Source organism: Notamacropus eugenii, chromosome 3 (assembly GCF_028372415.1).
Source record: "Notamacropus eugenii isolate mMacEug1 chromosome 3, mMacEug1.pri_v2, whole genome shotgun sequence".
Lineage (NCBI taxonomy): Eukaryota > Metazoa > Chordata > Mammalia > Diprotodontia > Macropodidae > Notamacropus > Notamacropus eugenii.
In genome coordinates this window covers 420,550,511-420,672,406 of record NC_092874.1, presented here as the reverse complement: position 1 = coordinate 420,672,406, position 121,896 = coordinate 420,550,511, and the positions used below count along the sequence as shown (strand labels likewise).

The window sequence follows — 121,896 nt, the reverse complement described above, 5'->3', positions numbered from 1 at the left end:
TCATACGTAGGTAATGTACATAAATAGTCTTCCTCTTTAAACTGGGCTCTTTGAGGGCATTTGTTTTTCTTGGTATATATCTCCAGACCTTAGCACAGTGTCTTGGCACACAGCAAGATCTTTACAAACATTTAGGTTCCTGCCTTTGTAACCCCAGGGCCTAGTGCTTAAGCGAGTGGCATAAGGGAGGTGATTAAAGTTTGTTGAATTTAAAGTGAGTCATTAAGGAAGGGAAGTGCTTTTGGTATGTTGCATTTAGAAGATAGGAAAAGAAGCAAATAATGCATTTTAGAATTTCCAACTAGAGCGTTAAAATTTAAAAGAAATTTTGCTGTTGAGTTTCTTCTTGTCTTCTCCATTAAAATGCAATCTCCTTGTGAACAGGAATTATTCTTTATATTTGTTTCTGCACTTCCTGGTATAAAGTAGGCACTTGCTGGTACATTAGTAAATGCTTGTTGATTTCCCTGGAACAACTAACACAATTTCTGAAAAGGAACAACAGATCAGTTGCCCCATGGCTCCACTCAGCATCCCTGGGACATCCTAGTCCCTGACCACTCTTCTACTATGCGAACAGTCTGCCCTAACAGAGCACCTTCCATGAAGGCAGGGACTGACTTGTTTTCTTGTATTTGTAAACTAGTGGTTAGCAGTGGCTGGCAAATATGAAGGACTTAATCCTTTTTCATTCATTCATTCTCCATTTCCCTGTGATACTAGGGTTACATTAAAAAGTCATTTTGTAACAAGAAGAACCAACTAGTGTATTTTCCTTAGCTGACTTTGTTCCTTCCTCTCACCTACATGGCAAAGTCTGGGTTAGCTTAGACTCACTGCCCTGAACCTGACCACCCTTTTTGGGAGTGGAGTCAACGTGCAGGAGGTAACTAGTCTTTGGACCACACCTGCCTCATTCATATCTTGGTTGCCTAATAAGTTTTTCCACCTGTGGTTCCAAGGTTTCCTCCCTTGCTTTCCTTCCAGAATCTTTTCCTTCCAATCAGATGCCAAGGTCAATGCACTAAGAGAATGAACATACCTGTGCCGAGTGAAGCAAAGGCCTCATGACACTGACAAGCTGTTGGATGCATTCAACTGCTAAGAAAAGTCCAATATCCCTTTTGTCTTGCCAATAAAACATTATTTTAATATTGCAGAGTTTTGCCTGTAGGGCTCTACTGTTTAAGAATGATAAATTTACTCAGGGAAACTTGAGAGAGAAAATTAGGCAAGGGAGAAAAAATGTTTTCAAACCATCTTTTATTTGTCTCTTCCTTGACTCCTACTCACTCTGGTCCTCAACGACTCATTCTAGCTGATTCTCTTTGGTTCTAGGTTTTCTCCAGTCTGTCTCAAACACTTTCTCCAGATCTTCTTCTAATCCCTCATCGCCCATCTCCTAACCCCTGAGAAATTTACAGTGGTCTCCCATTTCCAACTATATGGTGCAATGAACAGTGCTAGGTTCCCTCCTTATGATACTACGTGACCATGGGCAAATCACTTTATCTGAGACTGTGTCCTCACCTGTCCAATGGAGGAAATAACATCTGTAGTAGCAACCTTCACAGAGTTGTGGAGCCACTCAAACAAGAGAATGTACATAAAGGCCTTTATACTTGAAATGCTTACATATATAAATGCTGGTTGGTCAGTTAGTCAATAAGGATTTATAAAAGTGTCAGTTATCATGGAAATTTTCAACTGAACTTTCCAGACCTTCCATGATTTGACCTCATTCTACTTCATCTTATTTCCTACTACTCTGTCAGACTGATACACTGCTCTGAATGCTGTGGCTTTCTCTTCTCCCCATCCAATCCTACCTACCCTTCAAGATTCCTCTCTAGGAATGTTCTCTATGAAGCCTTCTCTCAACTACCCAACAGCCTCCATGACCTTCCCTAATTGCCCCTTGAACAGTGCCTGGCACCTGGTAGGCACTTATCTTGTTGAATTAGATTGAAAAAAATGAATTGAGTGTTCAGAAAAGTTATAAAAAATACTTTAGTATAATTCAAGAAAAAAATGCAAGAAATAAAGAAACCTCAAGCCATCACCACACGCAAAAAGTATTTTTACTAATGAAACCAAATAATCCCAAGCCAGCACTTAAGTAGACATCATAGTTTTTCCTAATTTTCAAACAGTATAATGCACTTACAGCATTTAGAGCATTGGTGTTACACAGCTGTGAACCCCAGAAAAGCCATAACCTCACCAATGAAATAGAGATGCTGAAACTGTAAATGAGTCATTACAAACTCCCATCACTATCCACTAAACTGAACTCTTTAAAATGACCCACCCTTTGAAGCAAATGGTCCTACTTGTCTTCTAATAAATGCGTGGCAAATTCTGACAAATATCCATGTCAGAAGACACAGGGAATTGGGAGTGAATGAAAAGTAGTAATGCAACCACTCACCACTTTACTACGTAGGAGTGTGAATGTTGGTAGCTTCCCTCCCCTCTCCTTCCCAAACAAAACCCTGGAAATAGATTTTCACTCTAGGCTGAAAACTTGTTTTCCATATCAGCTCTTTGGGGATAATCATTCATTCAGCAAATATTTTTGGTATTAACCTGAGATAAACATAATTATTCTACCTGCTCAGGTTAGCCCCCAAGTCTCAAGAGCTATTTTGGAAATGAACAAGCCTGAATGCAAGGCAATCCAGCTTTGGTGCCACTCTGGAGATCTCTATCACACCCAACATCATTAGGGGAGTGTCTCTTCATCTTGGCAAGGACCGCATTTTGGGTGCACCTACAGTGATTCCACTTGTCCCTCCTCACTGGTCCACTGAGAGAAGGACAGAAAGGTCATTCTAGAGATGGTCAGTCTTCTATGCAGATTACAGTTATTAGTGCTGATGAAGCTGGGGACAGAAGAGGGCATATAACTGGTAGTAGATCACCAGCAAGCCCTGCAATGTGTGGCCACTCATGGGCTGGTAGTCTATACTGGATAAGATTCTTACATGATGTGTTTTGTTTTGCAAAACAATTCCTCTTAGATCATTCATGACAGCAGATTATCAGTCTGAATCCTGATGAATCTGTACTTTAGCACATCGTTTAAAAAAACTCAACGACAGACAAAATACTGCGTTGGCAAGAGGAATGATAATTTGCAAGTTATAGGGTATTTTTCATCTCTGAGGATTTCTACAAATTTTGTAAACTGATTTGTGAACTGAGATCTATCTATTCAGCAATACAGTTGTGGCTTATGACTCCTGTTAACAGGGCTCAGGAATCCTTCAATAATAGTACAGGGCAGGAAACTAAATTGAAATGTATATTGTTTTTCATTTACAAAAATAAAATTCAAAACTAGGGAAGAAAGCACTTGCATAGATTGTTCCTGGTAATAGTGAGGCAGATCATCAATCTTCAAAACCCAGGACATTCTGTCTTGGCAAATGTCATCCAAGTTACATGATTTCTTTGTATGATCTGTGAGGAACTAGGGTGGGTATCCAATGGATGGGAAATAGAAATTTCCAAATGGAATTTTTAAGATGTTAGTCAAATTAGCAACAGATTAAAAAAATAATAATAGTGCCTCAATTTTCAACTGGTAATATAAAGGCAATTATAACTGTCAAAATATTGTACATCTGTATTACAGAAAAATTATAGCAAATTAAGTATGTGAATAAACACAATATTAAATCTAGCTCATGAAACAAGAGCACTCAAAACTTCATCAAATAATTTTCATTGTAAGTCTACAAATGGATTGTTGTTTCTGAAACATTTTAATTACAGGGTCATCGTGATGGTTTAATTAATGTTTTCCTTTGAATACTCAAGTGAAATTCCATTCACTGCTCTTATGATTATAACAGGTTATGAAATTCATTAATTCTTGAGGGTCAAGTGTAGACTGCTTTAATAATGCCTATTTTCAGTACATGTTCCTGTTCCTGAATTACTGGCAATCAGATGATGGTACTAACTATGCAGATGTTCTGGTGCAGGCTCCTCTTAAGATGTTGCCTTACACACCATACATTTCATTTAACACAAGAGGGTCTTGGGAACCAGAGTCATAGCTGCTACTACAAATAAAATTTGAGAATTGCATTAAAGGTGTGTGAATTCTCCACTAAAAACTGGGGTATGTCACTGAGGGTTGGAAAGGGGAGGGAGAGATAGCCACAAGTTAGCCCAAGTAACTCCTAAAAATACAGGGACATAGGTGCACACATGGGAAAATGTCAACTGTTTTATGAGTTTTCAAAGAACTCTTCATTATGGTCCACTCTCAGAGACCTGCTAGTGCTAATTTTAAATTCTTGGAGATGACTTTCTCTCATGAGGAAATGCTGCTCATATGAAAAGTGCCCAAAGAAAATGTGTGGTGGGGGGTAAGAGGAAGGGACTATAGTCAGCACATTAATAAAGTTCAAAGATTCTAAGCTAAATGGACACCAGTCTGCATTTGCTGTTCTCCTTTGATGTAAATAGGGCAGAAGTGCCACTTTATGCACTGGAGATGTTGTATGTGCGGCTGCTATTAACACTCATGCGAGGGCAGGATCGGAATTCACACAAACTGAACAGTCTGTCTCTGGACAGAACAACAAACTCACACCCACTATGGACAACACCAAAAAACATGCAAACACCAGAAAGAGCCTGAAAGGAGGAATGGCAGAGGAGTTTAAGGAATCCATATTTTACACAACTGACAGTGATGCTGCAACAAAACACCAATGTGCTGGTCTCCTTCGGTCATGCTTCTCATGGTCCTCTGGCCACAGGGGCTAGGGTGGACGTTGACTTCTTTAAGATCAAAAGTTGGTCTGTCTCAGGCACTAAACAGTTGTGTTGCTTTTGGTACAAAGGGATGTTTTTAGCTGTCTTTTTCTGCCCTTTTTTCCCTCTGTGGAGGGCCAAGTTCAAATGCTGGAAAGCGGGATGTCTCTGGAACCAGGATATCTGACAGAAAGTGAATAGTGCCGCCCATACCTGTAATACACAAAATATTATTCCCTTTTCATGAAAATGTGCTATGATACCTTCTAAAAACCAGTCTCAAAGTACATTCTTTAAAATTCATGAATCTCAAGCATTAAAAAAAAAAACAACCCAAATTTAATAAGTGTAACCTATAAAATGGAGAGTGCCACTCAGAATGAAGATAAATGAGGAGAACAAAGAAAAGGAAATTTTTTGAAAGGGAGTGCTGGGGAAAAAAATTCTTAAAGTAAGAAGAAACACATGTTCTAATTGGGTAGGAAAAGAAAGGGTCAAATGATGTTGAGAAATAGATTAAATACAAAAGAACTAAACAAGAAAAACATGTGAATGGATTAAATAGCCTAATAAAATTAATGAATGGCAGAATGGATAAAAAGAAGTTTAAAATCTAATTTTTCAAAGTGAGGATTCATCTTTTTTTCTTCAGAGCATGTTTTTCAAAGCAGAAGTAATGTCTAGGTTCTAGTGAGGATGTAATTTAACACACATGCTGTCTCCACTTGAAGAATGACAACGTCTTTGGCTGGAATATTAAAGCTATGAGATGAGGCTCTTCGGCTGGCAATGCCCTCCACATCCCTGCCTCCCCCATTGCTTTTTACTTTGCATAAATTTTGTATTTCCTCAAGGTGTGAATGTTTCCCCCAGGAGAATACAAGGGTCTTAGGGGCAGGGACAGTTCACCAGAGCTCAGCACAGCACCTAACACACATTAGGAACTTATTAAAAACTTGTTGAATTGAACTGAACTGGGAACAAATGATATTTCTACCACAAAGCAGGGCTCTCTTAGTAACCACAAAATTTCTGGGAAGAAAACAGAAATGATAATAATGGTTAGGTGACATTTCCATTGTGCTTTTCCTATACAAAGAACTTACTTATCTCACCACCTGGTAGCTACAGCAGGCACTGATGTACTTCAGCTCAGAGAGGGTTTCAATGACTTGCTCCGGATCATAAAGTGTCAGGATTTGGTCTAATTTTTTATGCCTCCAGCAGATAAAGCTAAGACCAGCGGTAGAATTCACAGCCACATAGATTTTTGTTCATTATGAAGGGATGAATGGAGGGAGATCTAAAAAGATAAAATCCTTGGCTTCCTCAGATAGCGAGCTCCAGCGAGCTGCTGAAGCAAAGGCTGGAACATTTATCAGGGACGATGTAGACGGGCTTCATGAGTTGGGACAGAGGTTTAGAATTCATTATTTCGAAGCTCTCTGAAATTGTTGTAGTGTTTTCAGGGAGTAGAATGCAAAATACAACCAGCCATGGATTTTACCACATTCAGTTTTCCCAGTCAAAAGGTCTGGTGGATAGAGAACTAGGCCTGGAGTCAAGACTCTTATTAACTGTGACTTTGGGGCAAATCTTGTAACCTCTGTTTGCCTCAGCTTCCTCCACTATAAAATGGGGATAACAAGAGCGCTTACCTCCAGGACTGTTAAGAGGATAGATAAAACAAGAGGACACTTGTAAAGCACTTAGCCCATGGCCTAGCACACAGCAGGAACTATATATATATATATATATATATATATATACATGCTATCTATTTTGCTGTGCTGTCATTACTGTTACTAGCAGCACACTATTTTCTCCTAATTATCTGAAGCTTTACTGGCAATTCCACTTATTTACTTGAGAGCTCTGGGCTTTTAAGAGACCATTTCAAGAAAGAAATAGGTCACAGATTTTGGGGACACTTGAGGACATTCCTGTGTAATAGATTCTTGTTCAAATGGAATGATTTCCTTCCTAAACACTATCTCTGACAGAGATTTCAAATAATCATTTACAATCACTCCCTTGGCTATTAGGAGGCCACAAAATCACAGATTCAGACCTGGAAGAGACTTGAGGGGTCACATACAGTCCAACTTCCTCATTTTATGGATGAGGCAAATGAAACCCACAGAAGTTACAAGGTCAGAGGGTCAGAAGCGTCAGAATTTGGATTGGAAGCCCAGTTCTCTAACTCCAAGTCCAAAGCTCTAGTCTAGGATGCAAACTGGTCCATTGCTTTGATTAAGATTATCAAGGTCTCTCAAAAATCTTGTCAATTTCCCCTCCCTCACAAATAATCAAGTCATTCCTAAGACTTCACCTGATCCAAATTAAATATCTCCAGTCCTTCACAGAAGTGGGTTTTCTACCCATATCTTTATCTTTTGGACCTTTCTCCAGTTTTTTTCATATTCTTTAAAAAAATTTGGTGCCTGAAAAAATGGACTTATTACTCTAACTGAAGTCTCACAAAGAGAGAGTTGAGTAACATGATGGTTGTCTTTTTTTCCACAATGATATTCCACTGCTGATTCATATTCAACTCCAAGCTGCTCTCCAGAAAGCTAGGCAGGGGGCCTGTTAATGTCTTGCAGTTTCAGGTAGTTGTAAATTGGTTATTTAATGACTTGTTTCATCAATCTTGTGATCTTTTCATTTCTCGTTATGGATGTCAAGTTGATTTAACAGTAATTACCAGAACTGTCATTTTCTTTTCGGAACATGAACTCAAGACCAATAAAATTCATATCCATTCACATTCACAAGTAGTATGCCACAGAGTTAATGTGAAATATTTACCACAAAGCCCTTTTACTTTCATTTCCCCACATTTCCACCCCCTTTTAAGTACATTATATCTAGTTTTAAAAAAGAATTTTGTTCACACTGCTTTGGGGTTCAAGTTAATTCAGACACCAGTAACAACTGCCCCATTTTATTAACCAGGGTTCTGGTCGCTATCCTTGATCAATCAATCAATCTATTACCAAGCTACGTGCTGTGTACTGTGCCACCTACTGAGGAGATAAACAGCACTAAACAAACCCTATTTTCAAAGGACTCAAATTCTAATGGAGGAAACAAGGACACAAATAAATACACACAGATCAAATGCAAAGAGAATAAATACAAAGTAGTTCACTACAAAGTAGTCAGGGTGGGAGAAGCATCCATGCAGAAGGTGGTGCCTGAGCATCCAAAGTGAAAGTACTGGACTGTCTGACCTCTGAAGTCTGAAGGAAAGGGAAGACTATTGGAGATAGCAGTGACACAGGGTATTGAAGGCCTAGAATGGAGGAGCAGGAGATAAAGGGGCTGAAATAATGTACTATGAAGTTGTAAACAGCAGCCAGGGCCAGGGCTGTGAGGTCCAAGTTGTGATATGTTTACCATTTTCAGAGAGAGGAATCAAGAGAAAGAAATACAGGAAAGTGAAGGGCCTATTTCCTCAACTATGAAATAATACTTATGTCTGTATATACATTTCACAAAATAATGAAAAACTGCAATTTGTTATGAGAAACAGCTAAATTCCCACGCTTGGGCACAAATTGCAGTAATAAACTCATTTATGTCACTATTTATTTTATTTTTTAGCATTCTTACTTATGCAAGAAAAATGTCCATACTGCTCATCCTCAGAGAGAGGTGATGTGTTTCACATCTTCTTCACATTTTAAAGTAAAAATGTTACCTCCTTTTCTCTCAGCCATCCTTACCTTCGAAGAGCGAGTAGGGTCTGTCAGGAATACGACACCCATGTGCTCCATAGTCTAAACACCACTCTGCAAACTGCAGGGAAAACAAAAAAAAAGCAACATTATACCAGAAGAGATGGATTCAGAAATATTTGTTGGGAAGGTCAACAAGGCGGTCTGATATCTAGTAACTAACAGACCACTGTACACAGTAACAGCAGCGTTGTGCATGATCAACTTTGATAAGACTTGGCTCTTCTCAGCAGTACAACAATCTACGACAATTCCAAAAGACTCATGATGGAAAAAGCTATCCACATCCACAGAAAGATCTATGGAGGGGAGGGAAGGGAAGGGCAAAAGAAGGTAAGGAGGGAGGAAAACAATTTGGAACTCAAATCTTACAAAAGTGAATGCTGAAAACTGTCTTTACACATATTGGAAAAAATAATATACCATTAAGTGGAAAAAATAAAGAAGGGTAGGAATTTTGAGTTTGCTGTACAAAAGAAATGGAGTACATGTAACAAAGCTTTATGGCTATTTCCAAAGATAGACAGACACCAACCAAGAACAGTATACTTGTGTAGGTAGACCCAATCCACCCATAGTTCGAGCAGCATGCAGTGGCTAGAACGTGCAGTGTCACATACTTGATTTGATCTAAGTTCCAGAGCCATTCGGGGCTCAAACTTACATAGTTTTTGATAGCAGAGTGAAGCTGTATGGTAGGGTGGGCCTCTAGAATCTATATCTTATCTGAATCAACTACTAAAGAATGAGGGCTAGGGAGACAGGAGACTGAGCTCTTAATAAGCAATAGCAAGCAATCAGCTTGGGGTGGGGGGAGCTCTTAATCTCCAGGACTATTAAGCCTTAGCATACACACATCCAAATCAAGTTACAGACTTAAGAATAACCATTTAAAAGATGTCATTTAGACTTTAATGACTTTAAAACAAGAGGCTTTTCCATAACTCAAAGTGTTTTTGTCTTATCCTTGGAAATCATACATTTTAAACTGTGTTATAATTTACATTTTCTTATTGAGACTGGCGATGGTTAGTAAATTGTAGTCTTCATAACTGTATGAACGTGGAGGGTTAAATAAACACAGTAACTGTGTATGAAATAAAAAGATCAGAAACACACACAAAAAAGCAGGGAAACAATTTTTTAAAAGTACCATATTAAATCCCCTGGACAGTTCCACTGAAATATGAACATATGTTTAGTATGTGACAGCGTGAATTCAAACAAATTCCATTTCCTGAGTTATGATTAGAAGAATCAAATTTACTTTTTAGTGTCACTTGTACACTACAATATTAAAAAAACCAACCCACCATTAAGTTATCAGTTTCCGGGGCAGACTGGCAACTGTTATACTATAGTTACATTATAGTGGTTATAGTACATTCTTGAGGTCAATAATTCTGTCCATTAATTGTGTCTCATTTCTCTTTGGCCTGCTTAATGGTCTCTTGTTTTACAGATCAATTAAAATTGTTTTCTCTAACTGTTCTGTTCATTCTTCCTCACCCTTTTCACATACACTGGCAACAAAGCCAACTCCTGAGAAGCTAGGAAAATAGTAAGTGAATAAACATTTTGTGGAATCACACATCCTTGCCTTAACATTGCCAGCAGGGGGAGTTCAGAGGAAGAAAAAGGAGTTGGTGGGAGCAGAGGTTTAAAGTACTGACAATAAAGAGGTTTTAAAGTTGTTTTATTATAAGCTTAAATGACCTTAGTGTTGTAATTAGAACTGCAGGGACTATCTGGACAGGGATTGTTGTGTCAAGCATCACCATTTTCTGAGAATGAGGGCTGCAGATGGGTGGGAAGCAGGGAGGCAGGCCTGGAAGCAATGGGACAGCCCAAGGATCAGGGTGCTCTGGCCACAACAAGCACTCACACCCACAGAATGGAGCTGGAAGGGGATGACCTTCTTGACAAAAGCCAATAAAAAGCTCAAAAACGTCAAGAGAAGAAACTTCTAGAGACTTTAAGAGACAGAAATTCCAACTTTTTGACATAACTGATGCAGTAAGAACGCAAGGGGACGCTTATAATGCAGGAAGCCTCTGACTTATTCATAGCCTGTGTTCCAACAGTTTGTACATTGTTTGGAATTCAGAAGGCATTTTCCCATAGAAGCAATGTTTATAAATTATGGTTTTATTCCCAGTAGACACATAAAAGACTTTTTAATCCATAGGGTTACAGTCACATTGTATTAAAGTACTATAAAACCATATTAACACTTATGACAATGGTTTGATAAGAGAACTGTGCAGATCTACAGCTGGGGAGAGCAGGAAACTATTTGCCTTTGATCTGTCCTAAAAATGGGGCTTGCCCTTGACAGAACACCAGCTCTGGAGTGGGAGACTTGGGTTCAATCACATCTTTGATGCTGACTATTCATAACCTTGGGCAAACAGTTTATCCTCCCTGGTCCACAGCTTCCTCACCTGGCTGCCCTCCATAGCCTTCTGGGGTTCCTTCCCAGCTCTGATGCAGAAGAGTACAAGTCCCCTAGGCAAGCAACCCCCCACCCTCCCGTTCCAAGTCACCAGCAGCAGGTCCTGTGTCCTGAAATATAAAACCGGCAGGATGGAGTCAGGAACGGGGTAGGAAAGGTGAATTAGAATTGGAGTGAGTACTGATGAAATGAAATGAAACAGGGAGTAAATACTGGGTTCCTACTATGTCATTTATTTCCTTGATTTTTTACTACTAACTTGCATGTTGAAATATTTTAAACAGTTACACAATTTGTTTTTATATAATACTATTTTAATGGAAATATCAGTTTTATGAAACTAAATGATAAGACCAGGGAAGTTCCCAAGATATGCAATTTTTAAATTGAAATCAGGTTTACCATAATTTACAAGCAAAGAGAATGAGTAGAGTGTCAGGTTTTAATCTCCCATCATTATTATAACAGAATATTTTTAAATGAAACTTTATAACAAAGTAATCATTTCTAGGGGATTTCCCCCCAGAAAATCAATTTTTAACAAATATCCATAGTCCCAACTCACTGTGTAAAGACAAATTTTTACTATGTAAGATCACAAATGGGTAGGGGCAGGCCCCCAACAAAAAGGAAAGCACCATTTACTTACATAATAAATATTTAAATGTTTTTTAAAATGTTAAGAACTAAAATTTTAGTAATTTCTGCCATAATAAAGTTAATGGTAAAAGGAGATCATTTTCTTTTTAGACCAGCTCTTCAAGTCTAACTTGTTAAGTGCTCTGAGACATCTGCCTACCAGGATGGCAAAAAGTCCTTTCTACCCTCTTGGCAGTGTTTCTCAAGTTGTAGTCAAGGCCTATGCAGTATTGTTAAAGAACTTTGCCTTCTTCACACTCTTAGATACCACATGTATTTTCTTAATAAAGAACCTGAGGAGAAAAATATGAAATATGTCTGGAGTCCCACAGCAGCAGAGCTGAGAAAGAAAACCCAAGGATGCTGGCTCTCAGCAGCCCAAATGGCTTTCCTTTCATTTCTAAAAAAGAGCATAACTTGGTAAGAGAGGGTCCCAGAGTCAAAGTTCTCATAAAGAGAGATTCTGTGTCCCCATGTGCTCTTGCTTGACTGAGGGCCATGTCACTGGCTTATCTTACACCATGGCAGTGCCTGGTTTGACACTGTCTCATGGAGCCTGGGCCTTTTGGAATTTTCGGTCTCACAAAAATCACTTTTGACAGAAAAGGAAAAGGAATATTTTGTTGTTAGGTCTTTTCAATAAGCATGCATAGCATGTCCAATATGTATAACACCCTGTGCTGGGCACGGACAGAGACACAAAGATGTGCTAAGTCCCTCACTATAGGACAGGATGTGTTACAGAGTGCAAGGAGGACTGGTGAAGGAGGAGGGGATGATCTCTTCCGACTGGGAGGTGAACAGAGAAGGGTTCGCAATGTTGGTGAAGTGTTCGCAGTGACCTGAGGGTCTGAAAGGCTGAGAGTATTTAGGAAGGAAGGAAGGAAGGAAGGAAGGAAGGAAGGAAGGAAGGAAGGAAGGAAGGAAGGAAGGGAAAGAAAGAGAGAAAGAAAAGCATCATAAGCTAAGAGGACCAAGATGGAGAATCTGAAACTCATCCCAAGAACAGCAAAGAGCTTTGGAAAATCTGGTAAGTGTTGGTGAGAAGTGGCAGATCATGGTGAAAAGGTAGGGCAAAGCTACACTATAGAGGGTCTTGAACAACAGGCTGAGATTTTTTTTTTTTAATGTAAGTGGGCAACCACTCAAAGTTTCTGAGCAGAGGAATGAGATAATCAAAAACTGTGCTATTGGGAGAGTAATCTGGTAGCCTGTGTAGCATAGAATAGAATGTGGGGTGCCTGGAGACAGGGATACTATTAGGGTGTGATGACTACCATCATTAATGCTAGGTGGCACAATGGATAGAGTGCTGGATCTGCAGTCAGGAAGACTCTTCTTCCTGAGTTCAAATATAGCCTCAGATAGTTCCCAGCTACGTGACCCTGGGCAAGTCACTTAACCCTGTTTGCCTCAGTTCCCTCACCTGTAAAATGTGATAGAGAAGGAAATGGGAAACCACTTCAATATCTTTACCAAGAAAACCTCAAATGGGATCACAAAGAGCTGGATGCGGCTGAAAACAACTGAACAACAGTACTAGTCATTCATTCAATAAACTAGGCCCTAAAGATCAGCCAGAAAGGAAATCAGTCTCTGCCCTAAAGGACCTTAACATTTTAGGAGGAGGTGATGAGTGCCTGGTGATGAAGGCAGCAGGAGATGGAGAGGAGAGAAACAGAGGTGGAATAAATGATCCGACTTGGTGACTAACTGGTGATGGGAGCTGTCTGCTGCGATGAACAGCTGCAAGGGAAGGCAGGAAAAAAGGGGAGGGGTGTGGAGGACATGGAGAAAGGAAAATGAGCTGCCACGAGCTTTCTTGAAATCTGAGGTGCAAAGATGACACCGGGGTGAGGTGGCCTTACCTTACAAGCTCTGTAGAGGTACTTTTTATCCTGAGTGAGATGGTAGAGGGATAAGAAGGAGTAACCATTTCCTGCCGTCCCATGGCAGATTCCATATCCTTTCCGTAGTAAGCCTCTCTGCCAAATTACATCACTACATTCCATAGCATCTTTCAAATATTTGTCCTCCTTAAAGACCTGGAGAATTAAAAAGAGAAACAGATTTTTAAAGGAATTTCTTTTATTCTGATTTAGAAATTGTTTCTCTTGACTAGCTAAAAAAATGTAGGAGTTATGCTGTGAACATGATGCATTTGAAATGACATTCAGGAAGAACTTGTCTACAATCTCCTACCTCAGCATGTCCCCCTCCCCCAGCTCCCGCCATTTAATAGATTTTCTCAAAGTCATGCTTGGGTCTTGTTTTGGCTATAAAAGTAAAAGAAACAAAATCTGTCAGAACCTTCTGACTGAAAAGATGCCGGTGTCAGAGCACAAATATTTGACATTGTTTGGAATGTGACCAGAGACACTTCTGTGTCATCTATTACACTATCCCATTTTATATAACAGGGCTACTTGGATGTCCAAGCTGACAGGTCAGGCAAACATCACCTTGCTGATATGAGCACAGTGGTACCTACATGGTGAATCCTCTAGGGAGAAATATGTCATAATGAAAGTTGGTTGTGGTTATTAAAAACCACCACCCACTCCTGAACTTTATAAATCATGTGTTGCCATGGATGGCATAGCTCGACAGTCAGAGCTCTGCTAAGCATGCACAGACGCAGCAGAGGAAGACAAAAATACTTGTGTGGCACAGATTCTTTGTGTTCATTCACACACAACAAAAGGTAGCCAAGGTTGGCCTGAGGCAACACTGTGACTCAGGAAATATCTGTCATGGGTGTTCCAGCTCCCCAAGCTCTTTTCTCCCTCCCAAACCCTCCAATGCCAGTTACCCCGTATTCTCCTGTTCTCTTATCTCAGTATATTTTTCTCGTCTTTGTGTTGTATCATTTACAACTGTTGACTGATTGATTCCATTTCGTCCGACTTAGCATCGGCCCACATACTGCTGCGAATCATCGAATTTCAGAGCTACAGGGACCTCTCGAGACCATCTAAGCCAATACCTTTATTTTACAGATGAGAAAACTAAAGCCCAGAATGGTTTTCCCTGGGTCACACATCTAGGCAGCAGCAGAAGTGGGATAAGAACTCCAGGATTCTGACCCCTCAAGTTGTGTTCTGTCCATTACATGATGCAGTCATTATTAAATACCTGCATTTCATCTTTTACTTCCTACTGTGAAATCAAAGTCTGTATCCCTTGCCTCAGTAACCTGGGAGGGAGAATTCTTTTGATTGAACAGACCCTAAAATTGCAAGGAAGTTTGGCCCTGGAAGTAGACTTGAGTTCTCAGCGTAAACTTTTCTGTGTCAAACAGAGGTGGGGGTCAAAGAGGACATACTCCCTCGCCTCAACTGAGGCAGGAGTCAAAGGTCTGGTCTAACTGTGGCTGATAAGAGTTGATTTCTGAGAGAAGGAGGTGGAGTGGGTGGTGAGTGCAGTGGAGAAAAAAATCCACTCTTGCCATCAGTCTACTGCAGAATATAGATTTTGCCCTGTCTTAGCACAGGTTTTGGATTCAGACAAAACTTCCTTCTTTCTCAAAAAGAAAAAGGTAAATTTTAATAGTTTTTTTATAGTTACAACAAATTCTTTTTTATAGTTAGAATAAATTTTTTTATACTTACAACAGATTCTACCAAGTAAACAATCTCATGACAAAGAGATGCTTACAAGTCCCAGCCAATTTAACAGTCTAATAAATCTGTTGTCCCATAGGTACACATTCTGAATATATAATCATTATCGCTGAATAAAACGCTAACAATCCTTTTACATGTTTTTCAAAATATGTTTCAATTTTTTAGGAGGGAGAAGGCCTTTAACTTACTCTGGGATTAAACTTGCTTATAAATGTAATAGAAACCAAGTTAGGAGGAAGAGAAAAGAACCATCTTGTCTTAGGTGAGGGTAGACAAGAAACTGAAATGAACAGCTGGTGGTATCTCAGGAAAATATTAAGGACTTGTCATCAGGGAGGCTTTAAAGCAGAAATACCAATTTGTATCTGGAGAGAAACAGGCTAAGTCCTCTAAGGGCAACAGCAACAACACAAATACGTCAACATTCTTTTAAGATTAGTATTTAACATAAATAATAGGCAATTATGCCAAGTCGCTGATAAAAGTCTCTGCCCTAGTCCCCTGACTCCTGATGAACACAAGATGCAGTGTTCCACTGAACCACAAGGAAGCTTTTGTTCTTCCAAAGGGGAAGCCGTGAACCTGCAGTAGTTCTCTTTAGGCATAACTAAAGGGAAAGGTGAGGAATAATTCCACATGTTTCAATAAAAAAAGGCAAAAAGGCACAGAGAAATGAGTCTGTCTCACAACTATAAATACCAATTCCCCCAAAGACTAGGTGAGTTAGCAAAATTTTCAGCTTATTCACAAAAGCCTCAGGATCGGAGTATTTAACATGCTGCCAACCTGGGGTGACATTCGAGGACAAGGCTGGGAAGTTTCCCTAATGCCTGCCAGCAACTGACTCCAGCCAATGGGAGCTCTCCTTTAGTTTCCCCAGCAACAACAAAAAACATTCACTCGTTCACTCAAAAAAAAAAAAAAAAGCTTTGAAAAATCATCTCGAGCAGAAATATGCCAACAACTGGGCATTTAAGGGCTTTAAAATGAGAAGAAACAAGCAAATTCTAGCATTCGTTCATCCTTTCTATTCTGGCCCAGAAAAACTGGACAGAACCAGTTGTCACTTGCAGACAGGTAAGAGAAGGCTGATGTGGCTAGAGACTTGCCTCCCCACCACTGCGGGGGAACCTGAGGTCATCATCGGTGACCCCTTCATGCTCCCCCATCCCCATGACCCCCCACCCAGGGAAGCCCTCACAACCCTGACTCCTGCTACTGCAGCCTCATAAGCTCTTTTTCTCAGATCAAACAAAAGGTGAATGTGCTGGTTTAAAAACAAAGGTAACCAAGGGTCTTGTTTATTCCGGCATTCCCCTTCTTGCTTGTTCTAACTGCACAGATTCCGTCAGTGTCTCCATCCTTCTTGTGGTGAGCACTCCCATTTTTTAACCCCCTGAGCTGCACTTGTTCCACACAGATTATATTGTTTCTCAGCTTAATAAATGCACTTTCTTTATAAAAGTTATTTGCTTCCAAGGGGGAGTGCCTCTCTGGTGTCCAAGTGCATAAGTCATGTCCTAATGTACTCTGGCAGCTGAGCACTGGGTGCTAGCTGTGCCAGTGTGACCAAATGCTGGGTCAGGAGCAACTGCTCTGGTGATAAATGATTCTTTGGGCAGCATGATATCCGGACTCCCTGCTACCTGCCTACTTTCTCTGAGAGATTAGTGACAGAAACAAGGCAGGAAGGATCATTAGTGCCAGGGATTACTTTTCAGCAGGGCAGAGGGCCCTGTTGATAGATGCCACCTTTTCAAAGTGAATGTGAAATGAGGCTGTGGGCAAACAGAAATCCATTTACAGATAAGCTGCCTAGACTCTATGTCTCTACTGCGTACTGGGGGATATTGACACAGACAATATCAGGCTTTGAAATATATTTGTAGATGAATGCATCATAGTAGAAACACAGCTGAAGTTACACACAGGGTGGTATCATTAGCTGGGGAAGCAGGACTAGGCAAAAGAATGAATAAGATATTTTCACACGTTAATACTGAGAAGGGATGGGCTGGGTTGGTATTTAAATAGGGGAATTTCAAGGAAAAAAGAAACCTGGGTAACCCATATTCCTCAAAGGCTCCCACAGCTGTTTCTTCTTTATACTAAAAGCCAATGGCCACAACTTCTCGAACACTTCCTCTGACACACAGGGCCCATGCCAAACCTTCTTTTGTTCTATGACAATTCCCTATTTAATGTCCTTCAGTAAATGCCCTTTCCTGCTGAAAGTTCATGAAGAATTAAGAAAGGGAAAGGAGATGGATTCTGGTCTTCCTCAATGGATGATGTTTTCCTTTCTTTTATGTTCATTCTCTTAACCATAGGCTAAAAGAAAGGGAGGTAGGCAATGGAGCGCAGTGGGAAAGCTAGCATCAGGAAATTCTCTAAAACAAAACAGCAAGCCCTGCAATATTCCTATGCCTCAAAACATTCTGAGACTGTCTAAGCTGTGAAGGAGGTCCAGGCCCGCATCAGAAGAAGGCACTTCCTCATAAGGAATTCCTAATGACAATGAATTTGTGAGTCCCTAAAAAAAGAAAAGATCTGAGAACATCAAACTTTGGTTCTTTGCCAAGTTGATAAAACTTAGCCATTTCAGGTGAAAATGTGAATGATTACTCTGTTACATATGACTGCTTTTTTGCTCCTATATCAGAAAATCTTGCTACTTAATCATAACCGATACTCGTGGAAACAAATACATTATATGGTTGTTGAGTGATAGGATTCAGAACGCTACCATGTCCAGGGAGAAGACTGTCACAAAAAAAAGGATGCAAACCATGGAAAAGAAGTCTGGAAAAGAACCATTATTCACTTTAACTTACATATGGCAACTTATCCAAGCTGTTTATCAGGAATTCTTTTTAATACAGTTTTGAAATAGGCCTAGAACTTATCCACTTATTTCCCTTAGCTTTCCAGTGGACACCAAAGCAATATTGAATACCTTGATATTTCCCTTCAAAACCCAAATGTACCAAGTTCCCAAAAGGCAGTATCATACTAAAAGCTTGTTAAAAGTAAGAAGGGGGTAAAAAGAAAGTTTCTGAGACTGCGTGATTAGACGTAAGCCAAATGTCAGTAGCTGGTGAAATTTTCTAGCCCCTCAATTTGTTGTAAGCATCTCAGCAAAGTGAAAACTGTGCTGTCATCAGGTTTTCTACCATTTATTAATAAGTTGCCAGCTAGTGAAACACAACAATAACAACTAAAAAAATATCTCCTACTTTCTTTGGAAGAATGTTAATTTGGAAAAGTCTACACACTGCCCAAAGTCAAAATGAAAATTTACTTCTGCGAAGAAAAGTTAGTCATCTTTATCCTTGATGTTCATTAAGAAAAGTGAAGACTGACCTTATAGGCTTGCAGAAGCATATGTATAACCCCTGGGGCACCATGACACCAATGGACCAATCTATCCGTTTCATTGCTTAATGATGATGGGTAATTTCCAGATCTGAATTTTTTATGTCGCACATAATCAACACTTGGTTTCACCAACTCTGTCAAGGTTTCCTGGTCCACATTTGATACTGGCTTTAAAACAAAACAAGACACAGATTTATAATATACTCTTTCAGCATTTAAAAAAAAAACAAAACTGTCATAGCAAATAGAATAAAACCTCAACTACTTAGAATATTTGACAAATGAAGAGTTTGTGGTTATTTTAGTTATCTGGTTACCTAAGACTTCATCAGGAAATAGTTTCTACTGAAACTCTTTTTATTGGAAAAATCACTTTCCTTAAGAAATAATGAACAAAAGGAAAACAGAGACATATGGGAAGACTTATATAAACTGAAACAAAGTGAATTAAGCAGAAGAAAGAAAACAACATAATCACTACAACCATGTTAATGGAAAAACAACAACAAAACAGCTGAAACTAAATGCTGTGACATGGCATCATGAGCAGGCTTGCTCTCAAAGATGAGACTTGGGAAGACACTTCCGTTTGTTTCTGCACAGGCAGGACTGTGGTACGTGTCACTGCAGATAATGCTAGACTCTCTTCTGATGTGTTTTGTCAGTTTCACTGAGCTGGGCTCACCCCAGCCCTCCTTTCCATTCTGTTATAAAGGATGGCTCTCTAAGCAGAGAAGAGTGAGAGGACACTCTGGGAGAAGGAGGCAATGGAGACATAAGTAAATACCCCAGCATGGAGCGTCCTCTACGTTTCTCCTCTAAATGCCACATGAAGTATCCATCCAATGAACTATACTCCTTCTTGTTTATTTTTTAGTATCTCACACAACCCAAGTGCAACCTTTGAATCCCCAATCCCTGCTGCACCTCAGTTTTGATAATTGATTCATTGTCCCAAATCCTTTTCCAAGTATATATGTTCTCGATAACGTGTTTATTGGTCAGTCTTCAGGGATGTAATACGTAACTACTCTGAGTCTGGTACCATGCTAGGCACTGGGGATATAAGGCTAGTTTCTGTCCTCAGTAGGCTTATATTCTAATGGAGGGGATAACACACACATATAGAAGTGCATATAAAACAAAAATAAAGAGATTTTGGGGGTGGCAGAAAGGGGAGCTGCAGCAGCTAAGGCTTCATGCTGAAGGAAACCAGGAATTGAAAAGACAGAGGTAAGAAGAAAGCACATACCAGGCCCAGGGGATGGCCAAGGCAAAGGCCAGAGATGAGATATGGAGTGTTGTGTGTGAGGAGCAGTGAAGAGGACTGGTTTGGCTGGGCTGCTGAGTGCATGGAAAAGCAGGAGTGGGCCGGATTATGTAGGACTTTCAATGCTAACTACTAATTAGTGGAGTTTCTATTTGATCTTTGAGGGGACAGAGAAAGAGTACAATTTATAGTGGGGGAGGGTGAGTTCTGATCTGCATTTTAGAAAAATCAATTTGGCAGCTATATGAAGGACGGGGTGGAGCAGGGGGAGACATGAAGCAGGGAGACCAATCTTATTATTATAGTACAGGCAAGAGGAGAGAGGGCCTGAACTAGCATTGGAGCTATGTAAGTGGAGAGAAGGGGGCATATGGAAAAACTGTCATGGAGGTAAAAATAAAAAGACTCAGCAACTGACTGTAAAATGTGACAGTTAAATAACACTGAAGTTGCGAACTGGGGTGACTTTAATGCCACTTCTGGCCTGCAAGTTGTCAACAGTAACAGGTTGCAGTCAGTGTATACACTTCTAGCCATCATTCTATCATCCACTGCATGTATATGTGCAGGGCCTGGCAATGAGCATTTAGAATTAAGCCTATCAGGGCTCCCTCGACCTCTTCCTCTGACTGTTTCTCAGTCTCTGTCTTGGTATGTGTGCCTAGGATTGTGTTTATTTCCCTCTTTCTTTTCTCCCGTCTTTTCCATTTTCTCTCTCCTTCTCTCTACCCTTTAATAGCCATGAAGCAGACATTTATTTTTTATAGTGTTTTGTGTTTTGAATAGTTTTAAATAAGTTAAATATATCTAATCTATTTTAGAGCTTCATAATATATTTAATGTATTTAAAACTAAGTTAACAACTAAATCATTAACAGCTAAACCAACAACTAAAGGCTTTTGATTTCTATGGGATATAACATTCCTTGAGAGAAAAAGATTATCCTTGTGTCATGTAGAACTGTAACTGTCCAGGGAATATAGAAATGAAATAATGGTATTTTAATTAAAAGGCCCATGACTTTGGTTATTCTAAAGAAATCTGTATACAGTTCAAGGGATTTGGCAGATTGGTCCATTTTCATGTTTATCTATCTTGTATAATTATGGCAGGTAAATAAGTTGTAGAGAAATGGATTCAGACCTGTGCTGGCATTAATTTCTTATCCTCAAAATCTGCTGTGCAAGAATTATTTACATTGGTACCTAAAAACAGTCAGGCAAAATGTACTGTTTTATGCCGCTACTTGGGCATTATCCATCCCTCATTAATCACAGAAGCCACCACAAATACTGCAGCCTGGTAAGCCCTATTAGTTCTTGAATTAATAGGTACTTTTAAAGAGTGAACATCACAAAAAAGGTCAATCATTTTCTACCAAAATTCAACATGGAAGCAGATAGTCTGTTAGCTGACACATTTCCTAGAGTAAAATAAACCTTTGATTAAAGGTCAATTTGGTACCACGCAGGATGCTTCACTGAAACTGCAAAACAATAATCGCTAAGAATTTCTCATCCCAAAATGGAAACTTAAAAATCAAGACACAGCTAAATAAACAAACAAAAAATTTCCCTTTTGTAGAAGTAGGTAGGAGCAGCAACAGAGCTGCCACCGAGCTGAAGCACTGCCCTAAAAAAAAAACCATGTGCTCAAGACCCGACGACTTGGAGGGTACACTTGGGGGCTCGTGTTGAATTAATTTTGGATCATTTCAGGATGTATTTTGGTGCAATCTACCACCAGTGGTATCTAAACCAGCTGAGGGGATGCTGCTCTGGCAGGGTCCAGATGAGGATCGTGGATGGAGAGGATGGGAAGGGCTCCCAGAAAGGTGAGCTGATGCTGTCATCGAACAACTGCTCATAGATGTCATTCCTTCTGCTAACATCTCTGTGACTCACTGTAGAGTGGAGGCCATACAAGGGTTGTATCACTTACGTGTGCCCCTAGGGCGTGATCGTGGAAACACGGCTCTGAGGATTTAGAGGTAAGAAGCACAGATATTTGAACAATGATATTTTCATGAGGAACTTAACCAGCTGAATTGTTTGCAGCCTGTCCAAAGCTTTCTACTAAGGCTTCACCTTTCCAGTGAACGTGGACTTCTTTTAGCAGTCTTAGCCTCTAATGACCTTCACCAGGGTTTGGGGAGACTTCACTTTAGTATTTCCCAATTAACAAATGAACAAAAGGGGAGTCTGAGTCTGAATTCCTTGTCCTTATGTCTGAGGGAAGCAGCAAATGTTTGTTTCTAAACTCAGAAAGGGGGAACAAGTTGTATGAGTCATCTCAGGAGGCAGTGAGCCTCCCTCACTGGTGGCCATGTACTGGTCATACTGTAGTGTACATGGGTCAGAGAAGGTAGCTGCTGAGAGTGATTATGGAACCTCATACAGCCAATGTGGCTGGAGAGGAATAGGAAAGTTGAGAAACCACTGGCACCCAGAAGTACCTATTGCCATCTCTCTTCCTGGGATGTTTCTAAGCAAGCTACTGCAATGTGTGCAGGGGTTGGTGGGGTGTTTTGTGTATTCCTGGAATGCAAATTTGAGTTAAAAATGCATCTTCCCATTAAAAAAAAAACAAATGAAAGCTACTCATAAACAGTAGTTATGTGTAGCTAAGATGGTACTCTGAGCACAATTATAAGTTCAAGCATCACTTGTGAGCAGGCATAGGAACTTAACCACCATTCTTACTTTTTTTCCATGAGAAAACATGTTCTGACCTTCACACAGATTTTTAATGCATTTAACCAAATCCATTTGTCTATAATATACTCTCTTAATAAGAAGTAAATCAGCAGCCTCTGGGGAGGCCAATTCTGTTACATGACGTTCTCTGCAAGGGACACTAGACACCAAGCAAATGAGAAGATGGCAGAATTTGGCTCATGGCAGCTCATCTGCCATTAGGCAGTTTAGTAAAAATATTATGCATATTTTCAGGATCTGGAGAGAATTATTTCATCTGTGACTCATAGTAAGGGAATGAAGTCATATTCCCACATACCAGTTACATGAGGGGATAACAGGACATCTCTAGTTTCATTCGGTACTAGACCAATAGGTTTTCTTACTATTTGATGACCAAAATGGCAGTGCGATCAGTATGCTGTGCTGCCCATGGAGCCTGACTCTAGAACACACTCACCTGCATTAACATATAGTAGATTCCGGTCACACCATGAGCCGCTCCAACATACTGTTTCTTGTGCCATTGGAATAACAGTGGGCAGCGTTCAGTTTTGCGTTCTTCCTTGGACAGATTTTTACCTGACTCAATGACAGCATTTACTACCTAAAGATGAGATAACATGAATCTCAAAAACTTGTAATGATCGGGTTCCAAATATCAATCTCTTAATTATCAATACAATCTAACCTACGGTAATAATAGTTCTCTAGAATTATATAAATTCTTCATATGAAAATTTCCAGGCACTCAGTATGCATTACCTCCATTTGACAAATCAATAAACTGAGGCTTCAAGACAGGAGACTTCCTACAGTGAAACTCAGGACAGTTTCTACCAATAGCCTTTGTGGCACTTAGAAGGAATTACTGCCTAATCACTCACCATTGCTCTTTCCTGTCTTCTCTATTGATTATCAGTCTGAAGAGGATAGTGGGTAAGAAAACAAATATTTCAAACCACTCTGTTGCTGTTTGTTTCTAGTTCTAACTTTATTTTTTTCATAGAAGGAAAATACAGAAGACTAGAAAATAAACGTGTTTAGACAGTCTGGAGAAACTGGCACAGTTAGGCCAGAGAAGAGATGGTTAAGGAAAGATCAACTATCTTTACTATTAGTGAGGATGAACAGGAACAAACAAAATAAATCAGCATAAGGAATTTATGTTATGTACCAGGAAGGATGTTCTAAAAGGATAGGCTACTAATAGGTCAATGGAGGGAGTAGTTGATTTTAAAAGTTTATTCAGAAAGAAAAATAAGAGATACTTCTCATGTGCCTGAGAATGTTTAGCAGGGTACAAGGGACTCTGGAATAGTCAAAGGTCCTTTTGGTTCAAAGATGGTTCAAATCCCACCTTTAATATTTGCTTATTAAGTGAACTTAGGAAAGTCACTCAACCTCTCTGAACCTCAGTTTCCTTTTCTGTAGAATAAGAGAGTTGGAATAGATTGGCAAGGAGGTTCCTTCCAGCTCCAGACTCATGATCATGGTCACTGTCAGATTTTACATGAAGAGATGAGTGTAATTCTTGCATAGCTATCATGGCTGGCAGTTAGCCCCTATAATCAATACCTCTTTGACAGTTGTCTCGGACACTGTGTTTGGACCAATCTCTGTATTCAAGTACAGTAAGGCATATAGGTAACCTGCTCGTCCATAAAGGAGTTCATCTGGGAGGTCTGAGTCTTGACTTACAACTGTTTTCTGTAGCTGCAAAAGTCTAATAAAAACAAAAAACAAAATAAAACCAAAATTAAATTTCCTCAGAAGAGACATGGAGTATCCTTTATTAAAAAAAAAAATTAATCCCCTATATTCACATATTCTTAGGACCTGATGAATGAGGTCATCTCTGATTCAAGGACCAGATTAATATAACCCTCCAAATCCTTCTCTATCCCCACTAATTCTTCTCCTTCAAGAGATGCCAGTGAGCAAGTCAGCATAGAGCCCTAGCCCAGACAGCTTTCATTAAATGCCAGCTAAGGCATCTGAGAGAAAAATATTTAAGGGAGAGGCTTCGATTATGACTCAAAGTAACATGTTCAGTCTGTAAAATACAAACCAAACTCATGTCTCAGCTGTACAGATAGCTCTAATGGAACCCTGCCCACAGCAAGACAAAACTTGGTTGTCCCATCATGATGCCTCCAGTGCAGATTATAAAAGTCTTTCAGTTCCTGAAGTAGCATATTGGCTTCCCTCTGTCGTATATAAGACAGGCACAAAAGCAGTTTTTCTGAGGTACTTTTCCGCAGCATAGCCCCAGCTAGGAAAGGAGAAATACTTTCCGCTTAAGACTCACTTTGTGATGCACTCTCTGGATTCGCTGTCACTCTTTAGCTTGTGGTACACCACAGCGCCCACAGCAAGGGGCCCCGCATCCCCACAGAGAAAAGTGACCCTACGGCCACTGAGATTCCGAAGCGTTCTCTTCACATAATCCAGGGATCGCAGCAGGTAGGCCTGATCTGAGGTGACGCGGTACATCTGCAGGTATAGAAGGGCTATACCTAGAATAAACCACCCCCCCAAAAGAAAAGCATTAGTATATTTCCCTTCTGCCTCAGTCCCAGGGGCAATACTTAGGGGCCACTGACAACATTCTTCAGCATAAGCTCCTCCCACTATACATTAGGGTAAGAAAGTTTCTGGAGTTGGTAGTTGTGAATAAAGAAACTAAGCTGCAGGAGACAGAGCCAAGACAGCAGAGCAGAAAGATGCACATACTTTAGCGCTTTCCCCACAGCCCACAAAATACCTGTAAAAATGCCTCTCGACAAATTCTAGAGCAGCAGAAGCCACAGAACAGCAGAGTGAAAGAGGTTTCCAGCCAAAGGTAACCTGGAAGGACAACAGGAAAGGTCTATCTCATGGGACGCTGAGCAGAACAGAACCCAGCCCTGGCCACGTGGCACTGGGAGGAACAGGACCTGAACAGACCTCCAGGACAGAGTTCTCAGCAGGGAGGGTCCCAGATCCCTCAACCCATATGCAACAAAGAAAGCTCCAAAGGTCAGTGTGCGAGGGCTTTCCCAGCTGGGAGAGAGGGGAACAGAGTTCCCTCAGTAGTGGCCTCAGGCAGCATCAGCGAGTGGCAAACAGCTATGCAGAAGCAGCCTGGGTCCACTGTCCAGGCACCTCAGCTTAAAGCCTCTGGCAGAACTGAGCAGCTGATCTGAACCTCAGCCCTGAGCATGGTCCTGGGGGAAGAAGGAGTAGTAGGGCCCTCCTTTTGACAAAAGATTCAGAAGTCAAGTAACTGGCTGAGGAAGTGCCCAAAAAAGGGAAGAAAAATAAGACCACAGAAGGTTACTTTCTTGGTGAACAGGTGTCTCCTTCCATCGTTTCAGATGAGGAAGAACAAGGTATACTGTCAGAGGAAGTCAAGGCCCCTGCCTCCAGTGCCTCAAAAGTGAACTTAAACTGGGCTCAGGGAATAGAAGAGCTTGAAAAATGAGTTAGCAGCTTGCTAAAGGAGAACCATAAAAATGCTGAGGAAAATAACACCTTTAAAAAGAGGCTAACTTAATTGGAAAAAGAAGTCCAAAAAGCCAATGTGGAGAAGGCTTTAAAAAGCAGAATTAGTCAAATGGAAAAGAAGGTTCAAAAGCTCACTGAACAAAATAGTTCTTTAAAAGAGAGAATTGAGTTCAGGGAAGCAAATGACTATGAGATAAACCAAGAAGTTAGAAAACAAAACCAAAAATTTGAAACAATGTGAAATAATGTGAAACATCTCATTGGATAAACAACTGACCTGGAAAATTGATTCAGGAGAGACAATTTAAAAATTATGGGACTACCTGAAAGCCATGATAAAAAAAAAAGCCTAGACATTATCTTCCATGAAATTGTCAAGGAAAACTGCCCTGATATTCTAGAACCAGAGGGCAAAATAAATACTGAAAGAATCCACCAATCACCTCCTGAAACAGACCCGAAAAGAGAAACTCCTAGGAATATTTTGGCTGAATTTCAGAGTTCTTAGGTTAAGGAGAAAAATACTGCAAGCAGCTAGAAAGAAACAACTCTAGTATTGTGGAAATACAATCAGGATAACACAGGATCTGGCAGCTTCTACATTAAGGGATCGAAGGGCTTGGAATAGGATATTCCAGAAGTCAAAGAAACTGGGATTAAAAGCAAGAATCACCTACCCAGCAATACTGAGTATAATACTTCAAGGGAATAAATGGTCATTCAATGATATAGAGGACTTTCAAGCATTCATGATGAAAAGACCTGAACTGAATAGAAAATCTGCCTTTCAAACACAAGAATCAAGAGAAGCATGAAAAGGTAAACAAGAAAGAAAAATCATAAAAGACTTTCTAAAGCTGAACTGTTTACATGCCTACACGGAAAGATAATATTTGTAACTCTTGAGACTTTTCTCAGTATTTGGGTAGGTGGAGGGATTATACATACATACATACACACACACACACATATAGACAGAGAGTACAGGTTGAGTTGAATCAGAAGAGATGATATCCATAAAAAAAATAAAATAAAAATTAAGGGGTAAGGGAGGAAAATACTGGAAGGAGAAAGGGAGAAATGGAATGAGGCAGGCTATAACTCATAAAAGAGATAAGAAAAATCTTGTTCAATGGAGGAGAAAAGGGAGAAGGTGAGAGGGGAAAAGTGAAGCTTACTCTCTTCACATCTTCACATATGGCTTAAGGAGGGAATAACATGCTCACTCAATTTGGTATGAAAATCTATCTTACACTACAGGAAAGCAGGGGAGGAAGGAACAAACGGGGTGAGGGGGATGATTGAAGGGAGGGCAAATGGGAGAAGGGAGTGACTAGAAGTAAATACTTTTGGGAAGAGACAAGGTCAAATGAGAAAATAAAAAAAGTGGGGGACAGGGTAGGATAGAGGGCAACATAGTTAGTATTACACAACATGATTATTATGGAAGTCTTTTGCAAAATGACACATATATAGCCTTCATTGAACTGCTTGCCTTCTCAGTGGAGGGAGGGAGGGAGGGAGAGAAGTTGGAATTCAAAGTATTAGAAATGAATGTTGAAAATACTATTGCATATAACTGGGAAATAAGAAACACAGGTAAAGGGGTATAGAAATTTATCTTGCCCTACAAGAAAAGAGAGAAGATGGGGATAAGGGAAGGGTGGGGTGTGATAGAAGGGAGGGTACACTGAGGGAAGGGGTAATAAGAATGCAAGGTATTATGGGGTGGGGGGAAGGGAGAGATGGGGAGAAAAACTGTAACTCAAAATTTTGTGGAAATGAATGTTGAAATCTAAAAATAAATAAATACAAAAAAAAAAAGAAACTCAGCTGCAGAAGGAAAAGGCACAATGGACATAGCTAAAAGCATTACCTTAGATTGAAGAAAGGACACCATATATAATACTCAGCAGATGATTCCTATGCCGTCTTTTCTACCTCCAGTCTGCGATCTATTTAAAAACCTCCACTTAGCTAGCTCCATGAGGAAAGGAGCAACCAGAACCTATGTCCCCCAAAACCAGTGTGATAGCCCTTTGACTATAACTAACAAAACTACACTTAAAAGATCCTTGAAAACAGCATTCACCATGAATGTTTCCTCTTTTATTTTTGTTTTAAATTCACACTGAGCTTATTGAAAGTAGGCAGTTACCTATGAACAAACTAAAAATCACAGCAGATATAATGCAAGGTTCTATTTAGAACAGCCTTAATTTCACCAGGTGAGTTTGGTCCAATGATGGACAATGAAATTCTTAAAATAGGATACAAGTTTGGGTGAGCGGTGAGCCAGATGGAATCTTTTAATGACAGACACAGCTAGTAAGACACCAAGGAGCCTGGGCTGGACACCATTAGAGGTAAACAAAGGCAGCTGGGGAAAGAGGCCTGCTGAGAGTTGGCCCTGCTGTGATTTCTTCTTAGATATGCTTTAGCTTTTAATAATTAAACTCACTTTAGCCAGCTTAGGTTCATAATTGTATTGGGGATTGGTTTTTCTTGTTGTGTGTCTGTCTGGCCTCCTGCATCTGTTTACTGTTGACACTAGGGAATTTTTACTGATGACAAAAAAATAAAAATAAAACATAACTATAGCACATTTTGCTAACTTTGGGGGGAGAGGAAATGATAGTAATGACTGACTTGTTGAGTTAGAAGCAACCCAAGATGTTCTCATCTGTTTTGGAATAGGAATCCCTCTCCAAACCACCTGATGAGCGATGCCTAGACTTCCCAGACAACCTCCAGTGACAGGAAACATACAGTTCCCTAAGACAGCCCAATTTCCTTCTAATCATCAAGAAATACGTTTGTCCTTATATCAAGCCTAAACTTGTGTCTCTGAAACTTTCACAAACTCACCTTCTTTAGGCCGAGAAGAAAAAGTCCTAATTTCATTTCCATAGGCTGGGCCTTCAAATACTTTGAGCCAATTGTCACAGCTTCCCTATTGCTGGCTAATTCCTCCTAGTCCCCTCACAGTAACAGGTCCTTAGGGTTCATATCCTCCTAATGCCCCTTACCTAAAAACTTCCTAAAAACTGCTGCCAAAGCAAACCTGCTATTCTAAATGTGGTGTGGTCAGGCTAGCGCCGAGCGCCTATTAAGCCAGCACTCTATCTGTTGTGCTAATCTTCCTATTTGCCTTTTTGGCTGCCATCTCACAATTAACTACAGTCCCCTAAAACTCGCAGACTTGCCTACCAACACTTCCCCCATCTTATATACATATAAAGCTAATTTTTTAACCCAATTCTAGAGGAAGGCTTACAATTACAAATTTACGTCAGCTAATCCCCACTGCAGTTAGAGCAAGCCTTTCATTCCTTCCTTCTTGATTCTCTACAAACCCTTCTTTCACTCCTCCAGATTCCTTCCCTCTCCCTGCCAGCTCCCAGCAGAGAGCACCCTCACCTCATACCTTACACAGACAAGAAGCTATCAACTCTAAGCTCCTTCTCCACTACTAGGTATCTCAAAACACATCACCATTAGCCCACCTTTACCTCCACTCTCTAATGAAGATATGGGCCCTACCCTTACCAAGGCCAACCCCTCTAACTGGATCTTTGACTTTATCTTCTTCCTGTCTCCACAAGCAGACTGTTCCCATAATTATCCCCTCCTTCTCTCTTAAATCTTCCTCTATCTTACTTCCTATAAATGTCCAGCTCTCCCCAAGCTTTAACCGCACACTCCCATCTCCATTTGACTCTACCAACCCTTCAAGCTGTCATCCTATACTAAGCCTCCCTTTGACAAATTCTGTCTTTACTTTCTCCCCTCTCACTCACTTCCCAACCCCTAGTCATTTGGCTTCTGACCTCTCCCTTCAATGAAGCTTCCTTCCCTTAGCTGCCAAATCCAATGGCCTTTTCTCAACTCTCATCTTTCTCAACATCTCTCCAGCACTGAACACTGCCAACACCACTCTCTTCCTCCCTGGCTTTTCTGACATTGTTCTGTTTTGGTTCAATCCTGATCTTTCTGTCTGCTCCTCTTCAGTCTCCTTTGTTGGACTTTCACTCAAGGACCATGCTCTAAACTGTGCACATACTGCAGAGCTCTGTTTTAGGTCCTCTTCTTTTCTCTCTGTAAATTCTTTTATTGATATCTTCCTAGGTTCAGTTACCATCTCTATGCAGTGACTCCCACATCTATACACCAAGTTGCTGAGCTCCATTTCCTGCATTACCTGTGGCTTTTGGACATTTTACATTTGGTGTCCTATAGATTTATCAGACTCACCATGTCGAAAACAGCTATCTTTCCCAGGACCCCTCAGTGGGGGGACCACTGAGTTACCCAGTTCCTTCCAGTTACCCAGGTTCCAAGCCTCAGGAGTAATCCTTGACTCCTTCCTCTCTGCACCTTACATATCCAATCAACTGGCAAGTCTTGTCAGTTTTATCTTTGTACCATTCCTTAAATTCTTCCCCTTCTCAAGGATACCACTCTGGTTCAGGACCTCATAAAGTCACATCTAGAATATTGCAGGAGCCTCCTAACTGGTCTCCACAATTCAAGTCTCTCTCCTCTACACAGCTGATAGTGCCTTTTCTGAAGGGTAGATCTGGTTATCTGGTCATCCCTTGCTTAGTAAATGTTAGTGGTTTTCTATTACTTCTAGCATCAAATAAAAAATACTCTGTTGGTGATTAAAGTTCTCTACAACCTGGCCCCCAAGTCACTTTTCCAGTCTTTAACTATCTTAGTTCCTTCCCTACCCTCTCCAGTGTTGGCTTTCTTACTAGTCCTCACACAAGAAAGTGCATCCCAACCAAGCCTGTGCACAGGCTGCCCCTGCATCTACAATGGTCTCTCTCCTCACCTTCACCTCTTAGGATCTTGTTTCTTCCCAAGCCCAGCTCAAATGCCATCTCCTGTACGAAGTCTTTCCTGTGCTCTCCCTGCACTCAGCTGCTAGGGTTTCCTCTCTGAGTTAGTATATATTTGTTTTTATAAACTTCCACGTGTACATGTTGTCTCAGCCAATGAAAGGTAAGCTCTGTAAGGGCAGGGGCTGTTTCATCTTTACCTCTGTATCCCCAGCACCCAGGCACAATACCTGACAAAGAATAGTTATAGCATAAATGCTGGCTGCTTGATTTATCTGAGTAGATGTAGTCCAAGGAGATATTTCTGAACCCTGACTCTTTTGACAGGTGTGTCAATTATCCCTTCCTGTTTGTGTCAACAGAAAATTTTAAAACCAAATATTTCCCATTATCGCTTAACTATCAAAAACATTATAGGTAAATATATTGCTAACATGGTGAAAACACTACATTATTTTTTTATTTAGATGGTCTCTGTCCTATCCTTAAATATAACAGAATCCAAGAACCTTAATGTTGGAAGGTGCTTAAGAAGTTTTTCTATTGGATTCTAATCTGTAAGTCAATCAAAGCTTTTGTCCTTGCTATAGCATTTGCTGTGTTTATATATTTAATTCAGTCAACAGGTTTATAATCTTAAAAAGCTGAAAGATTTTGATTATTTTATAGTGATCAGCAATTCTGCCAGTAGAAAGCCAGTCACTGCTAACTCCCTAAGACATGGGGTAGGTTCTTATCAATACTTATGGCTATTTCTTAAATTCCCCCTCATTGTCATCAACTAGGCTTGATGTTTTCTAAGAACAAAGACCTTATCCTGATTTCCTTTGTTCCATCACTGCCCTGACTGAATGAAACACAAATACATGAAACAGGTACCTACATACAGAAGCAGTGGAATATTAGAATCTAGAAAACAAAAGATCCCAGAACAAATCTTAATCTAATTCATTTACAGATTTCAGGAGGTCTGTGAGTTTGGAGAGGCAAAAAACATTTTTTCACTAACTTTTAGCTGAAATATAACCTTTATTTCAACTACTAATTTTTAAAAGAAATATTCTAAGAAGGGATCCATAGTCTTCCCTAGATTGCTAAAGGTTAAGAATCCTTGCTCCCAAGAATTCTTCTTGCTAACCAACAGCTAATATTGGCTCTTTTCATATATTAATGAACAGGTTCAAATTTCCTGTTTTCAAAATGGGTTTAGTATTTCACTCACTTCTAAACTACTGTAGACAGTAGTGTAGATATGAGAGTAGCTGGTTGCTTAATTACCAAAAAAATCCACTCAACCAAAATGAGCCACAAAGGCTGGGGGAATGGGGGAGGCAATTAAGAGTGCTATTGTTTTTAACAACTTACATTCATTGTTACAAAATGATCTCACAGACATTATCTCATTTGATACTCATAAAAACTGCAGGAGGGAATAGTAGTACAAGTATTATCGTACCCATTTGACAGATGAAAAAACTGAGGCACATAGCAGTAAAAAGATTTGTACAAGATATAGACAGAAGTAGTGAATGACAGCCAGAACCCTAACTCAGGTCTCATTCTGCCTCAAAGATCAGAGATCAAACTACTGCTACTCTGGTATGCTTAGTACAAAATGTCAGCATGGGCAGGTAGCTGTAGAGCTAAAAATTTGATCAAATAAGATTTTTTTTTTTAATGAACAAAGTTCAAGTGCTGATTACCTAGTCAAAAATCCTAAGGCAAAAAAAACCTTTGTATAACCCTAAAGCATTTGATCAACAAAGAATAAGTTCAAAGTAATAACAACTTACATTTCTTTAACACCTTGAGGTATAAAAAGTGCTTATCTCAAACTCCTATATATGAATAAATACTTAATTATTTTAAAAGGAGAAAGATTAAAAATCTAGCCAAAGGAATAAATACAAGGGCTCCCCAAAGGCTATGCGCCAGGCTTACCGGTCCAGCCAGTGTATGCAGAGCAGTCATGAGGATCAGCTGTCTTCAAGCCTTCCTCCATCTGTTGCAGGAGGTCCTTGATTTTGGTCTGGATCCTCTTTGCAAAACTGGAGTTGATCTGAAAACCCAGACAAAGGGGGAGGAGAGAATCATACAGTAAGAAATTGTTAAAACTAAATATTTTGCTAAAAAGCGCCTAGAAGATATTCATTCCAGGTCGCCAATAAAAACAATTGCTTTTTTTCCCTCTACTAGCTTTAGCCTAGCTTATGATCATAAAGGGCTTTATAAAGAACAAAAGTACAGCACTGGAGTCAGAAAACCTGGGTCCTAAGCCCTAGATCGGCCTCACTGGCCTTGGGACTGTGAGCCAATCTTTTATTGTTGCTGAAGGAGTTTTGTAGATTCATTGATTATTGGTGCTGGAAGTTTCTCAACTTAGAAATGAGGACCAGAGATAAAGATTTATTTTCCAGTCACAAAGTCGGTGGGTTAGGAGCAGAGCTGAGACCTGACAGGTATTCTGACGCCTTGTCTGATGTTTTTCCTCACGAGGGTTTGGTCATCTATTAAATAGAAAATGAGCCTTTGCAATGCCTCCTCACAGAGCTGATGGCTAACTAGTTAGCTAATTTATTAAGCATTGACTTCATGTGAGGCACCCCACTGGGAACAAAGACAAACAAGTAAGACAGGCCTGGCCTCAATAAGCGTTCAGTCTAATGAGGGAAGCTAGAAAGGGGGAGGTTAGACAAATGAGGGGGGTGGTGGTATGGAGAAAGCTCAAAAATGGTCTGCAGGTCTGGCTCTGGGACAAATGAGGCAAAGCAAGGCTCACCTATCAAAATTCTCTATCCCAAGGGAGTAGTCCAAGGGACTGTAGTCAAGGCTGGGAACAATCCTGTAAGGTCGATAATTTTGCTAGGAAAACAATAGGATCTCTCTATGCAGTAGCATTAAATGAATAAAGTGTCCCCCAGTCCACCAGCTCTTCAACCAGCTCTTCTCTAGGGAAGAGAAGCTCACCATGTCTGTACCTCCCATCCACAAGGTAGGAGGGAAATTAGCCTAGCTGAACCAGCAAGGCAATCTGAGGGAAAAGAAGAGGGTTCTGTGTGCCAAGTATGTCAAATCACCACCACTGCCCCTTGAACCCAAACTTGGGATTCTGTGCTCAAGAGTCCTGGAAACAGCAATAACCTCTAGAACTCTGACCCTGTTTCTAGTCTGTCCCCATGGCCATCAATTTTTGTGAAGAAAGGGCCTGCCATGTCTGTTACCACCAACATCAACTAGCAACCTGTTTCCATCAATGGCAAACAAGTTTTGGATCTCCAGGAGCATCAGAGCCTCCCACCCAACCTCCCACCACTACCCCTGCTTCTAGCCCAGAACCAGAAGTTGGAAGACCAGCGGAGCAAGCCTTGTTATAATGAAAGTCCTTCCTTCCCGATAGGAACAGCTACCAGAGACATACAGAAAAGAAAGGTTCCTGGGAAACATCGAAGAGTTCAAAGGATGTAATTTTATCAGTGGAAATGACACTAATAATAATAGCAGCTAACATTTATTTAGTGCTTACTATGTGCCAGAGATTGTATTAAACATTTTATATATCTTATCTCATTTGATCTTTACAACAAACCTGGAAGGTTAGATGCCATTATGAGCCCCATTTTAGAGATGTGGAAACTAAGGCAAACTGAAGTTAAGTGACTTTCCCACAGTCAAACTGCTCCTAAGTATCTGAGGTAAAATCGGAACTCAGGTCTTCCTGATTCTGGGCCTGGCACTTTATCCATTGGGCTGCCTCACTGCCTCACCCTCTGCTTTGCCTTTGTGCCAATCTGCCCTGAAGCAGAACACTCCTCTATGTTTTCTTCCTCTATCAGAAGGTGAGCTCTTTGAAGCAGGGACTGTTTTGTGTTTAAATTTGTGTCCAGCCCTCAGCACAATGCTTGGCACATAATAAGGGTTTAATGGATGTTTTTCATTAATCAATTCAAATCCTACAATCATTTTGCAGCTGCACAATTCTTTTCACCTTCCATTCTCCCCCCACTCCCACCCTCTTCCCACTAGCTTTAAGGACTAACTAGGATGCAAACGTTTTTAAGGTAGACTTTTTTTTTTTAAACTATGTCCTAGTTGGCATCCAACAGTCCCCTTCGGAAACCATGTGGGCAGATTCCTAACCAAATCATCGTTCTGAACTATTTCTTCTCTTTCCTGGGCTCATCATTTCCGCAAGGGGACAATGAGCTGGCCAGAGGCATCGCAATTCAAACTTATCCACTAGACAACTCTTCTCTGAAATGGCTCAAACGCACCTTCCCAGTTCCAAATACACACACTTCATTCTGATGATGCTACACAGCAAAAATATTATTAAGAGGTTTAAAGTTGCCCAGAAATGTACTGAGCTAAATGTTTAGGGACAAACTGACCTTTAAAAAATTTTTGTAAATCTCCTCCTCCCCCTATCCTGCTCCTTTCCCCTTCCAATCATGCCTTTATTATCTTTGATTTACTTATTTATATTTTACCAAAGAAATTTGCAAAAGGATTTATAATCTTTAACCACAACTAGGAAAAAAAAAGCCCTGAAACCGCACGGCAATGGGAAGAACAGGCATCTTCACAAGATGCCCAATGGCCTGGTTCAGAGACTTCTTTATAGTGACTGCACTGCAGCTGGGAGGAAAACGCTTCAGTTCCACAAGCCAGGAAATCTGCACCAACAAGGAGGCAAGCATCCATTAGGGCGAACACTAATCACTTGTGGCTAAACTCCTCACAACGCTCCAGTCTCTTATAATTGCATCTATTATTCCAAATGGCATGTAATAGATGTTTATAGGAAGATTTCATTTGTGTGTTCCCGTTGTTTCTCATGGTAACCGATATTATTAGCATTGCAGTTGGGTTGGTTTTTTTTCTTCTCCCTCTGGCAATTAGAAGATTTTAAGTAATAAACCATACCTCTCATGTTTTCAGAACTGGCTTCAGTCAATTCAATTCAATTCATTTCCTCCCTGACCACCATATTGCTTTTATATAATGTTTCAGGAGAAATCTAAGGCAGAAAAAAGTCTTATTTTTTCATTAGCTCAAATGGAAAAACCTAACACTCCCTGTACTCCTCACCTCCCACAGCTTTCAATTTCTAACAATGAGGTGTGAACTCATATTCCACACTCACAAAAGCCCAAAGAATTTTAGGGGCGAGTCTTATCCTGCAAGAAAACAAAATAAAAAACTCCCAAACAGATCTGCATATTCTTGAACCTTTTAAAGCAAGAACATCCTTTTTTGCTGTTGCTGAGCCTTTCTTGGTAATTCACTGTGACTCCATGGACTACACCATCCACGGGATTTTCTTGGCAAAGATACTGGAGTGGCTTGCCATTTTCTTCTCTAGTTTACAGAAGAGGAAACTAAGGCAAAGATGGTCAAGTGACTTGTCCAGGGTCACACAGCTGGTGAAAGTCTGAGGTCGAATTTCAACTTGGGTCTTCCTGACTCCAGGGCCAGCAATTCTTATCCACTGAGCCACCTAGCTATCTCACTCTGCCACATCCAAATAATTAGCAAGACCTGTCTCTTTTATGGTAAAGTTCTACAGTGAGGTGCCTAACAACTCTTCCCTGAAATTTGGATATTGCTGAAAATATGAATAAACTAGAGGTGTCTAAAGAACTGCCGATGCTTCACGATTACTCAACACATACAAACTCTGCTGGTTCCAAACAAGGTGCTGCGTCTCCCACTCCCGGCGTGTGTTTCTCACTGTTTAAAGTTCTCCCTCCATACAAATCAGCAGAAGTGCCCCCTCCTGAGGCCTCTCCTGAGTATCCTAGCTGTTAGCACTTCCCCTTGAGGTGCTTGGTGTGTGTGTGCTCATCTATTTATCTTTTGTGCTCACTTATCTGTATAGAAGGTATTTCCTCCGTATCCTGCCGTCCTTTTGGACATCTCAAATGGGGTATTCCTTCCATATGTATCTCAAACTCATTCTTCTTCTCTCCCTCCTTCTTCTTCAACCTTCCTCATTATTATCAAAGAAACCCCCAGGCACCCTGGCCTGCATTTTCCTCCTCCACTCCCACCTCCCAGCCCATTGTAAAAGAGCCCTGTTTCTACCTTCCCAGAATCTCTAGTGTGTGCCCCCTTGTCTCTCCTCATACAGTCACTCACCACTTCTCACTTGGGACTACTGCAATGGCCTTCAGCTGGTGTCCAGGCCTTGGTCCGTGACCATTCTAATCCATCCTCCACTCAGCTGCCCCGGGGACGTCTCCAACGTCATTTCCTGTTCAACAAGCTCATCCCAGTTTCCAGGGGGAGCCCATCTTTTCTTCCCATACCTCTCCTTCACCCTCTGGGCGATGTTTATTTTGAATTCTTCTAGTAATGTTGCATGTCATGGTTGCTGCATCAGTAGACTACTGGCATCAAGCAGTTTTACTTCCAGAGGAAGCTTAGACTCATTAAGGAAACTTTGCAATGTTATGAAGACAATTCAGCTCATTCTCCTCTTCCTATTCGACTGTAGGTTTAGCTCGTCTGTCTATAATGTCAGTCTCGGACACACATATTGACAAACTGACAGACTCTACAGACTGTTGATCCAAATGCATGTTATAATCTAAGTAACATACATTTTTTTATCCACTTGTTCTTTACTGTATGAATGGTCAAGCCACAAACTTTTGAATGGTTGGTTATAGATCTTTTTTGGAAAGCTCCGCAATGTTGCTGGGCTAGATGCAACCAATACAACATCATTCACAAAGAGGAATATCTGGAATTCATTGCTTCACCCATGAAGCAATATTCACAAGACCAAAAAAAACCAACCGCAAATATTAAAATCAAATTACTGATTAACACATAGCTTATACTTAACAAATATAAATTTCAATGCTCACAGTCAAGCAATTTTAAAAGTAAGACCTTCTGTAGTGAATTACAAATTTGATAGATCTTACGATGTAAACATTTAGTTTGGTTCGGAGAGAATATAAACACATTATATGTGCTATGTAATGCGTAAACACCACAGGGTCATTAAAAGCAAAGAAGAACACATCATAATTACACAGCATCTTCAAAATCAGAGGGAATAGGCACTGCCAAGGCATCTTCTAAAGCTAGGGTTTAGCATGCATGTCTATGAACAAGAATGTTAGCACAGTATGGTGCATTAAGGGTGACCATTAGAATCAGAAAGACCCAAACACCAGCCCTGTCTCTCACTTGTTTAGCTGTGTGGCCAGGGACAAGCCATCTCACCTCTCAGTGCCCAAGGCAGCTCTCTAAAGTTATAAATGTGAGAGCCCAGCGGGGGAAGGTTCCACACAAGGAGTACCCTCCCCAGGTAGGGGCTGGGCTTGGAGCCAGGTAGATTTGTGTTCAAATCTGTTCCCTAGCACTTCCAAGCTAGGTGAGAAGGGGCAAGTGGAATCTTACTTTATGCAAAGAAATTCTGTGATTTAGGACTGAGTGCTAGAAAACCAGTCATTTCAAATGGTTATAAAAATACTTCAGTTTTTATAAATTATATAAATGTATATGAATTGGTTTTTAATATTTGAGGCCTATGATTTAGGGATCTAGTTTAAGAAATACTATAGGACTGTGAAAAAGTCAGACCTGGTGATACTTAGTACAAGAAGCAGTTTCCCAAATACTTAAAGCTCAAAAGGACACTTTAAAAAGGGGATATGTGTATGTGGGCATGTGCGTGTGCGTTTATGTGTACACATCAAGAATGTGTTCTAGCAAATGCCTTTCAGCCCCCAGATGCCAACAGATGAAAATCAGCTGTACCAGGAAGCTTTTGCACCAGTCCTGCTGTAGATGTAGGACTCCTCTTACAGCACACCTGTCTGGTCAGTGGCTACAGTGTACAAACAGCTCCCATGGTGGCTGTGAAGGGCTACCAGGTTTCCAGAAGGCTGTATGGCTAATGGTCAAAAACCTTAAGATCAACTATCAAATACTAACTGTTTCAAAAGTGAATCTAAAAAGTGAACAACTTTTAAGTGCAAACGAGATGGCCTTTTGGGGTGTGCGGTGCATATACACTCTCCAGTCACATAAGGGTGGGTCCAAATGCAATCTTCTATCTATTCCAGTAAGGTTAGTACTCTTTTAATGTCATAAATCCAAATCATGCATCATCAAGTGACCAATCAGCAGATAGATCTGTGATGTGTGAAAACAGCTTGTTTTATTATGTGGGATATGCTGTACCAGATACAGTAAATATAGATATGGCGATTCATCCTTCTCATGAAGGTATTTTAATGAAGCTTTCTTTTTAAACAAAGACAAAGTGCAGACAATTAGTAAGCTCTGCTCTTAAGCTAAATAACCTCATCTAGACAGTAGGGTTTAAGACGACTCTGTACAGTAACGATTCCAGCCTAGTCACATGCCAGCTGCTTCCCAGACAGACCAGGCCTATTCCTTTTCCCCACCCCTACCCCCACCCCCCTCACCCCCCCACCTGAGGCAATCTGCTCAAGGTTCCACAGCACTCAGTGCTGGCTGTCTTTCTGTCATACCCAGCCTAATGTAATTAACTGGCTCCATGAAAACACGACGTTAAAACATGGAATGTTACAAAGGGGCAATTAGTGCCAACTGGCTGGATGACATCATAGCAGGGTTTTGCAGCACTAGAGGCAGCATTTGGTTCTGATGTGATGTATAATCACTAACAACCTTTGCTGGTCATGGCAATAGTCACTGAATTTTTTTTAGCACTAAAGCAAGGGCTTTACATGAAAATATTTCACCTGAACCCCACACAACCACTTATGAAGTAAGTTTTACAGGCATTATTTCCATTTTGCAGATGAGGAAACTGAGGTTCAGTGACTTGGTCATGGGAGCAAGTATGTGTCAGAGGCAGGATTCAAACCCCAATTTTAGGACACCGGCTGCTCTGCCATGCTGATGTTCCATGCTTTGACTAATACAGCCTGTAAACAACAGTATACAACATAGGGTTCAGTACACCCCAGATCAACAAGTCACTTCTGGGCTGGGCACTGCTCCAGGAAGGAAGACACAAAGATAAAAGCAAGAGACCAATGACCCCACTTCAATTCTGGGGGTGAAAGTGAAGCAGGAAATCAAGACAAGCTAATCTGCAGGGAAAGGCCCTAGCAATCAGGGATCACAACAGGCCCTCTGTTGGAGCATTCCAAGAAGTTGGGGATTCTCTGAGGTAGAGGTGAGGAGGGAGTGCAGCCCAGGCTCTGGAGGCTGGCCCATGTAAAGGCATGGAGTTGGCCAGGGAAGGCTGATGGGTCAGTGTGGCTGGAGCCTAGAGCCCAGAATGGCAAAGGGATAGATTGGGGCAGGGGACTGCGGAGGTGGGCTGCAGCTGGAACGCCAAAGGCTTTAAAAATCAAAAGAATCTGGGGGCAACTGGAGCTTCCTAAGCAAAAGTGATTAGACCAGGCAGCTGTGCAGAAGACAGAGAAGGGAACTGGGAACAGGGGAAATGTTTGGGAGGCTAAAGAAGCCAGGCAGCCCAGAGGGGAGAAGGGAGGAAGAGAATGACGTCTTCTGGAAAACAATCAACTGATGGTGGCTTCATTTCATTCCATATCTACGTTTGATGGGCATATTTTTGTCTGTATCCTCAGTGTCTAGAAGAGAACCTGCCACATAGTAAAATGACTAAACAAATTCTAGAGGAGCAGAACCATAAAAAGAAGGAGTGAAACAAATTTCCAGCTCAAGACAACTTACAATGTCAGCAGGAAAGGTCTGCGGCACGAGGCTGAGAGAGAAGTGCACTCCAGAAGGCCTTGGGGTAACTTGACCTGCTGGAAGCTATGGTGGTTTCTGGACCTCTGGGCCCCACAAACACCAGAGACCACTTAGAGGGTCAGTAGGAAGGCTCTGTTGTACCAGGGTGGGAGCAGAGCACAGTCCAGTGCAGGCCCCAATAGCACAGCCGGGCCCCCAGAGGCCTTGAGAATGACAGAATCAGCAGTGACTGTGGCTACTTCTAGGGCTCCCAGCCCACAAACAGTAAGGGAATCAAACAACTGGTTAGACTGTTGCTTTGCCCACACTCGGATCTGGGTGACAGTCCCAGTGTGGAGGAGCACTACCACAGCAGAGCTTGTGACAGCAGCAGTGGAGGGGGGACCGTTCTCACAGTTCCAGGGAAGAAAAGAGTGTTTGTGGTTGCTCCCAGACCCGAGCACAGGCCAGGAGAGTAGAATGCACCTCTCCTCAGATCACACTACCTCATCCTACAAGTATCTCTGAAAACAGCTGCACAAACCCCCTGAAGCTTGGGATGGTGCGCCCTTCATCCTGGAAGCAGAGCCTTGCTTTAATCAAGAGTTAAAAGTCAAGTAAGAGGCTGGGAAAATGAGCAAATGGAAAAAACTGACTACAGAAAAGGTGGTGACAAGAAGATTAAATCACACTCAGAAGAAGAGAAAAAAGTCAAAGCTCTTCCACCCAACACCTCCAAGAAAAATAGGAATTGATTGGTCTCAGGCCATGAAAGAGCTCAACAAGGATTCTGAAAATTGGGTAAAGTGCTAGAGGAAAAATTGGGAAGAGAAATGAGAGCGATGCAAGAAAATCATGAGAAAAGAACCCACAGCTTGGTAAAAAGACACAAAAGGGAACAGAATGCTCACTGTTAAGGCTGGAGGACATTAGGGCCAAAGAAATGTTCATCTCTGACTGTCCTGGCCCTTCCCTCTGACCACACTGAAACCAGAGAGCTAAAGAAACAGACAACAAATAGCTGGAGGGTGAAGGAAGGAATGCTGGGCTTCCTTCACAACCCCATTCACACAACTCCATAAGCTCTCTGGGCTTCAGATTCAGAACAAAGCCTCTGCCAGCTGGTTCCATTTTCCAGAGGCCATCACCCTTCTGCCCCTTCTCCCCTCTTGCTTGCCCGGCTGGAGGGGCTCTCTCTCCTGCCCTCCACACAGCCGCCAGACACAGACCTGATCAGGTCACTCTTCTGGGAGGATCAAATGAGATTACGCTTGTGAAGCACCACAGAACAATTAATGATGACACACATATACATGGACATACACGTCTTACTATGTGTCAGGCGCTGTGTTAAATGCTTTATGACTATGATTCGTCTGATGCTCACAGAATCATAAACATCAACCAACCCATTTGTGATTTTCTTTATCACTACTGACACCAGCAAATGTTCCCTGGAGATCTTTGGGATAAAATATTCCTTTTTTTTTTTTTTTTTGTAGAGTAGTAGTACATTTATTTATTTTGGGGGAGGGTTGTAAGGTAGATGATCTTAAATTTGAGGATGGGAGAAGCAAAAAAGGTATAAAATGTTCTAAGTGTGGTAGCCTCATAATGGCTACCACAAGAACAAGAAGCTTACCATTTAAATGGAGGAGCAAATCAAATGGTGAGAGCAAAGCTGTTGTCACACATGTAGAATATACATGTGACAAGATAAACAGGAGTTGATACATGCAGGTACCTAAACATATGACAGTAGATTACAAGAGGACATAATATAATAGAAATGAGAGAGAGACAAAGACAGAGAGAACAGTGCTATGAGATCTACAGCTACCTGAATCAAGCAACCCTTCAGTGGAATAAACCAACTTGCTGCATCCATGAACTGAAGTCAAGGAAAGGTGCTTAACACCACTAAGAAGAAAAAACAGTAGCCATGCTTGTCATACTAAATTTAATGCAATTTAATCAGCATTAAATGCACACCCACTATGTGCTTAGCACTCGATTTGGTGTTATAAAAGAAGCAAAAGAAATATGGCAGTTCCTATTCTCAAGGAGTATACAATTTGATCTGCAGAGAAGACAATGCACATGAAAGGAGGCTCCAAGCAAGGTATATTGGTGGCTGGGTTGGTTTTAGACATATTCAGCTCTTGAAGAACATGAAAAAGCTGCTTCAAATAATATAAAAATTTAAGCAGCCTACATATATATTCTATACATGCTATAATTATGTGTCCTATATTATAACCCAGTTAATACAGCTAAAATAGTTACTGTTGTCCCTAAGAGGCAATGCACAAAACTCTGTAGTTTTTCCTAAGTTCCATTAAGAGCATTTAACTTAAAGAAATAATTCCCAACGCTTTCATTAGACACTCAGAAAGTCAACACCTGCAAGACATGCACTCAGTTGGGCTGCTAACAAAGTACTTGCTTAAATGATTTCCAGAATTCAAGTGGCTTTCATTTCAACTTACGAAAAAACCAAAAAACACCACTCTACTGGCACTGAGCTTCCCCAAACATATGTTCACCCCCCCGGCTCCAAAATAGATTAAAAAAACCTCAGTGCTCTAGAGAAATGAAAGGGTGTTAATACTTCTCTTAAAGCTAGTCAACACAGCAGCTAAACAGCTTTTAGCTTCTATAAAATGTATATAACTATTATTACTATCATTTTCCTTTCCTCTCTATCTAAAGTGGGAAACGTTAACACCACATTTTTCAAGTCTCCCTCATCTATCTTCCTTTGGACCCTCCATCATATTTTCTTCCTACAATGGCAAACAAAATAAAATAGGTGACTGCACCTCAGCATTAGTGTGTTAATTAATTATACAGAACATTCTCTCCACACTATATTTTGTCTTGAATGAAGACTTTAGAATTAAATTCCTAAGTATGAATAAAAAGGCAGCTATGCTTATATATTCTAAAATGTACTAAAAGCAAATTCATGAGATTGAAAATATCACCTTTTAAAGCAAAGGGCAAAGGAAAGGAACATCTTAAGATAAAACACTTCCAAAAGCAACTCATCATGCTGATCATGCCAAGATTATAGGTAGCAAGTCAAAGTGTTCCTATTGCGCAACACTTGCAATAAATAGTCTGGGAAATCAAAGTCAAATTGAAGTACTTATTTTGAAAATAAGATTCTACTTTGAGGTTAGGAAATTAAACAAAAAGTTCAAATGAAAGTTGCAGGAGAACAATTTTCCTGCCTAAATACAAAAGTAGAACATTACATTTCTTGAGAACAGGGACAGCTGCACTTGGATGTCTGTCTCCTGGCACCCAGTAGGCACCTATACGCGCTTCATGACTGCAATTGGCTTGCCTTTTAAATGAATCAGTGTTTGAAAAGCTCACTGCTAAGGTCAGACTAAACTGCAGTAAAACAAATGTTCAGTGCTACAAGAAAAACCACTGTTTATTCTGTTTATTTCTTCTTACCACACTGAAGGAAAGGGGCTACAGAAAGAGCCTTTGACAAAAGCAGAAGGGTGCGATGGAAGGAATGCTGAGCTTAGACTCCAACTGTGTGACGCAGAGCAAATCACCTAACGTCTCTGGGCTCCAGGTTCCTCATCTGTGAAATGATGGGAGTGGACTCCATGACAACTAGTCCTTCCAGTTCTAGAATGATCACTCTGTGAAATCCAATTAAATAAGATCCCTCTTATTTAGAAATAGCTCTGCCTTTATTTGTAAGAAATAAAAAGGGCGGGGGGGGGGGGGGAGAGAAGATGTTTAAGATTTTGTCAACAAAACCAAGATATAGTGAGCTCTCTTAGTTGGCACTAAAACCAATATGAATGACAAGCCTGGATTTCAGATACCCAGATAGCCTCTTACTAACTATGGAGCTCAGGTCAAGGCTTTTAACCTTCTCAGAGCCTCCATTTTCCTATCAGTCAAATGGTGATAATAAACACCCTGCTTAAGTGCCTTTTAAACCTTAAAGCTATATAAATGTGGATTTCTTGTCAACCACCACAATATTAATTGGCATCTCTACATGCCTACAAGATAATCGTAACTGATGGTAATAATGGAACCCTAAGACATTTCAACCAACAAGCACTTACTATGGGAGAGAGATGGTATTAGGCACGGGAGATAAAAGCCAAAAGCCAAACGGTCTCTGTCATTACAGAAGCAAGACAAATCTGTACCAGTATGGAATGATGTATGGCGTGCATAAAATAGAAAATAACTTGAGTAAAAGGGAGAAACCACTAGCAGAGATGGTATCAGAGAAGGCTTCATGTAGGAAGTCACATTTTCAGCTCAGTCTTGAAGGAAAGGAAGAATTTTAAGAGGCAGTATGTTCTAGGAATAGAACGGCCAAAGTAAGGACTGGTGTCCTGTAAGATGGAATAGTAGGGAAGCCATTTTGGCCAGACCACAGAGTGTGTGGAGGAAAGTGATGAACCCAAAGTTTCAGTGCAGTTTTAGCTACTAAAGGTAGGCAGGCCCAGGTTTAGAACAAGAGTTTCAGATGCCAAACAGAGGAACTTACATTAGATGTGAAAGGGGCTAAGGAGCCACAGGAGTTCACTGAGTAGTGGAGTGACATGGTCAGATTTGTGCTTTAGGAAAAAAAACTCAATAATTAAGGATACTCAAAGGATATGAGTCATTAAAATTGGCTAAATTATGGCCAATCAGTACAGTATTGCACATTTTGCTGCCTTTAATTGAAAAATCTACAAGAAATGGATTTAAGAGACTTAAGGTAATTTGTTCTAGATATAAAGCTTCCCACACTTATGCATCTAAGAATCAGCCCAAATATTTCTCAACCAACCAAATTTCCCAGATTTTTAGGAAGAAAAAAATAAACAAGAACAAAATGCTGCTTTGGGGCATTGACTTCTACCCCTTCTGTCAAGTCCCAAATTAGAATCAACAAGGGTCCCAAGGCTCAAGAAGGGAGCTGAATATATCTGGCCAGGGCTTAGGGCACATCAAAGAGCTGGTACTTCTCCAATAATTTCCTTTCCCTTCTTTCTCAAGCAGGCAGGTAGAGGGTAGGGCCCAAACTGCAGAAGGTGTAGAGGCAGATGGAAAGCCCAAGAAAGTCCAGGGGATTCGTCATTGAAGCCTACTAAAGAGCACTATTTATTATCATGATTTTTTTTCAAGTCATTCTAATGAGGTAATGTATGGAGTACTAGACCTCTTTTCTGATCCCCCTCAAACTCCAAAATAGCAACTATGCATAAAAGATAAAACAATTTCAGCGGCTGCCATGGTCTAGGGCAATAAGAACCCTAACAAGGTAACAATTCAATGAATGGCAGAAAAGGCTAATCCCTAACTTCTATCATTCACTTGGGGCTGGGTACACAAACCAACATGGACTGCAGTGGAACTCAATGCTATGCCCCACCCCTGCTGCCAGAGAAAACCAAGAGGCCGAAGTTTGCTTGGGCTGGAAGATGAGAGTAACCTGTGTTGCAATGGAGCTTGACCAGAGAACCAAGGAACATAGGGAAATGGGGTAGGACACAGGTGTGGGGCTGTGTGGTACTCAACTAAGCAAATGGAAAGAGCCCAGTACCAATTTGGAAGGTCTGGTGGTGAAGCCAAAATGGCAGAGTAGAGAAAGTCGAACTCTCCCAACATTCCCTTCCCTGTGACTTTAAAATAACACATCAAATCAAATTCTGGAGCAACCAGGCCAACAAAAGATCAGAGTGAGACATTCTTCCAGCCTAAGACAATGTAAGAGCTTGGAAAGAGAGATCTGTGATACAGGAGTACAGGTTGGCTCAGAGCCCATATGAATAAAACACCAGATGGTAGGCAACATAAGCAGCAGCTTTGGAACCTCTCAAGCCAGAGATGGTAAGGAGACCTGGCAACTGGTCAGAAAGAGATTACAGGGTACCCCTGCGCTAGCACTGAATGCAGGACCAACTCCACTGCCTACACCCTCTTCTGGGTCATAGTTCACCTGCAGAGATGAGCACAATCCGTTAAGAAGGAAGGGGTACCCTAAAAGGCAGTATCATTTCTGACCCCAAGGGACCAGGGACCCTTCTGGTCCCAAGGGAGAAGAGATCCTAAAAAGAAGTACCAGTTGCAATTCCAAGGGATCAGGGGCTGTTCCTGGGTAAGGACCAGACTACAGACCAAGTGGGAACACACATGTGATCTAGAACACATAGATGGGGCTGTGGTGGTGCTCAACTAAGCAAGATGGAAAGAGCCCAGCATTAATTTAGAACATCTAGAAGCACTGAAAACTTCCAAACCCACAGAACTAGCTCTGAAAACAGCAGTGAGAAAAAAATCTGAAGCTTGAGACACAGCCCCCCTTACTACCACCTCCCCCAATACTGGGAACAGAGTCCAACTTTAACATTAGGTTCCAAATCAAGACACAGGGTGAAAAATGAGCAAACAACAAAAAAAGATCCTGACTATAAAAAACTACTATAGTGACAAGGAAGATGAAGAAACAAACTCAAAAGAAGACAACTAAGTCAAAACAACTATAAGCAAGGTCTCAAAGATATGAATTGGATACAAGCCCAACAAAAATTTCTGAAAGAGCTAAAACTGATTTCAAACTCAAGAGAGCGGTAGAAGAAAAATGGGTAAGGAAATGAAAGAAAAAGAAGAAAATAGGAAAAGACAATTAACAGGCACAAAAAAATACAAAAGTATTTATAACAGCTCCTTTTGTGGTAGCAAAGAATTGGAAAATGAGGGGAAACCCATCAACCTTGGATAATTTCCATCATCTCCTGCCTCAACTCCTACACACAAGCTGCTGAATAAAGCTGGAGAGAATCATTAAACCACGGTAGGACAAATTTATGCTACATAACCTCAACTGAATCCTCACTGCTGCAAGGCAATCCTCTCATAGCTCCCTAATTAACTCACTCATTATCCTTCACCCACACCATGATGGCTCTTCCAAACCTTTTCATCCCTCCTCAAAATACTCAGTTCTCCCTTCTCCAACCCTGTCAACTCAGAACTTTGCCTTTTATTTTACTGGAAAAACCTGAGACCATTCACTAAAATCCTTCTTTTCCTCTCTCTTCATCTCAAAACACCCAAGTCATTAGCACCAAATTCAAACAGAAACAGGATCTATGAAATCATGTGCAAGGATTCCTGTGGGTGACATATTGGCTTAGTTTTAAAATGTAAAGTTATCTATATTTATTGTACTTTTATTTTGTTAAATAGTTTTCAAATGCATTTAAATCCATTTCCAGAAGCACTAGAGAATGTTGTAGGCCACATGTCTGATACCACTGACCCAGATGCTTCTGCACTACCTCTTCCTATACCCTTGCTTTTACATAATAAGCCTGATCTTCTTATCAAGACAAAATCTTCTCTATGCATAAATGATCCTATTCCATCCCCTCTTCTCCAGCAGATGGGGCTACCTCTCTCACTTAGTTTCAAATTCTCCCCTGTCTACTGGCTGCTCCTCTACTACCTACAAACATGGTCATGTCTCCACCCCCTCCCCCCCAATTCTCAAAAACCCCTCGCTTGATCTATTCATTCTTGTTGGCTATCATTCGATATTTCTCCTCTCTTGTGGCTAAACTTGAGAAAACTATCTATAGAAAATACCTCCCAAGGGCGGAGCCAAGATGGTGGAGTAGAAAGACGCATATATGCAAGCTGTCCCCCCACAGCCCATAAAATACCTGTAAAGAAAGACTCTCAACAAATTCTAGAGCAGCAGAAGCCACAGAACAACAGAGTGGAGAAGAATTCCAGCCAAGGGTGACCTGAAAGGCCGGCAAGTAAGGTCGCAACGGACACGGAGCAGAGCCCAGCCCAGCCTTGGTGGTGCAGCTCTGGGAGGAGGAGAGCAGGCCTGGGAATGGAATCCCCAGTCACAGCAGCAGCAGTTTGAAGATCCCTCAACTCACAGGCACCAAAGGTCAGTGAGAGGGTTTTTTCAGCTGGCTGAGAAGGGAGAAGGGCCTTCCCACAGCTCTAGCCTCAGGCTGCAGCAGCTTCCACAGCAGCCCCTACAGTAGTCCGCATCCATTGTTGTTGGATTGTAAAACCCCTGGGGGCACTGAGCAGCTGATTCTTACCTCAGCCCGCAGTGCTGGCTTGGCTGAACTGCAGGCCAGGTGGTTGTGAAGACAAAACTCTATTACTCAGATTCTGGGCACAAAAATCTCTCCCTGTGCCCAGACCAGTGTACATGCTTGATTGTACCACCTTGGAGGAACTGAGATCTCACAGACCTCCAGAGTATACCCTACTCTTGACAAAGGACCTAAAAGTCAAGTAACTGGTTGGGAAAATGCCCAAAAAAGGGGGAAAAAACAAGACTACAGAATGTTACTTTCTTGGTGAACAGATATCTTCTCCCACCCTTTCTGATGAGGAAGAACAATGCTTACCATCAGGGAAAGACATAAAAGTCAAGGTTTCTGTATCCCAAACATCCAAAATAAATATTCAATGGGCTCAGGCCATGGAAGAGCTCAAAAAGGATTTTGAAAATCAAGTTAGAGAGATGGAGAAAAAACTGAGAAGAAAAATGAGAGAGATGCTAGAAAATCATGAAAAGCGGGTCAACACCTTGCCCCGCTTTTTGGAGACCCAAAAAAATGCTGAAGAAAATAACACCTTTAAAAATAGGCTAACTCAAATGGCAAAAGAGGCCCAAAAAGCCAATGAGGAGAAGAATGCTTTCAAAAGCAGAATTAGCCAAATAGAAAAGGAGGTTCAAAAGCTCACTGAAGAAAATAGTTCTTTAAAAATTAGAATGGAACAGATGGAGGCTAATGACTTTATGAGAAACCAAGAAATTACAAAACAAAACCAGAAGAATGAAAAAATGGAAGATAATGTGAAATATCTCATTGGAAAAACAACTGACCTGGAGAACAGATCCAGGAGAGACAATTTAAAAATTATGGGACTATCTGAAAGCCAAGATAAAAAAAAAGAGCCTAGACACCATCTTTCATGAAATTATCAAGGAAAACTGCCCTGACATTCTAAAACCAGGGGGCAAAATAAATACTGAAAGAATCCACTGATCACCTCCTGAAAGAGATCCAAAAAAAGAAACTCCTAGGAACATTGCAGCCAAATTCCAGAGTTGCCAGGTCAAGAAGAAAATATTGCAAGCAGCTAGAAAGAAACAATTCAAGTATTGTGGAAATACAATCAGGATAAGACAAGATCTAGTAGCTTCTACATTAAGGGATCGAAGGGCGTGGAATAGGATATTCCAGAAGTCAAAGGAACTAGGACTAAAACCAAGAATCACCTACCCAGCAAAACTGAGTATAATACTTCGGGGAAAAAATAGTCTTTCAATGAAATAGAGACTTTCAACCATTCTTGATGAAAAGACCAGAGCTGAAAAGAAAATTTGACTTTCAAACACAAGAATCAACAGAAGCATGAAAAGGCAAACAGCAAAGAAAAATCATAAGGGACTTACTGAAACTGAACTGTTTACATTCCTACATGGAAAGACAATATTTGTAACTCTTGAGACTTTTTTCAGTATCTGGGTAGTTGGTAAGATCACACACACACACACACACACACACAGAGGCAGACAGACAGAGAGCACTGGATGAGTTGAATAGGATGGGATCATATCTTAAAAAAATGAATTAAGGGGTGAGAGAGAAATATATTGGGAGAAGAAAGGGAGAAATGGAATGGGGCAAATTATCTCTCATAAAAGAGGCAAGTAAAAGACTTTTCAGTGGAGGTAAAAAGGGGGGAGGTGAGAGAAAAAACATGAAGCTTACTTTCATCACATTTGACTAAAGGAAGGAATAAAGTGCACACTCATTTTGGTATGAAAACCTATCTTACAATACAGGAAAGTGGGGGAGAAGGGGATAAGCAGGGTGGGAAGGGAGGGCAATGGGAGGAGGGAACAATTAGAAGTCAACACTCTTGGGGAGGGACAAGGTCAAAAAAAGAGAATAGAAGAAATGGGGGGCAGGATAGGATGGAGGGAAATATAGTTAGTCTTATACAACATGACTATTATGGAAGTCATTTGCAAAACTACATGGATATGGCCTACATTGAATTGCTTGCCTTCCCAGTGGGGGTGGGTGAGAAGGGAGGGAGGAAGAGAAGTTGGAACTCAAAGTTTTAAGAACAACTGTTGAGTACTGTTCTTGCATACAACTAGGAAATAAGAAATACAGGTAATGGAGTATAGCACTTTATCTTGCCCTACAGGACAAAAGAGAAGATGGGGATAAGGGAAGGGAGGGATGTTAGAGGGGAGGGCAGATTGGTGATAGGGGTAATTCGAATGCTCAGCGTTTTAGGGTGGGGGAGGGGAGAAATGGGGAGAAAATTTGGAACTCAAAATTTTGTGGAAATGAATGATGAAAACTTAAAATAAATAAAAGAAAATAAAAAAGAAAATACCTCCCCCTCCTTTCCTCTTACTTCTTAAATCACTACAGTCTGACTTTGCATCTCATCATTCAATTCCTTCCTTCTTTTCTTCCTAACAGTATTTTATTTTTTCCAATTACATGTAAAAAGTTTTCAACATTCATTTTTTATAAGATTTTGAGATCCAAATTTTTCTCCCTCCCTTCCCTTCCCCACTCCCCAAGATAAGTAAGCAATATAAGTTATACATATGCAATCATGTTAAAATGTAACATTAATCATGTTGTGAAAGAAGAAACAGTGGAATAGAGAAAAGCCACGAAATCCTCCCCCCTCAAAAAAAAACCAACAAAAAAGTAAAAACAGTATTCTTTAATCTGCATTCAGACTCCACAGTTCTTTCTCTGGATATGAATAGCATTTCCCATCAGGAGTCTTTTGGAATTGTCTTGCATCATAGTATTGCTAAGAGCTAAGTCTATCAAAGTTGGTCATCACACAATGTTGCTGTTACTGTGTACAGTGTTCTGGTTCTGCTCACTTCACTCAGCATCAGTTCATGTAAATCTTTCCAGGTTTTTCTGAAATCCTCCTGCTTATCATTTCTTATAACTAATACTTTCTTCTCAATCCTCGTCAGTCTATTTTGCTGGATCTTCATCCAGGTGATGCCCACTAACCTAAAGGCCCCATCCTGGACCCTTTTCACTTCTTCTTCTTTCTTATTCTGTTTGATGATTTTATCATCTCCCATGGATTCAACTATCATCTCTATGCTGAGATTTCTCAAATTAACCTATCCTGTCCTATAACCTCTGCTGACTCTCATTTGGATGACCTGGAGAAAACTTCAATCTAAGATGCCCCAGATTGAAGTCATTATCTTCCCCTTTGCCCCCAAGTCCACTTCTCTTCTTAATTTCCCTATTACTGTTGAGGACATCACCATCCTCCCAGTCACCCAGAATGGTAATCCCTCAACTCCCTATCCTGCCTATCCAATCTGCCACCAAGGCTTGTTGATTTTGTTGAGGTTTCAACTCTGGGACACCAAAATCTGTTGAGGTTCTATAATGTGTTGTGGTAGAACACAAAGAATTTAGAGTCAATCACCTGTAATCCAGGTATAGGCATTTTATTGAGACTGATGCCTCTCATGGAGAGGGCTAAGTTCCAAGAGGGACCAGCGATTTCAGAGAAAGCAAGATGGATTTTTACAGGGTATAGACACTGATTAGACAATCACAATTTACAAAGAATATAGGAATATGATTAATATTAAAAAAGCAGGAGGAGTTTGTTAAGGAATTAGATAATGGAGGAGGGGGTCCCAGCCACGGTGGAACTGCATGTTTGATTATCCACAATGCATACAGACAAGCCATTGAGGGCGGTATGTATATATGATAATGATATTACAATGTCTCTCTACATGACAAGTTCATTCTAGGTCTGTTCTTTACTATTATTGTGCAGGTGTCTACACAGGGAAAGTTCCTTGTATTGTTTTGGGGTCCACATCCTACTTGGGCATCCTGCTGCTGCTTTCTGATTGGCTGAGTACTGTGGTCCTGTCAAGGACTAGATGGATGTGGTTGTGGTTGAGTGCATGGACACACCAGCTGTTTCTGTGGGAAATACGAGGAACGGGCCTTGGGGAAGTATCTAGGGTAGAGGCAGTGGCTGAGTTCCCAATCACATGGACATACCTGCTGATTCTGTGGGAATTAAGAGTTCAGGGACACACCTACTCTAGTGAGCAGTGAGGCCTACATGAAGAAGTTAGGACATGGGGGGTAGGGGGAGTAGGTAGGTACAGTGGACCTGTAATGAAGACAGAATATTGGAGCTGGAGGCAGCTCTATTAGGACTCCATCAATTTTACCTTTGTGACATTTCTCAAACATACCTCCTTTTCTCCTGCCAGCAACAGGAAGCCTTTCCTGATCCCCTTTAGAAGTTCTAATGACTTTTCTCTGTTGATTATTTCAAATTGATTATGTACATAGCTTGTTTGTACATAGCTGTTTGCAACTTGTCTCCCCTATCAGACTAGGTTCTTGAGAGCAGGGCCTGTCTTTTACCCTTCCTTCTATCACTTACTCTTAGTACAATGCCTGGCACATATATGTTTACTGAATGACTAAATATCTGTGGACAATATAGAGATGAAAATATAGAAACGAAAATCCTATCTTTTCTCAGAGGCATTTGAAAGAGACAATCAAAGTGATTGACTATGATGACATTTCAGCACAAGCAGACACAGCGTTAAGCTAACGATAAGGGAGCAGTTAATGCCTCTTTATTGGCATTTGGAATGCTATCATTATTTTTCATGCATGGGAATAAAGGAAAGCAGATGACCTTAAGTCCATGGTATCTGTGCTTTATATTTTACAAATCCCTAATGGTCATGGGCAACTGGAATGATTATTTCTCTACCTCTCCTATGCTATCCCTGTACAGGTACCCAATGAACATCATCTAGTGGGCTGACATGCGCCATCACACTGGGTTTTAGTAATTTTTTTCACTGCTGCCTTTTTTGAGAAGGCTGTGCCAAATAATTCTCTCATACAATTGTTGTTTTTGCTATGTTCGTCTTTCATTTTCAAAGAAGACCAGGACGTCAGAGAAATGATGACATGACTTGCACTGGACTTTATTTTGTGCAAGGGAGGGCTGTACAAGGTCACCAGCCTCACTTCCTCCTCCTGAGCCATCTGGATCCAGTGACTAGATATTCATCAGGATGATTGGAGACAGCCCAGGATGCAGTGGGGGACCTTGGCCTTTTCAGGTATTCACTTAGAGGGAGGTAACACCCTTCGAGTGAATAGGCCTCTTTAAGAAGTCATAAGGGAATGGTCCTTTCAATGAGCAAAAGAAAAAAAAAATAATTCAATCAAGCTGGGAGGGAAATAGAAACTGTTACTGCTGATAATCACTCTAAGCCGGCCATTAAGTGGAACTTGGGCATTGGAAATAAAAAGCATTTTCACTAGAGGCCCCTCCATGGACTATGCCTGAAACTGAGGCCTAGAGTGTCTAATGAACACTGTATGGGCACCCATAAGTGTCCAAGGACAAACAGTGACAAGTCCTTCAGAGGCCTTAGAGTCCACACCCTTTATGTGATTTGAAAGGAAACTGAGTCCTGGAAAGCTGGATAGCTCAGTGTAAGATCACTAATAAGATCCAAGGATTAAAAAAACAGCTTTAGAGCCAGAACCTCTACTGTGACCATAGGAGGCCTAGGGAGCTTCATGGATCTGTATGTGATCAAAGACAATTTCCTAGACCTAGAGGTAAGAAAAGCACTTAGACTACAAACCCCTCTCCCAGGTATCTTCCTGAAACTGAGGCCTTGTGAGCCAAATGACCATTGTATGATCAGTCAGAAGGGTCCAAGGAATAACTATAACTAGTCCTTCAGAGGCCTTAGAGTCCAAGTACTTCATGTGCCTCTAAAAGAAACTGAATCCTAGAGAGCTGGATAGACAAGTGTGAGATCACTCCCAAGTTCCTAGGAGGAAAAATATCAAGGCATTTAATGACTTTAGAGGAAGACCCCCTACTATGACTATGGGGGAGGGCAGAGGCTCAGGAGGAAGAGGAGAACAAGGGAGCTTGAGGGACCTGAATGTGATCACCTACAGGTTCCTAGGCCTACAACAAAGAGGACTTAAGGACCTTTACACTAGAGGCTCCTCCATGCCTGAAACTGAGGCCTAGAAACTCAAATGATCAGTGAAGGTAAGTCACATAATAAGAAAGCTAACAGACTGCAGGTGGACTCAACCAATCAGGAGACAGAGAGTGGCCTTTAGAAGGTCACAACATTTTTGATAAAGGGGACCGATCTAAAACTAGCTTAAACTAGTCAGGGAAAATGACCTAGAATAACCTGGAGAAAGCTTTTCTTCACTGTGCTTGCTTAATAAACCTCATGCATATAAGTAGACACATCCTGCATAAAATTATCCCTCCATTTTCTGATCATGGGTCCTATGCAGAAGCATGTTTGGGATGGGGGAATCACACCAAGTGGGCACGTAGAGAAGGTGGTGATCTAATGGAGAACGAACCAATCCATCTCCTGATGGAAGGATATGTCCTGAATGAACATAATAAAGACAAATTCACTTCTGTATCTGATTCTCCCTCCTCCTGAAAAGGGGGTTGGAGTCTGCTTTTGGCCAAAGGTGCTCAATTCCTCTGAACTGTGCTGTAATAAATTACAGAAAGTAGTCTGTAATCAATGAAAGCAATTTTTATTGTGTTACTTTAACAGTCTGATATCAAGGTAAATAGAAAACCAGTGTAAATAATAAGACCAAAAACCATTCCTTAATGGCTATCAAGAAAGAGTTCTCAAAAGAATCACTGCACACTGTTAATAAACTTATGAAAAATTTCTCCAAATCACTAGTAACAAGAGTATTGTAAATTAAAATACCTCTGAGATTTCACCTCACAACCATCAAATTGGCAAAGATGAAAGAAGATAGGAACAATGAATAGCATAGGTTTTGTGAAAAGAGAAGCACATCAACACGCTTCCAGAGGTTTAAATTGGTTGATTCATTCTGGAAAACAATTTGGAACTATGCCAGGAATGTGGCTAAATGCCTAAACTTATGATCCATATGCTCTTTGGTCTTCCTACTCTTCATGGGAAGACAAAGGATCCAAAAGAAATTGAAGTATAAAGAGCCACTTAAACAATGTGCACCATCATTTAACAATGTGAATGTCAAGGATAATACAAATTGTAACTGAATGCTACAAAATTCTGATGACAATCTTGGCCATTAAGAAGAGATATTAAAATTTATTTCCTTCCCTTCGTTGGAATGGTGAAGGGCTATCAGTATGGAATATTGCATTTAATGTAAAAACTATCTGACGCATTGGCTAGATTTGCTAAACATTTTAAAAGCTTTTATTCTAAAGGATGGCTCTAGGTGGGAGATCGATATATTTGAAGATAAAAATTATGTAAAAAAACAAAATGAAAAGATGTATCACTAATATAAAGTTGTAGCAATTATAAGGAGATATTATGCTTAATTACATGCCAATATATGTATTTTTCTGTCAACAGTCAACATTCTGTTGCAATTCTCTTCAGAGTATACAAATCACTGATAAAATCTGAGAATTAAGGAGCTGGAGAAATCAACATCTAGTTTAAAAATCTCATTTTCAGAGTGAGGAAGTCTGTTAAACAGCTTCTCTGTGAGTCTGAGATATAGGCTAATGCTTCAAATAACTATTTTAAAAGTCAATTCAATAAGCATTCAAGCCTACTATGCACCAAATGATTTAGATACAAAAATAACCATGTAACAGAACTTTCCCTTTAAGAAATTATAGTACATGGCAGGTAAACTGTGGACATAAAAAATATAAACCAAGTAACTTCAGGGAAGGGGAAACGCATCCTCAGTCACTGGGGTGGGAAGGGGTCAGAACCTGAGCCAAATTCCACAGGGAGCTAGAGGTTCCAAGAGGTAGGCGTGAAGAGTAACACTCCTGACATAGGAGACAGGTTGTATGCAAAGGGAAATGTTGAGAGAAAGCAATAAGCATTTCTATAGTACCTACTATGTGCCAGGCACCACTGAAGTGCTTTACAAATACTATCTCATTTGCTTGAAGCCCATACGTTACCCTCAACCTGGTTTAGTCTATCTGCCAAGATAGTTTTACTGGGATGTGGCCACTCTTGGAGCAACAGGTAAGAGTTGGGTAAAAGGTGAATGAGCAGCCCTGAAAAGAACTCTGAAAGCCCTCACACCAGAGGGCCTGGTAGCTAAGTAAAGGCTGGGTGGAAGTTGGGAAAGACCAGAAGCAAGAAACTCAATTAAAAGGTTACTGAAGTAGTTCAGGACAAAGTATACCGCCAAGGTAGTAACCATGTTAATGGGCAGAAGGGGACACTTATATGAGATGCTGAAGAGGAAGAATCAACAAGACGTGGTCCCTGACATGTGGGGGACAGTAAGGGGAAGAGTAAATCATCCAGAAAACTCCAAGTTTGTGAAAATAAATAACTGGAAGGATAGTGGTGCCTTGTCACTAGAGAAGTTAAGGAGAGAAGTAGATTTAGGGGGAAAGCCAGGTGCTGTTTGGGGCATCTTCACTTTGGGATGCCTGTGAGATATCCAATAGAGATCACCAGTAGGTGATTGATTATGCAGGACTGGAGCTCAGGAGAGAAAGAAGGAGCTACATCCAGACTTAGGAGTCATCTCTGTGGAAACAGTGAGCCCAGAGAAGTTGAAGACATGACCCACAGAGTGTGTGTGCAGAGAGCAACAGAGACGGACAGACAGGACATAACTTTGGAGTACACACATGGAGCTAAATAAAAACCCAAAGTAAAGAGTGCCATGACAACCAAGGAAGAAGATAGGCACCTGAAGAAAGGAGTGGTCCGGAATGTCCAACACTGCAGATTGCTCAGGGAAGACTGAACAATAAACCCAACAATTCAGAAACCCTGTTAAGGATGGGAGATTGATTATTGGTAATGTGTGAATAAAACATTAAAGGGTTTTTAATTTTAAAATACTAAAATACCTTTAATCTTTCTATCCTCCTATATCTTTTTATGTATAATTTTCAAATAGTCTTTTCCTCACTATTTCAGGAAACTATAAGGAGAGAGAATATAATTATGAAGGGAAATGGCTCTACAATGTTTTAATGACTACAACATCTTTTATTGTAAGAACTTAAGGCATTCCATTAAAATATAATAATACCATTTTGTGGTTGTCTCATTAAATATATGTGGATCCCTCTCAATTTTTACATTTAGGTTTCTTCTCCCCTTCTACTACACTGACAATGTTAATTTGTATTTGCGACTATTGTGACAATCCCATTCTTTCTATCTGACACCCTCACACACAGACCAGATGCTGACCCTTTTCCCTCACAGAGTTTCTTCCACTCCATCTTTTTTCAAACTGAGTTCCTAAGAAGTGAAAGGCTCCCAGATCACACGTTTTTATTTTGTTCTTCTGACACCTTCCCTTCTAAATCTCCATTTGTGCTCCCTTTCCCAGAAAGCCAGCCATCCTTCTTAACAAAGAATAAAAAAGAGAGAAAAAAGCTGTTCAGAAAATTGACACTAATGCACCTCCTGAGTCTAATACTATATGCAGATGCTCCGCATGCAAAGTCCCCAGAGTCACTGTAGCAAAGATGGGAGGAAGATACATTTGCTCCTGTCTTCTTTGGTGTCAATCTCAGATCATACTTTAAAATAGTTAGATATCATTTGGTTACAAACTTGATTTTATAAGATTTAGAGCTGGAATGGAATTCAGAGAACATCTAATACAAAACTCCTTATCACACAGATGGGGTAACTGAAACCAAGAAATATCTTCTACATTACAAAATGAGATTTAGATGGACAAATACTACACATTTAATATCTAATTCTAGAAAGAGAGACTAACACTAACACAATGAAGAAAAACATCATGTTAAATACAGAGTAAGAACCCAGTAGGCACACAGACTATAAGATTAAATTCATTTTATAATTGAAGATTAAATACTAAGGTTGGTTTGTACCCTTTGGGGGAGGGGGGGAACTCCTATGTTCTTGACCTCAGAAAAGAAGGATTAAATTTCTGAGAGTTTCATTACACCATCCTCCCTCAATCCACCATCTACTATTCTTTTTCTAAACTAAAATATTGCAGAGACTAAAAATCTTGGCAGCTTCAAAAGGCTCCAGGTACTACTCAGGAACAGATGGCTTTGGCAGCTTTCAGCCTACAGCAAACAAGAATGTATGGTGCAGATGGTAAAGCTCACAACATTGCTAGCTACCTCTCAAAAAAGCAAAACTTGCTGAAAATAAGAGCACCTGAACCAAAATAGTCTTCCACTTTCAAACCTCTTTACCTCACCTCACAGCAATTGGTATTTTTTTCCCAAAAGGAGCAGAACTGAGTAGGGTTATTAGAACTCATGTAAATTTCAGAAAGTAGGAATTATTGAAGCATTTTTATTTAAATACAATTCCATGCCTTGGCTTAAATAAAACTCTGGGGCTCAGGTTCCCCCTCTATAAAATTAGGGAATTGAACTAGATGATCAATTCATTATCAAATAGCCCATTACAGTTCTAAAATTCTGTGATTTTCTGCATACTACCTTTAGACTCCTATTACTAATGCTTACTCTCAACCTGTTCAATGGGTCTGTAATCTTATCTATTTGGGAGTTCCCTCCAGTGATCAATCCTTCTATGATTTCCCATCCTGCCTGTCTCTTGTCTGTCTCAATATGCTGGAGACCTTGCTTGCTTTCTCCCACCACTGGGAGAATACTAAATGGAGCACTGGTGGCTCACCAGAAAGCAGAGCCTAGCAGAGTGGCCCTAAGGGTCCTAGCTCTCCAGCCAGCAGACCAGAACAGACAAGCATGGGACCCAACTGTCCTCACCCACCAATATTCCACCAGGATCTCTGCTTCCCCAAAGTACTCGGCCTGGATGGACATGGGGCAATCCAAATTTTAACCTTAAATCCTTGGGTGATGTTATTATTAATAATGTGATGATAAAGATAATACCTAGTATTTCTATTGTGCTTTAAGGCTTGCAAAGGATTTTACAAGTTATCTCATTCGATCCTCACAATAACCCTGTGAATTACATGCCATCATTATCCCCACTTTACAAGCTAAGTTACTCTTCAGCAACTACAATCCTTCCAGTTAAGACAGAGAATCACACGGCCTTACAATCTGCCCTGCTATTGTGCTTTCTGGTCTACCCCAGGCCTTGAATCCACCTTGCAAATGCCCCCACAGACTATCAGCCCTTTCCACTGATCCTGTGGTTGAACCCTCCTCTGTGTGTTGTCTCTCTAATAGAATATGAGCTCTTTGACAGTAGGGGCTGTCTCACTTTTGTATATGAATTTCCAGTGCTTAGTACAGTAAACATTTCAGAAATGCTTTTCCATTCCATCTGTCATCTTTCATCCTTGCCACTGACTTTTTATCTTCTTATCACATACTTCCTTGATAAATGATGCTAGAATGAAACTAGATGTTTCATAGAGTTGCTCAGTCAGCAATTCAGTGACAAGGTCCCTTCTAGCTCAAGAACTTTGCAGGTTTCAAACATGTTGGAATATATTGATAATCAAATAAGACAAATGAAGTTTCTAGATTCATCACATCTCCAATTCCATTGTACTTATGTACATTTAGTCTTACATGTTTTATAATGTAACGTACTAAAACTTAAATTTATCACTGCAATATTTATCAAGGCAAATAACATCTTCTTTCCCTTATGCCTTAAATGAAATATAAAACTATCTCTTAATAACATGAATAAGAGTTTCTCAAATTATGTTGTATAAAATCCTTGTATATTACATGATATAAATGGGGAGCTCCTTGGGAAATATGAAGAGTATCACAGTTTTAGATCTGAAAGAAACATATGAGATCATCTAGTCCAACCCCCACAGTAACACAATTTTCTAAAATTCTAAATTTTTATATAAAATACTATGAGAACATTTATAGATAACAATTTAAAGAAAATTATGTGAAATATAATGAATATATCAATTATGTGAAAATAGGCTTAATTCTGTTTTGTCCTAAAATTTCCCTCAATGATATTCCAAGTCCTCTAGGATTCAGATAGGTCTACAAAAACATCATACACAGAGTAGTGAGACATAGCAGACAAAATCCTAGGCTTGAAGTCAGGAAGACATGACTTCACATCCAGCCTCAGACCATTATGAAATGTGTGACATGTCACTTAACCTCCAAAGCCTCAAGCAATTCTCTAAGAGTTATGTATGGTGTTACGATGGGCTGTGACAGGCAGTGGTGGAAGAAGTTCCAATAATGGGGGTACCCTGCATTGACAAAATCACAAACACTTTCCAGGTACATGACACATATCTCATATTTCAAGTCCCACACTGTTTGTGTGCCTAAACTAGTTTGGAAATAACCAATATGAATAACTTTCCTTTTGGAAGAATAAAGTCTAATAAAACTAGAAACATATTTGGTAACTATTGTGTATTTTGCCTGTGATGGCTCAGGTGGTATTTATTTTTGACCTCAATAAGAATGAATATGTCTGCTACTGGTAGAAACTTTGATGAAATTCTAAGAGTAGCTGATTCCCTCCCACTGATAACTACCCCTGTGGCCTGGGAAGCTACAGACACTGTCATGGTGCTTTCAACTAACTTTGAAGATAAGGAAGAAAAGTTTCCTGATATTGCCTTTACCAAAGAGCTTCATACAGGCCAGAAATACCAACATTACACTACCCAACTACAGGTCACTCCATCAACACAATGCTGGGGTCTGGCTCACTTTAAGATCTGGAAAAGCCTGTCAATCACATCTTTCTAGAGCAACTGATACAAACACCTTAGTGTGATTAACCTTGGTGCTATTCTGAAGGTCTTTGGAGCATGTTCTGTTTGGGTTTTACATTTTGCTAAATCTGTTGTAATCTTTGTCATCAGCCAATTCGTATTGGCCTTATGAGAGAGCCTTCTTATTAGAGGAGCATTACCTCTTTAACTGTGCTCAACAAATCATTTCTTTTTTTATCTACCCATATGAGGGGGAAGAAAATTGAACATGTCAAGTTTTGAGCTTTCTCTCCTTTCTGGGAATTTCTAATGCCCTCCTGGGTACCTTCTCCACCGTATCAATGTCCTTCAACTGTGGAGCCCAGAACTAAATAGGATATTCTAGATGAGGTGTTACATAGGCAAATACAAGTGGGACTGACATCTCCCTTTGCCTGGAAGCTCAGCTTCTCTTAATGCTGCCCAGGATGGTATTAGCTTTTTTTGCTGCCACATCAAACTGCTGACTTATGTTGAGCCTGAAATCCATTAAAACCTCCAGATCTTTCTCAGAACAATTTTGGTCTAACCACACTTCCCCCATATTGCACTGGTGAAGGTGATGTTTGCGTAATGTAATACTTTTTCATTTATCCCTAGTGGATTTCATATTACTTAGGCCAATGTTCTAACGACTTGTCAAGATCTTTCTGAATCTTAACTGCATCTTGGTCAGCTTGGTCTTACCCAGTTTTACCTTTATTCAGACTACTAATAAAAATGTGAAATAGCTTGGGATGAAGCACAGCCTCCTGGGTACTCCGCTGGAGACTTTCTACCACAAAGCTGTAGGGCCATTGAGAATGACTCTGAGCTTCACCATCCAATAAGTTCTGAATTCATCTAAATGTACCATCCCCTAGTCCAGGGCTTCTTAAATCTTTTCCACTCACGACCCCTTTCTGTGCTTCCTCAGTATTAGTTGGTGGTGTGGCCTGAGGGCAGCTGAGGTGCAAAGTACTTCAGAAACAAGGCAGTAGTGAAGCTGTGAGAAGCAACCAAAGCAGGCACAGCCATAAACACCTGGGACTCATGATGCCTTTGATTTTGAATCAGTTTTTGGTCGTTGCCCATTCAGAAACCTTTAACTGTTGCCAAATTTTTTGCAACCCATATGGGATCTCCACCCACAGTTTAAGAAGAGCTGCCTAGTTCACACCTCTCCATCTAACCCACAAGCATTACATGAGATATTTCTTTCAGGTTTGCTAAAATCTACATTAACTATATCTATAGCATTCTCTTCAGCTACTAGTTTAGTAATCTCATCAAAAAAAAGGAAATGAGGTTTGTCTCATATGACCCATTCTTGGCCAATCCATGTTGGCCCCTGGGAATCACCTTTTCCCTTTTAAGATATCACCAACCATCTCTTTAATGATCTATGCTAGGATTTTCACAGGAAATTAGTCAATTTCACTGGCCTAAAGTCTGGAGAATCTTTTTGTTTCCTAGGATAAAAGTTTTCAAGTAATTAGTCATCATTTTAAAGCAAGACAGAAATGTTCTAAATTAAAAACCTTTTGCCACAAATTTTCATAAAGCCATTTTGCATATCATTTCTTCCAATAATATAAACTTTCTGCTGCAGAAAATGTTACTGAACAACATAAAGAGGGTCCCACATCTCTTCCTCCTACACCAGTTGCAGAAGACTACCAGGACTGTACCATATAGTAGTTTAAGCATGTTGGGTGCTGGGTTCTACCTCGTCATGTCACAATGAGTCACAGTAGTGGACTGGAGGGTATTATAAAAATGGATAATTTTGTTTTTCAACAAATATGCAAGGCTAACCAAAATGGTGATTGGGCATATGTCCTAGAGAACACTAAGTACTAACATTTTAGTAAGTTGCTGCTTATGAATAACTATTACATATTGACAGCACAAAAAGAAAAAAAGGTGCCTATATAAAGTAATCAGTAGTCTCAATTACAGGAAAGTTTGGTATTCTTTACTGTCCAATATGAATGTTAGCAAATCAACTTGAACAATTAAAATTGATTTTCATGGAATGGTAAGTCTAATGTACATCATATTAACTAAGGTACAACATTATGTTCCATTTTGTATTTTATGTCTGTGAATATTCATTATACCTGCAACTTCATTTTCAATGACATTTCATGAATTAAAAATAGAGAAAGCTCTTGTTTATCAAAATACTATCCATATAGAATGTATTAGAGATGAATTAATGTCTTCAACCAGAATATCTTTCCTTTTCACCTACTACCCTTTTTTCTGACATGAGCTCTCACTTTCATCTTCAACCACTCATTTTCCAATGGTTTCTATTTCTCAGCATACAAACATGACCAATATGATGTTCAGAATATACCATCACTTTGAAAAGCTAACCTAATTTGAAAATGCCAGTCACTGAGAAACTGCCACGGAAATGGCCCAAATCTCTCTCTGTGTCTAACTCTTTTATCTCCCCTCCCTTTCTCTCTTTTTTCTCCCCCCCCAAAAAACTGTTGTGGGGTCCTCCCAGGACTCTGTCCTTGGTGCTGTATACCTACAAACTATATAAGAATTTCAGTCCATGTTACGTAATTCCATGGGTTCAAGTACCATGTGTATACAGATTATTCACAAATGCCCAAATACCTAACACATCTACACCGAATGGTCCAATTTTCTAGTTTGTCAACAGGCCATAACAAGACAGCCTTCTTAAATGACACTAAATTTTGTGACCAAAAACATGAGGACATTTTTAAAACTTTTTTTCTTCTTCAAGCTAAAAGCATTTAAAAAAAAATTTTCCAGACAAGCCACAGGAATCTATCATTTATTCCAGCTTCTGTCAAAATGAATCAGCCATTTTGATGCTAGCTCCCCCTTGAAAACGGCTAATGCTAAATCTGAAAAGGATTAAAAAAGGAACCAATTTCCAAATGAGAAATCTACTTACAATTTAAACATAACTGTACCCTCTAAATATTCTTTTAAAAGTGTAAAATTGGTACCTCAAGAAATAAAAACAGTATTTACCTACAGAAAAAGATTAATAAAAGGTACCAGGAAACCACCATCACCTATCTTGAACCAACTCTAGTCGAATTAATAAACTAGGAGACCAAGACAAAACACTCTACTTTCGGGGAGCTTCCTCACCTTCCCTGTATAAAGATAAAGACTTCGTGTCAGGGTCACCGTCTGAAGGAATCAGGAGAGGCTCTGTGAGCAGGCTGGACCTGAGCCCTGAAGGGAGGATTTCCAGGCCCACCCTTCAGGGCTACTGAAGCGGCCTGGGGTCCAGGTGTGCTGACTCAGGAAGCTGCTACAGTGACCACATCATTACAGAATACCGACCGTGCCCCATCCTGTTCTGAGTTGGCAGTTTCGCCAGACTGTCATTTTTCTTCCTGTCTCCCTCCCTTCTGTGACAAGGGCCAAGCCTTCGGGAGAGACAAAGGGTGTAGCAAAAACAGCAGGAAAAGTCATAAAAGTGATGGGCGCAGATGCGCTCATTCAGCACGTCCGGGGTGGAAGCAGGGACTGGTCAGTTTTCCTTTCTGATAAATAAGGAAGAAAAGATGTTTTGGGTGAACTACCAGAACACCATGCCACCTATGGAAGCTAAAGAGATACAACTGTACAATTCGGCCTTCATTAAATGTCTCGGGCTCCATAATGGGGATAAAAGGTTATTGCTTTAAAATGGTCAGATTTTAAAACCACCCTTTCCGTACTACAATACTTCTTTTGGGGGGAGGGGGTCATCACTTGATGGACCGTGGGGGAGGGGATCCTTGGAGGTGGGGGGGCCGTGCGGGAGGTCAGAGGGCAGCAGGGCGGTCCCTCCGGTAGGGCCTCACGCTGACATCACCCGCCCCCAAAGCGCTTCGGGCTTTTAGGGGACCTGGGCCATGGGAAGGGGGAGCGGTGGTAAAACCTAAGAAGAAGGAGCACAAATGTTCGGGTGCAGGCTCCAAGAGGCCCAAGCCAAACCCTCGCCAGCCCGCGCGGCCTATCGGCAGGCGGCTCGCCCCTCTGCTCACCCCCCACTGCTCTAAGGACCCCGGGCTAAAACTGCTGCTGCCGCCCGAGGCTCTGAACGCGGTTTTCCGAATCTGAGGAGCTGGGGCCTAAACCGAGGACGGGGCGGGAGCCTGGGGGGAAGCGCAGGCAGGGGCCTGGGAAAGTTCCCCTCCCGGAGGGCAGAGACTTCGCGTCGATTTAACTGACTCGGCCGCCCCGGGGGCTATAAAGCGAGGCCCCAGACGCTACGTCAGGACTCCCGGTGCCCCGTGCCCCGGAGCCTGGCCAGCTCCGGCCACGAAGCCCCCGCGGCTGAGCTGCGCACGCGCGTAAGCTCCAGCCCAGCGGAGCGGAGAGGCCCAGTTGCTAGGAGACAGTGACGCCAGCGGCGCCTTAGCGCCGACTGAGTCACGAAAGGGGCGGAGCAGTCGGACCGTACCAACCCGCTGCGCCCCCCCACCTCCTCTCCCTTCCCCGGCCCGCTCCCTTCGGCCCGAGCAACTCACCTTCCCATCGCCGTGAAATGGGAGGCTCAGATTATTCCCGACGGGTTGGGGAGGCTCTTCGGTAGCGACGCCGGCGGCAACTGCCACGGCGGAGGCGGATTCGTAGTCCGCGAAGGGGTTAGGGAAGGCCCGCTCCTCCATCTCCGACTCCCCTCCCAAATGGAGCTTCAGCCTCTTGGACATGGTCTCGCCCATCTCAACCGCCGCCCCTCCCCCTCGTGCCACGCGCTCTCGGCACAGTCACACACACTCTCCTGCCGCACGGCGGCCTGGCGGGGACAAAAAGCTTCCAGAGGAGGCAGGGAAAAGAGCAACGCTTTTGAGCCCGGGGTGTTAGCGGGCTCTTGTCCCCTGGCGTCGCCGCCTGCTAAGGAGAGCAGCCGCGGGCACCACAGCGGGCGCTGCAACCAGCCGAAGGGAGGGAGGGTGGAGGAGGGCGGGGCTCGCCGGAGGGGATCGGGACTCCCCCAAAGAGAAAGGCTCCGGGGTCAGGGAGGAGAGCCGAGTCCCGAGCTGTGAGTCCGAGCTGTGGCCGCTGCTTCGCGGCACATGTGGGTCCGCTTCCTAGGGTCGACCTGCCCCCGACGGCTGCGCCCGCCGCGCCCTAACACCGCGGGCACACCCTGCCCGCCGCGGGGGCAGCCCCGGGGCCGGGGCACATCCCGGCTGCAAAGCCTCCTCCCGGGGCAGAAGCGGGCGAGCCCCCGACGGGACTCCGCCGGCTGGAGCTGCACCAAATCCAAGCAGATGCCAATCGCCTTCGGGCCCCGGGGTCCGCCGCGAGGAGGGAGACGCGCCCTCCGTGGGTGCCCCAGAGGACGGCCGGTGGAAGAAAAGAACGTGCCCTCCTGGGTCTGCCTTTAGGGGCTGGCCACGGTGCCCTCCCCGCGAAGCCCCGGCTTCATTGACATTCAGCCTTCATTCAGGCTCCAGCCGCCGGGATGACTAGCGCCGGCTCCGTCCCGTGCTCGGGCTGGCAAGAAACAGTCTCTTTAAAAGGGGAGAAAAATACCCAAACAGAGCCTATGCCAGGTGCCAGTCTGTCCTCCCAGATGGAGAAAGAAGGCAGGTCTTTGTTTCCGAGCCTTCGCGCACCTCCGATTCGATGTGTGCTCCCCAGCCCGTGCCACTTGGCATCTTATTTCATGCCCCTTTGCTCCGAACGAAGGCATCAGTCTGGAGCCGCAGCCACGCTCAGTCTAAAAACACGCACGCACACACACAAACATTTGGACTGCAACCGCACCGTCTTCGAACACGCACACAGGCACGTTTAAGTCAGCCCCCGAACTGGCTAGTCGGTCCAAAAAAATCACCCGCAGAGCGCGCAGCCGGTAACGGGACACGAGCAACAAAAGAGATTTGCGTTCACTTAGCCAGAATAATCGAATAGCCTTCTTTCATCCTGCCCTCCTTCCCTTTTGTTCTTTTTTCCCTGTGCTATTCCTTTGAACCGAGGACTTCAAGTTCAAGCAGTGATTGTGTTTCGTAGCTCTGATACAGTAACAGTTTTTGCTTTTATATAATATGCCCGCTTTAATGATTTTTTGTTCCATCCATGCTAAGGAGGGGAAACTGATATCTAGACTCCGAAACCCAATAACAGAAGTAGAAATGGTTCAGTATCCTTTTTCTCTGTAATCTTTTGCTTTATAGGCAAGGAATCTGATTTCAGCTTAAGGCCATCCATCCCTTCCTTTCTTCTTGGATTACGTTTCTATTTCCAACCACTGATTCACACAACTAAAATTTTAATTATTTTTAAAAAACTATAAAGTTTTCAATGTCCTTCACCAGGAAATCACTAAATGATTAAAATTATATGTACTATTGTGTACACACTGTGTATTATAATAATGCTAGGCATTGATTTTTAAAAAAAAGATATTTTACTCATCCTTCCGACAATTCTATGAAATGGTTTAACTGCCATAGTTTAATCATCTGAGACACAATGTTAGTGATGGCTTACTAGAGTCCAAGCAACATAGCATTCGAATCTAACTAGAACCTCTCACATCCCAGTACACCATGATTGGGAATCATGAAATTTACACCTGACCTCCTTCTGTGAGATAACTAACGCCCAGGAAGGAGAAGTGACTTCTCCAAGGTCACACAGGTGGTTGAGTCAGCATTGTATGGTAAAACAAATGGGAGTGTATGTATGTATGTATACATATATGTAATATATATATGGGTTTACTTTCCTGTTTCCACATGTGGTCCAGAAAATGCTTTATGGGTATGATTGACTATATTTTATGCAGTTTCTTCGGTGAACCAAAGAAAGCTCACAATTGCCTAGTAATTAAATAAACTAAAATCCTACTCTGCTTGAGCCATTTAGATTGGCTTTACATTTATTGGGCATGCATAGAGTCCTTCAATGTGTGGACCTCTTCCTTGCTTCATTTATCCCTTGTGATAGCAGTTATTGAATATATCGATAAGAACTAGAAACATCTCACTAATTAAGAATTTAAAAAAAGATTCAGGCAGATAAGTGAAAACTTCAAAGAGGAACTATCTTAACTGAAATGAAGGCTTTTTTCTTTCAGGTGAAAAGTCTTCCATTCAATGTTGACTTCATTTTCTTCTTCGATTAATAGATAAAAATAATTTGCAATTGGGGCATTGATTGGATCCTAACAGGCACTATAAAAATACTCCTAAGTGAACTTGACCATATTCACATATTGGTCTTCACTTTTAAGTAGGAAAAAAACCCATTTCTTCTCAATACCTTATTTTTACAATTAATTTGCCCTTTAAATTTTTTTTCTCCTCTTGGAAAGGAAAAAAGGCAAACTGAAGTACTGCATTGTCATTTTTATTACAAAGCACAGATTTGAGACTTGGAAGGGACCTAAGTAGCCATCTAATTCAACTCAAAACTGAAAAAGAATTCCCACTACAACTGGCAAGGCAAGTGATCAACCACTAGCCTAAACCTGAGGATTTCTAATGAATGTAAACCCACTGCCTCTGAGATAGCCCATCTCACTTGTGGAAAGCTCTAATTATTAGTTAGCAAGTTATTCCTTGAATTAAGCCTAAATTGGAAACTTCCAGCCAGCATCCATAGGACCAAATAAAACAAGTCCAATCCCTCTTCAGGCAAACATTTGAAGATAGCTGTCACATTTCCCCTCCAGCCCAAATGAAACATTCTGGTTTCCAACAACAGATCCTCATAGAACGTGTGCTGGAGACCTTTCACCATTCTGGTTGCATTCCTCTACAATTCATTAATGCCTTTTCTAAACTGTGATAGTCAGAACTAAACAAAATACTCCAGATGTGAGCTGACAAGGTCAGAGTACAATTTGACTCCTATACTCATGGGAGTCATGCCTCTTTAGCTTTTCTGGCTGCTGTATCAGTGTGCTGACTTAACTCCTAGATCTTTTTCACTCAGACTACTGTCTAACTATGTTTCCACCATCTTGATCATTTTTTAAATTGAGCCAAATCAATCAATCAATCAAGAACTACTTGTTAAATTATTATAATGTTCCAGGTTTAATGCTCTACACACATCCACATAACACACACACAACACACACACACTATAAGGCAGTTTTTAGGAGAAAGGCACATAGGAGAATCAGGAAAAACTTTATGTAGAAAGTAGTGTTTGACCTAAGATTTGAATATAAAGAGGGATTCTAAAAAAGCAGAGATGAGGAGCCTCAAGTGTCATTGTAGGCATGAGGGACAGCCAGGAAAAAGGCATGGAGAAGGCATATGCAGTGTGAGAAGACCAGTTTGGCTAAATTGAAGAGTATAAGGGGATGGGGGTAATACATCAAAGCACTAGAAAGGTTAACTGGAGACAGGTAATGAAAAACTTTAAATACTAACCAAAGGAGTTTTATATTTGATATGAAATGTGAATGGGAGCTAAGAGAGCAGAACAGGGACCCAAGTAGAAATATCAGAAACAGAGTTCTTGTGACAAGGCAAATGAATTCCTAGATTGGGCATAGGTTATCAATTTTATTAATCCTTACCATCCATGCTTTGGGGAAATGAGTGCAAAGAGATGGCTTAGATTGGGAGATTAAAGCTTGCATTTGTGTGAATGGGAGAAAGAGATAGTAAGAGAACAGAGTTGCTCTTGGTGAATAAAATGATCTGGTTCAGTTAAACTTTATCCTTCAGTGTCGTTAAATCAAGTCAGCAGCCATCTAGAGTCACTGGAATTTATTAACTAGGGGATTGACATGTTCACACTGCGTTGGTTTTTTTTTTTTTTTTTTTGAAGAAAATCATTTTGGTGGCTGTATGGAGGGAGGCTAGATTAGAGGAGAGATGCATTTGAGTTAGACAAGTAATTTAGGAAGCAATTGGAATAGTCCAAGCAAAAGGTGATGAAGGTTGAAACAAGGGTGATGGTCAGGTGAATAGGGGAAAAGGCATAGAGGCAGAGATGTTTTAGATTTAGTAACTGATTGCATTGGGTGAAGGAGAACGGAAAAGGATAGTTGACTCTATGGTTATGAAAGGTAATGAATTCTGTTTTGGACATGTTGAGTTTGAGATGCCTAAAGGACATCCAATTTTAAATGCCCAAAGGCATGTTATGGAATGTGTCAGATACTGCTCCTAATTGGACTAGCCCACCTATCTCCATCTTTTCCACAAGATTCCAAGAACTACCTTATCAAACACTTTGTTGGTCAAATACAGCATTCCCTGATCTACCTGTTTGGTGATGCTGTTAAAAAAAGAAACAGGTTAATCTGACATAACCTGTTTTGATAAAGTCATTCTGGCTCTTTGAGACAAATGTTTTTTTGATGTATGTTCACTAACCATCTTAGATCCATTCTAGAATTTTGCTTTGAATCTAAGTTAAGCTCACTGGCCTATAATTTGCAGACCTTTCTTTTCTCTCTTTCTTTACCTCTTTCCAGTTCTGTGGTAGCTCCCTGACCTTCCAGAAATGATGGACAATGGTCTAGCATTCCCATACTGTGTTTCTTTCAGAATTCCCTGGCCACTCCAGAGCATCCTCCTCTCAACTGTCAGAGTAATCTCCCTAAAGCACAAGTCTGACCATGTACACTTCCCCTTTCCCCATTCAGTAAATCTCAGGGCTTTCCTATTACCTCCAGGATCAAATATAAAATTCTCTGTTTGTCTTTTAAAACTCTTCATAATCTGGTCTCACTCTGTAATTCAGTGACACTGGTTTCCTTTCATTTCCCACTCCCAAGACTCCATCTCACAACTCTGCATTTTTACTAGCTGTCCCTATGTGAGGAATTCCTTCCTTCTCTCCTTTTTTAGTTTCCTTCAAGTCTCCGTTAAAACCCCGCATTCTTTAAGAAATCTTTCCCAAGCCCATTTAATGCTAGTGTTCACCCTGAGATTACCTCCAATTTGTTCTTTATATAGCTTGATGGTATAGTTGTTTTCATGTTGTCTTCTCCATTAGACTGTGAGCTCCTTTTGGGCAAAGACTTTTGCTTGCTTGTTTGTTTTTATTTTGTTTTTGTCTTTCCTTTTTTTGTATCTCCAGTACTTAGCACAGTACCTGGCAATCAATCAGTAAACATTCATACTGTGTTTCTGTTACGGTGATAAGTACTTGGGCATTATGCTGTGTCAGCACATAGTAGGTGCTAAAATAAAAATGCTTGCTTACTTGATTTAACTTGACATCCAAGGATAAAGTTCATTTGAACCAGATCATTTGATTCACCAAGAGCAATTCTATTCTTACTCTATCTTTCTTACACAAATGCAAGCTTTAATCTCCCAATCCAAGTCATCTCTTTGTACTCATTCCCACAAAGCACAGACGGTAGGGATTAATAAAATTGATAACCCATAGATGACCATAGATAACCCAGTCTAGGAATTCATTTGCCTTTTCACAAGAATTCTGTTTCTGGTGTTTCTACTTGGGTCCCTGCTCTGCTCTCGTAGCTCCCATTCACTACCTGCTCCTTGATCATCTCATTTCAATGACTGCCTACATCTGGATCTGACTCATGCCCCAAAAAGTACATGACCTTACCATCAAAATCTTTGCAAGCTTGAGCAGTTGGAGGGAAGGGTAGGCTGCTTCTATTTTATTTCTTATTATGTTCCTCCTCTTATTTGCCTTCAAAGACCCCTGAGATCTATTCTGAAAACCTCTTTCAGTCAGGCATTGACCTTCAGATCTTCTACCTCAGCTTTTTGCACCTGTGTACATATCTAGAACCATGCTTGCTCCCCAAGAGGCCGTGGGGTGATGAGGGTTACAAAGTCATACATCATCTGGCTCCAATCCATTTTTCCAGACAATTCATTCCTACCTCTCCCCTCCATCCACTTTATATCCCAGCCTAGTTAGATTAGCTGCTTCCTGAACCTAGTATTTCATTCCCTATTTCCAAATTTCCAGGCTTTAACACAAGCTACTCCATTTGTGGAATAGACTCACTACTCAGTCTCTCAGAATCTATCTCCTTTGAAGGCATATCTCAGGTATTACCTTCTTTTCCTTTTCCCCCACCCTCAACAATTCCTCTCTCCCTTCTCAAATTACCTTATATTTGTCTATGTATGTGCTATATGCCCTCATAGAAGCTTAGGTCCTTGAGGAACTCCTTTGTGGGTTTTTTTTTTAACTTTCATCATATAAAAGGTATGTCAAGCTTGATGGAATTAGAGGGCAGCTAGCCATTGATTACCTGAATCATCATCCAGGCCCTAACTTATCTTTTAAAAAGCAAGAGAGGGTAGTCAAGGAAGGAGATAGATGTGAGGAATGTGAAGAACACAGTTCTGGAGAGGGAATAGTACTTTTCCTCCTGGGGAAAGAGGAGCAAACTCTCTTTTCTGCATCCCTACTCTCATTGTTGACCTGACCTCTTGCTGTAGAACTACCTGCCCAGCAGTAGACATCATAAGGGCCATTGACATGGCAAAAAATAGTTTGGGCCATGTGCAACATCCATCTCCCTTATGATGATGAAGCCACATAGAGAGGTAGAGAAAGCATAGTATCTGAGTTTCATCATCTGTAAAATGGGATTGCTCTATATGACCTTGAAAGTCCCTCCGCTCAAAAATCTAGGATCTTTTGACTGTGACAAGCTGTTGAACACCAGAGATCCTTTGGTTTGACATGTAGGAATGATTGTGTGGCTTGAATGGGAACAAGGAGGCAGTGACAACAAAGGGTATGCTGAGATAGCCCCTAATCCCCCTTTTACTGCTGGGTCCTGATTCATATATCTAACCCAGGGTAGTCCATCACCCTCTCCCACACAGAAGGCCTATGCCTAACAGCTTCAAAGTGGGTTTGAGACGGCATACAGTCAGGGAGACTTGAGCCCAATTATCATTAGTCCAGGTCAGGAATATGGAATGCACAATGGTCTAGGACTCCTTAGCCTATGTATCAGGGCAGCTCCTGGATCAGAGTAGTTCTTATATTTTATAGGGAGGGCAGGGATCCTGCTCAGATCCATCTGATTGTTTTCCCACCCATCTAGGTGGCATTGTGAATTCAAATCTTCCCTCAGACACTTGAAAGAACCTGGGCACGACACTTAATTTCTCCCAGCCTCTGTGTCCTCATCTCTAAAATGGGGGTGATGATAGCATCTACCTCAAGGATTGTTGTAGGATTAAACTGATGTAAAGTGCTTTGAAAACCTTAAAATGCTGTATAGAATACTAACTATAATTATTATTGAGGTCCCAGACAGGGAGAAAACAATTAGCTAGAACACTGGAGGTTTCTGGAATAGAAAAAGAATTTCTAGATATGAGGGACTCCAGAGAAGGGGCAGGACAGAAAGAAAGGGGTAAAATAGGCATGGCTGGGTAGTAGACATCCTACCCATCAGAAAAGAAGAATAAACCAGACAAAGTCAGATGGTTTTTCTGGACAAGAGAACTAACCTACTGGGGAAAAGACTGTTGGCTTTAAATGCCCTGTTAGCCATATCTTCAGCTAATCAATCAAACATTTTTACACACAAAATTTCAGTGAGAGGGAGGAAAGACCATTTTGTCTGCCTTTACAATGATCAACATACCAGCTGAAAAATGCACTCTGACATGCCAGACATAAGATCATTCACATGGTGAATCAGATATTTAATCAGGCAGACACAGGTTAGTTATTGATTCTCACAGGACTTGATTGCACTCACACAGATCGGTCCATTGCCTATGTAATAACTCTGTCTCTCCAGAAAGAGACAGCCCATTTTCCGAAAATGGATTAAAGCTAAAAGGCAATAGTAAAGCCAAGACCTGACCATATATATCTCAATTGATTATTGCTAATTGTACTGAGAGCTCTCAGGAGCCATGTTCCACAGGTGAGCTTAATAAATTTCATTTCTAAGGAAATACTGATTAAAATGGCCTGTTCCACTTTACCTGTAATTTGCCATGTATTTAGTTAATTTTCATTCTGGAAGAATCAATTCTATCACACTGGGAAGCCCTATACTTCAGTGAAATAAGTCACGAAATGAAGCCTGCAGTGTCTGGTTTGTTAGGTCCTTAGCCAATTCTGAAAAATCTAGTTGATGGAAATATTCAGAGCAAACTGCCTTGTTTTAACTCGTACATTTCAAGTTGAGAAATAGTCCCTTTATTATTCCTCCTTAAGTCCCTATTGTCTACCAAATGAATTTCAAATTTCTTAGTTGACATTCAAGGCCATTGGCAATTTATCCTCCATCTACCATTCCAATTCCATGTCCCAATGCCCTTCCTGAACTAGATGTGATCTTTATCTTTTCTGAACTGTCAGACTGCTCAGACCTCTCTCATTCAACTTGGATTAGAGTTATGTATTTATATACAAGGTCTCCCTTACAATTAGATTGTAAATTCTTTGAGGGAAAGTGTCATGTCTTAATCTTCTGAGATACCCCCCTCCCCAGTGCCTTATATAGTAAAGAATCCTAAACTCAGATAATCCTCAAATTGGAAGAGATCTCAGAGGTCACCTAATTCTACCACAATCAGAAGCATGAATCCCCAATTCTATTGTTAGACAGTGTAAAGGGGCCATCTGGACAGGCTGACAACAGATTGTTACTCAGGCTGACATCTATTATTTTTTGCTTCAAACCTGGATCCAGAATAGGGAAGAATTTTAGGCCATTGGCCAAGCAAAAGCAGGCTCGCCTGCCTGCTAAAGATAGTAGGTGGTCACTCCACGGCCCCCTCCCCCATGCTGGCATAAAGGACAACAAGCTACAATAATCAGTGTGGTAAGAGCCCCTCTTCACTAGAGTCAGCTGCTGGCATGGGCTTTTATTCTATCTCCTCCTACCTGCTGGTTGCAGCAGCCTGAAACCACTTTCAGAAGAAAAGGGGCTGAAGTCTTGGCACCCCACATTTAAAATGTTGCCAACCCTTTGCATAAATATTATACCTTCTATATTAAAATGACTGAGAATTTATCTCAGAAGTTTTAATTTTATACTTCCAAGCAGTCTTTATTTAAAATTTCATAATGATAATTTATGGTTTACCCATTTCATAATTTCATTTTTAAAAATTGCTTGAACTTAATAATTCAAAGAGTTATTTGAATTCTCCATTCAAATGTGCCTTTTGAAGTGTGTTTTTTTAAAAGGATTTTAAAAGCTGTGGCCATGGCCCTTATTCCCTTGAGTTCTTGGTCTTTTAAAAATGCTTAAAAGTAGGACAACAATAACCAGTCCAAGATGGTGTCCTATCAGCTTGTTGTGACATTCCTCTTCTTAGAACCTTTATAGGCTGAGCATCAATCTCTGGAAAGGATGCCATGATGCCAGAACTGTGTAGGCACCTCTGTGTTAGCTTCTCATGACTTTTCCCCCTCCTAGGGCCTTTTGGTCTAGGGGCCAAAGATGGGAAGCAGCTTACGGGTACCAAGTCGAGTCAACAAGATTTACTGTGAGCTTAATGATAGAGATATAGTAAAACTCTGTAGGTCAAACAAAAGACAGGTGGTTTGTCAAATCTAATCATCCAGCTCTTTCATTGTCATTTTGCTAATGCTTATATGATAACAAATTTTCCCTATGGAAAGGGGATCTTTACATTACATTAGAGGTGTCAAACATGGGATATAGACTATGTATGGACCCAAAACATTCCTAGTGCTTCCAAACCAGATTAAAATGTAATTGGAAAATATTTAACAAGATACATAAATCTATACTAGAACATAGATAATGACAATATATGGTTGTCTAAATCAATATGTAGGGGCACCTACATATTGTAGGGACACCACTGCCTTACGTAGGGACACCATGGCCTTACATCTTTGTTCATGATTTAGTTGAGAGGCATCATAAATGTAAATGAAAACCTGTTCAATAATTGAGAGCCATATAATGATGAATTTATGATTTTAATGTAAATTAATAAGGTATATAATAGCTAGATTCATGTGTCTTCCTCTGTGAGCCATGAAAACCGCAGATATAGTGGCTGGCAATCAATTCAACATTCTGCACCTCTTCTTGGTGTAATGTTAATGTAAGGTTAATGGTGGGTGAGGGGAAGAGTTAAAGATCTTCCCCACCTATTAATAGGCCTCAGACACCTGTTGTTAATTTGTAGTGAGGCACTGGGTCATTAGGATGGTGCCCTCCAGTCCTGAGAAGAGTATATATACTCTGTAGTGAGGTTTTGCTTTGGGGGCTTGTTTTTTGGAAGAAGGTTTGTGTGCCAGATGAGACTCTGGGTACCCACTAAGGAGTCCCCCAGCCTTGAAAACCAAATGTTGGTGCTTCTCTCTCTGGTAACGATGTATATATACTGTCTATGGTCAGAGAGTTGGAATCCCTGTCTGTTGGTCTTTCTGTTTGTAATTTCTGCTTGTAATTTCTGTTAGTATTTTCTTTGAAGTTCAGGGTACTAACTTTTTCCCCTGAACTAAGTGAATGATATATGTGTTTGATTAAAGTAGATTGTTGACCCCTCAAAAATTGCTTTCCTTTTAGAAAAGCAGATGTAAGAATCTGTACAGCAGGCCCTCCTGTGTATGACGGGGTCTTTGTTGTTACACTTGGGGCCTTATCTATTCTAGGAGTCAGACTTATTTCAGTCTCTTGCTTAATCATTATCTACTTGTCTTTTCTTTCCATCTTCATGTATCAATCAAAAGCATCTGTTCAAAGGACCATTATATTAGCAAACAGTTTAATTGAATTAGATTAAAAGAAAATAAAATGCAACCAACTGAAATGGTCTTTGAGGTTCCTTCCAGCCCTAAATGTATGGTCCTGAGACATGTGCTACTCAAAAGTGGCAATCATATCAATTCCCCTCTAAACCTTACCCTCCCTTTATCTCTTCTCCCCTTCCCTCCCTGAATGAAACCTTACTCCCGTTCCAGTATAAAAACAACAACAGTTCTTAAAGTAAAGCTCAGAATTCCTTCCATGCTCAGGGAGGGGCAGATGTGTCACTCCTGATAAGTACCATTGAGAAGCTGCAATTTTCCCATTGGTTCAAATGGAGGTAGGGCCTTGATCACTACCCTTGGCCCTCTGTGATGATCACTCATTGATTGAACTGGACAGGGACTTGCTTCCCTCATAGCAAGCATCACTGCACATACCTGCTGGCTTCCATTGTCCACAGAGCAGGAAACTTCCCCACTCAGAACTATAGGCCAAAGCATCCAGAAATTCTGTCCTCACTGTCACCACATTGCTACATCTCTCTCAGTTTCTCCAACCTTCATCTTAAAGAGTCCAAACTAGTCTTCTATCTCTTCATTTTCCCTTGTCTTCCTTTTGTATTCTACCCCAGGGGCTTTCTACAGAAGGCACACTTGGGCAGACAAGGACGGTCAGGATGTTTGTGTCTTGGCCAGGATTCTAGAATGCCTTTGTTATAGAAATAAAATACTAATAGTAACACAGAACCACTGTTTTTCTAAATTAGAGCCTTGAGGCAAATCAGGCAATAGCAAAAACTATCATCTATGAATTGAGACCCCAAGAAAAAAAGAAAAATGTGGTTTTCTCCATTAGTAAAGATTGAGTTGGTTTTAGAGTTCTAGAAATTTAAAGAAATGGACATTTTTTTCCCATCTTTTTTTAGTCATATATCTCCCTACAGCTTTTAAATAAATTTTGGCAACAATTACCATAGAAGCCCATCTAGATGAATTCTAACAGTACTTGGAAAGAGAAATGAAAGAAATACAGGCGCTGCAAATTGGCCTCAGTACAATAAGACTCTCACCATGATGCGTAACTATGCATGTGTGCCAGTGGGCCCCACTAGGGACAGGCCATAGGAGTCTGAATGAAGAGTCATTTCCACTTGGTGTAAAAGTGCAATATCCTGTATATAAGTACTTTTCAAAAAGACATGATTTCATGTGAAGTTGCTGTTGAGTTATGTCCAACTGTCTGCGAGTCCATTTCAGGTTTTCTTGGTGAAGATACTGCAATGGTTTGCCATTTCCTTCTCCAGTTCATTTTACAGATAAGGAAATTGAGGAAAACAGGGTTAAGTGACTTGCCCAGGGTCACACAGCTAGTAAGTGTCTGAGGCTAGATTTGAATTAAGGAAGATGAGGTTTCTTGATCTCAGGCCCAGCACTCTATGCAACATACCACCTGGCTGCCCTAGAGTGGTGAACATGGTTCTGCAAATTAATGTCCTTGAAGGGAAACCACAACAAAGAGGCTTTTAAAGGTCAGACCCAGAATGCCTTTTTTAGAATATTTGTCACCCCCCTTGACAAAAGATTTTTCTCCCTGTGATGAGTCAAGGCTAGTCTAGTTAAATGTGACTCTTCTTAAATAGTGTCAAGGTACTTCTTTTAATAACTACTCAATTTCATAGAGAATTTTAAAAGCACATTAAAATTGATCAAATTATATAGTTGTTATGTGGTAAGGATAATGCTGAGAAGACCTTGGAGACAGGGTTAGACATCTTTTGCAAAGCCGGGCCTGGGAGAGGCAGGTCACTGCTCCATCCTCTCCTGTGAAAAGTGAAGGTTGCCCCATAAACTACTGGACAAATGCCTGCTTGTTCTTTGGTTGGGTCTGATACTGTTTGGGATGAGCCCGTATAGACTTGTAAAGGCAGTCAGTAGAGTCCATAGAGTGCTAGATTTGGAGTCAGGAAGGCTCAGGCTTCAATTCCTTCTCATATACTATGTGACCCTTGGCAAGTCACTGGATTTCTCTGAACCTCAGTCTCACCCTTTGTAAGATGAAGGTAACAGCACCTATCTCAAAGAGTTGCCATGATGATCAACACTACTTTTAAGTATTGAAACTCTATGGAAATCCGAGCAAGGACAGTGATGATGTAACCCATTGAGACACTAATGGGGAGATGTATAGAGAGATGATATTGGAATTAAGGACACCTGGGTTCAAGTTCCACCTCTAATACATACTGACTATGTAACCCTAAAAAATTCAGTTGACAGTCACCTGCAAAATAATTGATGACCCACATTAGTTGAGGGAGTTTTCTCACCTGGAGTTCCTTACAAAGATGAAATCAGAGGTGTAGAGAAGAAAGAAGAGAAAGATACAGAGAGGAAGAGAAGGGAAGGAAAAAGAGTGAAAAGTAAAGGAAAGAGGCAAGGAAGGAAAAAAGGAGGGAAGGAAGGATAGGAGGGTAAGAGGAAGAAAGAAGGAAGGAGAAGAGGTAGGCAGGAAAGGAGGAAGAGAGGAAGAAACTTTCCATCTCTACACCTGTATGATAACTGATGAAAAGTACTCTAAAGTGTGTAGTACCCTTCCCATTAATCAGCTTTTTCCATCCTCACAAGAACCTTGCATCTCTTCAGGGGCTCCTGGATCATTCTGTTTCCGCCTTTGCCCCCTCCACCCCATTCTACTATACTTCCTGCCCCACTGTGCTGTACCAGGCCATCTCTTCTTCAACGCTCTGGAAATCACTACCTGTTCATCAGGCACCCCCAGTCACTCTGTGGCTACATTCGGTGGCTGCTGTTTTCAGCTTCATGCTTCCTACCTTGCTCCCATCCCCACTAGGCTTTCCAGGATCTTGTTCAAGGTCACTGTTTGCCCAGAAACACAGCCTTCTATTTCCATTCTTGATCCTCTTCCTACTTGGAATCAAATTTTTCCTGGATTACTTAGCATAGTTGCTTTGATTGCTGGAGCAACATTGGACTCTTTTAACGAAGATTTCATGTTTTCAAGATTTGGATATAGATAAAAACAAGAAGAGAGTTGGTTAGATCATTGGCGAATGAACAGGGAATAAGGTTGGAAGTCTTTTCAGCCTAGGTACCTTGTGGTCAGTCATACTTAGGTCATAGGATTTTGAGCCATAAGGGACCTCAGAGACCATCTGGTCCAATCAGATCATTTTACAGATGAGGAAACTGAAACCCAGAAAGGTAAATGAGGTACCAGAAAGGTAAATTTGCCCAATATCAGATCTGTATCATAAGCATCTTAGATAGGAAGTGAACTCAGAATTCTCTGACTCCAGAGGAGATACTCTTCCCTAGCCCCAAGAGGGCAAATCATTTGCCCAAGGTCTCACTGGAAAGTGGCTGAGTCAGAATATGAACCCAGTTCTTTTGACTACAAAGTTAGCACTATCTACTGCACTACATCGTCTCCTATAGAGTGGAGCACGGGTTGAGAAACTAAACAGCAATGACAGGTTCATCTTCAAATAAAAAGTACAATTTTAAAATTATTAACCTTTAATTTTGCTAACTTGGAGATAGGGAGTGGGGGTGGCGGTGGCTCATATGAAATTCCAAGATTCCTTCTTTCTAATATGAAAGAATTGACTCAATGCTTTCTTCCTTTTCTAGTGCAGTCGATATTTTCTCTACATCACCCCTTACACAAAGCCTTTCCTGATCTTTCCTTCATACCCCAGAGCTTAGTGCTTTCCACTTCCTCTGAAATTGCTTTGTGTCTATATTTTATATTTACTTATTTGTGGGCATCCATAGCTCCTCCAGTAGACTCTGAGCTCCTTGAAAGTATGCTCTGCTTCTCATCTTATTTTTGTATCCCCAGCATGTTGCATATAGTTGGAACTTAATAAATGTTTATTGAGTTGTCTTGATCCCTTAATTCTACTCAATTAGCATAGATTTGCTTGGTAAATTTAATTTTTCAAGTCAAGTAAAACAATTGACAACTTATCTGTAGGGTATTCCATAAGATATTTACATTGCAAAAGGGGAGTGGGAGCTTCCTTTTTCTCACATTTAGTGCTTTATATTCTAGGTTATCTTGGAACCTATTTAATATTCAGAAAAACTTCTTTGCTGCATACAGCTATGGCTAAAACCAGAGAAGCCATCTACTCAAAAGTCATGAAATTATAGTTTCCCTGATGACCTGGCTATTTTAAGGATCCTCTTTCTGCTTGAAAAAGCTTTGGAGGTAATGAGAATTTTTCAAAATTAGATGCATTTTTTCCCCTGAGGATAATCTCCCGGCTGCAGTTGTAGATAACAGACTTGCATGATACAAAAGACTTAAAGCTTTCTAGTTACTGCAAAATAGAGTGAAATCAAACTTAATTGGGAAAGAATATTCAACAGATGAAGGTCTTTGATGCCTGAGCTGTGTCTACACACTTAGCATGGGTCCTGCAGGAATAAATGTCTTCAAGAAGAGGCATCGTGGTTGGTCAGTCATCAGTCAACAAACAAGCATTATGAAGTGTTGACAATGTGCCAAGCACTGTGCTAAACACTGGAGCTAAAAAAAAAAAAAAAGGTCAAAAGAAGTTCCTCCTCTCAAGGAGTTCACATGCTAATGGAGAGACAACATGTAAACAGTTATGCGCAATATACATGCACACATACCATATATGTACTTGTGTGTACACATATATGTACATACAGCGCATATGTATGGAGATAACCTCAGAGGGAGGGTATTAGCAGTGAGAGTGACCTAGAGAGGTCTCTTGAAGGTAAGGTTTGAGCTGAGTATTTAAGGAAGCCAGAGATGAGGAAGGAGAATGTTCCAAGCATGACGGACAGCTAGTCAGTCTTCCATTCAGTGCCTCAAATCTCTCCCCACTTCCATCCATCCTCCACTTAGATGCCAAAGTGATTTTCCTAAGGTGCCAATCTGACCATATCATTCTTCTGTTCAATGAACTCCAATGGCCCCCTATTACCTCTAGGATTGGTTATAAAAGCCTGTTTGGCGTTTAAAGTCTTTCACAACCTGTCCCCTTCCTACCTTTCTGGTAACCTTGTATGTCACCCTCCTCCTTGTGTTCTACTTTTGTACATTCTAGTTTTCTGATTTTTCATCACACACAACACACAACAATCCATCTCCCTACTCCGTGCATAGTACAGTCAAAGAAGCATCATGGTACTGTGGTTAATGTGCTGTATGAGGAGTCAGATAAACCTGAGTTCAAATCGTGCCTCTGACACTGACTAGCTATGGGACCATCTGTAAAATGAGGTTAAACTAGATAACCTCCAAGGTCCCTTGCAACTTTAAATCTATCATCCTAGAATGTTATTTAAAGGATTGTCATGAAGAAGATGATTAGTCTGGTTCTATGTGACTCCAAGCAGCATAATTAAAAACAGTGGGTAGGAGCTTTAGATGTTGACTTAATGTCAGGAAATCTTAATAATCTGAGCTGTTCAAACATGAAATGGGTTGCCTAAGGAGGTAGTGAATTTTCTATCACCAAAAGTCTTCTTTGCAAGGGCTGGATGGCTGCTTTTTAGTGATATAACTGAGAGGACTTTTTTTTTTTTTTTTAGAAAGAGGTAGACTGTAGAACCTCTGAGATCCTTTTCAACTTTGAAATTCTGTGATTCTATGAGCTAGATCAAATCATCTTTATTTTAAAATAACTGAGCTGGAACAAAAATGAAACATTAAAATATTCCCTGGACTGCACCTGAAACCAGCCAGTATTTCATTTGGTTTACATCCCTGGCAGAGAGAACCTGGAGGAACTGTACAGGTTTATGAAGCTCTCGCTACATCATTAAATCATGTTATGCCTTTTTCTTCATGCAGGCTTTTTAGTATGGTGCAAATTTGAGACTAATGAATCCTAGTGCAATCAGCAACCAAGTCATTGGTTTATTTAAGAAGAGGAGCAGTCTAGCTCTCACACGGGGGCATTCAGGAATAACTGGGATGCAGAAGGCAGTTCCTTTTCCCTCATACTTTGTAATCAGTCTCTTACATTTTAACTGCCGTGCGGTGACCATGTAGTTGTGATCTAATAAAAGGAGTTTTTCTTTTCTGATTTGTAAATGAGATTCAAAAGACAATGGAGATATGGGAGCCTGAAGGGGCTGCTGTGTATATCCAAGGATGACTAGAGAACAGTCAGGAAATTTAGTTGTAAAAGGAGGTGGACTCATCTATGTCATGACATAGACAAGAAAGGGGTACAGACATTGCATTGAGCCATGAAATGCTACAAAGTTTCTTTAGTGAAGGTTGCAGTAATGAGATTTGTTTTAATCATTCACACCCGAAAACCAAAGTGGATTAAAAAAATATAATTGTCTATCAGTTTCCCAAAGTGGACGATACTGCCCCCTGGGGATCAAAACAGACACTAGCTGACAATTAGGGGTTTTATAGGAAATGGAAACAATTTTCTAATTTCAAATTAGATAGGAAGTTGAGGCCAGGGAACAACTCAGCATCAGCATAATAGCAAGTCAAAAGAATAGACACTAACAGTAGTACACAGATACCTGGACCTGGAGTCAGGAAGGCTTGGCATCAGACACTTCCTAGCTGTCTGACCCTGGGCAAGTCATTTAACCTCTGTCTGATTCAGTTTCCTCCCTGGAAAAAACAGGGGTGATAATGATAGTATCTGTCTCTCAGGTTTATTATGAAGTTCAAATGAGATAATATTTGTAAGGGGTTTTCCTAGCCTTAAAGCACCATGTAAATGTTAATTGTGGCAAAAAAAAAATAAAAACAACACCAGACAGCTAGGTTGCACATCAATAGAGAGCCAGGCCTAGAATCAGGAAGATCATCTTTCTGAGTTAAAATCTGAGCTGACCCTGGGTAAGTCACTTAATCCTATTTGCCTCAGTTTCCTTTTCTGTAAAATGAACTGGAGAAGGAAATAAGAAACCACTCTAAGTATCTTTGCCAAGAAAACCCCAACGGGGTCATAAAGAGTTGGACATGACTGAAAGCAACTTGCCAGCAACAAATGGCAAATATGTGGAGGGTGCTCATCTAGGGAGCTGCATGCCCATCTTGTAGATGTAGCTGGGAAAATCCATATCTCGGACACTACAGATCTCTAGATACCCACTGGTAACACCATCATTCTGTTCTCCACTGGGCATCATGTACTTACTCTCAATGGGTTGTCAGGTTGTGTCTGCTATGTATTATGTCTATTTTGCTGTCTGTCTCTTCTGCTATTATTATTACTAGTGAACCTTAGCCTATCTATGGCTTCTTCTGGCTTTGAGAGTTGTATGAATAACTCACAATGATCAGCTCTGCACCAAAAAAGCTTTAGCCCTCCTCAGCCAGGAAAAGATGATTCTAATCATCCATACTGAAAAAAAAACAACCCACAAGTGGATTAAAAACCATTTTGTTGACACAATATGTCGTGAGACCTCCTCTTTTATTTCTTTGCTGGATAAAATGCCAAACAAGGACCAGAGATATTGCTGGTAGATATGCATAATAAAGGAAGACATGTAGAACAAAGGTGTTGTTGCTCCCTAGCAAATAGTAGCAGAGGACTTTGAACAGGTTAAACTGCTAAAAATGAGTTGAGAACAGCTCAGTGACCCCAAAAGCAGCAGAGACAGCAGAGTGGAGACATGACACCTACTAGATACAATCTGACAAGCAGTCGAGAGTGGGAACACAGTGCCCAGAAGCGAGCAGGATGCTGCTGCTGCTGCCAGAGGGCAGGTGGAGATCTCTCATGTCAGAAGTGTGGGTTTCCCCAGCCAAACCTGTAATAAAGATGTACATGTTCCTGTATGAGTACCCTGCATACATCCATACCCATTCATACAATGTGTTTGTAATATAATGTTATCTGGCTGCACATAATCCCCTACACGTCTGTCCTCTGTAGATATTCTCTGGTCACGTTTTCTACATATTTTCTACATAACAGGACATGGAAACTATTTGCCCTCTGTGCTTCCTGATTATGTGCTCTCCACATCTGTGTCCTCTCCCACTGCTAGTGTGGTAACCTGTGGGACACTGTACCTCTTATGTGCATGAGGTGGGTATTTTCTTGTTGCTTCTGTTTCTGTGTGGTTTTGTCTTGATATTTGTCTTTGCTCTAAACTTCTATGTTCTTTGGCCTTTTGACAGTAAAGCATTGATGGGGACTTCAGAACTATGGTTTTAAGTGGATGTTGATTCACAAAGTATTACAATCCTAGAGTTATTTTTCTGGGGCATCCACTCTTGTACAAACATATAACTGGAGGGTCAATTCATTAAATTATAGTTCCTCCATATATGAATCCTGGAGATGTACTGCATATAGATATTGATCTAGGCCCTAGACTAAGTAGTAAGAATGTACCTGTCTGTGGACCCATCAATACTACCATTTGGCTTATACCTCAAAGAGAGTAAAGAAGGAGGAAAAGCCTTATATGTACAAGACTATTTGTAACAATTATCTTTGTGCTGGCAAAGAATCGGAGGCTAAGGGGGTATTATTCATTGGGGAATGGCTGAACAAATGGAGTATGTATGTAATGGAACATTCTTGTTCCATAAGAAATGATGAAGAAGATGTTTTTCAGAGAAATTTGAGACAATTTGTATAAACTGATATAGAGTGAAGTGAGCACAACCATGAGAATAATTTATACTATAATAACACCGTAAAAATGAACAATTTTGAATGACTTGAGAACTCCGATCAATACAATGATCAACTGACTCCAGAGGACTGGTGTTGAGGATCAACTCACTTTCTGACAGAAACATTATGGACTAAATATGAAAACTGAAATACACTTTTTTGGATGTGGTCATTATTGGGAATTTGTTTGCCTGATGATGCATATTTGTTACAATGATGTTTTGTTTTCTCAGTGGTGGAAGGAGGATATTGGAGTAAAAGAAAACAAATATTTTAATTTTAAAAAATCATTAAAATAACTTTTAGAATTTAAAAATAAAATCTAGGATGTATTTGAAAAAAATGTATGGGGCTTTCCCAAACTGCTTGCTACTGCCAAAGCCCATCTCTTTAACAACAATATTCTTCTGGTGATGCTCTGTGGTTGTGAATCATAGGATGTCACGCTCTCTTTAGAATTGACTACAAATCACCTGAAGGGCAATGGTGGGCGTAAATAGGCTGCAGCATGTGACCTTCAATGACTTGCACTCAGTAAGTGGTGCAAAAGACATCACCAGGGACATGGTTGGCTGTATAATGAGGCAGACTGCTAGTGTAACAAGAATAAGCAACTACAGATGGAAAGCCTGTCTGAGCTCTCCATGGTACCCTGCAGTTACTGAAATATTGAGAGGAAGTCAGTCCTAGAGAAGGCTGGTTCATCCCTTTAATTGGGATGCATGGAAATGCAGGAGAAAAAACAGACACGGAGGAGTTTCTAATGGTATTCATGGATACAGATCTTGCACTGCTGAAATCACTGATCTCACAAAGTACTGAAGTGAAGTTGCTGTATCTCTATTTCTGGTACCTTATTTACTGCAAAATTTAGGGAAATGATCTTGTCATAGCATCTCACTGGGAGAGAGGCAGTATGGTATACTAGATAGTCTTGCAGACTTGGAAACAGGAAGATTTGGGTTCAAATCCTGCCTATGACACTTTCTAGCTGTGGCACCACAGTCAAGTCACTTAATCTCTGTGAGTTTCAGCTTCATCATCTATAAAATAGTAATAATGGCACATACCTTGCAGAGTTATTATGAGGCTTAAAAGAGTAAAGCATGTAAAGTGTGTTGTGAATTTTGAGAAGCACTATGTAAATGTCAGTCTTGCTTTTTTTCCCCCATTGCAGCTAATCTATGTAACATGCCTCTTCAACAATTTTTATTAGTTTTGAGTAAAGGCAAAGGTGCCCTGATGATAAAATTTATAGATGACATGAAGCTCAGAGGGATATCTCAGAGACATGTTGGGTAGTATGAGATCTTGACAGCCTATATCTTGACAACCTAGAATGTTGGGTTACAGAATGGTGGGTCAAATCTAATATGATGAAATTCATTAGGTGTAAATGTCATATTCTACACTGCAGTTCAAAAAATCAATGACATGAGAACAAGATTATAAACCAAGAGTTGGAAGGAACCTTAAGAGAACACATTTATGCACCTTGTCATTTTACAGCTGAGGAAACCGAGGCATAGAGAAGTGAAAAAATTTGCCTGAGGTCACAGAGTAGCATTTCCTGAGATAAAATTTGAAAATCCAACTGTATTCTTTCTACCACACTACCACTCTGAAGGAGGAATCATGGCAAGACATTAGCTCTTAAGAAAAAAGATCTGAGGGTCCCAGTAGCCTACAAGCTCATTATGAGCCAACACTAACACAGAGCTGACTTTAAAATTAATTTGACCTTTAGTTAGTTGTCATCAGAGAGTCTGGAACACAGATTATAGTCTTATTGTATTCTGCCTTTCTGGACCACATTTAAAGCATTGTGTTTCATTTTGTGCCCCACATTTTAGAAGAGATACTAGTAGTAGTATGTCCCTAGGAATGCAGACAGAGTGATCAGGGGACTAGTGAACATTGCTACTTTGAAAGATCTGTGATCCTATCAATATGAGCCTTTCTTGCAGTGGGCACATTGCAGACCATCCATACCTTTTTGATCTGTGCTGCTCTTCTCCATATCTTGGTGTAAACTTTCAGTAGGGAGCCCACAGCATCCTCAGCTCTAATTTTCATGACTTTGCATGGATACCAATAGAGCATGCAGGCTCTCTGGAACGTGGGTGGGGATGGGAGCAGGAGGTGGGCATAAAAAGCTGTTTCCAAGTATGTGAAGGACTTCATATGGAAGAAGAATGAGACGTGTTTCTGTATAGCACCTGAAGGCAGTACCGGGAATAATGGGTAAAAATTGCAGAGAAGGGTATATATCACATTATTAGTTCTGACCATCAGTGCTGTGCAAAAATAGAAAGAGCTGCCTTTGGAAGTAATGAGTCAAGTCTCTTCTCCCTGGAAACCTCCAATCCAAGACTAGATAACTATTTCTTAAGGATGGTATAGAAGACATTCTACTTTGGATATGGTTAGCATTAGAAGATTTCCAAACCTTTTTCTAACTCTGATATTCCATGAGTTTGTGTATAATTAGCTAGTGGACCTTTGGCTGGGTACTAAGCAACGAGAAAGTTCAGAGGCAAGACACAAGTGTGTGCTTCTGTCCTTGTGAGTGAAGCAGATCTGGGGTCTCAGATCCAGCTTCCAAGCCAAACTGAAGCCTGTAGAGCAATAAACAGGGCAGAAAACTCAGACCAGAGGGAAGCCTATAGTTCTGTCTTTCTGAATCAGTATGTGATGACTAGTGACTCAGTTCAGCAGTGGTCTGCAGGAATTAACATCAGAGACAAGCCCATTGGTGTGTTGCTCAAACTCAAACCCAGATCAACAATTTGAAGAACTCAAACCAGTTATCCTGGCTTAGAACACTTTGGAAGCACTGGAAGTTTATAGGTCCCAAGCTTGAATTGTCCTTATGATCCTGGTACAATACAATATTCAATATCCCCAAGAAATCAGCAGCAGGGCTCAAAAGGACATGAGCTCAACACAGATATTATGTCCAATTGCAAAAAGCCTAACCCTGGCATAAAGTCCAAAGTCAGAAAAAAGGCTGAAAAAATAAGCAAACAAACAAAAAAGAATCCCGCCACAAAGAATGAATAATGATGAAAGGGATACTCAAGGTACAACCTAGAAAAGAATAACTCCAAAATATCTACAAGAAAGCCTCAAAGTTCAGGTAGAAATTTAACTAGAATTTCTGAAAAAGATGAAGGAAGAGTTTCAAAAGGAGTTTTAAAACATTTTTAAAATAAATTGAGAGTGCTAGAGGAAAAATTAGAAAATAAAATGAAAGATATGGAAGAAAGAGTTGGAAAGGGAATTAGAAACTTGACATAAGAGATACAAAATCTTATCTAAGCAACAAATGCCCTGAGAATTAGGATGAACCAAATAAAAGATAAACGACATCATGAGAAAGCAAGAAACATTTAAATAAATTGAGAAGGCTTTTTGAAAAAGAAGAAAATGTAAAGCATCTCGTAGCAAAAACAGCTGACCTAGAAAACTTAAGGAGATTGAGGCCTAGAGAGGCTGGAACTTGTTTAAGTTCACAAAGTCAATTTGGACAGCTGGGTGGTGCCAGGCCTGGAGTCAGGAAATCTCATCTTCCTGAGTTCAAATCTGGCCTCAGACACTTACTAGTTTGTGTGACCTTGAGCAAGTCACTTAACCCTCTTTTCCCCAGTTTCCTCATCTGTAAAATGAGCTGGAGAGGGAAATGGCAAACTACTCCAGTAACCTTGCCAAGAAAACCCCAAATGGGGTCACAAAGAGTCAGACACCACTGAAACTACTGAAAAACAATGACCACAAGAGTTAGGGAAAGAGCCTAGCCTTCTGACTTTCTGCCATACTACCTCAGAATACCTTGGCTTCTACTTAGCCTATTGCAACTTAAATGATGCATATCTAGAGATGGCCTTGCTCTCTAGTTCTATACAGAAATTCATCCTTTTCTGTCCGTTGGTTTCAGGTTGTCTGATTGGAAATTATTTTGATTGGACTGAACAAGAGATAGTGACCAAAGATATAACATGACTACATACTTCCACCTTACAGAAACTTTTTTCCATGTGCTATTGGGTGACAGGGCCTTTCTTTAATTGGATTCATTAACACTAACCCTTCTCTGCCTTTGTGTTTATTTTTGTTTTTGTCACTGTTTGGAAAGAGATATTTGTCTCCTTCTTTGAGATGAGCAAATATTAGAGAGTGAAAATCTGAAATCCAGCCTCCTTCATTAGAATTGTTGCCTAGGGATGCAAAAATATCAGAGTTGCATCAGCTGCACCGAACAAACTAATCCAGTTTCTTGGCTCCTTTGGACTGGGAGTTAAATGAAATTCACAAAGTTTCACTTCAAGGCAGGATTTTGTGTTATAAAAGAAAGCCAGATGGCTAGAATGTAAAGCCATTTTTAGATGGCTTCTCTTTGCCTATTTACTGAGGGCAATAAGCCAGTATTTGTGTGTGGAAGACAGTCTTGAGCAAATTTAATGCCATTATGTGTGATTCAGATGATCACACGTGTCTGACTCAAAGTGATAGCAAGCCACAAGCAGGAAAAAAAAGGTTTAATTAAGCTGTTTGTTTTTCTTAATTGCCACATATACCTTGATCATTCTGTTAAACAGGGACCATCTTATTCTGGAGTAAGATTCACCATAGATAGTAGGGTAGGCCAGGTTTCTGAGAGTAATCTTTTCCAGTGACATATTGATTATCTTGGATACTGAAAGACCTGAGCAATGAGGTGTTGTGGAAAGAATGTTGAGTGTAAATCCCAACCCAGATTCATCTCCTCCAGGTAGTCTCTCTGTCTCTCTCCCTCTGCATGTGTGTGTGTCTCTGTCTCTCGGTGTGAGTGTCTCTTCTTTCTCTGTCTCTCTCCCCTCTTAGATTGAAAATTATCCAATTGTCCTCAGCATTTTACCTGGACTTCACATTTCACTTCTTTCCCTCTCTGTTGTAGCACAATTATTTGTGCTTTCCCCCAGCTAGATTATAAGCTCTTTGAGAACAGTATCTGGGCCATCTTTCTCTCCATTCTCATGCCTAGGATAATATCTTGCTCATCGCAGGAGTGTGATAAATGTTTGCTGAATTAACTTGAGCTGATTCAATGCCCTTTCTTACTCAGTAATCTATGTATTTTCTTCTCTTCATCTCTCTAACACATTCCTCATATTTCTTATTTGGAGCATTCTCTTTTTCTTTTATTCTTCAATTATTCTGCCTCCTTCCCTCTACTTAAAGCTTCTTCTCACACTTGGAAAATATGAAGACTCTTAGGACCATCTGGTTTCAATTCCCTCTTGGGTCCTTATTTTCACCTTAACAATAACAAAATGAATAATGACCATCACAAGTGACGCTACTCTGTTTACAAAGTGCTTTGGCAATATTGTTCAATTTTAGATCCTAAAAGATGTGTTCCATTGATCACAGAGCAAACGAGGTTGAAGAGCATGAGACTTACTGTGTGACCATTGGTGATCAGCTTAACCTCTCTGAAACTCAGTGTGAACCATTTTTGCCAGTGGCAAAAACCAAGGACAGCACATGCTCACTGTAAAGGGGTGATCTCTGAATCTCATGATTCAGTGATAAAGCCTGACCTCCTTATCATCTTTTATTTGCAGAGGTGGGGAATGAGGGATGTGGAACATTGCATATACAGAAGACTTTGTTGGCTAATTTATCAAAACAAAACTAAAAATCACAGTTGATACTTAAGATTGTCTGGAGTTCATTTATATAGCCCTTCAAGGTGTTTTTGTCATAACCATCCAATGAAGTGGTCTTGGGCAAATCACTCTATTTCTCTGGGTCTCAGTTTCCTTCTCTGTAAAATAGGGAATTAGACAAGATGAACTCTAAGGGCTCTTTCAATCTTAGATCTAATGTCCTAGAAGAGATGTTATTCCCATTTTCCAAATCAGGAAAGTGAGACTTCAAGAGGTAATTTGATGACAGTCAGAGGATATGTAAAAACTGTCAGAAGTAGGATGTGAATCTGGGGGTCCTGACTCAAAGTCCAAGGCTCCATTGTGTAGACAACACTACCTTTGGGGGAAAAAACCTGGCCTAATGAAATCCAACTCAGGTCAGTATCAAAGGAATGAGGGAAGACTCATGATTAGGGCACCAGTCCAAAGTTAACAGGCTTAGAGGGTGTAGCTCTGGAATGGGGGAACTTAGGAAAGTGGTGCAGAATTGATATATGTAGTGGTGGGTCTGAAAAGGAAACAGGACAAGCGCCTTAGGAACACTTGGTTCATGTCACAATTTTGCATTGGCTGCTGCTTTTCAATAGAGGCAGCCATGTGGCATTCTGGACCTGGAATCAGAAAGATCTGAGTTCAAATTTAGACTCAGACACACACTAGCTTTGTAACCTCTTTCAAACTCAGTTTTCTCATCAGTAAAACAGGTTTAAGGACAATTTCTAAGTGTGGATTAGAGATAAAATGAAAGAAAAGTCTCTTGCCCTTTATGCTAAGGTAACTCATGGGATTGAAGAGTCTGAAAGACCCTAAGTAATTCATTCCTCATTTTTCAGTACAAGAAACTGAGGCCCTGAGAGGGTCAGTAACTTGCTTAAGGTCTCACTAAGGTCTTACTAAGTAATGAGTAGCATTGATAGACTCAAGGGTTCTATCATCATACCACTAGGGTAGGTAAGCTAGTTTATATTCTTACCTGGTTGCTAGAAAGGAAATGGAGAATGCTTCAGTGATCAACCAAAATAACCCAGAGAGAAACATAGGAATGGGGAGAGAACAGAACTAGGGAGACACCCCAAGAAGCAGGGTCTACTTGTTCCTATCCACCTTTGCCCAATACTCTGACCTAGGGGCTCCATCTTCCTTAAAAGAGCTACAGATGAGAGTTTGGCCTGAAATGTGAGCTTCTGCTCCTTCCAGCCAATGGAGCCTCTGACCTAGGTAATCAGGGTCACCTTCCTCTCCCTCTTCTTTGCTTTGTCCTTTCCAAGACTATAGTCAGGGAGCTCTGAGAGATCTCAGCTCAATCTCACTCATCAGCTTTTTATTTCTTTGAATAAAGAACACTTACTGGCCATGACTCATCCTCCCCACTGAGCCTGCTGAGGAATTTGGCAGAAATACTTCCTGTGACTTGGGGAACTACAGTGAGGGAGGGCTAAGGAATATGTCCTTTTAACCTCCTTCCCTTCTTTATGCCTCTTTCACTCCTGTTCCTATTTTCCTACCTACCCCAGAGTCTGAATCTAGGCTCACTCTGGGTACCAAAAAAAGTCTCCCAGTAAGTCTACATAGAGGGAGAAATGATTTCTTTTTAGTGGGAAAAGCCCACTGGATGCCAGGTTCCTGGGATGGAAATATGTGTTGTTGGGTATGTGCCTCTTACTGAGAACATTCAAGAAAAAAAATGAGGACAGGCACCTGTTGGAAAATGTTAATGAGCTTGTAAATTCACAGGCTCCCAGCGATCTGGTGCTAATGAGATCCACTAAGAGACATTTTTTTTTCTTCCACTGAGACCATTGTCATAATAAATGATCCCACACACTTGATTTAAAAGGGCTGCTCACCCGGAGTAGAAGGAACAGGGTGATACTTGCTCATTTGAGTACACTTGAAATGTGGGTGGCTATCCTTCCGTCTCCAGGGAAGCCTTCTGATCATCATCAGAACTGACAGTTATATGGCACTTTCGACCTTTCACAGTGCTCTGCATACATTATTTCATTTCTTCCAGTAGAACTTAAACCTCTGGAGAGTAGGGGTCGCTGTTTGATTTTTCTCTATGCATAGTACCTAGCAGAGTACCTTGCACATAGTAGGTTCTTAATCTGTATTTGTTGAGATGAGTTGAATTGATCTGATTTGAGTTATGGCATCATAAAATCCTAGATGTAGAATTGAACTCTAGAGATCATGTAGTCCAACCCGTTTCATTTTCAACTAGTCAACTTTCTTTTCTTTGTGTGCCACACTCCATCTCCAGTCTCCTTGCCTTTGCAATAGCTGTGTCCCATACTAGGGATGCTCTTCCTAATTATTGACAACTCTGGCTTCCTTTGAGACTCATCTCAAATGCTACCTTCTGTAGAAGACCTTTTCTGGTCCTTCTATCTGCTTGAATCTTAGGCTGTAATGTATATTTTCTTTTACTTTGTGTGTATATTTATATGTACCTGTTTTTTTACGTCTCCTCAATAAGCCCTTCACTTAGCAGAGTCCCTTGTGTATAATAGTTATTTAATAAATGTTTATTGATTGGTGAATTAGTACGTGAATTCCTCGTGGATAAAGACTATTTTTGCCTTTCCTTTATATACTCAGTCCTCAGCATGGTGCCTGTCATGTAGTAAATACTTGTTAAATGTATAGTGATTGATTGAATACATATAAGGAAACTGAGACTCAAAGAAATTGACTTGCCCAGGACCACATTTTTTCAGAAGCAGGATTAGAATCCTGAGATTTCTGGTTCCCATCCCTCTCTCTACTACACCAAAGCTGTCTTTTTCGTCACTTCTTTATCTCTCCTCTAAACTTTCTTCAAGTTTTTTTTCTTCAGTTCTAGACTCTTTCTCCTCACCCCACCCCCTTTAAATAGGATGTGGTATTTCTAGAAAATATTTCTGGAGAAAATGAAAGACTTGGGCGGGTTGGGTTCCTAACTAAAAGTCATCAGTGATCCTTAGTGAATAGGAAAGCTCAGCACTACTGCTGAAATGAACATGAAAGGCCCAATTTAACATATTTTAAGCAAGACAGACTGACTCAATTTGGGGAAACAGCCGTCATTGCTTAAAGCCAAAGTGCAAACTCTAACAGTTTTAGCTGTCATCCAAAATTGGCAAGCTCCACATTCCTTAAGATAGGGCTGACAAATGTGCTATTATGCTGTCTCCTCAGGGCTTTGAAAATCAAATTGCTACAATGAAGAAAATCAGTACATTGTCCAGAAAGAAAAGTTATGGAATTTCTTCTTGGCCCAACAATTATTTCCATATATACATTATACATAAGTGCCCATCAATTATGGAAAACTTTAACTCATAGAAGAATCATAGAATGTGAGAGCCAGAGAAGTCAGTAATTGGAGTGAAGAAGGGAGAGCATCCTATGCTTGGAGGACAGCTGGAGAAAGTGCTTGGAACCAAGAGATGGAGGGTGTTATTTGTGAACATTCTAGCATCACTGGATTGAAGAATATGTATGAGAGAGCAAAGTGTAAGAAGACTGGAAAGGTAGGAGGGGGCTAGCTTAGGAACGCCAAATGTTTGAATGCCAAACAGAGCCATTTGTATTTGCCCTTGGAGGCAATAGGGAGTCACTGGAGTTTATTGAGTTGTCTGGGGAGGGTGTATGTGATCAGACCTATACTTTAGGAAAATCACTTTAGAAGCTAAGTGGAGGATGGATTGGAGTGAGGAGAGACTTGAGGCAGGCAAACCCTCCAGTAGCTATTGTGATAGTCCAGGTATGAGATGATAAGGACCTGCAGTAGAATGGTGGCAGTGTCAGACGAGAGATGTTGTACAGGTAAAATCAATTGGCCTTGGAAACAGCTTGGATATGAAGAGTGAGAAATGGTGAGTAGTCAAGGAGGACTCCTAGGTTGTGAGCTTCAGGGAGTAGGAAGATAGTGATAGAGAAAGCAGGAAGGTTTGGGGTGAAGATAATGAATTCTAATTTGGACATATTGAGTTTAAGATGAACATATACATATACAAATTGCATATTATAATTCTCTTTATATAATTTATATTTAAAGTTTGCAAATTGCTTTTCAAATATTATCCTTACAGCAACCCTTGGGGGTGGATGCTATTATTAGCCCCACTTTACAGATGAGGAAACTGAGGCACATAGAGGGTAAAGTGACTGGCCCATATGACTAGGAAGGGTCTACCACCCTATTCATTGCACCATCTAGCAAGGGAAGTACAGAATAGGGTTAGGTTTTAGGGGAAAGATGATTTCTGTTTTAGATCTTATGATTTAGAGATATTTAAGACTCATACAATTCAAATGTCCAACAAGTGAGAGAGCTCATGAGAAGGATTAGGGCTGAACTTACAGACATGGAAGTGATTTGTCTAGAGGTAACAATTAAACAAATGAACTTGCCAAATGAGAGAGTAAAGAGAGGAAAATGAATGAACCCCAGGACAGAGCTTTGGGCATCCCTAAAATTAGGGACTTGAGAACAGGTGACATAGAGCTGAGACAAGGTAGAGAGATATAGAATGAGAGGATCAAGTGAGGATTTTTTAAGGATTGGTGAGACTTGAAAGTATTTTATAGGCAACTGGGAAAAAGCCAATAGAAAAGGATAGATTGAAGATGAGAGGGAAAACGGAGAAAGAGGAGAGACAGAGTAGAAGAAAGTAGGGATGATATTGGAAACAAATTGCTGAAGAAGACAGAAAGGGATAGGATCCAAGGCGCATGTAAAAAGGTTGGCCTTGGTAAGGAGAAAGGCCTCTTGTTGATCAGAACTGGAATACAGGAGGGGATGGTAGAGTATGAGTTCAGAAGAAATTGAAAAGAGAAGGGGAGAAGAAAATCTTGGCAAAAGACCTCTTATTTTTGTGAAGGTTGAGGTGAGGAAGGGTGTTATGGGGAAACTGAGGAAAGCAGAGAAGGTTGAACAGCTGTTGTGATGAGTGGGATAGAGATGATTTTAGGGAAGGAATAGAAGGATTGCCTTGCTGTAATGAAAACCCATTTGGGAATAGAAACATAGATTCACAATGAACCCAATCAGCAGGTCTTCTGGTCACAAATACAGTGTTTTTTTCCTGTGATACCCTTCATCCCAATGACAGTGCCCTAAATACCTGATGGTCATTATTACATCTCCTTCTAAGTTGTTTATTTTCAGGGTTAAAATCCCCAGTTCCTTCTGGTTTTCATATGGCGTGGTTAAATCCTCTGGATATACTCAAATTTATTAGTATCCCAATTAGAATGTGCCTCTCAGAGTTAAAAACAACTCTCCAGAGGTAGTCTGACCAGGAAAGGAATATAGCAGATCTCTTCTTTCCTTTGTTCCAGACACTATGGTTTCATTAGTGAAGGTAAGCAAACATAATCTTGCCAAGTAAAGAAACAGAGCTGCCAAGAGCGCTGGTGATTAAGTAAGATTCATTTGTAAACTCTTATGAAGGAGAATGGCTGAAGATCACGAACAGTGTCATCTTGGTAAGAATTAAGAAGCAACTGAAGGAAGACAGAAGTAACAGGAGACTTGGCAAGAGACTAACGAAGCCAAATCATCTTGAGAATGTTTGGTATGAAACTGGGAGGAGAAAAACAAATGGAAGAAAAATGGGAAAAATAGGTTATGATTGTCATAACATACTATTCCTTCAATAACTGTGAAGCCGCCCTCTTTGAATTCTAATATCACAGTTGCTGATGATCCATGTGAAGAAATAGAAAAGGTAATAAAAAAAAGCCAGATACAGGAATAAAGCAGCTGGAGTACATCAACATGTACCTTGGAAGTCTGTGCTAGAGGAGAAACAGTTCTGAATATGCTGAGGAAAACCGATTGCCATAGAATCTATGACTTCAGATTACAGTTCTGGAGAAGACTTTTGAGAGTCCCTTGGACGCTCAAATCAGTCAATACTTAAAGAAATTTATTCAGGCTGAAAGGTCAAATACTGAAGCTGAAACTTAAATATTTTGGCCACATAATGAGAAGACAGGATTTATCAGAAAAGATCCTGATGTTAGGAAAGATCAGAGAAAAAAGGAGAAGGAGATGGCAGAAGATAAAATGGAAACAACCAACATGAACGTGGACAGACTTTGAGAGACAGTGGAGGACAGAAGGGACTGAAGTGCTATGGTTTATGGGTCATGAAGAGTCAGACAAGACTGAATGACTGAACAACATCAACAACAGAGGATTCAATTTTCAAAATATCTGAAAGTGGGAAGGATGGATAAATGTGAAAAAAAATGTGAATGTTATCACAGAAAAAGGGGATTGAGAAAACTTCACCAATCACCAACCCAAGTGCCTATTTTCTTATTTCTACAAAATACACATGAAAATAGTCTATAAATGTATTGAAGTTGTCTTTTTTTCCCCTTTTTTAAAAATTTATTTATTTAACTTTTAACATTCATTTGAACAAAATTTTGGGTTCCAAATTTTCTCCCCTTTTGCCCCCTCCCCCACCCCAAAACACCGAGCATTCTAATTGCCCATATCACCAATTTGCTCTCTCTTCTATCATCCCTCTCTGCCCTTGAAGTTATCTTTGATGAGTAAATGAAAAACATATAGAACAGGCAGACTTTCAACAATTATATCCTATGAGACCTAATTTTCCAGCTCACACAATTAACTAAAAGAGGTACAGGACACAAGAATCCATTTTTTTTTCCCCTGAAGTTCTTTCCAAATGAAGTGATAATTAAACTCTTATCAGGTCTTCGTGCAGTTTATTGCTTTGTCCTAACTACAGGATCTTTGCATTTATTCCTATTCAGTTTCATCTTATTGGTAAGGCTCTTTATTTCATCTTGCTGCCATTTTTATTTTAATCCTGGCTAAATCATCTATCATATTAGCTATCCTTCTTAAGTTTGTGTTATTAACATTTGATAAATTTGTCATTTTTTGTATGAGTTTAAAATAATATTGAGTAAGACAAAGGTAAGGACAAAGTTCAGAGGGTATTCCATTAAAGACCTCTCTCTCCAAGTTTATATGAACTCTTAATTAATACTCTTTAGATAGAGTTATTAAACCAGTCATCACTTACCGTAATGTAGTACAGCTCACATTTCTTCATCTTTTCCTCTAAGATTTTATGAGATACATTGTCAAGTCACTGGTAAAAATATACTTTGGTGAAAATATAAATGATGCGGAATTTTCTTGATCTGACAGTCCGACCCTGTAAAAAGAGGAAATGATCTGGCCCTGGAGACAAAGCAGTTAGTTACTCTTTTATTAATTTGTCACTCCTTTAATTCCAATTTAATTGTGTTCTGTCTGTCTTCTCCAGTTTGAAGAGTTGAGTAGCTCTGCTTTATCTTTATCAATTTGTAACATCCCGTCATTTACTTCTAAGCAATCTTTCCTTATTCATATTGTTCAGAACAAAACTAAAAGAGCTCTTTTATTGTTCTCTGGATATTTTTATAAATTCGTATTGTTCTAGTTCTTAGTCTTCCTGATATTTTTCTTTTTATATATTTTTGAAAGAACAATCAACTTGGAGTCGGGAGACTTGGTTTTCAATCTCTACCAATTAATAGGTGTTTGGACCTTTCTGAATCTTAGCTTTTTCATCTGTAAAATGGGATAAGACCTTGCATTACTTACCTCACAAAGATGTTGGTAGAAATCCCTTGAAAACCTAAAGAGTTCTGAAACTGTTTAATTTTTATTGGGCCTTTTGCACATGTCCATTCCCCAATCTGAACTCACTCGAGAGGTCTCACATTGGCCTTTTTAGATGTTCCCCCGAATTTCTTTCAGAGGGATTATTTATATTTATATGATAACAGGTTCTTTTTTTTTTTTTTTTTAAGTTTCCCATCCTTCTTGAATTTTGGTGTTTTTTTAAAGTTTCTGTCAGGCAAAATGTGGTTAGTATAGACTAACCAAAGGGAAAGCAGAAGATAACCTTCTACTTTTTGCCAAATGGTCTTGAGTGGCATGTATGAGAAGAGCATTTATTGGCCATCTGTACATATGCCTTCTTTATTTGTAGCCTAGAATTTGTTATATTTCATGACGTGGAGGAATATGGAATCATTGAACTTTACTTTTCAGGGAGAATATGAAGATAGAGGGTGGTGTAGCAGATAGAGTGCTGGATTTTGAGTCAGGAATAACTAGGTTCAGATTCCATCTCTGACAGCTACTGACTCTGTGACCACAGGGAAGTCTCTTGATCTTTTTGAAATTTAGGCAATTAAGATAGGGGTTCTTAACCTAGGGTCCACGGACCTCCCAAGGTGAACTTGCATGGGACAAAAAGATATTTTATTTCAAAATAATTGGTTTTCTTTTATTCATAAAATAAAATAATTCTGAGGAGTCCACAGGTTTCACCAGACTGCCAAATGTATATTGTTTTGAGTCATTGCCCTCAGATCAGTTATAGACAAACTGTAGCCTGCATGGGCAGTGGTGGTGGCAGTGGAGGTGGCGGAAGTTCCCACAATGATGAAATCACTGGTCTTTGCATTATTGATGTATGCAAAAAGTTATTTATGACAAATAAATTCACTCCTAAGAGATTCAATTCAATAAACATAGAAGCTGGTTGTAATGCTTATTCTAGACAGGTGGTTTTCATGGCTCTGTGGCTTAAGAACCACAGTGCATTCTCCATTAGTCCAAGGAGACATATGGCTGCTATATGCCTGAACAAGCCATTGGAACTTGAGAGCTGCAGTCTGATGATCCTTTCTCAAGACTCATACAAGTGCTTTATCTGAGTTCACCCATGTCAATGCTTGAAGGACCCATAATTTTTTTCAGTGTTTTTGGTCTCTATCAGCACAGGAACTAGCTGCCAAACTCCCCTATGCCTTAGTTTTTGAAATTTGCTTTGGCCAAAAAAAAAATTCGTCACTTGGTAGTTAACCTGGCAGCCTGGAATTTCAGTCAACCTGGAATCAGGAGGACCAGAGTTCAAATCCAGCCTTACACACTTACTATCTGTGTGGTCCTAGGCAACCCTGTTTGCCTCAGTTTCCTCATCTATAAAATGAGCTGGAGAAGGAAATACCAGACCACTCAAGTATCTTTGCCAAGAAAAGTCCAAAATGGGCTCACAGAGAGTCAGATGCAATTGAAAAGACTCCACAAAAACAAAATGTCAACCTGGCCATGAGCTTCTTTGAATTTAGTGAGGCTAATCTTTGTATTATAATCCAACAGTCTTCCACTGGGACTGTGCACAAACTCTTTGTAGTCCAGTAGGGCTTGCCAGGCCTTCTGCTGGCACAAGTTTTGAGAACCTAGGGTCCAGTTGAATATAAACTGCCAGAGGGTGGGCGCTATTCATTTTTATCTTTGCATCCCCAACATCTAGCACAACTCTTGGTGTGTAGTTAGTGCTTAATTGATTAATCAACAAGCATTTATTAAGCACTTATATGCCAGATGCTGCTAAGTGCTAGGGAGGCAATGAACAAAGGAAAAGGAGGAAGAGGAGGAGGAGGAGGAGGAAGAGGAGGACTAGTAGCTCATCAAAAGCTGGAGTTTACCCTCTTTCTACCTTCACATGCCTCCTCAAGAGGGCATTAGAGCTGGGTTTTATTGGAAGAATCAAGGTTATTCAGTAACATTTTAAAGACTGTAGTTTGCAGTTAGTTCTTCGTTTTTAAGGCACTCAACACCAATGGTACAACATGCTTGGCAGTTTTTAAAGGTCTCATTAATATTATTGCTTTTTCAACAGATATGAACAGTGAGATAAACCTTTACTTTTTTCATTTCTCAGGCTCTCTTTGACTAGTACTTTCCAACAATATTTAAGCTCCATAGCTTCCATAGAATAATACTTCCATAGAACAATATTTAAGCGCCATAGAATTCCTCTTTACTTTCAGTTACTATGATACCGTGAGCCCCCATTTTAAAAAATCTCATCTGAAATATCCCCTCCTCTAAGGCTGATTTAGGAGATCAGGCGTAGGGTCCTTGTTCCAGGCTTCCATCCCAAGGGGAAGGGTCCTCTGCCTTCAGTTTCATATTAGTGCAGAAGCACATGCTAGATGTGAGAGGGACAAAGACGTTGGCAGCTGGGAAGGAGAAAAACAGTGGACAAGTTTTATCCTATTAGCATGAAAGAGAAACAGCTTATTTTCCTTCCGAAATGGGGGATTTACAGCAACTTAGGCCAAGAGTGGAGGATTTATTTGAAGGATGAAGAGTAATATAAAAAGATTTATTTGGACCTGACACTTTTTTATTCATAAATTTTTAAAATTTGTAACTTAACAAACCAAATAACATATACAAAGTAGGTAATTAAGATTATACATGAAATTGAAAATCTATTACTGAAATCTATTATTGAAAATCTATTCTTTTAAGTATATAATAAGTTCAACATGTAATTTTAGAAGATGTTTTGCTCATCTATATTTTTAAACTTTTTTCTGTTTACTATTGTGCATTTTAAAAAGTGCTTCTTTTCTTCCTAACCTAGACCACGCCATCCCTGTGACTCTTTCCTCTGATTGGGCAATTACTTCTGGAGACTCCATTTAAAGGAAAATGCCCAGGCCAGCCATGTTCACTCCTTCATTCCTCTCTGGATCCATAGGGATCTCTTTTCTTTAAGTCTGACACCAGTGGTCTAGATCACCTACTATGATCTCTCTTCCTGCTCGAAGTCTTTAATGGGTAAAAGTTTCAGTGAGGCACGCTTAACTTGATGTGAGGAAAAACTTCCCAACAATTAGTCATCCCAAAGTAGAATGGGCTGCCTTTGGAGGTTTCCCCCACATTGGAGATGGACAGCTTCCAATTCAAGCAGAGGCTGGACAACCACATTGGGGGATATTTTGAAGGACAAAAAAATATCCTTTCCCTATAGATGGAATTCCTGGACTGGTTGGCCTCTAAGTCTTTCCAACTCAGATTCAGTGATTCTTTGATCAAATCTAGTTCCTTCACTTACAAATGATGCAACTGTGGCCCTGAGAGGAAAAAGATCTGATAGTCTCTTTATGGTGTTAACAAAATCAAGTATGGATTTAGGGAAGGGCAAACTAAAGTTATAGACAATAACTCTAAAGATCGCATCAGACTTTTTTTCACTGTGAGGTCATTTGAAAGGAAGACCAGATCTTTGGGCTGGTATTTTAGGTTGGTCTATGATTACATATATGATATATATGTATGTATGTCATATATATCATATATATACATATACACATATATACACACATACATATATCATATATACATATACACACATATACACACACATATATATCATATATATACACATACATATATATACGTATACATACATGTATATCATATATGTATGAATGATATATAGAATTTGTTTCCATGAATAGAAACCAAGGGCAAGATTTAAATATGAAAAGCAAACAAGTATATGATGAAGTTAGAGATCTAGGGAGAAAAAGGAATAGTTTTTGTAGGTCAGGGAAGGGAAAGTTGGAAAGAGAGAGGCTTGAACTGTGTGTGTTGAGGTGGTTATTGTTCTGTCATTTTCAGTTGTCTGACTCTTCATGACCCCATTTGGGGTTTTCCTGGCATAAATGCTGGAGTGATTTGCCATTATTTCCTTTGCCAGTTCGTTTTATAGATGAGTAAACTGAGGCAAATAGGGTGAAGTGACTTGCCCAGGGTCACACAGCTAGGAAGTATCTGTGGCCAGATTTGAACTCAGGTCTATCCTAACTCCAGGTTCTGTGTACTAGGGTATCACTTAGCCAGCTCATTTGTGATTTTTTTCTAGTAACAAAATTATTGGATTATAGGCTTCAAAGTTAGAATTCTTAGAAATCATCTCATTTAATTGTCTCAATTTGGTGAATAAAGAAACTGAGACCCAGAGAAGGAAACTGAGTTAAGAACAGAGCCATGTATTTGACAACACACGCTGTTTTCTGAGATGTCCCTATACAGGACACATGAGAGAGATTCTCAGAGGGGAAGCCGGGAGCAGCTGGGGCCACTGGAAAAGGCCTCTGTGTCAGAGGGTATGGGTCCCTTGGATTCAGACAGCAGTGAATGATGTTCATTGAATTCAATCCTGCAGCCAGGTCTTTTTTTCTGCCTTTGGGTTACTTCTCTTTTCAGTGTCTCTGGTTCTCCATCTGTGGGGGGGAAGAGATAACAATGTGATAACACTTACCACCCACTTACCATACCTCCCTGCGGAGAGCTGTAAAGATTAATGAGACAGTGTTTGGAAAGTGCTTTGAGCTGTCTGGAATAAAGCTGATCTATTAATACCAACTCTTATTATTCATTTTATGGAAGACTTTTCTCCTAAATAACCAAAGGTTTTATTTCACTGTCTGCTGATGGGACTTAAAACCTCGTCAGTCTGTCTCATCTCCTGACCTTGCATCGGGCCAGGTGTGAACCCTTGGAATAATGGAACTTACCTGCTTTTTATGGACTCCCTCTCTGTGCTCTCTCAATTTTTCAGTACTTGCTGAAGCAGGGGGGCCTAGAGAGATAATGAATTTAACACCAAACATCCATCTTGTCGGGTCCTGGCCAAAGACCTCGTTATTTGTTCTCTATACTGATGGTGGTTTCCAGTCCCCACGGGGGTATTTGAATTTTGTGTCTTGCTCAGTCACCATCTAGTTTCATTAATTGTACCTTTAGCCTCTGGTGCTGTCTGCATGTTGGTTTCTCATTCTTTTTTCATTGCAGTTATTTGTCCCTGAGACATCTCCTCCTTAAAGGGAACATATTTTCAGGGGACCCTGGCAAAATCATAGATATATGGAATGAAAATAACCTTCAAGGGTCATTTAGTCCAACCTGGTTAATGTTACAAATTAGTAAGTAAGTATTTATTTAATTCTTTTCTTGTCAGGAACTGTGCTAAGCGTTGATTAGAAAACTTTAATACAGAGAAGGAAAGTGATTTTTCCAAGGTCACACAACTATTTCAATTAAGAACATACCATGTTCAACAAACATATTATGTTTGGGAGTAGGGATGCAGAAAGAAAAATGGAACAGTCTCTGCCTTTAAGGAGCTTACATTGAATTGGGATGGGGGCACAGGGATGGTTGACCTCACTTTGGGTTCTCTTGGCAAAAATACTGAAGTGGTTTGCCATTTCCTTCTCCAGCTCATCTTCCAGATGAGGAAACTAAGGAAAGTGGGGTTAAGTGACTTGCCCAGGGTCCAATAGTGACCTAAGTGTCTGAGGTCAGATTTGAATTCAGCTCCTAGCTGTCGCCTAGCTGAACAAGCAAGTAAATGCAGAGGAATGCCTGGTTATTTCCAGGTAGAAAGGATGGCCATAGCTGGAAATCAAGGAAGGCTTCACATAGGCAGTAAAATCTGGTCTGGGCTTTGAAGAAAGCTAAGAATTCTAGGAGGTGGGAGTGAAGAAGGAGGTTATTGCCAATATGAGGGACCACTTATGCAAAATCACAGGGAAGGGGGGTGTAATATCATGTAAAGGCAGCAAACAACTGTCAGGCCAGTTTAATTGGAATAAGAGTTCACACTTATATAGAACTTTAAAGTTGACAGAGCATACTATCTCATGAGTTCCTCACAACCAAAGTAGGTGCTATTAATATCCCCATTTGATAGATGAAGAAATTGAAGGGGTTAAGTGACTAGCCCAACATTACCCAATCAGTAAATGTCTGAGGTGGGATTTGAACCTGTCTCCCTTATTCCAAGTTTGTATGCTCTCCAGCTCATCTATGTCCCACCATAGGAGTGATATTTAAAAAAAAAAAAAAAACCCAGCAACCTGAGAAGATAGGTGGGAGCCAGATGGAGTTGGGCTTTATATGTAAGGCTTGAGGACTTTGTATTTTTTTCTAAAGGTATCCATGGAAGATTTTTCATTAGAAGGACATTATAGTCAGGTACGTGATAGAGAAAGAGCCAGGATTAAAGACTAGGTTTCTAGTTTCTCATTCCAGCGTTCTTTCAATTATACCAGATTTTCTCTTAGCCCTAGGGCCTGATAAATAGGGACTTTAAAAAGAAACTCAGAGCAAACAGAAGTAAATTTGGGACTAACATTACCTGAAATAATGTGTTCCATCTTACACATAGTAGAAAATAGCTCCTTGGACAGTTCTCTGCCTGACACTCATTTCATTTCTTCTGACATTCTCTTCCCAACCTTAATTGTCAAACTATATGATTCCTTTCCCTTTTCCCCCTAGCAGCCATAAAAACTGCAAGAATGAGCTTTAAAATGGATTGTAGAGGTTTATTAGTCCAACATCCTCATTTCACAGATGAGAAAAGTGGAAATCAGAAATGTGAAATGACTTATCCAAAGTCATACAGAGGTTAAGTAGGATTTCTGTGATTCTAAACGATAGACTTTCACATTTGAAGGGGCTCTCAGTACAATCTGTACCTGAATAGAAATCTCCTCTCCAGCTTTCCTGATAAGTGATCATCTACCACATGTTTGGAAATTTTTAGTGAGGGGCAGCCTACTACTTCCTAAGGGAGTCCATTTCATTTTTGGAGAGTTCAAATTGTTAAGAGGATTTTTCTTGTAGTGCTCTGGAGCCTATGTTAACCTTTGCTCACTGCGCCTATCTCTGCCATTTGAGGGACAAGTCTGGATATTTTTTTCGTATGATAGTTCTTTTATTTTTGCTTTTAAAATTCTTTTTTTTTATTAATTAATCTATTTGTTTTCAGTTTTCTACAATCACTTCTATATATCTTAGATTTTCCCCTCTTCCTCCCCTACCTTCCTCCCCCCGCCCCGAGACAGCGTGCAATCTTATATAGGTTCTACACATACACTCTTATTAAGTACATTTTCACCTTAGTCATGTTGCCATAGAAGAATTAAAATGAATGGGAGAAACCATGAAAACAAAACAAAACATAACACAAGAGAAAGTAGTCTGCTTCATTATGTGATCCAATTCCATAGTTCTTTTTCTTGCATGTGGAAGTGATTTTGCCTCAAGAGTTCATTGGGAATTTTTTAGGTTCTTGCATTGCAATGAAGTACTAAGTCTACCAGAAAAATTCCTCGTGTGCTGTGGTCGTTGCTGTGTACAAAGTTCTCCTGGTTCTGTTCCTTTCACTCAGCATCAGTTCATATAAGTTCTTCCAGGCCCCTCTGAAGTCCTCCTGTTCATCATTTCTTATAGCACAATAGTATTCTGTTACATTCATATACTACAACTTGTTCAGCCATTCCCCAGTTGATGAGCATCCCCTCGATTTTCAATTCTTGGCCACCGCAAAGAGAGCTATATGATAGTTTTTAAAATATTTAAAAATGACAATCATCAGGCATTGAATGAGCACAGGATGTGCCAGGCGTAATGTCAGGTGCTGGGGATACAAAACCAAAAATGAAACAGTTCCTATCCTCAAGGACCTTACCTTATATTCTCTCCAAGTTTACTCTTCTGCAGAAATAGGCTAATGGATGGGGAAAATGTGGAGGGTTTAAAGGAACAGAGCTCAAGGGAAAAGAAAAGATTATTTAGTAGGAGTCTGGGAGTGGGAAAGGTGGAATATTAGAGGAATATTGATGGAATATAGGATTTCAGAGTCCTCCTTGGTCCTGCTCTCCTAAAAACTACAGCACCTCTTCTCAGTGGTCATAAATGCCCCTTCCTCAGTAGATCCTTCTCCTAATTAGCATCTAATTCTCAGAGATCAGAATTTTAGGTAAGGATATAAACAGGAAGTAGAGAAGGCAAGGGATTTACTTCCAACATTCTCTGTCACTCTAAGATATGGATAGAAGGAAAGGAACCCTTAAGCTAGAAGTGGGTGTCAGGAATGCTGGAAGCCTTGGGGTGCCCTGTTTGAGGATATTGTCAACATCTCACCATGAGTGCCAGTTGTACTAATGATCAAGGTTGATGGTCTTAAGAGGAAATTTGCCTGAATCCTGGGCTTAAAAAAGGCTTATTTAATTGAATTAAATTTCTTTGACTTCCTCCATGAATACAGATCACAAGACTTTAGTCAATGGTGTTCATGAGTTGTTAGGGCCAAAACATTTCATCAGTTGGTCACCTCATACTGGTGATGAGTTTTAGCTAATCTAGTCCTTAGAGCGTAGACACAGTCCAAGGCTGGGAACACATACAGAGTCTTTCCAGATTCGTAGATCCAAGTAGAATATGGAATATAATAGCTTAGCCTTCAGAGGAATGCTTATGAAATGTCAGAGTGGGACTTTCGCAGAGATTGTGAAAACAATACCTTACAGATAGATAGACAGATAGGTATAGATAGATAGGCATGCATTAAGTATATACTATATATCAGATATTGAGGGGAAGCTCCAAGAGTACAAGATATGTGAGAATACAAGATAGTTCCTGCTCTTAGGGGGCTTACATTTTAAAAGGGGGGAGATAATACAAAAAGGGAAGTTAGAAAAGGAGCCCTGAGGGCCCTCTAATCAAGGCAAGATATAGAGATATTCTAGAAGTATGATGGAAGCCTGATCCTAGGTAAAATAAGGCAAAAGTTTTCCCACCAGAGCCTGGTAGGTACCAGGGGCACAATCCAAAGCTGGGGGGTAGAGAGGGAAGATGCAGATGATGGTCAGAGTGGAGACAGCTTGAAGTGGAGGGTGAGGAGTTGTAGAGGCCTTGTTGGGAGGCAAGAAAAGGTGAAAAGTCACCTATTAGATCCAAATAGAATGGAAACTCTAAGGATTATGTGTGCCTAGCCCCTAGCATATGGTCTGCCACATAGAAGGTATTTAATAAATGTGTATTAATTCAATGATTGAAAGAACACTATTCAAAGTCAGGGTTTGAATCTGCTGCTTACTGCCTGTGTGACCTGGGACATGTCATTTCTCTGCTCTGAGCCCCAGTTTCTTCCTCTATAAAATGAGGGAATAGATCTCTCAGATTCTGTCTAACTTTCAACCCTGAGCATAAGCCTATGGGATGATTTGATTGAAGAAACTCCTTATTCATTAAATACCTGTCTTTGTAAAGTCAGGTTAAAACTCACTACAGGGAAAACACTAATTTAGAAACAGGGCCATTCTGTTCAAGATATATTTAAAATGTTCAGAAAAGAGAATTTTTTTTTTTGAAGAAACAGATTCTCTTAGAGGCAGATTGAAGTATTACGGCCTATGGCCCAAGAATCATCGTCTGTATTCATTAGAAAGAAGGGTTTGCTGACAAGAGTGGGTTGCTGGGAAACTCCTTTATATTAGCTATTTAGTTTCCAAGGTAACCGTAACCCTGATTGAAAGATGACCTTCAGGAGAGACTGCACTGTTCTGTACCCTATGATCCCTTAGGGCTTTTTTTTTTCTCTTCTGGGAGAGGAGTAGAAAGAAACCAAAAAGCTAAATTTCCCTGGGAGAGACTTCATAGACAACAATAAGGGAAGAGCTGCTGCAAAACCTGTCTGGAACATGCTGCCCTGCTGAGCACTGCAGGCCAGACTCCTGGAGAAGTAATTAGGGAGGAACAGTTCAATTAAAACAGTCAGATAAAAGTGTCTGCAGGGCTTTTGCTGTTTGCATCATGGAGGAAAGCAGGTAAAGGTCTGCCAGGGAAAGCTGTGTTCTGCTACTAATTAGCAGTTAGGAGCAAAAGTGATGCCTCACTCTGATAGGACAAGCAGCTTGTGAAGATGGATCACGACAGCACAGAGTTGAGACTTTCAGAAAGTTAAAGACTCTTCTCAGAGGGCAAAGGAGGCTAAACAAATAAAAATAGTGATTAAATGAGCTTGAAAGCATCAATTCACACCGGGTATTTTATTTTTAAGTCTTGTTTCAGGTATAGTTCTCTGTTTCTCTCCATCTCTTATGGAGGATAGTTAAACAATTCATGTTACCTTAACAAAGAATTTATTTTTACAGAAAAAATGAAGTCAAATGGATTAACCCCTTGTTCATTCTAAATAGATTAATTTTTGATTAATCTCAATGTATTATCCATGTCTGGAAGAGAATCTAATTGTTTGTCCTTTGCTTCAAAACCCAAGATACCATCATGATTTGGCCTGTCTACCTGGATTTCTCTCATGGACACCTACTAATCAATAAGGGTTGTCCAACTTGCAAATTCTACCTCATTAAGTGGTCCATTGGGACCTATGACTTCATCTGTATAGGGAGTTCCTGTCAAGAAACTTCTCTTACCAATGCATATTTGTAACTTGCTGCAATTTCTAGTGTTAATGAATTGCCTAGAATATTAGGAGATTGGATGACTTGCCCAGAATCATACCGACAATCCCAAAGCCAGCTTGCACATCCCTCCTATCTGATAGTAAATAATCGCTATGTCTGTTTTAAGAGATAGCAAATAATAGCTGACGTATAGAACTTCCAAGTTTACAAAATTGTTTACATACATGTGAATGAATGAATAAATGGATGAAAAAGCATTTATCATTTACGATGTGCCAGGTACCGTGCTCAAGTTTTATGTACCAAGAAGCTGCACGGAAGCCTGGCTTCAGGGAAAATAAGAGGAAAGATCAGCTATCCCAGCCTGGAGTCTCAAAGGCAAAATCCAGAACTGGGTGGGGTGTGTGTGTGTGTATGTGTGTGTGTGTGTGTGTGTGTGTGTGTGTGTTGGTCCTTTGTTGCTGAAGAAGACCGTGCCATCAGAGAAATAATGACATGACTTGCACTTGACTTTGTTTTGAGTGAAGGAGTGCTGTCTGGGTGGTAGGGGGAAAGGATGATGACCCAATGCAGGTGGTAGAAGTAGGAAATGGCCTCCCTGTGAGGCAGGGTACAGCAGGTATTATGACTTCCACTTTATTGGCGAAGAAATTGAACCTTCGAGATGAAATGACATGCCCTGAGTTATATAGCTAGTAAGTATATGATCAAAATTCAAACCTAGTACTTCCTGATGCTAAGCCCAGCACTCTATTTACCAAACCACATCTGCTTTTCTAATATTTCCTACATATTTCTTTACTGGAGTACTATCCAAGTCTGTTATCATCAAAAGACTCTATAAAGATTGAAAAGGGAGTAAAAAATATCACCAGGAGGGTGCTGATAGCTTGTCTTCTGAAACTAAGAGAGGACTCCTGTCCCCTCTAACTAATCTCCACACCTCCCAACTCCAATCTTTTAAGATAACTTATGAAAGCATGAGGTGTTCTCAGATAAATTCCAGGAAGTCTGGTTCCTATAAACCAGAAATTACCATAAGTGGAAGTAAAGACAGATTACCGTGACTCCCTTGTCTGTCTTCTACATTCCCTTACCCCACAGCGGACTTGTTATATCAGATGGCAACTTGAAGCCTTTGAAAAGGCTCTCTGTTGAATAGCCAATTATAAGTACATACATCTTACTTAATAGCATCTAACAGGTCAAAAGCAAAAGTTCTATCTGGAAAGAAAGATTTGATGAACTTAATGCTACAATCAACTGAGTTTGTCATACTTATTGTCCTTTCTTTTTTGCAACTGAAACTGGCTAATATCACTAGTTGAAAACTGAACTTGGGTACAAAAAATTAACTCTGCAAATGTAAGATGGAGGGAGGATGGAGTGAGATATGGACAGAGAGCACTTCTTTTGAAAAGAACCTGGGTATTTTAGGGAATATGCTCAACTACGAGTGATCAGACAAACAAATTAATTCAATCTTGGTCTGTGGTTATATGAGAAAGCTATGTAGTTTCCAGAAATAAGGAAGTAATAATCTCATTTATACCCTGCCCTTGCCAGACCACAGCCAGAGAACTGTATTCAATTCTGGACACTGATGTCAGACAATGATGAGCTGTAGTGTATCCAGAAGAGAGCAATTGGGATAGCAAAGGACCTTGAGTTCATGACATACAGGGAGAGATTTCAGGAACTGGGCATGTTTAATCTGGAGAAAAGGATATTGGGGAAAAGGGTGTGGGTAGAATATGATAGCTATATTCATGTATTTATTTGAAGGGCTGTCATGTGACCAAGACTGTTGTATTTAGCCCCAAAGGACAACAAGAACCAGGAGATATTAAAGGCATAAATGTCAAGGAAAGAGAGTATCTAGAAAGAAGAGATGGTCTAGCATGTCAAAAGCTACTAAAAGGCTAAAGCCAAAGAGGGTCAAGAAAAAGTATGTGAATGTGGAAGAATTCCTTGGAGATGCCTCTTGGAGAGATCAGTTTCAGTAGTTCTAGAACTTTCTTTGTCAGTTCTTAAGCAGAAAACTCAGCACACTATTTCCCCTGTGTTTCCATTTCCAGTAGAAAATCCCTCACTCTGTCACACATTCATTTCACTTTTCACAAACACACGAACAACAGCCTCCAACAACAATGGAGTGAATGAGGAAAAAGCATTCAGGAATCTCTTCCAAAGTTGTAAGAGTGGTCAGTGAAAGAAATGGGACTACAGAATGTAAAGCCAGATTTTTCATCCAAAGCCTTCCATTAGATCACAAAACCCTTGAGGATAGGGTCAGTTCATTCTTGTCTCTACCACAGTGCTTTGCACAAAACTAGTTGATAACCTTTTGTTTAATTGAATAATATATAACTTGGACTAGGAGCTGGAAGGAACCTTGGAGACCACCTAGAAGCAACTAATCATTTTACAGATAAGAAACTGAGGCCCAAAGAAATTATAACTTTCCCAAAGTCCTTGAGCCAGTTAGTGGTAAAGCCAGCATCCAACCTAGGTCTTTTGACTCTAAACCCAATGCCCTTCCCTCTACCTAGGAGTCAATCAAAGAAAATCATTACTTGGGAAGTACAAGTCATGTTGGATTTGCTGCTAGAACCATGGCCAATGTAGCCATTTCATGAGATTGTCTTTTTTTTTTTTTTTTGGCAAAGAGAAAACATATCATTAGAGTTTCTCTTCCCTACTCCTCCAGTGGGACCCTCGAGCTATCCTCAGAGGAACTATCTGCACATTTTTGATTAATTTTTTATCTCTGTTGTGTCTGCCTCTAGCCATTTTCCTGAACAGGCAGACAATAACATCCTGCTCTAAAGAATGTCAGATCTGGACTGTTGGATCATGACATTTTGTCTGTTCCTAACTTCCCCCTACAATTTCTTGCCTGTGGTTCCTTGGGAACATTAAGACTTTTTAAGAGGATCATGGCAGGGAATCTTGCCACTTAATTTTTTCTATAGCAGACCCTCCCCCAGAATGTTTAAGTGTGTCAGAGGACAATGGAATTAAGTATGAGGAATACTGGAGAGTGAAGTGTGGCTGATCACTGTAATTATTTCTTATGATTCAGAGAAGGATCTAAATTTACAATCTGTAATCAAAACCAGGGAGGAAATGCCAGCTGCATCCAGGTAGTGAATAAATAGGTTTAGCACCTTTATTTGTCATTATAAATGTACTGGCAGTGGGGGAAACAATGAAGAAATATATCCCAGAATAGCATGATGTTTGGGGCTTAGATTATCAGGCCAGAAGTGGCACAAAGATTCCTTCAACCTTTCTTATTCAGATGAGGTGCCTATACTTCTGAACTTTATTTAGATTCAAACCTATTTGAATTTTTGTTTAATTTAGGTACAGGGTTGTATTTTGGCTCCTACTTCAGGTTTTAAATGATTAGAAATTATAGGGCAGCTAAGTGGTGCAGGGGATAGTGCTGAGCCTGGAGTCAGGAAGACTTATCTTCCTAAGTTTAAATCTGGCCTCAGCTGTGTGACTCTGGGCAGGTCACTTCACACTGTTTGTCTCAGTTTCCTCATCTGTAAAATAAACTGGAGAAGGAGATGGCCAACCACTCCAGTATCTTGGCCAAGAAAACCCCAGATGGGGTCATGAGGTCAGACACGACTGAAAATTATTGGCAACTCTGTCTATCAAGGTCAATCATCAAGAGTATTGGTGATTAACTTTTATACAATGCTTTAAGGTTTACAAAGCATTTTATGTGTATAATTTCCTTTGATGCTCACAACAACCTTGTGAAGTAAGTATTATTTTTATGCCCATTTTACAAAGGAGAAAACTAAGACTAATAGTATGGTTATGTGACTTGCCCTGGGTCACACTGCTAGTAAGCTAGTAAGGCAAGACTTGAACCTACATCTCCCTAATTCCAATACCAGCACTCAAGAAACTTCACCAACTCCTTCCAAATCTATAAAGCATCTCCCCTAGTAGCTCCTGGGTTCTCTTAGGCACCATGCTGTAATTTAGCTAATTAAACCAAAGGATGGATGCACCTCAGTTAATGAAGCATAGGTCCAGCTAGATTTACAAGTGAGTGCCAAGCTAAAATGGATCTGTGATGTGATTGTAAACTAGCCATATCTTCCCATAAGTTCAACATAAGCAGCTTCCTCCAAACATCTTTCTTGGTTTCTTTTGACATCATGACGTCAGTGGAGCACAGGGATGTACAACAAGGATATGATCCCTTGATCTCTTCATCTGGTAAGAGTATCTTCTTTTTGGGTCATTCTTTTCTTTAATGACATACTTCCTTAGGGTTTTCTTCAGAGTTACTTGTAATATATTGTGCTCTACTCACACTTGCCATGTGATTCTCCATGACCCTTTGAGCAATATTCATTTTTAATTCTTCAGAGACTGTGGCGTACCATGACTTACAACCACAAAACATCAGATGCGTATTAGTATTAAAAAGATGGGCCTTTGTTTAAGAAAGAAGTTGGGGATCATTAATGAAATTCTCCAATTTCTGAAAGACAATGTAGCCTGCTTGTCTCCTTTTGTCCAATTCTGGGCTCAATTCATTGATTTCGCAGGGTCTATTAAATACACACACACACACACACACACACACACACACACGGCATAGTTAATAGAGTGCTGGGCTTAGAGTAAGGAAGACTCATCTTCCTGAGTTCAAATCTGGCCTCAGACACTTATTATCTGTGTGACTCTGGGCGAGTCATTTAACCCTGTTTGCCTCAGTTTCCCCATCTGCAAAATAATCTGGAGAAGGAAATGGCAAACCACTATAGTATCTTTGCCAAGAAAATCACAAACAGGGTCATGAGGAGTTGGACATGACTAAAAACGACTGAACAAAATACACACACACACAAATGTGTATGTATATACATATATGTATGTATATATATATATATAAAACACTTAATGTAAATGTATGTATACATATTGATGGGTAAGTTCCTTATGTTGTCCATCTAACTCAGGAATTCTAAAATTTTTTTTGTATCATGGACCTTTCTGGTAGTCTGGTGAAGTTTTCTCAGAATGATGTCTTTAGATGCATGAACTAAAATATATAATATTACAAAGGAAACCAATTAAGAGAAAGTTATCAATTTTTTAAGTCCAAGGAGCCCAGGTCAAGAGCCCCTGATCTAACTACATGGCAGTATCTGGGCAATAGGCATTCTTCATCCACTTGTTTTCTCCTCTGTAGATTTCTAGTCCAAACTCTTCTAAGTGCTTATGGATCTTATCCAGGAGGCTCCATAGTGTTTTGGGACTTATTGCAACCAGTATAGTGCCATATGAAAATGGGGATAGGAGAGTTGAGAGGAACACATATTTATTAAACCCTACCATGTTCCAGGCACAGTGCCAAGCCCTTTACAAATATGATTTCCTTTGGAGGATACCTCTCCTGATGTTATCAGAGGATCATCAGTTGTATGATAACTGTTATCTCTGTTATTGCAACTTTCAAGGAATCGTGCACAATTTTGGTGAGTGCATTTTGGTGGGAAATACCTTATGAGAAGAGATATTAAAAGGTGATTTGTTCTACTGAACCAAATGTTTTTTTGATGGTCAACCAAAAAGCAGAATAAGATTTTGTTTTCTCCATATCAGTCAATTATGTGATGGTAAAGATGTAATCTACTATAGAAAATCCCTTATAAAAGCTTATTTCCCACTAATAGCCTATTTGAGAATATTCTTAATGAATGTTTAGAGTCTCTTCATTAAGAAAAAATTACATAGATGGGAAAGAGGGATAAAGTTCAGTAGTTACTCTCTCTGGTTTTGCTCTCCCCTGTTTCGCTCTTTTTTGTGAGATTATTTTGTGTTGTTTGTGTTCATCCACTATCCTTCTCCATCATATCTTACATATGAGTTTGTTTTCTAAAATGGTGTTACCTCTTTTGGCCATATATGCCAGCTGAGCAAATTTCAAGTGTTTGTACTTTAAATTCTTTTGATTTCTCAGTTATGGCTATTTCATTTACATCAGGTGAATTTCTGACATTATTATAACTGATGTCAATGTTCTTTCTTTCATCCACATCCTGCTTTTCAGCATCAATACCTTGTTTAAATAAGTTAGACTTGTTTTTATTTTATTGCGTGTTGTATCCTTTTCTTTTTTTTCTATTTATCCTTCTAGTATTATTACTAATTTTGATCTTTGTTCTAATGAGTTGATGATCCTTTAGTGCGATGGTCTGCAGATCCAGCTTCATCTTGACTTTAATCTCAACATTGAACTCTGATGACTCTGGAGGAGAGAGTGAGGCTAATGACAAATCCAATTTATGCACAAGTCAAGACACCACCCTCTTCATGTCGTTGGTCCTCTTTGGGAGTGAAGGAGGAACAACAGGAAATTCAGGTCCAGGAACGATTTTACTATCTGTTAAAATATAATTAAAGTCCCACAGGCAATAAAAAGCAATTAGGATTTGAACCCAAGTTCTTTCATTCTAGAGCTCAAGATCCTTCCATGATGCTATCATGTTTCTTCTTTCAGAGATGAAAATTCCACAACTACTTTAAGAATTACCTTGCTAAGGACTTTAAAAAAGTTCCCAATAGTCTTCGAAGGCAAAATGCCTTCCACATCCAGAGAAATAACTATGGGATTCAGTCACAGAATGCAGCAGATCATTTTTTTTGTATGTGTATTATGTTTTGATTTGTTATATGATTTCTCCCATTCAATTTAATTCTTCTACACAGCATGACCACAGTGAAAATGTGTTTAATAAGAATGTTTGAGTAGAACCTATATAAAATTGTATACCATCTTGGGGAGGGAGGGGAGAGGTAGGGGGAAGGGAAGGAAAAATAATAATCTAAGTTATATGGTAGTGATTGTAGAACACTGAAAATAAATAAAGTTAATTAATTAAAAAAAGAATTATCTTGCTATTTGAAAGGAAAAATAAGCTTTCTTCTCAATATGACTGCCATCATTTTTTTTTCAAGATTGCTAAAATACTATTTTTACATTTCTTTTCAAATGATCCAACTAACCTAGGTTGAAAGCAAATAATAATAATAAGAATGGTCATGTAAATACAACTAGTTCACCAACATGAGATTGCGCAAATATAACATTCTTATTTTTCAATCCCCTCTTCTTCTATACCTGCCCATATAGCTATTAAAGGTGGAGTTTCATTTCCTTCTCCAGCTGATTTTACAGATGAGGAAACTAAGGCAAACAGGGTTAAATGACTTGCCCAGAATTACACAGATAGTAAGTGTCTGAAGCCACATTGGAACTCAGGAAGATGAGTCTTCCTGATTCCAGGCATAGAGTTTTGTGCACTATGAGGCACCACCTAGCTGCCCCTTCCTACTGTGCAAAATGACATTATTGGATGAGATCGCCTCTAAGGTCCCTTCTAGTTCTACAACTATGACTCTATAATCCTATGATTAGTTACCAAGAGAGAGGGTGGATAGAGAAGCAAGTTCAGAAGACCAGGACTCATTCCTGTATCTGACACATTCTGACTTCAATGACCCTGTGTAAGTCACTTAACCTATTTTAAGTGCTCTGGGCATCTATAAATTGAAAAGAAGATGCCCATTTGTATTATCAGAGGTAGTTTCCTCATCCAGAGCAGTGGAATAATAGGTCCATACTTCATCGTAAGAGTCACTAATCCTCATGAATCATTGTAGTAGCTTCTTAAATCATAATCCTGTTCCTAGTCTCTCCTAATGCGCTACTTCCTTGTTTAACATTTTTAGTTACTCCCTGTTGGCTATAGGATAAAATTCATACCTCTCAGCCCTTCCCCACTGACAATGATCCCTCTCAAAGTGATGTAGAGTATTTTGGCTGGCTCCTTCCTTTTCCCCATCACTACATCATTCTTATTTGTCTGTATGTCTTATCTTCCTGTTTCCATTGGACTGGTAGCAGCCGCTTGAGTTTAGAAGTAGCTTTGCATTCCATCACTAGCACTTGGTAAATGGGCCATCACTTAGTAGGTCTTTAAATGACTGATGAATTAAACTGGATTAGATAATGGTTGAATCTTTTTTGAGACCATTGTAAGATTATGCTTCGTTTTAGAACCTCTTTGTTACTGGACTCAGTTTCCAGAGAAAGAAAAGTCAGATACTATGTAGGAACTAAATTCTAGTGACATTCTCTAAACTCTGGAAATGTCATGACAATAATGAATCAGAGAAATGATGCAATGTTTCCTGAAGCAAATGACAGAGGGCTTCCTATATGTTGTTTCATTGGACACTCAAAATGATCTAAAATTTAATGAAAAATGGCAATGCGGAATAAAAAATACTTCAGTGTTAAGTATGTATTAGTGAGTATACATCACCTCTCCCCAACAGATGCCTTATATGATCATATTTTCTCTTCCTTCTACTTCCCCCAATTGAAAAAGAAAGATAACCAAAGTCCCTGTAACAAATGTGCATAATAAACAAACAGATTCCCACATTGGCCATGTCCAGAAATGTATGTGTCATTCTACATAAAGAGCCCATCACCCCTCTGTCAGAAGGTAGGTAGCTTTCCTCATCATTTGGTCACTTTTCCTCATATGTATATGTTTATATTTAGGAATATAATATAAATTTAAATAGTTTTACATATAACATACCTGCTGGTGGGTTTGCCTGCCACAAATCTGTCCAGTTCATCTCCCCATTCTATTGACAAAGTGATCTTCTTAAAGCTCATCTAGCTATGTCATACCCTCACTTCCACTCAGTAAACTCCATTGGCTCCCCATCACCATCAGGATCAAATATAAAATCTTTGGTATTTGGTATTCAAAGCCCTTTATAAGCTAGGCCCTCCTTACCTTTCTAGTCTACAGTGTCTCCATTTGTTTTTTAGACCAGTGACAATGTCTTCCACTCCATCTTCTATCTTGAAGTATTTTCAATGATTTTCTCCCATGCTTGGAATTTTCTTTCTCCTCATCTCTGTATCCTGGCTTCTCTGGTTTTCTTCTTGTCCTAGCTAAAATTCTGTCTTCTACAGAAAACCTTTCCTGATCCCTGTAATTTGAGTTAAAGATATTCTCCCCTCCCCAGACCTGCCCATTAATAGGCCTCAGGTGGAGTCCATTAAGGGAAGCTTGATTAGGGGAAGCTTGTTTTGTAGGAAGGCCTGCACCTTTTGTTAATTAATGGAACACTGGGCGAGGGTCGTGATCCCCTCTGAGTCTGAGGTAAGGTTTTGCTTTGGGGCTTACTCTTTGGAAGAAGGTTTGTGTGCCAGATGAAACTCTGGGTAGCTCTCCTCACGCTATAAAAACCCATATGTTGGTGATTCTCTCTCTCTGGTAACTATGTATGCATGTAATAGTCAGACAGTTGGATCTGTCTGTTGATCTCTGATTATATATTGCTTATGGTCAGACAGTTAGAAGCCCTGTCTGTTGGTCTTTATTTCTCTGCTTGTATTTTCTCTGTTGATATATGTGATTTAAGAAGAGTGTTGACCCACCCCAAAGTTGCTTTCCTTTCGGAAAAATAGATCTAAGAACCTGTGCTAGCAGCCAATCTTGGATGTGTCAGGTGCTTGCTGCTGCAATCCCCCCTAAATCCTAGTGCCTTCCCTCTTTTGATTATATCCAAATTATCCTGTCTGTATTTTGCTCCTTTGTCATTGTTTGTGTATCATCTCCCCTATTAGATTATGACCACCTTAAGGGCAGGGACAGTCTTTTGCCTTTCTTTGTATCCCTAGAATTTAACACTATGTCTGGTACATAGTAGGCATTTAATAAATGTTCATTGACACATCATAATTGGCATGGAGAAATTGATGGTGATAAACATATTACAGACATGAATTTCCATAAAAAGGTCCTATTTCAAAAGAGGATAATTTTGAACCTACTTTTGATCTCTTTCTTATTTAATCTATTTGTATATGAGGTAACACTGCTAGTAGTAGAAAATTCACTTCATTTGGAGTCCAGAGATGTGAATTTGAATCTTAACTGAGACTCCAAGGGGTTGGGTGACTTGTTCAAGCCCGTAGATATAGTCATTACCCAAGTAGGTGGGCTAGTGTCATTGTGAATGGTTGGGGAGCACAGATGGCACATTGTTGTTGTTGAGAGATTAAAAGAAAGAGAAACCAAGTCAAAAATTATCTACTATGTCTACTACTATTAAGCATCTACTTTGTGCCAGGTAATGTGATGAGCCTTGAGGATATAAAAAGAGACAAAAAGGGGTGGGGGGGGGACGGACCCAGGCCTTGTTTTCAAGTTGCTGTCGGTATAATGGGGGAAATAACATGGAAACTACTATGTACGAACAAGATCTAGAAAAGACAATTTTGAGATAATCTCAGAGGGTAGGCACCAAGATTAAGAAAAATTGGGAAAGGCTTCTTATAGAAGGCAGGAGTTTGGCTGAGCTTAAAGGAAACCAGAGAGACCATTCAGAAGCAAAGATAAGGAACAAGGGCATTCCAGACCTGGGGGACAGCCAGTGAAAACACTCAGAGTTGAGAAATGGAGGGTCGTGTGTGTGTGTGTGTGTGTGTGTGTATGTGTGTGTGTGTAACAACAAGGAGGTCAGCATCACTGGATTGTGGACCCTGTGTAGAGGTATAATGTGTAAAAAGACTGGAAAAGTAGGAAGGGCTCCGTTAATGAAGGGTGTTAAAGACTAAATGGAAGATTTTATATTTAATTCTGGAGTCAATAGGGAGCCACTGGAGTTGATCAAATAAGAATGATGTCCTAGTCAGACCTATGCTTTAGAAAGATCAATTTGACATCTGAGTGGAGGATAGAATGGAGTATGGAGAGCCTTGAGGCAAAGAGAGCAACCAGTAGGCTATTTAAATAGCAGTTGTGAGGTGATGAGGGTCTGCACCAGGAAGGCCTCCAGAGTGGTAGATAAATCCTTTGTGAAGGATGTATGGAAAAATACAGACTAGAACGTATACAGAATGCCAAGGTTCCATTTAATTTGATTCAATAGAACAGCATTTGTAAAGTCCCTTTGTACAAGGCATTGGGGATATAAGGTCAGAAATGAAAAAATACCGGCTCTGAAGGAACTTAAATGCCATGTCCCTAAAATACAGACACAAAAAAATAAACACAAAACACATGGAGAGAGTAACTATAAAGTAATTTGGACTGGAGGAGGAGGATTACTCTAACAACTGGGAAAGGCTTCACATTGGAGGTGGCCTTAAGTCCAGCTAGGGATTTCAAGAGACAGAGATAAGGAGGGAGAGCATGCCAGCATAATCTTTATAAAGACATGGAGGTGCCAAGATTTATTTTACGTAGAGGAAGGTTTGAGGATTATGGTTTCTAGTTAGTAAGGACTGAGGAAAATTTTCTTAGATTACAATGTATTGAAAATATTTCACATGACAATACCTACAGATTGAATGTGATGGGACAATCCTTAAAAGTTAGGGCCAAGGCTCACAGAATCAGAATCTTAGAGCTATGAGGATTCAGAAACCATCTAATTGTAAGAATAATCCTTACTAGTTCACTTGTCTGGAGTGTGTCTGCTTCTGAGAAAAGTACTCTTTCTGTACCTAAAATCACTTTGTGACTGTAGGGAAAATGTAACTGTATTATGGAAAACTAGGTTTCATTGCCAAATCATGTGTAGTATGTTACATTTGAAAGCATTGTTTTTTCCAACAATAACCACATATATACCTATGGGATTTACTCATATTTTGTATTCATGTGGAATGTGGCTGTGAGAGTTCTCCTTTCTTGCTGATTTCAAGCAGAGGTTGGATAACGGTATAGTGAGGTTATTTGACACGGTATAGTGAGGACTCCTTTTGGACTAGATTTTTGATGAGGTTCCTTTCAACTCTCATTCTCTGATTTTGTAGCATTCAGACATGAGGTTTTATTGTATGTCATAGTCAAGGTAGCTGTATTAATGAAATCATGGATCCATCAATAAAAAAGTTACCATGGATGCTCACCTATCTGGGCGACAACCAGCTGAAAACATGTTATTAGTGTAAGGAACATTTCATGTGACTTGTGGATATAACCCTATCTCTGATGCCAATCAGATCTAATCACTTAACAATATAACGAGAGCTTAGATACTTTTGTCCAATTGCTGGCCAGTCCCCATCTATGATACTGACTTAATTATTAAAGCCTCCCTCTACTTGTGATGCCATTAAATGATTATTTTTTCTCTAACATTCAGATAACATGTGACCTGCCCTAGTTTTCCTGGACCATGTAACAGGCTAAGGGGTGAATGGAATTTGTTTACCTCTCAGTGTCCA

The 121,896-nt window shown here is 40.2% G+C and overlaps 1 protein-coding gene across 3 annotated transcripts; it reads right to left on the bottom strand.

The window, feature by feature from the left end:
• Positions 1 to 2,063: 2,063 nt before the first annotated feature.
• On the bottom strand, positions 2,064 to 66,204 carry LANCL2 (LanC like glutathione S-transferase 2). Of its 3 annotated transcripts, none has more exons than XM_072598196.1 (9): positions 65,962 to 66,204; positions 32,856 to 32,973; positions 24,893 to 25,100; positions 24,160 to 24,307; positions 23,042 to 23,188; positions 18,600 to 18,782; positions 13,479 to 13,655; positions 8,505 to 8,577; positions 2,064 to 4,986 (listed from the first exon to the last, which is right to left on the bottom strand). In XM_072598196.1, the coding sequence occupies exons 1-9, from the start codon at positions 66,154 to 66,156 to the stop codon at positions 4,871 to 4,873; spliced, it is 1,365 nt and encodes a 454-aa protein (XP_072454297.1). In that variant the 5' UTR covers positions 66,157 to 66,204; the 3' UTR covers positions 2,064 to 4,870. The 3 variants fall into 3 exon arrangements, with proteins under 3 accessions (XP_072454297.1, XP_072454298.1, XP_072454299.1); XM_072598197.1 differs by lacking the exon at positions 65,962 to 66,204 and adding an exon at positions 64,589 to 64,989; XM_072598198.1 differs by lacking the exon at positions 65,962 to 66,204 and adding an exon at positions 44,094 to 44,238.
• Positions 66,205 to 121,896: the final 55,692 nt, after the last annotated feature.

Coding starts and splice junctions, on each gene's coding strand:
- LANCL2 (XM_072598196.1), bottom strand. CDS start 66,156: ATGGGCGAGACCATGTCCAAGAGGCTGAAGCTCCATTTGGGAGGGGAG. Junction 25,101..32,855: donor TGCATACACTGGCTGGACCG/GTAAGCCTGGCG, acceptor GGTTTATTCTAG/GTATAGCCCTTCTATACCTG. Junction 4,987..8,504: donor ACCCTACTCGCTCTTCGAAG/GTAAGGATGGCT, acceptor TGTGTATTACAG/GTATGGGCGGCACTATTCAC.